This window comes from Eleutherodactylus coqui, chromosome 2 (assembly GCF_035609145.1).
Source record: "Eleutherodactylus coqui strain aEleCoq1 chromosome 2, aEleCoq1.hap1, whole genome shotgun sequence".
NCBI classification, from domain to species: domain Eukaryota; kingdom Metazoa; phylum Chordata; class Amphibia; order Anura; family Eleutherodactylidae; genus Eleutherodactylus; species Eleutherodactylus coqui.
Window position 1 is genome coordinate 276,592,215 of NC_089838.1, and position 131,482 is coordinate 276,723,696.

A 131,482-nucleotide genomic window follows, 5' to 3' on the forward strand; every position below is an offset into this window, starting at 1 on the left:
GTTCAGTCGCCTCCGACCTTCGGTCACTCTATGGCTCTTTCACCACTTCTTTCAGTTCCGCGATTGACATGTTTGTGGTGGCCTTAATTGTATCTAGCCATCTTGTTCTTTGTCATCCTGATCTTCTCTTTCCGCTGACCTTGCCCAGCATTAGTACTGTGTCCAGTGAGTTAGCGCACATCACATGGCCAAAAAGAGAGCCGCTGTTTGATGATTTTGCCCTCTAGTGATGTTTTCGATTTGATGCGATCTAACACTACCTTGTTCGTTGTCATGGTGGTCTCAGGTATCCGTAGCATTCTCCTCCAGCGCCATAGTTCAAACGCATCAATTTTCCTTCTGTCTGTTTTCTTGAGCGTCCATCTTTCGCAACCATACGTCATTATGGCAAAGCCGATTACATTGACCAGTCTGGTTATGATTGTAATGCTAATGTCCTCACCTTTCCAGATCTTTTCCAGTCGTTGCATTGCATTCCCACCAAGTGGAATCCGTCTCTTGATCTCAGGTCCAGATTGATCATTGCAATTGATCTTGGATCCAAGGAAGATGAAACCTTGGACCGTCTCGACTTCTTCATTGTTCATTTTTATGTTCATTATACCGTTGCCTACTGCGGTCATGACTTTTGTTTTCTTGCTGTTGAGGTACAGTCCCATGTGTTCGCTTTCCTTTTGCACTCGTTGGATAAGGTATTCCAGGCCCCATTCATTTTCCACAAGCAGGGTGGTGTCATCTGCATATCGAAGGTTGTTGACATTTCTGCCACCGATTTTTAATCCGATTTCTAATTTGTCCAAATTGCAGTGCCTCATGATCATTTCTGCGTACAGATTGAAAAGGACTGGTGATAGAATGCAGCCTTGCATACGCCTTTCTCGATTCCGAACCAATCTGTGTTTCCATAAGCTGTCCTGACTGTTGCTTCTTGGTTGTTGTTAAGCGACCTTATAAGATGTTCAATATGTGCTGGAATGCCCATTCGCTTCAGACACTTCCAAAGCTTGTCATGTTCAACACAATCCTTCTCCTAGGTCATTAATATATTAAAGGGGTTGTCCCGCGAAACAAAGTGGGGGTATACACTTCTGTATGGCCATATTAATGCACTTTGTAATGTACATTGTGCATTAATTATGAGCCATACAGAAGTTATTCACTTACCTGTTCCGTTGCTAGCGTCCTCGTCTCCATGGTGCCGTCTAATTTTCAGCGTCTAATCGCCCGATTAGACGCGCTTGCGCAGTCCGGTCTTCTTCCTTTCTGAATGGGGCCGCTCGTGCCGGAGAGCGGCTCCTCGTAGCTCCGCCCCGTCACATGTGCCGATTCCAGCCAATGAGGAGGCTGGAATCGGCAATGGACCGCACGGTGCACCGCGGGTGAAGATCCCGGCGGCCATCTTACTTAGGTAAGTAAGAAGTCGCCGGAGCGCGGGGATTCGGGTAAGTACCGGACCGTTTGTTTTTTTAACTCCTGCATCGGGTTTGTCTCGCGCCGAACGGGGGGGCTATTGAAAAAAAAAAAAACCCGTTTCGGCGCGGGACAACCCCTTTAAACCCTTCGTGACCAAGGTTGTTTGCTCTTAAATGACCAGACCAAATTTTGGAAATCACAACATATGTCACTTCAACATAGAATAACTCCGTAAAGGTTTTGCATATCCAAGTGATTCTGACATTGTTTTTTTGCCACATATTGTACTTCATTTAGGTGGTAAAAATAGTCTGATAGAATTTGTGTATATTTATTAAAAACACCAGAATTGGAAAAATTTTGAAAAATTGTCATTTTTTCACATTTTCAACTGCAATATCTCAAATATGTGCAAACATACTGTACAAATTCTTGATAAAATATATATTTCCATCTGTTTGCTTTATTCTGGACACACTTTGGAAAAACTTCAGTTTTTTTTAACCAGTTAAGAGACGTGCAAATTTAACATTGATTTTTAATATTTTTTTTTTTTGTTCAAACAATTTTTATTTGCATTTTCTATCAGTTACATACATTGCATTCAAATCAACAAAATGTGCATATATCTTTAGATCCTGCAGAGCGCAATAAAAATCAACCATTCTTCAATCGTCTTTGAAATATTTCTTCACTGCTATTTGACCTAAAACTTTAATTAAGGCCTGCAAACAAATAACATTTAACTGGACTAAAACACATTAGGTGTGTGTGGGGGAAGTGGGGCTGGGGGTAGGGTGGAGAAGGGGAGGGGGTGGATGGGCTTGAGCAATTTATGAGGTGCTGACGGGAGCGGAGCTCCCCTTTTCCCTTTGTTTCTCCAGGTAACTTTTTTGAGGCCTTGGACTTCACAGTTGGCCTGTGTCTATCCAGGTTGTGAATCTTCCCGAAGCTCGGAAAGAAATCCATGCCTGCCACACTCCGTAAAATTTATTCATCGCTCCATCCCCGTCAGCACCCATTTCATCAAATCTCATTAGCTCATTTAGTTCCTCAACCCACATAGTCCTCGTCGGAGGGGAAGTGGACCGCCACAGTCTTGGGATAATTCTTCTAACCGCTAGAATGAAGAAGCGTAATATTCCTCTTTTAATTGTTTTAATTGAGCCTGGGAGGATTGAGAGAAGGGCCATTTCTATTGTTAGTGATATCTGTGTGGAGCAAATTGTATTGTGAACCTCCATCACTTCCCTCCACAGGGTGGCCACTGTTGGGCAGCTCCACCAGATGTGGGACATATCCCCGCTGCCTGTGTTGCATCTCCAACATGTGGGAGGGGTGAGTGGGTAGATCCTATTTAGGGTTTCCGGGGTCCTGTACCACCGGGACATTATCTTAAAATTGAGGTCCTGTAGTTTGCATGCAGAGGACATTTTATGACACATGGTCCAAGCTTTATCCCAATCCTCCCTTGGAATGCTCCGTCCCAGCTCTCTCTCCCAACCGGATACGTATGCAGGTGCTTGGGACTCCGACCCCTGTGCCAGCAGCATATCGTAAACCCTGGATATTGCATGTTTCTGGGTGTCTGTAGACATGCAGCGTTGCTCAAAGGCTGTGAGTGTTTTAGTGAGGTTCACCCGAGGGACCAGGGACCCCACAAACCCCTTAAGCTGAAAGTACTGCAGCCACGATCCCGGTTGTGTTCCCCTGTCTCCCAAGATTTCCAGTAGCGACTTCATTCCTGAAGGGTTCAGCACCTCCCTGAGGCGTGGGATTGGGGAGGGCGGCATCCCCAGTATCGGGGACCCCTGTACGGTTGTCTTGAATTGAGGGTTATATGTTAACGGGGTGAGCGGGCCCGGAACGGTTATGAGACCTGCGTTTGGCGCGAACTCCGCCCATGTTCGTAGGAGGTGCTCCATGAACGGGGATATCTTGGGTATGTCTTTAATGAGTCTAGGCGGGATCCAAATTGCTCCCTGTAATGATCCCGGTGATGGTTCATTCTCCATTTCCACCCAGAGTTTCGTGTTTTTGTTTTTTAGTATATCAACCATACAGTTAGCTATGCTCGCTTTATAATACATGGCCAGATCAGGCAAGCCCAACCCCCCTTTTCCTCTTGGCCTAGTGAGAAGGGAATATCGCATTCGGGGCTTCCTTCCCCTCCATACAAACGCTGTAAGTAGTGACCTTAGTTTTTTAAGGAAAGTGCTTGGAAGTTTCACAGGCACTGTCTGGCAGATATACAAAAATTTTGGAACATAGTCCATTTTAAGGGCATTGATCCTCCCCCCCCACGAGAGGAGCAGGGCTCTCCATCTGTTCAAATCCCTTTCTAGGCTCGTGGCGAAAGGCCGGTAATTTAACTCGAAAGCTTGTGCGGTATCTGCTGGCAATTGTATTCCTAGATATTTTATTGCCGTGTGTTTCCAGCGATAGGGGAACTGGCCCTCTAATTGTGACACCTCGGTCTGTGGCAACGAGACATTAAGTATTTCTGATTTTTGCAAGTTGACTTTATAATTGCTCAATCTACCGAACTGCATGAACTCTCGGTGTAAAGCCGGTAGTCCGATGCGTGGGTTAGACAAATATAGCAAGAGGTCGTCTGCGAAGAGTGCCATCTTGTGTTCCACACCTCCGAAACGACATCCCGCTATGGAATCGTTCGAGCGAATCGCGTTCGCCAGTGCCTCCATTATGAGAGTGTAGAGGAACGGAGACAGGGGACACCCCTGCCTAGTGCCGTTTTTAATTTGGAAGACGTCCGACAGGGTTCCGTTCACTCTAAGGGCGCCCACCCACTGGCGTTTGCGATTTTCGTGCGTGAAAAACGCTGCGTTTTTCGCTGCGTTTTTTGCCGCGTTTTCGCGGCTTTTCCATTAATTTCCATTGACTTTCATGGGTGCATTAGGAGAAAAATAAGGACACATATGCAACTGACAGTTCCTATGTTAAAAAACGCAACGCAACGCAAAAAAAAAACGCCAGTGGACAGGAGTACATTCAATTCTAATTGCTCTTGAGAAAAAACGCAAAACGCAAAGAAAAAAAAATCGCCAGTGGGTGGGCGCCCTAACTCTGGCAGAGGGGTCTCTGTACAGGGACATTATCCTCTCCAACATCCGCTGTCCTATTCCGATCTTAATCAAAGCTGACCGTAAGAAATTCCAATTGACCCTGTCGAACGCCTTCTCAGCGTCTATTGCCAGAAGGCACAGGGGACGGCCCCCCCGCTTAGCTCTGGCTATGATGCTCAGGGACTTGATTGTATTGTCCCTGGCCTCTCTGCCCGGGACAAAACCGACTTGTTCCTTATGTATCAAACCCGGGATGATATCTTGCAAGCGTGTTGCGATTAGCTTAGCGAACATTTTAACATCTATATTGAGCAGTGATATAGGTCTGTAGTTGCCGCAGACCGAGGCGTCCTTGCCTGGCTTGGGTATAACCGAAATGTGTGCCATGAGCGCTTGCGTTGGGAATGGGTTCCCTCCTCCTATAGCATTGAATGCTCTTAGTAGGATGGGCGTGATTTCTTCTCTGAATGTTTTATAAAATCTCCCTGTAAACCCGTCTGGGCCTGGACTTTTGTTTACTTTTAGATTTCTTATGATTTCTGCCAGTTCGGCTGTGGTAAAGTCCAGTTCTAGGGTCTCCGTATCCTCGTGTGGTATTCTGTTTGGGCCGTTAAGGTGGAGATATGTCTCTGTCTCAGTCCCTCCCTCTGAGTTACCGTTTGAGCTGTTGCTTTTTATGTTGTATAATTTTTCATAGTAGTTTTTGAACTCCCTTGTGATGTCTGAAGTGGCGTGCACTATCCCTCCTCCACTTACTTGTATCTTGGGGACATGTGTTGCTTGAACTTTGGGGTGTAGGGTTTTGGCCAACCAGCTTCCACATTTGTCTCCAAACTCGAAGGCTCCCCTTCGGTATTTATCTCTTAGTGCTAGGGACCTCTGATCTAAAACACTTAGTATTTCCTGTCTTAAAATGGAGATTTCTGCTTTTAAGGTATCTTGTTGTGAGTTTTTATTTGCTGATTCTTTCGCCTGGAGTTTGTTGATTAATTTGGTCAGATTTGCTGAATTTTCTTTTTTAAGTCTTGAGCCATGGGATATTAATACTCCTCTTATTACGCACTTCAGTGCCTCCCACTGATTAGGGGCGCTCGTTTTGTCTTTTTTATGTACCTCTATGAATTCTGCTATTGTTTTTTTAACCTCTAGGACGCAGAGCGAATCTTTAAGCAAGTTGTCATTAAGCCTCCATGAGAGGCCTCTCTTACGTTCTCTCAAGCCCGAGAACCCACCTAATACTGGTGCGTGATCGGACCAGATGAAGTCGCCCTGTGAACATCTCGGGGTACAGTCTAGGAAACTCTGGGATACTAGTAGTAGATCTATCCTACTGTACGAATTGTGGGCTAGTGAGTGGAATGTGTAGTCCCCGATCCCCGGGTGCAGTATCCTCCATAAGTCCACTAAATGCGTTGCATCCAGTGTGCGTTTGAGTGATCGGATTGCTGCTTTGGGGGTAGAAGTCCTACCTGAAGACGTGTCCAGGTCCGGGTCCAGGGCCAGGTTTAAGTCTCCACCTAGAAGAATCTTGGAGCCTCCTGCGAAGTCTGCCAGCAGCTGTAGAAATCTCGTCGCGTACTTGACTTGCTCCTGGTTTGGAAGATAAATGTTAGCTATTGTTGTAACATTGTTTTCTGTTTCTACCTTTAGGAAAACGTATCGCCCTTCTGGGTCAATTTTAGCTTCTAGTATCTGGTGTCTAAATTCCTTGTGGAAGGCAATCGATACTCCTCCTGCTTTTTTCGAGGGGTGGGGGCCATGAACCCAGACAGGGTAATATTTGGTCGCGCAGCTGGGGACCCCTTCTGCTTTAAAATGCGTTTCTTGGAACATGGCCACCATCACCCTCTTTTTGTGCAGGTGTAGGAGTATCTGATTTCTCTTTTGCGGAATATTCAGGCCCTTTACATTAAATGTGCAGCATGTTAGGTCACCTGCTATTGTGGAAGCCATTTTGGGATGTCAAGTAAACGCCCATGTTCCCCCCAGGTGTGGGTTGGGAGGGGGGGGGGTGGGGGAGGGGGGCGGAGTGAGAGGTGGGAAGGGTGGGTGGACACAGAGGGTAGGAGACACACGAGACTTGGGGAAACTTTGTATAACTGTATTAAACATGCGGGAACTATCGTTATACGACTGACAGCGAGGGTTATTCAGACCCTCGCTTCCCGGTGGGTTCGTGGAAGCGAACAACTTTTGGACAAACTCGTCCCCGCTTCCTCCACCCGCGCCGTACGTTTATTATGTAACGTTGCAAACTGATTTCAACTCCAAATAGGCCCGGGACCCCTCTCGGACATATTCGTATCCGTCTAACTAAATAAATTAGCAGGAGTAACACTGGTTCCTCAAGTGTGGCCGCTGGCTGATGGCGCGCATGTCCCTTGCGACCCTTTGCGCGCGGATCTGCGTCTTGTTCTTTGGTCCACTTCTTGCCACTCATTTCTTGGCGGCGGAATTGGCAGAGAGCATACGTTAGGCCAATCTGGTAGCGCTATGGATGGCAGTTCAAATGTGGCTAGTAGTTTCGGCAGATCTCCCAGTCCTCCGAACCGGGCGGTCTTGCCATCTTTATTGACAAATAGCTGGAATGGGAATCCCCAGCGGTAATTAATTTCTTTTTCTTTGAGTAGCGCCAGAAGTGGTCTCAGGGCCCTGCGGAGTTGTAGTGTGCGGCGTGAGAGGTCTGTGAGGATCAACAGCGGTACTCCCTGGTATGATAGGTCTCCTGCTCTTCTCGCACGCTGGAGAATCTGATCTTTGATTGAGTAGAAGTGTATTCTACAAATAACGTCTCTGGGCTTGTTCGGATCGGATGGTTTTGGGCCTAGCGAGCGATGGATTCGGTCTATTTCAATAGCCGCGTCTTTGGGTTTTTGCAGAAGGTCATTGAAAAACTCGCGTGCCCAAGTTTCTAGTTGAGGGGGGGTGATGTCTTCCGTGAGGCCCCTGATCCTAATGTTATTTCTACGGTGGCGATTTTCTAAGTCGTCTATCGCGGCATAGAGTTCTGTTATCTGCTGTGCTTGTTGATGTAGTTCCTGCGTATGCGAGTCAATGGTATTAGAGATTTGTTCCTGACTCTCTTCTACCGTTTCCACCCTTCGCCCTATGTGACGGATGTCTTGTTGTAGTACTATAATATCTTTTTTGTGCGAGGCTTCCATGTTTTTAAAAAGTTCGTTTATTTTCCCTCTAGTGGGGAGGGCCCGAAGATGTGCCTTCCAGTCCCATTCTGCGTGGGGGGTTGCATGTTCTGGGCTTCTGTTTTGGTACCTTGTGCAGTCGTTTTTGCCACCCCTATATTCCGGGGCCGGGGGCTCTGGTTCTGGGGCTGTGTCATCTCCCCTTGCTTTTCCCCAATTAGTTTGCTTCTCCCTTGCGGGGTTGGGGCTGTTCGTGAGGGGTCTCATGTCCCTTCTCGTTTCCTGCGGGTCCGGGTAATGGGGCTGGTGGGAGGGGGAGGGGTGTCTTCCCGCCTCTGCACTTTGACCTTCGTACGGGGGGTTCTGTGCTGCATCTTGGTGTGAGGAGGCCCCCTTTAAGCTGCCCTTCTGCGGGGCTTTTAGAGTGACCTCGTTCCCCTTTTCTTCTGCTCTGGCAAGAGCTGGGGAATCTGTATAAAGTTCCTCCATGCTGCCCCCTCCTCCCTGTGTGCTCGTGCAGGGCTGTTTGGCCGTTGTGCTATTGGATGTGCGCCCTTCTCGAGCGCTGGCCCTGGGACTGCACTCCCTCTCCTGCTCGTTCGTCAGGGGTTCGCCTGCTGGGGGCCCCGTTACCTCCGCTCCCATTACCTGTCCGCCGAACCCGTTCTCTCCTCGCTTCTCCGCTCTGGATGCGGCGCTCTCGCTGTGCGCTGTGTTCAGCCGCCGGCCAGTCACGTGATCTTCCTCCTTCTCCCCTGCCGGCGCCATCTTGCTCCTCTCTCCGCTTCCTCCTGGCTCCGTCTGTGGTCGCAGGTAAGCCGTGAGTCGTCCTCCCAGCGCGCCTGCCGTCTTCTTTGGTGTCTCCAGCGTCTTTCTTTTGCCCATGCTGAACTGCTGTGGGGTCCCGGTCTCCTCCGGAGCTGTTTTGCGGTGCTGGGCTCAGGAGCGGTGCAGGAACGCGACCTATCCGCTCATTCGCTGGCCACGCCCCTCTGATTTTTAATATTTTGAGGAACATTTGCTTTTCCTACACCAAGCCAAGATTGCAAAGGTTCATAGGTGTCAGAATGATAATTACCCCCACAAATGACCCCATGTCAAAAACCACACCCCTTAATGTATTCACTGAGGGGGGTCAGGAATATTTTTATTCCGTAGTTTTTTTTTCAGGAATAAATGCAATTTAGAGGAGAACAAATAAAATGTCATATTTTTGCAAATATGCCATTTAAAAGATGGGATTTTTTCTTATAATGCACATGAAAATGAGTATTTGCATCCAAAATGGAGACCCCCACAGCGACAGAGGATCCCCATAAATGACCCAATTTTGAAAACTAGACCCTTTATTGAATTTATTTAGGGGTGTACTGCACATTTTGACCCCACAGTTTTTCAATGAATCTAAGCAAAGCAGGAGGAAAAAAATTACGATTTTCATTTTTTTGGCAATTATGTCACTTTTAAAACTGTTTTCTTTTTGTACAGCATACATAGGAATAAAGGGTTGTACCACAAAATGGATCCCCCTGTTTGTCCCGTGTTCAGAACCATACCGATTGTGGCCCTAATATTATGTCCGTATTCACAACGGGGCCCAAAATGAAAGGAGCAGCCGGTGGCTTTTAGAACAGACATTTTGCTTGAAGGTGATTTAGGCCCCATTGCCCACTTGTAGAGCCCTTGAGCGGTCAAAGCGATAGAGGACCCCCACAAATGACCCCATTTTAAAAACTAGACCCCGCAAGGAATTCATCTAGGGGTCTACTGAGAATTTTGACCCCACAGTTTTTGAATGAATCTGAGCAAAGCAGATGGAAAAAATTACGATTTTAATTTTTTTGGCAATTGTGTCATTTAAAAAACATTTTCTTTGTACAGTGTACATAGGAATGAAGACTTTCCCCCAAAATGGATACCCCCATTTGTCCCGTGTTCAGAAACATACCCAATGTGGCCCTAATACTATGTCTGTATGCCGGAGCTCAAACCGAAAGGCACATCAAACTTCAACTGTGTCTTAACTTTTACGTAATCACCATTATCCATTGGATAACGGCGATCACGTGACTGGGGACCGCTCACTGCAGCCCTCGGTCACTGCTCCAGGCTCTCGGCTACCTTAAGAAGCCAGGAGCAAGGAGTCTTTGAATTTCCCGGGCCCTCCACAGCTTCTGCGCTTGCGTCCGCTATTTTGCTAATGGGCACATGCGCCAAAGTTGGGAAGAGGTCCACGAATAAAGATCACATAGGGGGACATCGCCAGAGGCCTTAGGTAAGTAATTTCACCTCCCCTCACGGATCGGATCCATGATTGGAGGTAAAACTTTAGCATTTTTACTTTTATGTGATCGCCATTTTTAATTGGAAAACGGCGATTGCGTGACCAGGGACCGTGTACTGTGAGCCCCCATGAAATCTCCAGGGTCTTGGCTATGTTTGGTAGCCAGGATCAGAGAGATTTTAAATTATTCTGGCAATCTGCGGCTTTTGTACATGAGTACGCCATCTTGGAGGCTGGCGTATGCGCAGAAGCCGCGGTGAGGTCCACGGATAAATCTTAGGTATATTATTTTATCTCCCCCCACGGATATGATCCATGAGGGGAGATGAAACTTTTTTCTTTTTGTTTTTTTTTAACTTTTTTAAAACTTTTTTTTACTTTACATGATTGCTGTTATTCATAGGATAGCAGCGATCATGTGACTGGGAACTGCATACAGCAGCTCCCGGCGACATCTTTCTGCTCTCAGCTACACATGGGAGCCGAGAGCCTGAGAGTTTTTAAATTGTGTATGACATCTAGCGCGCATTCATGGAAGGCGCCATTGGGACGCTGGAGGTCAGGACACTGCGGGACATCGTAAAGAAGGTGGGTCAGTACTTTCAGCTGCTCTGATGCATCCGATCCATCGCGGCAGCTGAATCTTTAACTTTTTAAAGAATTTTTCTTGACTTTTATATGATCACCAGCATTCGGTAAATGCCGGCGATCAAGTGACCAGGGGAGGGGTCCCATGGCCCGGAATGGCAGCTCCAGGTTACCGGCTACCTCCGGGAGACGGCAGCATGAAGCTGTCACGTCCTCAGCTTGCATGGCCTTAATCCCTGCAGGATACATGTTTTTACGTCCTCAGGGATTAAGGCCCAGCAAGCTAGGACGTAAAAAAGGCAATGGGCTGGTCACTAAGGGGTTAAAAAGAATAGGGCCCAGTACTGCGCCCTGTGTACCATTAATAACCACCGTCTGCTTTCTATCACTGACCAGTTACTTACACACATTCTCACACAGACAAGGCATTCTCATTTTATACACCAACCTTTTATGTGACATAGTATGAAACGTTTTGGAAAGGTCAAGATACACAAGATCCAGTTACTCTCCCTGATCTAGTCTAAAACTTACCTCCTAATTGCAGCTGATCAGGTTGGTTTGACAGGAGCAACCGCTCAGAAACCCGTGCTGATATAGAGTTATACAGCTATTTTTCTTGAGGTACTTCAGGATAACATCTCTTAGAAACCCTTAAACATTTTACCCACAATAAAAGTCACACTTAACGGACTGTAGTTTCCAGGTTCACTTTTCAACCCATTTTGAAAATTGACACCACATTCGCTATGTGCCAATCCGCTGCAACAATATAAGAAACAAGGGTTTCTGTATCACATCACTGAATTCCCCCTAGAACTCGGGGGTGTATGCATTGGGACCTGGTGATTTGTCTATTTTAATCTTTTTAAGGTGGCTCTGCACTTTTTCCTGGGTTAGACTAATGACATTTAGTGGAGAGTTTACTTTATCACTCTGCATCTCATTTGACATTTCATTCTCCTCTGTGAATACACTGGGGACAAAAACTTTTTAGTAGATTTGCTTTCTCCTCATCACCCTCTACAATTTCTCCTAAATTATTTATTAAAGGGCCAACACTTTCAGTATTATTCTTTTTACTATTTATATAATGAATTCATGAATGGGTGTGAATGAGACTAAGGTGCAAACAGGCTTCGTCACTAAGGGGTTAACATAAAAACAAACCCCTCCCTCTAAGTTCACCATCCAGTCACAGCTTTCGTCCAATCAGCTCTCAGTTATTCCCACTATTTTGTAGTTTTCCACAGACATTATTACTTCCAGTTCATCAACCTTATTGGTCAGACTTCTAGAATTAGTCACCATACAGTTTAGAAGGTTTTGAATATTTTTTATTTTAAGTGTATCCCTATTAACTGTTCTATCAGCTCTAACTGTACTAACCCCTCTGTCACTGTCTACACCGTCTTCCCCTCAATCTCCCTGATTGCCCTCTCCCCCAGTCCCTAGTTTAAACACTCTTCCAAATTTCTAGCCCTCTTCTCACCCAGAACAACTTCACCCTCCCAACTGAGATGCAGCCCATCCCTACAGTAGAACCTGTAGCCGAAAGCAAAGTTGGCCCAGTTTTCTAAGTTCCTATAAATATTAGACATTGGAATAATAGGCCTGGCATTTAAATTAGGGCCTGGACCATTTCTGTTTGCCGCATGTATAGCCGAAAAGCCCGCCTACTAGCCAACTCTAACATAGATGACGTAGTAGTAGAGATGAGCGAGCGTACTCGGAAAAGCACTACTCGCTCGAGTAATTTGCTTTATCCGAGTATCGCTGTGCTCGTCCCTGAAGATTTGGGTGCCGACACGGAGCGGGGAGCTGCAGGGGAGAGCGGGGAGGAACGGAGGGGAGATCTTTCTCTCCCTCTCTCCCGCCCGCTCTCCCCTGCTCCCCGCTGCGACTCACCTGTCAGCCGCAGCGGCACCCGAATCTTCAGGGACGAGCACAGCGATACTCGGATAAAGCAAATTACTCGAGCGAGTAGTGCTTTTCCGAGTACGCTCGCTCATCTCTACGTAGTAGGCGTCATTCACGCATTTCTGTGAAATCTCACGCCTGTGCCATGAGGTCGGATAATGGTGCATATTGTGCACGGAGGTTATCTGCACATGCGCCAGTATCCAACCTCATTGGAATAGGCATGAGATTTCACAGAGATGCATGGATGATGCCTACTAGGTTCCCAATAAGAGCGCTCAGCACAGTGCCCTCATAGAAGTGTCAGCCACAGTGCACCTAAAATACTCCCAACCGCAGGGCCCAAATAACAGTGCAAAACATTGACTGCTCCAGTGTATCCATAGCACTGCCAACCTCTTTGTGCCCAATAGATAACACATCATATTGTCCTTCTTAACGTGTCATCCCCAATCCGTCGTCATGTCTACATTGGTAGTCCAACGATGCCATCAATTGAACTACCAATTTCTTCACCAGCAATACTAGAAGTAAGCCTAGTATTCCGAGGGGCCTCGACGTTCTAGAAGTAAGTCTAGTATTCTGAGGGGCCTCGACGTTCTAGAAGTAAGCCTAGTATTCTGAGGGGCCTCGACGTTCTAGAAGTAAGCCTAGTATTCCGAGGGGCCTCGGCGTTCTAGAAGTAAGTCTAGTATTCTAAGGGGCCTCGGCATTCTAGAAGTAAGCCTAGTATTCCAAGGGGCCTCGATGTTCTAGAAGTAAGCCTAGTATTCCAAGGGGCCTCGACGTTCTATAAGTAAGTCTAGTATTTTGAGGGGCCTCGACATTCTAGAAGTAAGCCTAGTATTCCAAGGGGCCTCGATGTTCTAGAAGTAAGCCTAGTATTCCAAGGGGCCTCGACGTTCTAGAAGTAAGTCTAGTATTCCAAGGGGCCTCGACGTTCTCCTACTTTTTTTTAGTATCTCTAATGCTACAAAGCGCTGAACGATATAATAATCACAGACACAATAATTTATTAGATGAATTGCAATTGGATAGTCCACGATTGATGGTCAATTCCGAGGGGCTTTGACATTCTAGAAGTAAATGTAGTATTCCACGGGGCCTCGACGTTCAAGAAGTAAGCCTAGTATTCCGAGGGGCCTTGACGTTCCAGAAGTAAGCCTAGTATCCCGAGGGGCCTCGACGTTCAAGAAGTAAGCCTAGTATTCCGAGGGGCCTTGACATTCTTCTACTTTTTTTTAGTATCTCAAATGCTACAAATCGCTGAACGATATAATAATCACAGACGCAATAATTTATTAGATGTATTGCAATCGGATAGTCCACGATTGATGGTCAATTCCTATCAGAGTTCACAGTTTCATTCATTAACAGGGTTCTTTCTTATATTGTGACCCATGCATTCCATAGGCAGCTGAATTATAATGCTTGACAGCTCTGCAGCTGGTAAAGGTCAGTGTTGTCACACACACACACAACAGTATGTAGGTCATGTTCACAAGACTCAGGTAAGACAACACAGCCCAGCTACAGAAGGACAGGCAGATGGCTCAGCGAGGCCTCTCGGGAATTGTAGTTCCGACGCCGGCCATGCCTCATAAAGCAGCGCTCCCATAAGACTACATGACCCAGCGTGCATTGCGCGGCAGGGTACTATACGGTTGTGGCTGAGGATTTTTGCTGTGCCGCCGGCATATTAACTTTTTCCACTCCACTTCTGCCCTAATCAGCAATTCCAGCAACCTGATTGGTTGTTTAGGTTGGCTGGATGTACACGAGGATAGAGTTCCAGAGATGTGCACGAGGATAGAGTTCCAGAGATGTGCACGTGAAGCCCGTGTTGAGCCGTCAGTGGCATTTGTATTTATGCAATACATGTGGTGTGTTGTGTGAATATGGTGCATATTACCTGTGGTGTGTTATGAGGTGCATATTAGTGTGTGCATATGTGTGTATGCAGGTATGTATGTTAGGCTACTGCGTGATGGTGTGCTAGCATGTGCTCATGGGTGTATGTAGTTTGCGTGTATGTGTTGTTAGTGTTTTTATACAGTACATGTGGTGTGGTCGTGTGTATGTGGTATAGATTAGCGTGTGTAGGCTGTGTGTGGTGTAGCCAGAGCATATAAGCGTGTGGTTCTCTGTGTATGTGTGGTCGTGTGTATGCGGTATGTGTGGTGTACTAGCATGTGCTTGTGTGTATTCAGTACGTTGAAGCATGTGTAGGCTCTGTATGTGTTGTGCAAGTGCGTGGTCCTGTTTATGCAGTACGTGTGGTGTGTGAATATGGCACATTTTTGTGTGCGCGCGATGCATATTAGCGTGTGTGTGTGCATGGTGCATATTAGCGCGTGTGATGCATATTAGCGCGTGTTTGAGCACGCACATTAGCATGTGTGCACGGTGCATATTAGCGCGCGGGCTGCATATTAGGGTGTGTGCGCGTGTGTAGTGCATATTAGTGTGTGGTTGTGTGTGTGGGGTAATAGACGCTAATATGCACTCCACGCGCACACACACCCTAATATGCACCCCGCACGCTAATATGCACCATGCGCACTAACATGTGCGCAAACACTCATGCTAAAGTGCACGCACAAACACACACGCTAAATTGTGTGCTCAAACAAGCCCTAATATGCATCACACACTAATATGTGCCACACGTGCTTCTATACATCACGCGTGCACACAAATATGTGCCATATTCACACAACACGCACCACATGTACTGCATAAACAGGACCACACACTTTCACAGCACATACACAGCCTACACATGCTGCAACGTACTGAATACACACAACCACATGCTAGTACACCACACATACCACATACACACGACTACACGCTTATATGCTCTGGCTACACCACACAGCCTACACACGCTAATATGTACCACATACACAAAACTAAATACACTAACACAACACAAACACGCAAACTACATGCACCCATGACCACATGCTAGCACACCATCACGCAGTCGCCTAACACACATACCTGCATACACACATATCCACACACTAATATGCGCCACATAACACACCACAGGTAATATGCACCATATTCACACAACACCCCATATGTACTGCATAAACATGAGCCCCGATCACTGCCACTGACGGCTCAGCACTGCTTCACATGCACATCTCTGGAACTCTATCCTCGTGCACAGCCAGCCAGCCCAAACAACCAATCAGGTTGCTAGAATTGCTTATTAGGGCAGAAGTGGGGTGGAAAAAGTGAATATGCGTCCACCGCCGCTGCTTGCACACTCATTGCACGCTCGGAGCCGGCGCTGTGCAATTGGGAAGGAGCATCTCCGAGGCGGGGAGAGGGCCTCTTCTATGCAGATGATGAAGCTATTTGCTGCTGATCGGCATAGGGAGGAGGGGGCAGGATTTTTGTAAATCTAAGTCATTTCCTGTTCAGGTTCATTTCCTGGTTAAGACCCAGTTATCAGCTGCTGTGCTGTCCCCATATAGGAGATCCCATCTAATGCTCCATGGAGCTCAGCGCTGCAGAGCATCGCACTCCCCTGCCGGCTGCCTTGTGATCGGGGAGACCCTGGTGATGTGTGTCTATGGGGAGCACAGGCTACACCCATTGCTGTAACTATTAATGGGTGACACCTCCAATCCTCTCCAATGCAGGATGCAATGCTAGGGAAGCACTAGTGCTCTCTCTCTCGGGTTGTCACCCGGAATTTTTGGCTTTACACCCGGATCTGTCCTCACTGGTTGCATTGCTGCAGCAGATCCCTCCTGTCTATTTATTTTGGCGTTCACATCACTGGTAACCTGGGTGGGGAGGCCTTTTTTTTGAATGAATCATTTGTCTTGATCCAGAGGAAAAGGATACATTGTTTTTCCTGCTGAAGTCTTTTTCTGGGGGGTCATGAACATGAAGAAGTTCTTTGACTCCCGGCGTGAATTAGGTGGATCTGGACCTGGAGTTGGTGGGGGGTCTGCAAGCAACCTAGGCACTGGATACATTGGCAGAGTATTTAACATTGGGAGGCACCAAGTGACTGTGGATGAGGTTTTGGCTGAAGGTAATTATCGGAATTTTGTGACATTGAGGGGCAATTAAACAACTGTATTGTATATATTTGGGTGTGTATAACCACTGTATTGTAAAATCTGCAAATCCTCATGCATTGAACTTGTCAACCATCTCCGAATACTTAAGTTACTTTGATAGGTACAGTGTTTCCCTGAAAATAAGACAGTGTCTTATATTAATTTTTGCTCAAAAAGGTTTAACTTTTTTACATATATAGCTGCCTGGACACTATTTAAATTGACTTTTTTTTAAATTAACTGTTAGCAGGGCTTAATTTTGGAGTAGGGCTTATATTTCAAGCATCCTCAAAGCCTGAAAAATCATTTTGCATCCTCAAATTCTGGAAAATCATGCTATGTCTTATTTTCAGGGTATTTATGTTTTACACCTTTTAATAGCCAGGAAGTGATGCTCAGGTGCTGGTTTGCTGCACTTCATCTGAAGAACCATGATGCCTTCTATTTGTATATATTATAATGACTTGTATAAATGTATTTATTTATTTTTGCCTCTGCCTTTCTATGGACTACTCCCTAGTTTGTGTCACTTTTCCATAAAGTCTTGCTCTTTTGACATACTGTCAGGAGTGATCTCACTGTTGTACTGAGTAAGGTGTGGTGTTTGTCTTGTTCTTGATGAACCCCATATTGCTGCTTCTCTCCAAATATCTAGGTACTTCTGGCAAAATTGTATCTTTTGCTACTTCCAAAAACCCTGAGATATGTCTATACCAAGCTTTTACATAAAGAGAAGGCACATCCCGCTCTTTTGCCTATAGGATGCAAGGCTGTACAGCGTAATCCACAAAGGATAAAGTTCCAGCAAGCAACGTGAGTAAAAACAAACTGGCTTTATTGTAGTTTCATAAAATCCATTAACGGACAACGTGGTTACTGGAACATCGCTTCAAGCCTAGTAATGCTATGACTAATGGCTGAGCTAGGCTTGAAACGCGTAAGAATGCTCTGGGAGCCACGTTTTCTGTTAAGATTTTATGAAACTACAAGAAACTGGTTTGTTTTTACTCACCTTGCATGTTCTAACCATGATGAGTAACATGTAAAGGAGTACCCAGTTTATACATCCACCTCTACCTGTGTATGGGCTGTTCATTAGGCTCATCTAGGAGCTTCTGTTTTATATTGGAGTTTGTTTATTCTCTGCTGTTTAATAATATCCTTCTCTATTGTAATAATAGGTATATAAATCATGGCTGTAGGCCGAGACTCGCCATATGATCTTATCCCTTAGTGCCTCCGGGAGAATCCATTCTAGGCTTTTGACTCACAAGATTGTATGCGTGGTTTGGGTCTATTTGGTGATTTGTTACAAACCTATATATCTGAATTTTGCAACAAATCTGCCACATGTAAGCTAACGTTAACAATAAAGGCAATCTCTATTCATATACTCTATTAGAGTGGGGTCTACCCACTTGGGTCTTCCCCAGGGGCGTAACTATAGTGGGTGCAGGGGATGCGGTTGCACCCGGGCCCAGGAGTCTTAGGGGGGCCATAAGGCCTCTCTTCTCTATACTGGGAGCCCAGTACTAAAAAAAAAAAAAAAAAAAAAAAAAAAAAAGCATTATAGTAGGGGGCCCAGAAGCTTCAAGTTAAGCCTCTGGTCTTCCCTGTATGAGCCACAACAGAGAGCCGCTCTCTAAGGGAGCGTTCACATCGCATTACTTAATACGCTATTTGGTTATCGGAGGTTTCCGTCACAACTGCCAAAACCCCCATGTGACGGAACCTCAGAACCGAATCGTTCACTTAGATTAGTAAAGCGGACACCACTTTGGTGTCCCTTTTACCAGGGTTCTATTTGGAGCATAGAATAACGCAGTCCACTACGCTACTCTATACTCCAAATATAACGGAAAGGTGCAAAAACCTTCTAAAAGGGTCACTAAGTGGTGCCTGTTTGACAATGGAAGTGAATGGTTCTGGCAAAGAGCTGTTTTCTGCATTTGTGATGGACGCCCCTGATGTAACTACACAGCATGCTGTGTGAACCCTCCCTAAGGGCGGCTTCACGCGCACGTATTTTGCGCTCGCAATACGCAGTGAATAGAACCCATTGATTCTAATGGGTTCATTCACATGCATTTCATCCGCGCACAAAAAAAGAAAATTCTCAATCTTCCTGCGTATTCACGTACCAAAGGTCCTCATAGATGTAAATGAAAGGTGTGCTCAACACGTTAGGTGATGCGTGAAACCCTGTACCAGACTACTTTCACACGGGCAAGTGCGATATCACACTTGCCAACGTGCGATTTTACTGTGGACGCGAGGTATTTTTGTATCAAAAACGTCTCATCAATTCAGGGAAGTAACCGTGGAGTGTTTCACATTGTGTTTAGTGGCAAACCTCCAATCGCACTCGCGTGCACTTAGCATGTGGCGCAATGCTGCCACCAGCCCCATTGAAAACAATGGGCAATGCCAGTGCACACCACCAAGATCCTGCATCCTGGTGCGGGGGAAAAAAAAAATTGCTCGTGTATGACCCATTCAAAAGAATTGGGTTTATATTCGTCTGTCTTGCAACGCACAAATCTCGCACAAGATTCTCGGCCGTGTGACACCAGCCTAGAACAACACACCTGCAACGAATTGGCCATTTCAAATCTGTGCGTTTATGTTTTCTACTTGCAAATGAGCATGCCTTGTGGGCGCAAAAAGCTCAGTAAAATACACCGATGCGCGCACCAAAAAGCCCTGTTCATAGCACATATATACGTCTCGCTGAGGCGCGTACAATTGCGCTTATACCTGTGTGAAGCCGCCCTAAGAGTGGCTCCCTTTCAGGGTGGGCTTGTATTACAAGGATGGCCATCATGTAGTTCCTCAGGCTCTGCATTCTGGAAGGGGTTGTGTCTGATTGGAAACCCCCTTAGGTACTCGCTGACATCTTTAATTCGTCTTCCTTCGTGGCCACAAAATAACTAATAGCCCTCCATTGAGCTGCAGTAATGTTTCTTGGTGACAGAACTGCAGAACCAGTGTTTTTGTGTATGTCTAGGCTCTGTGTGAAACATGGCAGTCTTGCCCACTAGGCCCCGTTTCCATGGGAGCATCCTGCCACACGAGGCCTGCTGGTTTCTGAGGCAATGTGTTACTGTATTATTTTTCCATGGCGGTATCTCCAGTCAGTTTAGCTGGAGGGTGTCATTCTGGTAAATATGGCCTTGTCAGGAGTTTTACACATGACCCCATCACATGAGGTAAATGTGTTTGATGAAGTGCTTGTCATTGTCACACGGTGCAGGCAGACAACTAAAACCTGCAGTCAGCCTCTGTTTACTGACTGGTTTGGATCAGACGTCAACATGGCTGACTCCTTGAGCGTCCATGACTCTCGCATAACATCCATAAATCGCTTCAATTAATTTGTGTATCTAAGGGCATTGAGTGTTGTATTGTTAAACCTATAGAGCCTCGTTTATCAATGTTTGTTGCCCATAGCAACCAATCGCAGCGCAGCTTTCATTTTGCCAGAGCAGTTTCAGAAGTGAAAGCTGAGCTCTGATTGGTTGCTATGGGCAACACTTGTACTCTTTAGGCCTCATGGATGCAGCTACACAAAGCAGAGAAACCACAGCGGTAAAAAGCGAACCAAGCGTGCTGCAGTTTAGGCGGCGGCTCTTCGTGCGAACATTCTACAGCTTTGTCACATATTACTTCTTTTGCTTTGCAGAGGCTGAAATCTGTGCAGAAGATCCACAGCATAAACTGCCCAGTTGCGGACCTGAAATCTTCACCGCTGGTTACATTAGGCCGAATGCACGTGCGCGTATTTGCATGCGCAATAAGCGGTGAAGGGAACCCATTGATTTCAATGGATTTGTTCCCTAGAGTGTATCTGGTGTGCGCAATTCTGTTCCACAAAAAATACGCAGCAGGTTCTAGTTTCCTGCGCATTTGCACAGGGAAATGGGACCTATGAGGCTAATTAGCCATTTCAATATACAGCACTGCGGGTTTTTTGCACATGAATTGCACGTGCAAAAAGTACAGTTAAAAATGCAGTTGCACACGCAAAAAAACGCAACGCCCGATGCGTAAAACGCATATGCTGTCATGTGACTTCGGCCTTTCTCTGCAGATTATTTTAGACGGCGCCTAGATGAGATTTCTTGACCTCTCATCCACATCGCTTGCACTGGACATTCCACCGGCCATTCTGTTATAGAAAATCCGTAAGATTTAGGGTTCCTTCACACGAGTGCAAACAGATTTGCGGTCACCGCAGCGCTGAGTTTTTGTGGAATGACTAATGATTTTTTTGTGTGCGTATTGGTGTTTTTTATAGTACTCTTTTCCACCCGGAGGGCATGTTCGTTTGCACGCAGCAAATAAGCCTCGTAGTTTGAAATGGCTAATTAGTTCCAGATTCGTTATTTTTCCAGTGGAATTACGCAGCATAATACGCATCTCCTTTGGTGTGCAGAAAAGTAGAGCTAGTCCCTTTTTTTTTTTTTTTTTCTTTCATGACCGAAATGCGTGCGCGAAACACGGAAATGTGGAAAAACTTGTTGCAATCAATGGGTTATGTTCTCTGTGCATTGCAAATATGCCGGCGTGAAGCGGCCTTTACCCAATGTACAGATGTACCCTTATATGCACAAGGCTGTACAACCGCACATAGCTTACCTTGCGGCTGGTACTAGGGTGCTTCTTGTGCCGCCATATTGTGCTTTAACAGGGATATCCTATATGAGAGAGACTCTCCAGAAAGCTTTGCTGTTTGCAGATACTATCTCTGTTACAGTGCCTTCACACTGGAGATAAAATCGACAAATTTTCATGCGTTGCGAGAGTGAGTGAAAACGCAGAATTATGAAACCAATGGTTTCCTCAACATTTGCGATGTTGCAAGAAAAAAATCGTAGCATTACCTATCTTTCATTTTTTTTTTTTTTCCCCCTAAATCTCCCATGTTTCCCTATGTAGCCTCCTTTTTATCGCATCGCAAAGCACAAACTTGCGTTTTCGTGCAAGGCGTTTATAACTTTAGTTGACTTTCGTGTTAAAAAGTCACGCCAAAATCGTGTGCGAGAAAATTTCAAGTGGCAGTAATGTTTCTGCGAGAAAAAGCAGTGCTGACGGGAAAAAGACTCGTTTTTTGCCGCAGTGATATCACGGACGCCAGTATGGAATCCTAAAATGGCGTCTTGTGAAACAATATTTTTGCTGTGATTCGTACAGAATCAGATGGAAAAACCTCCGTATGAAATCAAAGCTATATGGTAAAGCCCCCTACGTCTTTTATGGGTGCCGTAGGCCTCGGCGGTTGTGTGTCCCTGTAATGTATGCACCATGCTTCTATAAATCTCACCATTAGTATGCGGTGTGGATCCGCCTGCACATGGGATACGGTATAAAGGCCTTGCTTCCTGCCATGCCTCCAAGTAATATGGAGCTCGTTGAACCATGTATGCTGAGGGACGCTACTGCCAGATTTATGTACAATTGTGTAGGATTAGCATAGGCTGAAAGAGCATATAATTGCTATCTACTTACTATTCCGTCAGTGTTTCTCCCCAGCACAATGCTGCACAGAAGGACTCTTTCTGGGATTCCATGGTGGAATTTGTGATTTTTGGTTAAGGCGCCCCTACAGTTTCATATCAATAGACACCAAATAATGGAGCCCGTGTCGTGCTAATATGCGCTGTTACAATTCAGACTGGGCGAGGTGGTCGCTGCTATATTTATCTACTTCCATTTAGGTGTTTGTTTTGGAAGAGATACGCGCCATAATTTCGTGTTGAGCTGTGAACTTTTCTTACATACTTTTCCGACTAAAGACGCACCCAGGTTTTAGATAACAGAACGTTGGAGGAAAATATTTCCTATGAATTAAAACTTCCCCGGTGGTCCGAAGAAGTAGAGGGGTTAGTGTCACTGACTGGTCTAGGGTCTGAGGGGTGTTATTACTATAAATTATTGTGCTGCCACCATGTGCAATTGGAAGTTGTTGATTTATCTATTGGGGCCAGCTGACAGGGGCAGCGGCTGAGCGCCGTGGGGCCAGCTGACAGGGGCAGCGGCTGAGCGCCGTGGGGCCAGCTGACAGGGGCAGCGGCTGAGCGCCGTGGGGCCAGCTGACAGGGGCAGCGGCTGAGCGCCGTGGGGCCAGCTGACAGGGGCAGCGGCTGAGCGCCGTGGGGCCAGCTGACAGGGGCAGCGGCTGAGCGCCGTGGGGCCAGCTGACAGGGGCAGCGGCTGAGCGCCGTGGGGCCAGCTGACAGGGGCAGCGGCTGAGCGCCGTGGGGCCAGCTGACAGGGGCAGCGGCTGAGCGCCGTGGGGCCAGCTGACAGGGGCAGCGGCTGAGCGCCGTGGGGCCAGCTGACAGGGGCAGCGGCTGAGCGCCGTGGGGCCAGCTGACAGGGGCAGCGGCTGAGCGCCGTGGGGCCAGCTGACAGGGGCAGCAGCAATGTGGATATCGTCAGGCAGCTGTGCTGGGGACCCAAACAGGCAGCACCAGGAAGAAATACAGTTGTAAATGGTAAAATGCGGCTGCAGACTATAAGATGCACAGACATGTTAACAAGAATTATTATTATTTTTTTTTTACTTGCTAAAAAGTGTTTTATAGTCTGAAAGATCTACATGCATGACATGTAAGCAAATTGCAGGAAAAGTAAAGCCTTTTGCGTTTAGTGTTGAATGATTTTTTTATTCATGTAAGCAATGTATTCAGCCTAGAAAAATCTGATCAATAACAAATGTTAAGATTGGGGATATCATGGTTTTATTGTCTGTCTTCCTGTCAGGCGGGCGACCGTTGATTAATCTGCGCAGTAGTCATTTGAGACAGACTGGTTATTAGGAATGAACTTCCTAACAGCAGCCTTTTATATGGGGTTGTCGGACAATGTCTCTAGCAACCAATCTGTTCCAGGGCCCACCAGTTTCACAGAGTCTGCTGGGATATATAATGCCGTCCACCTACCGTTGCACTGGCTTCTGTTGTCAATCAGACAAGAAGCCTCTAAAAACAGAGGCTCATAAATGCCGGATTGTGATCCTGTGACATCTAGTGACATGTTTCGGTGATGTCACATGGTGTGCAAGGTAAACCTTTGGGCTCTGCATACATAATGTCATGTGCACTTAATACAGCTACTAGAAAAATCCAGCAGGGCTGGAATTTTTTATTTTTTATTTTTGGCCATAAGTGCATTAAACCGTTTGACTACTACCGTGTTTCCCCGAAAATAAGACCGTGTCTTATATTAATTTTTGTTCAAAAAGGTTTAATGTTTTTACATGTATAGCTGCCTGGACACTATTTAAATTGGCTTTTTTAATTAACTGTTAGCAGGGCTTAATTTTGAAGTAGGGCTTATATTTCAAGCATCCTCAAAAAGCCTGAAAAATCATTTTGCATCCTCAAAAATTCTGGAAAATCATGCTATGTCTTATTTTCAGGGTATGTCTTATTTTCAGGGAAACAGGGTAGTTTCTTGAATAACACATCACATGTGCAAACATGCAAGAATGCAACATATATGGGGAGGTGAAATAATACTGGTGTTTCATTAATAAGATGTGTGCTGGCCTAAGAGGGTGCGCATTTATTAAGGGGCATATTAATAAATCTGGCATCTCTGGCGGTGCTAAAAAAAAAAAAATGGGCTGGAGTAGGTTTGTGCTGTAAATTAAGAAATGTCAGGCTGTGAGTTCCCACCCCTTCTGCTAAACCACACCTACTTTCTAAAAAGTCCAAATATTTATTTATTTGCAGCAGAAAGTGCACATGGGGTACGTATATGCTGTCAATTTTACACACTGGAAGTTGCCGCACTTACTGTAGAAGCCTTGTGAATGAGATTTAGCAAATTTCATCCACATGGTGCATAAAAAAAAATGTGGCTTTCGTAGCTGAATTGATGCTCTGAGGATTTAAAAACTGCAATGTATCCAATTATCTGCTGCTGATTTCACCTTTTGCAACGCAAAGGGTTAAATCCGAAGCAAAGCCGCAACAAAATCCACATCGTAAGGGGTGCTGATTTTGCAGCTGTGGAAAATTTGGAAGCTGACGCAACCAGTATGACTATACTGTAATGGCAATATTACACGAGCGCCATTTACACGAGGGTAATGGGGGTGTCTGTGGACTGAGCGATACAAGTTGCGTCCTAGACTCTTTGGTGTAACTTGCTCTGGGGTGTGAGAATATAGCATAATGTGAAGGGCTCTGACGGAACCTGCAGGCATCTACTCAGAAGAGCGTACATCTAAGGGCGCGCTCACACGGACGTGGTGCTATGTCTATTTTTCTACAAACATAATATGGACAGCATCATCTCCATTTACTTACATTATTCGGACATGTCTTCTTGCATGTGGGGAAAAAATAAAAATTTGCCGCGTACCCTATATTTGTCCATATCAGACCGAAATCGCTCATTAAAGTCTGTGATCATGTAAAAGCGCAGCAAATATGCAGCTGCATGCGTATTCATTGCATTTTTAGATGTTGGGCTGGAGACAGTAGGTAAAAAATGGTGTTAATTGGACTTTCTTGCACTATTTTGCATGCGTTCCATTAAAACTAGCAAAATCAGCAGTACTATTTGCACCGTTTAAAAACACAACATAGAATAGAAACAAGTTGAAATCCTAAATAATTTTTTTTTTTTTTTTTTTTAACCCATTGAAAAAAAATGGGGGGGAAAAAAAATGAAGTGTTTGTTTCAATTCCCCTTCTCTGCTCTAATGGAACAGAGTGCTGGAAGCCCCTAACGCAAGTGTGGACACAGCCTAGTGGAGTTCAGAGTGCGTCACATGACCTCTATGTAATGCAAAGGAAAAGTTAATGTATACAAAAAAAAAAAATGATTTCAGGAGCTTTTTTTAAGGGGAAAAAAATGATATTGGTAAATCTTTATTGCGACCCGTAGTATTAGGATTTCCTGTTTCCCATCCTGGGAGCGCTGTGGGTTTCCTGAGCCCGCTTATCTCTTGTGACATGAACATGGTGTTCAGTATTGATTAGATGCACACAAGGTGGCCCGTCCGGACGGTCTACTTCTAGGAATGCTGTACTCTTCCGGCAGCATACTAATAGGAAGACAGCAGGTCACAGTATTACCGATGACGGCACACTATATACTTTATAACTGAGGTCGGTGTTTTGTGTTCTGTGTAAACTAAGTAGTTGGCCAACTTGGATGTTGGAGAACTACAAATTGCGAAGTGACCTCAGATGTTTCTCCATGGTATCTGATGAGCCAGCGTTTACTTGGGTCCATGAGGTCATTGTGGTTAGTCATTCCTGAAGAGACCTACAATGAACAACTCCTGAGTCTGCATCAGATCACAGTCCAAAGGGGAAAAAGAAAAAAATCTTCTATATCTTCGGCCATGTTCACACGTCTCTGTTCTGGCAGGGATTCTGCTGACATGGGCCATTTTATCCCCCCCTTCACTTGTACAGGAAAAGTGTACAAATTTGCAGCATGTTCATTTTTACAGCTAACTCTTCACAGAAAAGTCACGTATTACCTTTATTTATTTAAAGGAGTCGTCCCAAAATGGACTTTTACGACCTATCCATTAGGATAGATAAGTCTGATCGATGGGGGTCTCACTGTCCTCCACTGATCCAAAGAATAGGGATCATGTGTCCACCTCTTTTCCTCACTGCACCCACCTTCAGTGACGTTGGCTTCAGCCCAGCAGCGGACGAACATTCGCCGTGCTGCACCATTCATTTAAGTGGAACTGACGGCAATAGAGTACAAACGCTCGACTATCTCAGCCGATCCCATTGAAGCTATACGTGACCGCTGCTCCATTCAATATTCTCTTCTCTGCAAGGGGTGCAGCAAACCCACATTGAGGAGGGGCAAGGGAATCTGGATCCCTGTTCTTAGGATCGGTGGGGTCTCAGCTGAGACCCCTACCATTCAGACTTTTATCACGTATCCTATGGATGGGTAATAGAAGTCAAAATTGGTGCAACCCACTTAAAGTGGTCCTTAGTTTCGGGACAAAGTCTGTCCTGGGACCAGGGAGGGTGGGTGGTCCAATACTTTTGCTTTTTCTTCACAGTTGGCCATCCAGCTTGCTACTTTTTTGCCATCCAAGATGGCCAACTCAATCCTCAGACTACATAATCTCCATATTGCATTGATAGTGGTAGACTACTAATGCACTACCGGTATATCTGCTCTGAATGTCCAGTGCTGTTCATGTGATTACCACTGGCCAACTGGAGAAGAGTCCACAGTGTGCATTGGCTAGATAGAATATTGTTGCAGCCATCTTGGACAGCTGGAACCAGGACTGGGCGGATAACAGACGAATAAATGTAGCTAATATACCGCCAACTCCTCCGGTCGCAGGTCAGCATTTTCTCCCAACATCGGAGGGAGAAGGATTCATTCTTGAGTCCATGGCGTTTTTCTTGGATGCTCTAGGAATTATGTGTTTTGTTTTTTTTTTTTTTTGCTTTTTTTATTCTTTTCTCAGAAACCCCCCCCCCCCTGTAGCCTATAGGAAAAAAAATGCGTTTACAAAAAATGTATGGTATGTGGACATTGGGTGTAATCGCCACAGACTTTGGTACAGGAAACGTTACTAAATTTACATAAACTGCTAAAAAAAAAAGTCCGCAACATAAATTGACTTTTAATACTAACTTTTCAATTTCACAGCATGTCAGTTTGTATTGGGGAACTTCATAGCAGATCTCACTTTCTGTAATGCATAGGGCAAACACCATGACCAATCCAAATGTGGGTTCTACCACTGATTCGGTTTTGCATTTGGCGTTGTGGAAAATGCATCCCAGGCGGATGTACCCTGGAAGACGTCTTCTAGGAAGGTGTGATGGGTCTTTTAGGACTGAGGGATATTGGCCTAAATGGACCGTTGGTGATGGCGGAGCGTTAACCTATTTTTTTTTTTTTTTTTTTTCCTTCTTAATTTATTGACTTTCTCTTCCTGTAATCCAATTTACTATTTTGTCCTTTTCCGCATCATCCATCATGTTTTTGCCTTACTCACGTTTCTCCGTCTCTCCCTGCAATCCCCTCTCCTCGCTCTGTTCATAACATGCTGGCTCAGCGTGTTTCTCTGGCCATGATGGTTTACAAAGCTTCATTATAAAATGCCCATGGGATACCCAGGCCTCTCCTCTTTCACTTCATTCTCAAATACAGCACAGTCATAGTCCCCAGCAGTGCTCTGTGCAGGAATGAATAACCCTTTCACAGCCGCACCGCTAAAAACAAGCAAAAAACACTGACCACATTGCTTCATTTATCCACTAAATAAAAAGTGCAGCTTCTAGTAACCGGCCAGGGTGGTTCCGGCTACTGAGGTGGGCAGACGGGACCATTCAGTAGGTGATTTTTGCCTTTATGTCTACTTTATAGATTGTAGGATTTAATCATTGCTGACATAACAATACTGTAATAAACTACCCTTGTCAGAATTACAATCCCGCTAGAAGAATGTGCGTTGCAGTAATGACACACAAGTCGCTTCGTGAAATTCCTACAACTTCTAGTTTGCAGAGTAGATAATGGTCTGTATTCTATCTTGAGATTCCTTATAACCCTGTGCTTAATTATTCGAACCAGCTTGCTCTCACAGGGAAGAAGTGTAATAATGTTTTTTTCCAAATTTCCATGTAGATTAACTGGATATAGTATAAATGCCTGGTCAACATAGGACGCCTCCAGTTCTCATGACAAGGGTGTGCAATGAAGGTGGCCAAGAACATAGTAATGTTAGTCTGAAAAAATACAGATTTCCATCCAGTTCAGATTATTCCACCCCCAATGTTGATCCAGAGGAAGTGAAGAACATTCTTCACTACAGTGAATGGAAGATTTGGCAGCAGTGAAATTTACAGCAATCCAGTTTCGGGACAACACTCTGTCCTTGGATTGGTGGGTGTAAGAGGTATGTTCTCTTCACTCGCTTTTCTCCTCGGTCTCACCATTGTACTGGTTCAGGTTTCGTTTTCAGGTAGCCAAGATGGCCACTTCCATTTTCTAACTACACTATGCGCGGACAGTACAGCCCTTATGAGCAGTGCTGCCCAATCACAGAACGGGTATAGTACATTGGTACACTTTGTCACAATCAAGCCCCTAGATGGAGGAGTTGTTTTGCTGCAAAACTCGGCATGCAGTTACATCTTGGGCAGATATGCAAATTATTAGAGTTGTCGTCATTAGATGAAAGGTTTTGCCACTTGAGGCCCTCAAAGTTGCTCCACCCATGGCCTATAAAAAGGCTCTTGGAGACTATTTGTGTGTAGTGACCTCTCTTCCGTAGTGACTATTTGTGTGTAGTGACGCCCACTGGTACTGATTGGCTGCAACGCAGCCTTACAAATGGGTCCTGGAAGACCACTAAAAGTGCACGCAGAACACATACAGTGGGCCCAAAGTGGATGGAAAAAACATACAGCAAGCCCTAGTGCTAATGTACTGCTACAGCTGCAGACTTGGCACCAAGGCACTCTGCAGAACCAGGCTCACTTTTGTAGCAACGAGCCGAAAGCATCCGAGGGCACCCCACCCGATTTCACTTTGACATACCGGCCGCTGCAGGATCAGGGGGACAGAGTCTTGTGCCCCGGCCGCACAGTGCAGGAGCACACGCCGGCTTTTCCGGTGGCGGAGCAGAAGCACAGATGGCGCAAGCTGTCAGTGGGGGACCGGCCGGCAGGGATCTGACTGTCGTCGAAGGACCACAAGTGCTCAGGGCGCCAGCTAAGAGTCCCGGCGGAAGAGCAGAAGCGCTGAGAGCGGCAGCTCTGAGCGGGGCATCGGCCAACAGGGAGCTGAGAGTTCCAGCGGCCGAACATAAGTAGTGAGGGTGGCATCTGTGAGCGGGGATCTTGGGGTGAGGGTTACATTATTTCTTAGCCTTACACTATTACATTATAATGCTGCCATGTTACAGCGGTAACATGGCAGCATTTATGCACACTGTGCTTCTAGGACCTTGGTGCCTTGACCCTTTTGGGAGCTAGGGATGTGACAGGGGCGTTCCTCTTGTCAAACCCCTAGCTTCCGGTGGTGTCAAGATACAATAATACCGATTTTTCACCCAGGTAACAAGAATTTGAGAGGTGGCACGTTATTGGAATGCAAGAAGCTGGATGGTCCTATTGACAAATTACCCCCACCTGGGCCGTTCTGCCCAGACTGTTAGGAGATGTTGGGACCAGTGGATGTGAGAGGGCACGCAAGGAGACCGGGCTCAAGATCCCCTTAACAGATCACCAGTAGAGAATCGTCTGACAACACAAGTGGCTCCAACTATGTTGTTGTCCACCATCCAGAGACAGGTGGCACCATTGTTACAGGCCCCTGTGTCTGTCAAAACTATTTCTATGTATTTTGGGCTGAAGGACATTTGGTCTCACAATGCGCCATTAGTTGTATTGCCTTTGACACCCACTGTCGCCTCCTTTTGCAGTGGGCGTCGTAAATGACTAAATTGAATGCTACGGAGTGGAACCGGGTTGTCTTGAGCAAGAATCCATGTGTCATTTGGGCACTGACTGCTGTATTTGCATCCAAGCTAGAGGTGGTACAACAGGGTACTAGAGCCTCCATGCCCACCCGTATCACATCTTTTATCCAAACTAGAGGTGGTACAACAGGGTACTAGAGCCTCCATGCCAGCCCGTATCACATCTTTTATCCAAACTAGAGGTGGTACAACAGGGTACTAGAGCCTCCCTTCAAGGGGTCAGTTTTCTGCAATAAATGATCCTTTTGCTTTGATACTATAATCCATTAGATTAGCGGCAGTGTACAATTCACTGTTTATCTTACATAGTGAGGTGTAAGTAAGGTAGTAATACTCCTGTTACTGGCTTTTACGTGTTCAATGTCACTGCCATCTCTCTTTTTATGCTATAACCATTTTAATGTAGTGCAACCTCTCGTGGAGGCCAGGCGCACTTTACCTTGTGCAGTAGGTCAAGGCCACCATAAATCACCAATAAATGTCAGTCAGCGAGACAGACTTGTAGGCTAATCCGTTAGATATATATCTAATTTATTTTTACATTTTTTTTTTTTCCCGGATGTGCACACATAGGAGACATATTCTAAGGAAAGCAGTTGCAGGAGGAGGTACAGTTTGCTCGTATAAAACCACCAATGATGATCAATCTGACCAATTATTGTGTGTGTGTGTGTGTGTGTGTGAGACTAGAGCTATCCTAGTGTCTGACATTAGTCCCAAAAATTGTGCAATCAAGGACACGTTCACCGAATTGGTACAGATTTTCTGTTGCTGAACCAAAAGCCATGTCAAAATCTGGAATATTAGTATGGATTTTAATGCAAATCCACAGCAAGCTTTACTCCAATTGAAAGGCTGAAATCTGCTGTGGGTCTGCTTCAAAATCTACACCAAATGGTGCACACTTTGGCGTGCATTTACACCAAAATCCGCAGCATGAAATAGCAGAAAATCTGCGCCTTTTTTTTTTTTTTTTTTTTTTTTATTACAAATCACAACGAAATCCAAATTACTGATGCAGACTTTGGTGCACAGCTGATTTCACCCTTGAAGGGGTGAAGTCTGTTGTGGGTCCATATCAAAATGCGCGTGTGAACGTACCCTAAAGGAGTTTTCCAGGACTAAATTATCTACCCTGAGGATAGGACCTCATTAGTTTATTGGTGATCCCTGCAGATCAGTTGACTGAAGTGACAGCATGGCTTGGCTGAGCGCCACGGCCACTTCAGTCCCTACTAGGCACACCTCTATACATTGTATGGTTGTGCCTGTTCTAGCAGCTCAACCCCATTCACTTGAATGGGACTGAGTTGCTTTCACGCAATGTGAGCGATGAACTGGAAGTCAGGTTCCTGTGATAAGACCGCAAAGCGCTCTCTCAAGCAACGTGGCCTCTTCTGTCAGCTGATCAGCGGTAGACACCCCCCCCCCCCCCCCCCCATTGATCAACTGTTGATGACCTATCACGAGGATAGGTTATCAATAGTGTAATCCTAGAAAAAACGTTTAATATGACCTTTTTAACGGAGCTTTCTATTGGAGATATCCATGGCATATCCGTAGTGACCTGGACTGCATTGGTAGTCGCATGGTTTAATGGGAAGAAAATGCTTAAGGAGTCTTTGGCACAACTATAATGGAATAACAGCTGTTGCGGTACTGAACAACTATGGGTCCTATAACTGGACCCCATGGTCACTTGTTACATCACCTAGCTCTGCAGCCCTCTAAGGATTAGTGGGAGGCCCATCCGTCAGACCATATACATTGATGGCATATCTTGTCTACACAGATGATCAGTGTCTCCAAGGCCCATGCAAAAATTGTTGTCCTTGGTAATTTATGCAACCCCCTTTTTGGAGCTGGTGTAATAATTCTATCATGTGAGCTTTAAAGGGGTTGTCCCGCGCCGAAACGTTTTTTTTTTTTTTTTTTTTTTTCAATAGCCCCCCAGGCCCCCCCCCCCCCCCCCCCGTTCAGCGCGAGACAAACCCGATGCAGGGGTTTAAAAAAAAAACCAAAAACCGGATAGTACTTACCCGAATCCCCGCGCTCCGGTGACTTCTTACTTACCTTGCGAAGATGGCCGCCAGGATCTTCACCCTCGGTGGACCGCAGGTCTTCTGTGCGGTCCATTGCCGATTCTAGCCTCCTGATTGGCTGGAATCGGCACACGTGACGGGGCGGAGCTACGAGGAGCAGCTCTCCAGCACGAGCGGCCCCTTTCAACACGGAGAAGACCGGACTGCGCAAGCGCGTCTAATCGGGCGATTAGACGCTGAAAATTAGACGGCACCATGGAGACGGGGACGCTAGCATCGGAACAGGTAAGTGAATAACTTCTGTATGGCTCATAATTAATGCACAAAGTACATTACAAAGTGCATTAATATGGCCATACAGAAGTGTATACCCCAACTTTGTTTCGCGGGACAACCCCTTTAAGAACTTAAGAAGCAGAAATTAAACTCTGCTGATGTGTCTGGGAATTTAATGGGGCTTCCAAACAATCAGCATGACACCGCTTTCAGCTGGGGCAAAGCAAAACATGTGGAATGTTTCGGCCCGCCGCCGATCAACACAACCCTTTTAATTCTGAGATTGATGGGTATTCCAAGTCAAGTCTTGAAGATTTGTCATATCTGGCAGAATTGCTTGTTATTTTCTATGCGATCGTGAAAAAAATGCATGGCAGTCGCATGACATTAAACTTGCATGCGAGTGTGATGCGTTTCTCTAGCATTTTACCATTGGAACCGCAGCGTTTTCTTCTTTTTGCGTTTGAGTGTCTTGCTGCTATGAACCTCTGGGATCAATTGCTCTGACTGGGGTGCCAACTTAGTAGACAAAGAAGACACTGCTGCTCCAGACGCTCTCCCTAAGGAGTAGGGATCCTACTCTTCTGGATACTGTATTACGCCTCTCCGGACTGACAGTGTGGACGCCTGTCATCGGAGGGTGCTCCACACCAGGTAAGTCCCACCTTCTACATTTCTACCCACCTACATATTATTTTTTTAGCCACTTCCTTGAGGGAATCCTGTAGATTGGAGGACTAGTCCGCTGATTCTCTCCTGGGGTGCCAAGTTGGAAGGTTATTTAATATGGCGGCCAGTAACCTTCTGGAGCGAACCTTGAGATTCAAGATTTATACTCTATTTAACCACATACCGTATTTTCCGGACTATAAGGCGCACATAAAATGCTGAGAATTTCTCAGAAATAGAAAGTGCGCCTTATATATGAACCCGACAGTCCAGGTGCTCCCCGACTTGCGAACAGGTTCCGTTCCGGGAGCCTGTTCGCAAGTCCGTTTTGTTCGCAAGTCAAACAAGTAGTAGTATGGAGCGGGATCGCGGGTGGATCCTGCTCCATACAACGTCGGGTGCCGGCTGTTCTTACAGCGGGCACCCGGCGGCAGCAGTTCCGACGAGCCGCGCCGCTTGTCAGAACAGTTAACACTTTAAATACCGCTCTGACAGCAGTATTTAAAGTGTTAACAGTTCTAACGAGCGGCGCGGCTCATCAGAACTGCTGCCGCCGGGTGCCCGCTGTAAGAACAGCCTGCAACCGATGTTCAGGGGGCCCGTACAGCGTCCCACGATGAGATCGCGGGACGCTGTGCGGTTGCTAGGCAGCCGGGGACCTCCTGAAAGGCCCCAGGGCTGTCTATGCAGAGTGCCCATCTAGCGCACGACTTGCTAGGCGCTCTGCATAGACAACCCTAGGGCCTTTCAGAAGGCCCCTGGCTGCCTAGCAACCGCGATCTGACCGGACAGGCTTCTATCAGGCTTGATAGAAGCCTCTCCGGCCCCTGCACAGCACTAATGTGCTGCGCCTTATAATCCAGTGCGCCTTATATATGAAACAAGATTGCTTATAATGCGCTCATAGAAAGTGCGCCTTATAATCCGGTGCGCCTTATAGTCCGGAAAATACGGTACTATGTATTCTCCTTGAACTTGACAGGTCGTGTTAAATGGTGAGCTATCTTCTTCGTCACATAGGCCGCTGTTTTGCTGGGGAATACTCTTGTTTCCATGGTAATGAGATAAGTCATAGATTTGGGCCTATATTTCTGAAGACAAATGTAGAAGAAGAAAAAAAGATCTTCTGATAAAGGCCAAAAGCATTTGTATGTATTAGTACCATCTCGCTGCATTTCCCTTTTCTTGTGGCGTTTTTTCTTCTAAGGCTCAGATATTAATGGAAGGTTTACATGGAAATGTGCGAAAGGAAACGCTCTTTCTTCTTGTGATGTCAGATCTTCTGTTGTATTGTACTCAGCCAGTTGAACGCTAGGTCTATATTTTTTTTCTTCCTTTCTATCCTCTTGAATTGTTTTTTTTTTTTTTTTTTTTAAAGGGTCTTTTGGGATTTAATGATTGGTCAGCGGGTCTCTGGGCGGTATTTCTCCTACTGAGCACTCACGTCTTTCTCTCTTCTCAGTTGGGAGAAAGTTACGAGCTGAGAATGGACCCGCTGCTTATATAGAAGACCACTGGCATCCGTGTGTTACGTGGATGCCCATTGATTTCATGTAATGCTTTATTTCTCTTGCAGCATTTATAGAGAGCGGTTTCCTTAGTGATGACATAAGGCAAATAGTAAATTAATTTGCCATTGTAGTTTTCGTTTTGGGTCTACAGCTCCTATGCAGAGCTTTAATTCTCCATGTTTATAGATGACAACTAAACCCTGTATAGTCCGCTTCTGCAGTGCTACTCCTATGTTTTGGTAAGCTGGTGTGTATTAACAAGAACTATAGAAGTATTTGGACATCCCTATCGGTAGAATGTATCGTGTCCTATTGGCATGTCACCTGTCGGAAAATAAGGTACGTAAGATGCAAACCCTGGAGGTGTCGGTGGCTTCATAATTGCACTCGGGGTTTCAGTTTCCTGCTCTGCTCGGGGAGCAGGAAATGGGATTTCGTGCAGCCAAACGAATCAGTCTCTGGATGGAACCAAACGGCGCAGAATGGACCCCATTGACTCTAATGAGGTCTATTCGCTTTCTGCCCAGCTGCCCGGCTTTTTGTCTGAAGAAACAAAAACAGCGCGCAGCATTTTTTAAAGTACTCTTTAGAGTATATAAACACACGGGGGGGATTTGCCATGGATCTTCATTTCGGACGCTCCCCATGGAAAATCTGCGGAATTTACAGTGGCAGCAAAGTGAACATGACTTCAAGACTTTCGCCACAACGGCAAGCCGTGCGGACCATCCACAGTACAGAAGAAAAGACAAAATGACAGGTATGTGCGGATGCCAGCCGGGCACAGGGTTGGATTCCGCTGTGGGCTCCTGCATGCGGAATCCGACTTGCTCGTGTATAGGAGGCCTAAATTCTCGCACACCAAATGTTTTTGGCAGAATAGCCACACCTTAGGCGAAGTTCAGATCAGTGTTGGGGTTTCCATTAGCGAACTGTACTGAACGGGCCTGCTGATTACATTGGGATCCGCTCTGCTTCCGTCATGCTGTCTGGAATTAACCCAGATAAAATGGTGCACTATTTTGACTGGAATTTGGATGAAATTTAGCAATGGATACCCTGCATAGAGCCCTGAACGCTGATGTGGAATAAATCCTCATTGGTTACTTTCTGCGTAAAGCTGACTTTGCTCTTAATGGGTTTTTTTTTGCGGAGGATGTAACTTTCCCCTTTTTTAACAAAAATTGGTTCTTAAAGTTATGCATATAACTCGGACTATAAGCCGCCGGGGTGCGGTCGCCCCCATCTTTGTACAGCTTGGACGAGGCCTGTGCAGTGTTTGCTCAGCCATTTCCTGACAGACCTAGGAAAATATAGAGAGAATTTCCACGTTCAGTGGTGCTCATCATATAAAAGAGCTTCAGGCTACTGAAATCAACCCGAGCAGAACATTTCTTTTGGAAGTTTCTATTTTTAATCTTTCATTATCCACATGGATAGTTTTTAGTATAATTAACACTGATTGTACTGTCTTCTTTCTTATAATTGATTGCGATACAGTATGATGTCAAGTTATTGTCAAATATGTCACACGCCACCTTTTAATGCCGGAGGAGTGGACAAGAATGTGGACAAGATCAGGCTTTGGATAGTTTGCCGTCACCAACCCTTTTTTTTTTTTTTTTTCTGTATGTGGGGGGAAAAGGAATAACCAAAAAATATAAAATAGTAAAGAAGATATTCACCGCCCCCCCCCCCAAAATTAAAGGAGTAGTCCGGGAGTTTGGGGATTCCTTCTCTTGATGAGCTATCTACGGGAAAGGGCATTAATCCATTATTGGTGGGACTCCGCTGCTCAGGATCCCTGCTGATCCACACCAATGTAATTACAGACCTTGCAGGATGCTGATCACGCTCGCTCCTACTGCAGCGGCCTGGGCTGGCAGTGCAGGCACAGCTTGCATTTAATCAGAGCTGCGTCTGCATAAGGGCCCCTTCACACGAGCGTATGCATTTTTACATTCGCTCGGACGCACCGTGAATTCACATGACTGGTTTATTTTCCGCAATCAAGTCACTAGCTAAACTAGTGTTTTCTCGTCCATTCACACAGCTGGGTGCGATGTATTAGCGAAAAAATACGTTGCAGCTCGAAAATCCCTCGCTAGGCATAAATTCTCCAAAATGATTTCATATGCCTAAATAGAGGCACCTGTAAGCTTTTGCCTGCGTTGGACACTCACAAACTGCCTCCAGCTCCCATAGAAGCCCATGGGAGCCACCAGCGTATTTCAGTTGAAAGATAGATCCAGAACTCTCTCTCTTTACCCAGCGTATAATGGCAGGTGCGGATTTCGGTCACGTATGTTCTATTTTTCTACGGAGCAACCGCATATTCACCCATGTGAAGAAATGCATTTGAATCTAATGCCTCAGGTGGTCGCGTATATCAGGAGGGTGTAAAAACATGGCTACATAGCCGCATATATACGCTTGTGTGAATAAAGCCTTACCAACTTGGGCCATTGCAGTATGGTCAGCACAATCTGCTTCTTACTGACAGTGGTGCTGCGAATCAGCTGATTGGTGGAGTTCCCAAGTAGCGGACGCTCGGCGATCATCTATTTTTGACCTATCCTGAGGATTTGGCGTTTTTATTACTTTTTTTTAAAAATTGAGCAGCTAAGTTCCAGACCATTATGAAGGACCGCCTATTTATTGTGGATGGGGGCGTGCGTGCCAGAACTATCTGACCCACTCTGCCTCCATTTTTTTGTGGCGGTTGTAACTTTCCCTTTTTTAATAAAAATTGGTTCTTTAAAGTTATCCATATAAATCGGACTATAAGCCACGAGGGTGCGGTTGCCCCCATCTTTGACCAGCACTTCTGTTTAAAGCACAGGAGCGATAGTCAGTGGGACGGCTGTTGGGTGCCGATGTCCACCCCCCCCCCCCCCCCATGAGTATAATCCCTGTCGGCAGCATGCGCCCTGTTCATACGGGAATGTCTAGCCGACAACTAAGATTTTATTTTTCCGGATGCACAAAGGATGTAATCGGGCCGATTGGATGCAGCTTCACATGTACCTTCAACTGAGCGAGCATTCCTGCCCTTGTGATAGGGCGATAAGGATATAGACTTACATATGCTGCGCAGTATGTATCAATAAAACCCATTGATTTCAATGGGGTTAATCAAAAGGGTGTATTTTTCACAGGATTTTTAGTCACATGAAGAAAAAAAAAAACAGCATGTTCCATCTTGGTGTGTACTACGTACTGAAATAGGTTATTGAAGGGAATGGGATTGCGCAAACCCGTATTACGTATTCACTTCATATATGCGCAAGAAATGAATGAGGTTTTTTTTTTTCTTAGAAAATACGTGCTTCTTGATGCATGAATACACTGTGTATTCACAGACCAAAATACGTTTCTGCCCGTGTGAATGACACCTGAGCTCACACAGCATTATGGTCTACGTTGTGCCTTTCCGTCCATGGGTTCTACTTGGTTACCTTTTCAGCTATTGACTTTAATTAGGTTAATGGAAACCAAATCTGGTCTCCGTTTGACCTGGTTTCTGTTCGCTTCCATCCTTTTTTTGTAGGACTGAAGAACGTACGTTTGGTGCATGAGATGGCCTAAGGTCCTACAGATGTATCAAGAGGTGGGAGGCATCCAACCATGTAGAATATTTTTTGGGGTGAAGATCGTAGAGTAATTGTAACGTTGTTTGAACGTGCGGTGAGAGTCGCAGTAATGCCAAAGTGTCCACAACTTGTGGGACATTACAAAGCCCTAGCAGACCAAAAAAAAGTAAAAATTCAAGTATGCTATGCCTGTACATAAATGCTGGTCCCTCTGTGATCGGAAAGCTTGTGTTGCCGTCTCCAAAACCAGGCCATGGTTGTAGACCGTTTCATAACAAGTGGGCAGATGTGACCTCCGTAGGGTGTTGAACTTGCGGCAGTATGCAAGCACGCCAATACAAATGGCTGCTAATACATTAAAGGAGTGGCAGAACATTTTACTGAATTCCTTCCCCGATGCCAAAGATTCCTTGCTTCTGACTGAGCTGGTATTTGAGGAACCTTACTTAAAGCTGTTCTCTCAGGATGGCGCTTCTTGTATAAGTTGGTGCGTTGCATATTGCTTAGTCAACAGGGCTGATTGCCCAATCTATGGTCAATAAATACCGATGTTAGCTAATGACTTTATAATCATTGGTTTATGTGTAAACGGCCGAGTCATCAATCACCGCTGGAGGATTCCCAATTGTTCTTACAGAACTAGTTTGGCAGATTTTGTTTCGAAACTGATCCCTTTAATGAAGGTTTCATTTATGTATTTGGGTGACTGTAGACGGCTCGAAGATGTTGGTGCGCTATAATTATCACTGCCTTATTGCCCATAACGCAGTCATGGGTAAGGGTCCTCTCGTGATGGGCCTGACAATGGCCAGTAGAAGTGCCGACTGACGATGTAACAGGTTGTTTGGTGCTCGTTTATAGGGCGTTCACTCGGGCCGATGCAAATTATGTTTATATGATCAATCGGCCACCATATGCTATTTCCTTATTGTCAGCAGGAATCTCTCTTGCAGGGCAAGAGCTGTAACATAAGGGTGGATTTACATGGGGGATGTTTTTTCCTGCGTGATTTCTGTGCGTTGCGAGATGGGCGGGAAAAGAGCCCATTATTACAAATGTGCAACGATTTACATGTGCAATTAAAAAATTAAAAAATAAAAAAATAATGGTATGTCCTATTTGTGGGCAACTTCTGTTTAGGAATCACCCATTTTTTTCCTACGGGAGCAAAAAAATCCCCCAAAAAGCATCATGTTCACATGTACATGGGAGCTGCATGCAAGTGCGATACTTTTTTGCTCCCATAGGGAATAAGAGGCAATGTTCATTCATGTGAGAATTGGCAGTGCAGCAATCTCATGAAGTGTTCTTGCCTATAGACTTCTATGGGGCTATATATACCCATGTTTGTCTGGAGGCCTTTTGTATTGGGTTGAGTAATGCTATATCAAATATTTGACTGTACAGAGCACCATATACAGTGTGCCCGCTTCTCCATACTATTTGCCACTGCATATGGCTTTGACACCTCAGTTTCTGTTTACAACGGTTGTTTTTGAGTGGATTTACACGGGACAACTACCATCTGAATAGTAAGCCACAGTTGCTCTGTGTAAACGCTGCCACCAACCGCTTGACAGGTGAGAATTCGTTCACTAGTCGCTCTATTTCAGCTCACCTAAAAATAATGGTTGGTCATTGTCTGCTGTAAACTTGTAATCCTTGTCGTTCAGCGATTCACCAACAGCTTTGCAGGGAGGTGTGCCCTTCTATGGCATGCGTCTCCTTCTATGGCATGCGTCTCCCACCGATCGCTGATTGGTCCTCCGACTTCATTCACTCCCAAAAACATTCAAATGGGTGTAAGTGATCCTCAACTGAACAGTCCCTGTTGGTCTTAGAGAAAGCATTCGCTGATACGGTGTCTGGTTTCAATCTTTGAGGATACCCTCTCTGTACGTAGACTGTTCAGCCGAACCAGCGAGAGGCCACAGCAGTGGGCGTTCACTCGAAGATCGCACGGATCTGTGTTCATCGGACCTAGCTACCAGTTGGCGTGTGGTGGGGAAGGGTCGGAATTTAAAGACCATGTCCCCTAATTAGTTATAAAGCTGCCCTTAGCAGTGATACAGACTATGGTACTCTATCAAAAATACTGAAACCCTGACAGACCTGCTAGAAGTCAATGGGTCTGTCATGACCTCGTTAACAAAGGAAGCCGTAACACTAATGTGAACAGGGCAGAGTCTTAGTAGAGAGTACTATTTAGGGGCTGTTGGGTATTCCCTCTTTAATGGAAAGTCATCTGTGAATATTGCTATATATGTAAGGGATCAACTTCTTATGGTCTTGCTTTACTGCCGCTGCAAACCAACCTGTCTCATTCATAAGCAGATTTCTATAAAGCGAGCTGTCATTCGGGGACCAGTATCTAGGTTATAGAGACTCTCATCACGTCAAAGAGTTTATGTATTTGATCATCCCTGTTGGAGATTGTTGAGTACCACTCATCGTGAAATATGTGTGATATGTGATATGCTCAAAATATGTAACAGACTGACTCAGGGAGATGTAATGTGAGAGTAGAACACGTTTACTAGAAGCACTAGAGTGTTACATCACCCCATCACCGTGTCCTCTCTAATCACTGGGAGGGCTGGATTTTCCTCATGTGTTTTTTTTTTTTTTTTTTTTTTAAATTTTTTTTATTTGTGGTCTCCACAGATAAAGTACATAAAAAAATGCATCACACTTGTATTAAAAGTGCAAGAAATCACATAGTATGTGTGCGAAGCATTCTCAATGCTCTCATTGGTTGATTCTTGAACAAGAATCGCCCAGAAAATAGGACGGCCATAAAAATTCGAACTCCCAATATCTGTCAGAGAAATCGCTGCGGCATTACCCCATTTAAAGGAATGTTGTGTTTATTTTTTCATCCGTCCTGGAATCGGCCAGAACCCGCACAGGAAAACGGAGTATCCGTTTTTGCGTGTGCTTCCGCACAACTTATTTGCGCAATGTACGAGCCTCTTTTGCGTGCGTATTCGCCCATTTTGGTATACTCTTTGGCCATGCAGGACATGTTCACTTGTACGCTGCAGACGAACACTCCCTGATTTAAATTGCTGTTTAGCCTAATGAGCTTTAGATGTGCCTTTTTTTAATTTTTACACAAAATTACGCAGCTTATTGCACGTTTGTGACTTTTATAGGGACCTTTTGGGCGCACACACAAAATGGAGCAGGTCCTATGTGCTTGGTTGCGAGCGATTCATGCGCAAAAATGGAAAATGTGTCCGAAGCCATTGATATCAGTGGGTTCTATTCTTTGCGTGTGCAAATCCACCAGCGTGAAGGAACCGTAAGGGTTTATTAACATAGAGAAGTGTGAATTCAGACCTTAAAAACTGGTTCGCGAATTTTACATCTTCTGTATTTTTCACACGCTGTCAGTCCACAGGCGTTGCGGTATCCCACGACAGATCGCCGCCGCAGGAGCTGGCAGACGGATCTCCGCAATCAGCCTATCTGACAGGTAGACTGACCTCAGGGAATCGCGGCAATTCGCAGCATGCTGCGATTTGCCGTTTGCGAACGGAGAATTGCTATGATTCTCTGCTCGTGGACAGGCGGGCTGCGCTTTCCATAGCAACGCTATCTGCGTTAATAGGATATAATGCGTTCACACCCATCACTGGGCCGGCCCCGGCTCACCCGCGCTGGGGCCCAGCGGTACAGTCCCCCCTGCGCACACATCACCCCCGACCCCTCACTTACATGGGCGGCTTCACGGCTGGGCTGCTGAAGTTTCTGCACCCCTCTCTAAGAGAGGATGGTAGCAGAATGGCCGCTCCAGCGCGCTCCCGAGAAGGTACGGCTCGTCTGCGCATGCGCAGAAGAGCTGTAGCGGCTCGCACGCTGAAGCGGCTCGTGCTCAGAGCAGAAGACCGGACTGCACAAGCGCGTCTAAAAAAGCAAGCCGCCAGCGAAATTAGACGGAACCATGGAGACGGGGACGCTAGCAACGGAGCAGGTAAGTGAATAACTTCTGTATGGCTCATATTTAATGCACGATGTATATTACAAAGTGCATTAATATGGCCATATAGAAGTGTATAACCCCACTTGATTTCGAGAGACAACCCCTTTAAGGGCTCTCAAGGCATAACTATTTTAGCAAATATCCAATACAAGAAGAATTCTGGATCATGTTGTTTGAGAACCTGGAGCTGTGCCGTTTCTCTGTTGTTCCTCCTGGAAAATAATTATTTAAATTGACAACTGGGTGCTAACATTCCCTTTGCCAAAGTCGTGCGTCCCTGAACAGTCGGTACTGATTGGACCATGTGTCAGACTATGGAGGGACCCTCAACTGTTAATAACCTGGTGTCAATTTATTCATGTATTTCTTGGAGGAACAACAGAGGAACAGAAGAGTTTACTTAAAGGATAAAGCAAAATTGTTATAAAAGCGACATGACATCTGATAGATCCTCTTTAAATTCCTGAGAAGCGATGGATTTAGCGGCAGCGTGTTGCCTCTGATGGCGCTTTTCTTTGCAGTGAAGTTGCTAGTCATTGATGGTAGTAACAACATTTTCAACAATGCTGGAAACCTTGAGGCCAGCTTAGAACCATCTAACGCTGAGGTCGATCGCAGCCTGTTGGCTCATGGAAAAGTGGTTTTAGAAAAGGCTTGTATCACTATGTACGAAGACACGGTACAAGAAACCACTAAGGAGCGCTGTGGTTGCTGCCTCAGCATTTTCCTGTTTACCGCTGACCTTTCAGGTGACTTATAATGTTCTTTTAATTTTATAATAAGGGGTTGTATAAAGCCATTTTCTTGGCTGAGGAGATCCGCATTATCCGAACTTTCATATCCTTTGGCTGATGTGGTCTGTTCTGTAGCACGGAGACCTTGGGGCTGTTCTATACATGTATTGTAAGGAAAGAGTTCACTCAAAGGGCTATTCCCATCATGTAACATAATAGCATACTTCTAAGGTTTGCCATCACTTTATAATTGGTGGAGGTCCAGCCTCTGAGGCCCACTAATTCTGAGAATAAAGGGGCTGCTGGGCCAATTTAGTGCTGCATCCTGCTATGTCCGAGCTGGCCACAAAAGGCCTCGTTCGGATCGGACATAATTTGTTTCCTAAAAAGACTGTCATACCCATAATAACCTAACATGAAGAACACTATTTATTTATAGCAAAAGCAAAAAGTGGGGGAATGGGAAACCCGAACTTAACCTAATGTCATGACTGTCTACCTAAAAGCGGAGCCCTCGCCCTGATAAGGGCGACCTCGCTTCAGGAAACTAGTTGGGAAACAGGGATAATGTTTGATACAGTAAATATTATCTATGCTTATGGATGTTAAACAAGCCCACAATGAACCAGAGGGAATACCAATGCAGAAATAGCAAATAGGAGATGTTAAGACACTGTGAAATGTACTTAACACCAAACAGCCTTATCAGACATTGGAATAGAACAGGAGTCGCCGATTCAACCAGAAACCCCTTCAGAGTAGAAGTATAACTGCATCCTCACTGAGGAAGAGCTGCAATATGTGCACAGATTAAAGCCCCATTTAGACACAGATTATTACTTAAAAATCACAATTGAGCGATGGTTTTGCTTTTAAAGATTGACGTTTTTGACCTAACGAAAATTGTCAGAAAATGTCGGCTTTTCAATCGTTGTATTATCGTTTGTGTAGTGTCTGCAACGAAAACTCCCCTAAAATCGTTGAATGATGTCATTTTGACCAAATGAAAAGCAAACGGATGAAAAATGGATTTTATACGAAAACTGCATGACGGGCGCAAGATGGACACAAAGATTATCGCTTAAACGATAGCTTTTGAGCGAATTTCAAGCGACAATCGTTGTCTAAGTCAGCCTTAACGCTGATTGGCCATCTGGTACACGCCCATCATCTGACCAATCAATTCACACACCAGCGGACAACTGCTCATGTCTGCATCCAACGCCAGAATGACACTGAGCATACATTGGAGTATGGGTCACGTGGGCTGGGGCTGATGCTCTGTACTGACGGAGTTGGCGAGCCGTGACACATCCCTTCCTAAGTTATCCCTGATCAGTGTCACTACCGGTAAACTGGCTGTGCAGGGAACTGCAGCTAGCCCCACTTACAGCGCGTGATCGGGGAGCAGCTGTGCAGGGAATAACCATGAATTAAGTGCAGGGCTAAGGCAGCTCTGTGGCCTCTTGATTTTCAGAATCGATGGGGGTCCAAAAGGTCGGATGCCAACTGATTTTTATAAAGTGATGGTGTATTCGAGTGATAGGCCATCACTGTACAAGATTGGAATTTTTTTTCTTTATTGTGCGATATCTCACTAAAATCTCATTTGTGAATAGAACCACCGCCATGGTCTGGGCATATATCTCCCCTGCAGCAGCCACCGCAGGGAAAGTGTGGCACTATGTGCTGGGTGTTCAAATAAATGGCCACTTACCTAATACATGGGTAGGCCAGGCGCCCCAGATGTAAAAGGTGTCATAGCTGTCAGGCAGTTGCGTAATTTTGACACTGATATCTTTTGAAAGATACTTTACTTATTACCACTGAGGGAGAGATATGAAGTAAATGTAACTGGGATTCAGCTGAGTTCACACAACTGTATTAGTGTGTGCGCAATATGCAGTGAATAGAACCTATTGATTTCAGTGGGTTCGTTCACAAGCCTGTATTTTGGGTGTGCAATTCATTCGTGCAAAAAATACGCAGCAGGTTCTATTTTCTTGCACACTTGAAACATTGCGAAACTAATTAGCCTAATTGGCTATTTCAATGTACGGGACTGTGGCTGCAGGATTCTTTTGTGCGTGCTAAAACTACAATAAAAAACAGTTGCAACGCCCAATGCGCAAAACGCGGCACAAATACGCTCGTGCGAATCAGGCCTCAGGCCTGTGCACTTGTTCGTATTAGACGTTTAACATGAACCATGTGACATCTTGTAAAATATCTTTTAGACATTCCATAAATTAATGATCACTTTTATATGATGTCAAACCTGTCCATGTGACAGCGGTAATAAATCTGTCCCGATCCGTTTATTCTGCGCTGCTTCCCCCTGGGACACACAGTAACCTCACGAAGAACACATTCTGGCAAGTGCAGCATCCGCTCTCACTTGGATATTAATTAAAGAATGACATTATTAGGAACTTCTTAACACACCCCTGCCATACTAATCAGCAATTAGGAGGGTATTGACTAAGCGCCTGTTCACAGGGGCGTATTTTCGGGTTGTGCTTCTCTTTTTACTGACTAGATATGGACAGCACACGGACCCCATTAAGTAAATTGGTGTATTAAGACTCACATTTCTTTGTGGACCTTAAAATGCTATTTCTTTGCCCCTATGTTTACCACCATATATTGATCTGCCCCCTAGTGGTGAGCGCAGGAAGCCAATATTTTTACGTGTGTGTGGAAAAGACTAGTGGCGCTCTGTGGCGTTTTAATGCTATAGCGTTAGCGAATATTATATATAAATCATTTACGCTGTTGGAGAAAAATTTGTAATGTTCATTTAGAGAATTTAATTATATATATATTAAATTGGGTGATTTAGAGAACGGAACCCCTCAGCTCTATGGTGTGAAGTTATGTAGTGGGAGCAGAAGTATTCTGTTCCTGCATATAAAGTTGTGCTCCGTAGATAATTAATAATCCTTCTCACAATGACGTGTCTGAGGAGCCCATCTGTTCCCGTTACTGATCATCCACACCTTGGAATTCTGCTTTTTTTTTTTTTTTTTTTCTTCTGTATGTAAAAATAACTCTCAGAGAAGAAAGAACCTCAACCGTCTTCAGCGCTTCCTGCATCCAGTCCAGAATAGAATCCGTCCTCAGGTGATAGGAAAACATTCTGGGCCCATAATAAATGCATCACCTGCAGGAAGCCACCATGCAGCACTATAGACAATCTCATTAACATTAAAGATTGCAGATCTGACTAGGGGAAATCATGGGAGTGCAGAAATGTAAATAAGAGTAATGGATTTCGACCCCTTTTAGAGGAGTTATTGACCCTTTTTAAAGTGCAGCTTTAGTACTAGTGCTTCATCTAACGACACATTAGGGAATGGCTTGCATAATCTTCTAATGTAATATTCCTCTAAGGGCTCATGCACATGGCTAATCTAGTGACCATAGAGTTATATGGGTCCATATTGTATTTTGTTGTACCTACAGTCTTGTACCAAGACACACAGAGGTATTTGTATGAACCTGTGGGGGGGGGGGGGAACATTTTTTTTTTTTTTAAATATATGGAACCCTGCTTCGACATGTGTTGTGCGGGGCGGGCCTTTGGGAACCCTTCTTTTGACATGTGTTGTGTGGGGCGGGCCTTTGGGAACCCTGCTTCGACATGTGTTGTGCGGGGCGGGCCTTTGGGAACCCTGCTTCGACGTGTTGTGCGGGGCGGGCCTTTGGGAACCCTGCTTCGACATGTGTTGTGCGGGGCGGGCCTTTGGGAACCCTGCTTCGACATGTGTTGTGCGGGGCGGGCCTTTGGGAACCCTGCTTCGACATGTGTTGTGCGGGGCGGGCCTTTGGGAACCCTGCTTCGACATGTGTTGTGCGGGGCGGGCCTTTGGGAACCCTGCTTCGACATGTGTTGTGCGGGGCGGGCCTTGGGGAACCCTGCTTCGACATGTGTTGTGCGGGGCGGGCCTTGGGGAACCCTGCTTCGACATGTGTTGTGCGGGGCGGGCCTTGGGGAACCCTGCTTCGACATGTGTTGTGCGGGGCGGGCCTTGGGGAACCCTGCTTCGACATGTGTTGTGCGGGGCGGGCCTTGGGGAACCCTGCTTCGACATGTGTTGTGCGGGGCGGGCCTTGGGGAACCCTGCTTCGACATGTGTTGTGCGGGGCGGGCCTTGGGGAACCCTGCTTCGACATGTGTTGTGCGGGGCGGGCCTTGGGGAACCCTGCTTCGACATGTGTTGTGCGGGGCGGGCCTTGGGGAACCCTGCTTCGACATGTGTTGTGCGGGGCGGGCCTTGGGGAACCCTGCTTCGACATGTGTTGTGCGGGGCGGGCCTTGGGGAACCCTGCTTCGACATGTGTTGTGCGGGCCTTTGGGAACCCTGCTTCGACATGTGTTGTGCAGGGCGGGCCTTTGGGAACCCTGCTTCGACATGTGCGGGGCGGGCCTTTGGGAACCCTGCTTCGGCCTGTGTTGTGCCGGGCGGGCCTCGGAACCACCCCCTTTTTGAAAGCTGTGCTATGATTGGTTGCTATGGGCATGACAAACTTTCTTTTAGATAGCTTTCATAAGAGTGTGGTGACGGCTACTTTGTTCACAGCCCACCCGGTAGTATAGTCACTTTGCAGTAGCCTTTCATGCAGTCCCGTTGGGGTAAGATGTGCCACTATACGGGATCTGTGCATTGTGGAAGTGATTGCATCGTATCCTAAAGGGCTAAGGGCAAGATCACACATTCAAATATTGCCTTGAATAGCAGCAGCTTCCTATGACAGCCAGTAGCCCGTTAATTGGCTACTGATTGACAAAAAATATGCTAATACATGGAAGTTGAAACTACTTCAGAAAATGTTATGGAATTAAATGAGTTTTCAGGAGAAAACTCATCGGTGACTTATTCTCAGGAGGGTCACCAATAGACGATGCGTTAATGGCCGAGGGCTTCGCTGCCAAATCGGGTCCTGCTTTATAGACTAGATGTGGCAGACAAGAAGAATACAGGCGGGCAGAGCAAATGGTTTTCTCAGTTTTGGTGCAAATTTTCCGCTTCGTGTGAACATACCCTTAAAGCCTTTCATGCAGTCACAGACTGAGTATCGCTGAACCCACCGGAGTGTATGATCCTGCGTCCCTACCTTCCACCCATACAGAAAATGGTTACTTTTAGCCACATAGAACACTTTGTCAGTATCGTTTCCCATACTGGACATATCATCAATACTGTTTTAATTGTAATTGATCCCATTAGAAATAATTAGTCGTGGCAAGTGATTGACTCTAGGCATGTCTTTTACTGGATCTTTGTGGCCATCATGCTGATAGAGCCTGAGGCTAACTAGTATAGTGGAGCCTATGGTACTGTGGTGGGTCTATCCAACCCCAAGTTCATGTAAAACCCTAATGAGAACTTTACGATGATTGGACCAGTAAATGATGTATTAAGTGAATGATGTATATTTGCAGAGTTGACTCTAACGCTCTTCTGTCTTTGAACAGGTGGATTCGCCCTGGTCTTCCTCGTACGTACCAGTAATGGGATGAGACGGGCTCTCAAGCGCATGTATGTGAATAATGAACATGACCTTCAGGTTTGCAAGAGAGAGATTCAGATCATGGTAAGGGGGTGATGTGAAATGGATGACACTATGACATTAACCTTTTAACGCTGTATAGAAAAGTACGGCGCAATGTATCACAATATTCGCCCACACGAGTATAGTGACCTTTACAGGTTTCGTAGGAAGAGAGGACTTTTCCTTTTTGTTTCCCAATGGCCTAAGAATATTCTTGGAGGACTGCGTTTACCACATAAGCTACTAAGTTGTCATTATTAGGACAGGAAACAATGTATGGCACAAATACTTCAAATTCCAGATGTCTTGTGACAACATAGTCGTGTAATGTGAGGTCACGGAGACATCAGCCAACACAAACAGTACCGTGCCTAGAATCTCTTATCCGGGGTTACCAAATGCTCACTCGTTTCTCATTCAGACTTTGCTAGTACCCGCAACCATCAGGTCATGAGTGAGAGCTTAGGACTGCATTTCTGCTGCCTTAACACTCTGCACCACACGGGGCTTTTACATAATGATTGCAGGATGCAGATTGCTCTTTTATTGCCATGGCAGCTCGGAATCTAGTGAAGACTCCCAAGGGGGTTTCTGACACCATGAGGTTGTTCACCTTATCATCTGGATTTGGGCATCAATATCAGAATGGTCAGGATCTGTCATTTGGGATCCTAGCCAATCAGCTGATTGAAGTGCTGTCACTTTACGGCATACCAGGCACAGTTACATACATTGTATAGTGGTTGTGCCCTGGTATTCCTCTTGAATGGACTCTTAGGTCATGTAACCAATGAATGTGATGTCACTGGCTTGAGAAGAGGCTGCAGTGTTCAACCAATCATCATGGCCTCTTCAGTCAGCTGATCTGCAGGTATCCCGAGCAGCTATCCCTCCAGTCTTATATTGATGACCTATCTATCCTGAAGATAGGGGTTTCTGGAACCATGCTATTGATGACCTATTTGTGGCAAGGCTTAATAGGCAACAGTGAAAAGTACTTTATACTGCAATACAGAAATATTTGCAGTATATAGTATGGTCTATCAGGTGATCACAAGTTCAAGTCCCTTAGTGTGGCTAGATTAAAAAAAAATTTGACTTTTTTTTCGTTCAAAAGAAAACACCTTTTCCCATTTTTCATATTAAAAAGAAAACCTAATTTACTTTAATTGGAATCATGTCCATAAGTCTTAAAGGGGAGTTCGCCCTGTTTTATAAAAAAAAAAAAAAAAAAAAAAAGCCTTCATACAGCTCAATTGATGGGAGGGGGGAGGAGAATTACAGAAAGCAATAATAATAAAAAAAAATGCTGTAATTACACTAACTCACAATAAAGTAAACCTATCATCATTTTTACTGCTTGAATTACCATTCGAAACAGATTTTATAGCACATCACATTTTATATGAATTGGCTTTCTGGTGTTACTACATTTTAGAACTTGCACTTCTGATCACTTCAAAATCATGAATTCCATCTCTTTGGTGCAGCGTGTTTCCTCAGCTGTTGTGGGACTACAGGTTGTTGCATTTCTTATAGGGGTTTTCAAGTTCTGATATTCATGGCCTATCCTTGCCTGGTATACAGTGGTCTGCAGCTCTATTAAGTTCAAGTGAATAGTACTGAGCTGCATTACCAGACACAGCCACTACCAAAAGTACAACGCTGTGTCTGGTGAACAACAGGGGGGATGCAGAGATCATTAAAGCACCGTAGCCCCTGCAGGCAGCTGAACAGTACAGCGCTGAGAGTCGGACCCCACTGATCTCCTATTGATAAACTATCCTATGGAGTGGCCATCGATATAAAAGTACCAGATAATCTTTTAAGTCCTCAGAATTCAATGATTCTGGAGTCTTGGGTTGTCTACTGCTGATTCACTTGAAAGCAAATTGTGCATACAGCTTCTTGCAGTCACTAATGTTTTTGTTTTGTTTGCAGAGGGATCTCTCGGGGCACAAGAACATTGTCGGCTACATAGACTCTAGCATTAATTCTATCAGCAGTGGAGATGTATGGGAAGTACTTATCCTCATGGATTACTGTAGAGGTGAGACAAGAGTGTTGGTCTTTATTTTCTGTGGGGGTCTTGTACTTCCACAACCTCAAAGTCATCGTTGTGGGGGAGACTACGAGTAGACTACAATGGTGGTCATGGTTGGCTCTATGACCTCTCCCGACAGCGGCATCAGCATGGCCTAGCTCGGTCACGTGACGCCAGCACTACTTCTAGGCCGCTGTTCACATAGCGCAAAATAGTCCACAGTCCAATAGTAAAATGTTTTAAGAAAACAACCGGAGGTGCACGGCTGTACTTTACTCACACTTTTCCAGCTTTGATTCCCCAACAAATCACTTGCGTAGTACACTTTTCAGGTATAACATTTTCCTTACATGATTTCATTCCTGTTTCGCACTTTCAGTTTCACACGTTTTCTAGGAGACACTCTTCCCTCTAAACTCCAGGCGTCCTCAGTCCCAGTTATCTGATAGACCGTCCGTGGGGTTTGCACTCCTGCCACAGTAAAAGCATTCACTCAAGCTTCTCTTTTCTCAGGCTCCTTAAGTTACTCTTCTTTTTTGGGCAACAGGAGCTTCACGCTGGAATGCCCACCTCCTCCGACTACATTCTCTCAACGTCCCTTTTCCTCCTAAGCTCCACCTCCTAACTACCCAAGACTTACAACCACGTCACTCATGCAGTTAAAGGGGCACACAAAGGATTCACTCACCAGTCATTCACATACTTTAACACTACAGCTTTGGGCCACTTCAGCTATTGTGCTGATTATACGCTGATGGACTATTTTAAGGGTACGTTCACATGTAGTGGAAATACTGCAGATTTTCCTCAGCTGAAAAATCCATGTAAAAACTGTCAGAATCCACACCATTGATGTCGATCTGCAGCAGATTTGGCCCTTTCTTTTGACTTGTGAAGTTTGCTGTGGATTTGCATCAAAATTCGTGTTAAAATCTGCACCAATGGTGCGCATTCTCCATACTAGCAAACTGGAACAAAGGATATCGCAGGCTTCAACAAACTGGAAACAAGGATATCCCAGGCAGATTCTCTGCGCTGTGAGAACGTACCCTTAAGGGATAATTCATTAAGGAGTTACCCGGCCCTAAAAAGTTTTTGAAAACGTGCCCCATAGTGGTGTAATATGATTAGAGGTCAGACGCTCACTGAATTCCACTGCTGTTCACGTTCCTTGCTGCTCTCTACTCCCTGCAGCAGTCATGGCATCACTGACACAAAGGAGATTTGATCTCTGCAGCCAATCATAAGTTCAGTCTGGCTGATGGTTAGCTGCAGTGGTCATATGTCAGGACGTCGCTGGAGCAGGGACTAGAGAGTAGCAAGAGATTGGTCATCAGTGGAACAAGGAGCAGCAGGAGGTGGAGCAAGTGTGTGTTTTTTTTGTTTTTTGTTTTGTTTTTTTTAATTAATTTTTTAAAGAAAGGGGCTATCTGCTCAAAAAAGTTTTGAAGCCTACTTATGGTAAAGTCTCCGAAACCCCCTTCAAATTGCTTTAACTTTTTTGTTTATTTTTTACCCCTTATATTTATCACGTTTTGGTCCTCTACGATGCTCCTTTTGATATCTACCTAACGATCTGATTTATTACTGTCTTTGCTTTGAGCGCATAATGCCAGATTTTCTCCTACGGCGCTTTTACCCTGCGGCCTTCGTTTCCTAGCTGTATGGAATTTCCCCTTTGCAATTTTTCGCCATCTGGTAATGTCGAGTGAATAAATGAAAAAGGCGTATTGTGCCATTACTAGAAACAGACTGAAAAAGGGTATTCTAATACTAATTTAGCAAATGTATTGCTAAACCTCCATTTCCTGATAGTTGGGGGATCCTAGACATGGAGACAATGTAAAGGCCCTTTTGCACATATTGACTGTCGTTCAAAAAATCATTTCAATGAGTGAAAATGAACAATAATTGTTCAGTGTAAAGGCATCTAACGCTGGACATTAAATCGTTCACTTTTCGTTCATTTTGTGCACACCTACAAATAATCGGCTCGCTCACTAATCGTTGGGTTTAAATAACGACCGTTCAGCCATTCTCACCAATACAGTGACTGAGAACGATTTCTCGTATGAACGTGCCAACTATGTATCTGTCTGTGTTAGCAGGCTGCTGAGTGATCTCTGACATCGATCGCTCATTCAGACGACAAATCGGCAGGTCTAAACGGACCCCAAGTAACTTTTAAAGTTCACATTTTTTTTTGCAGGGGGACAAGTGGTAAATCTAATGAATCAACGTTTACAGACTGGATTTACGGAGACCGAGGTTTTGCAGATCTTTTGCGACACGTGTGAAGCAGTGGCTCGTCTTCATCAGTGCAAAACTCCTATCATCCACCGGGACCTCAAGGTATTCTTTCACTTCACTGTCCGCTTAATACCGTTCTATCCTAAAGGGAATCTGTCACCAGGGTAATGCTGCACTATATGAGGGTCAGTGACGGATGCGCTTGCTGCATTGCCTACTTCTATTTGCGCCGTAGTTTTCTCCATTGCCTGCACTTGGCCTGTGGTTAACAATGTTCTTCAGCTTTGGCACCCCCTTGCCCACCGCTGATTGACCGCTTTATCTGTCAAAGCTGCCAATCGTTGATGGGAGGGTAGATCGATACCAGGGCTCCAGGCTGCAGCAAATAAAACCTTTTTAACAAAAACTACAGCTGCAAATAAAGTCAGTGATACACGGATGGAATTGGGGTCTCGATCATTCAGATATGGCAGCATAAACCTGATGACCGATTCCATTTAAACACTTGTCTGTGCAAGGTCATGGGGCAGATGTATTAAAGGGGTATTTTGGTGATGTGGCGTATTTGCAATTTTGATAGATCGGTGGGGGTCCGACCACTAGGACCCCCGCCAGTCCTGAGAATAGGGGCTCCTATATGCCTCCTTTCCAGTTGCTTCTGCATCACATCTTTGACCGGAGTGACATCATTTTGAATGGAGTGCTGGCCGCACACGTGTGCTTCCGTTTCATTGGGGCTGACGAAAGTAGCCAAGCTTAGTGCTCAGCTAGTTCAGTCAGGAATGAATGGAGCCATACCACACATACCCAGTCAGCCCTCCAGTCGTTTCAGTTGGTGCTGCAATGACTGGAAATGGAGCAAATGTGGATTCCCTGCTCTCGGGATTGGTGGGGATTCCAACAGTCCTACTCCCACCGAGGGAAAACTGAAAAAAGCCACATTGGTAGAATACCCCTTTTGAGGCTGTTCTAATACATAAACCGCATTAGTTAGTGAGGCAGTTAAAAGATGCACCAAATCTATCACTGTCGCAGGCTGTTTGATAGATTTAGTGCGTTTTCTACTTGTATACCAGCAAGACGTGGCATACTTTTTTTTTTTTACCTAAAAACTGTTTTCTGCCAATACTAAAGCCACTGTTGGTGTGCAAAGCCGTAAGCGGACAAATCTGTGGGTACAGTGCCTGCAATACCAACCCAGGATGCTGCAACGTGTACAGCGCTGTCTGCTTCTGGCGAAGTACATTGTGACAGCAATCCATTGATCAGCTGATCAATGGGGTTCTGACCAGTTTGCCCCCCGCCTATCAACAATTGATGACGTATCATGAGGATAGGTCATAAGTAGTTCAAAACGGGACAACCCTTTACAAAAAAAAGTATCAAGGTAAAGAAAACTCAATGTTTGTCAAGTCGTTGGTCTTAACCCTTTTTCTGTGGGGACATCATAGTGGTTCCCCACTCAGGACCCCAAATATGAGCTAGAGCACTGAGCCCACTTACAAAGTGGTTCTCTCATTTTCAAAGCTGGCCCATCAATGTATAGTCATTCATAAATGGCCGCCATGCTAGATAGTCACTACATAAGGAATGTTTGGTGAGCTTGCTGGGCGCACTACTGATACCAGCTGCCTTAATATGTAAAACGTTGGCTTAGTGAGAGAACCTCTATAGGACGAAACATTGCTTACTGTTCTCTGCGTATGCTAGCCTATAGCTTTTGGCTCTGTAGGTGTTTTCTCTATAGGCTGCTTGGGCTATAAGCGTTCCTTCAGCACTTGGTATGTGTCGGCCGGGTCCTCTTTGTCAGTCTTCTTTCAGTAGTCATTTTTTTGCCATCTTAATTCCCTTTATTTACTGCTTCTATACTTGGAACAGTGTCATCTCTGTAGCAGATTAACAGGTCCTCTCTGTGGTGGATTAATACATTAATCCTTTGCTCTCTGCAAGTGCTACAGGCTGGGATCAAACGTCTGCTCGCCTGGAATGTGACAATGACAGACTCATTTCCTATTGACTCAATCCTCAGGTCTTCTTACTTGTCAGACATGAGTAGGACGGGGTGAATAAACAGTATAGCATATGTAGGCATCCAATAAAACTAATCCTACACATTGAAAATATGGGCTGTAGCATTCATACATCTCTATGTGAAGTCCTACAGACGTGGCATGATGCGACTGTCATCGTCTATCGGCTGGTTCACATTCCAAGGGTGTAGATGCTGCCTTCTAAGAAGCATGGGTGACTCACAGCAATCTGTAATACTTCTGCTTCCATGAGCTAATGTTTGCTGCAGCAATACCCTCACTGGTTACACTGCTGGGTTTCACTTAAGTCGTCACATTCTGAGAGCCATAACTTGAGTTGATGTTTTCATTTATTCCTATTTGGGGGTTCATAAGATTTTTTTGAGCCAGGATGAACAAAAAACAGCTATTCTCTTTGTAGTGTTTTTTTTTTTTTTTTTTTTTTTTTTCTTCAGTAGGCAAAATTTGATCTGTCTTATAGTACATCAGTACATTGGGACTGAGGGAGCCCCCTCCCTCTTTCTAACTACTTAGATGCCGTGGTTGCTGTTGACCGCAATATCCTAAATGATAACGGCTGTGATCGGGATTGTCGCTGATGTCCAATGCTCATAGCCTAGGCGCAGCTCCTGTTCTTGTGCTATTATAATGATGACTATGTACATCATTTTGCCTTACATGGTTAATAACCCCATGTACCTCATGTTAGTAATGTGAGGCAATGGGGCTGCTAATGTACCATTTTATTTTAATAAACTATTCTAAAATAACTTGAACATCCAGGGCAATAGGCACAAACACCTCTGGAATGTGTGCCTGACACTTTGGTAGATGGTCCCACTATTGGTGCCCCCTCTCTCCATCCATTTTATTCAATTGGTCGCAGGGGGCAACGTCTCTTCTCCTTTACCCCTGCAGCCACTCACAGCTTGAGCCTACATGCTCCTGGTGCAGAGGAGAAGAGGGACAATCCTCCCCCTCTCAGCACTGCCCAATGGCTGCATACAGTCATACCGGTGTTGGAATGGTTTCAAAAGCTGTATGGCTTAACAGCGTAAAACCATACTGTAGCTGCGCTAATGAGTTCCCCTGCCTACAGTCCACCTGTTGAGTATGGAAGTGTCATTTGGTCTTTAATACTTCATTGTTCTTAGATATTTTTGTGAACTTATTACGCAGCGTCAGAGGGGTTGGCCAGGTCGGAAAAACATGGCTGCTTTTCTTTCAAAAACAGCGCCACACCTGTCCGTGTTTTGGGTTTGATCTTGCAGCTCCATTCCAGTGTAGTGAATAAGGCTGAGCTGCAATACCACACTCAACCTGTGAACAGGTAAGGCGCTGTTCTTGGATCAAAGTAGACTTATTTTTCTAATCCTGAACAACTCTTAATATAATTGATGCTGAAACATATCTTTCCAGACTGAACAATAGCATTAGGTACAGAAGAGATAGTAACTATTGAAGGAAATGATGGGATGTAATGTGTCCTTGAGGAGCTCTTTTCTACTTTAACTCCTACCAGCTCCATGTAAATTAGTTTACATGCTGCATTATAATGGCGCTGCGTTCTCTCGCTCATGGTGACATCAGCAACTTCGGTCTCTCATATTAATAACCCTATCCTGTGCTGTAACATGGATCTGTAATAATCTATCACTAAAAGCCATTAATACGGTAGTCCTATCAAGTGCTGTTCTGCATTTCGGCCTTTGCAATTACTCTGTGTGACATCATTAATAACGTTAAAAGGACTGAGAGGGCTCGGGGGCATTCAGAAACGACGTGATCTGTCTTCGCTGTATGTCTTTCTACATCGATAACTAGTAATAAAGATATAATGGGCGATTGCCGTCAGGTAACTCTAATCCCTTATCTGTGTTTAGGGGGAGCAAGTGCCCCCTGCTACCTCAATAGTAAATTTGTCATAAAAATAATAAACTGAGGAAAAACTTTAAAAACCAATAAGCCAACCCCTAAACATAAAAAATGTGGACCCCACAGGGGTGAGTATAAGGGATCAAGTATGGTAAACCACATTTTACATGGGCATCAGGTTGGGCCACGGAAATGTAGCCCGGACCACACTCTTATGAAAGCTGTCTAAAAGAAAATCTGTCTTTGTTGCCTATAGTAACCAATGACAGCGCAGCTTTCATTTTACCTCAGAAGTATAAGAGATCTGCAATGTGATTGGTTGCTATGGGCAACAAAGACAGATTTTCTTTAAGGGTATGTTTGCACGGGACGGAAAAACTGCGGAATGGCCTTCATTGATTTCGGAAGTACTTCTTACCCCAGTACCCGACGGCCACTAGTGAGCACAGCGTTGCTGGTCAGGTGATGGCACTGCCACATCACCTGAACAGTGGGGCTGCGCTTGGGGTAAAGGAGTGCGCTGACAGCCGAAGACCTCGGAGGTGAGTCTTGCGTCTTCGGAAACAGCTGTGGTCCACAGTTGATTGCTAGTCAAAATCCATTGGTGCCGACTTTGAATTTGTTTTGGATGCGGGATTTCTACTACAGACATTCCACAGCATTTCTACCCCGCGACATATACCATTAGACAGGTTTCATAACTGTGTGGTCCAGGCTACATTTCCGTAGCCTACCCTGTACATTCATCTCGGGCAGAATGTATGTGACCCCAAACATCCAATAATTGCCTCCTGTGCCCGGCCCGATCTACTCTTTAACTTCACTAAAACAAAACTCTATACCTGTATGATAATACGAAAGCTAAAATAGGCGCTGCAGTCAGTACAATGTGTCTCCTGTTTCTGCATTGTCGTACTCCTATACATACATTTACTATGGCACATGTGGTTACCCGCCTGGTTAATAAGTGCTTATCCTTGGCAGTGAAATGCCGTGTAATTATGAAGGTGGATGACACATCCCCAAATAGACATAAACAGATCAATAATTAAAGGTGCCTGGGGAGCCTGCAAATAGCTCTTTGTAAGGAAAAGGACACTGGAGGGCATCGTGGATGGTGTTGTATTATTTATATAACGCTGCCATTGTCGTCTTTACTGCTGTACATACTGGTGCAAAATGGGTGAAAAATAGAAAGCCTGAGGTTAAAAGTGGATAGACAGTAGGAGAAGGCACCAAGTGATTTGTCAGGCGGTAAATGAGACTTTGGGTGCTTAGAGACTGACTGAGACTCTGGGACGGGTGAGTAGAGATCAAATGGAGGCTCTAGAGTGGGAATAGAAACTTGGACCCCATTTACACTGACAGATGATCGCTCAAAAGTCTCTCAAACAGTGACCATTTTGAGCGATCATCTTTGTATAGTCCATAGTAGCTGAGTAGCTACTTAAGAGCTATGCAGGCAGAGCGAGCCACTGCTGCTACAACTCGGCGAACAATACAGCTGTTTTGCATAAGTAAACTGTTGTATTGTTCTCCGCGATTACAGCTCGCGTCCCGCTGTAAACTACCAGCGGGACGCGAGCTGAAAGAATCTTATCAGCGCTGCCAACTGTGATAACAGTCTGCACCCCTAATAAGAGTCAATCGCTCAATTCAAGAAAACTAGAATTGAGCGATGAATGACTTGTGCATGAAAACTGCACAATGTCCGTGCATTTAGACTCAACAATTCTCGCTCAAAAGACTGCTTTGAGCAAATTTTCAGTGACAATCGTTGGGTCTAAATGGGCCTTAAATGGAGGCTTTGGTTTGAGGGGGTGGGGAACAAAGACCTAGTTGAGGTTCTGGGGTGGGAAGGGGGATTAGGGACTGAGCGGAGGCTGTGGGGCGGGAAGGGGAGATTAGGGACTGAGTGGAGGTTGTCGGGGTGGGAAGGGGAGATTAGGGGCTGAGCGGAGGTTGTGGGGGTGGGAAGGGGAGATTAGGGGCTGAGCGGAGGCTGTGGGGTGGGGAGGGGATAGGGACTGAGTGGAGGCTTTGGTGGAATGGGGGGAGGAAGTGATTAGGGACCGAGTGGTGACTGTGTGGTGGGAAGGGGGGGATTAGGGAACGAGCAGAGGTCCTGGGGATTGTTGCTTCTCTAGCATACATGAAAGGCTATAAAATAAGGTAGAACAACTTATGTAAATAGAGTCAACACAATGTGCCAGAAACTTGAATTAACAATATAATTCATTAATAATAGGTCAGCAAATCAAATCTAAAAACCTGCTGATGAGGTAAATTATTCCTGCAGTGACAATAATGTAAAGTTATTGGATCCTAAAATGACAGACCGGGCCAATTGAGCATGCATAAACAAACCGCTCCATCCTCATGATCAGACCCCTGGGAACAGGATTTTAACAAGGCGTAGATGATGACGTATGAACTTCTAGTTTTGCAGTACGGCAATATTAATTAAAAGTTTTTAATGGGCCCTCGTTGTTTTGTGACTTGCATTTTAATTTGCATATACATAATAAAATAATTTACATTGTCAGAAAAGAGTAGTTATTAATGGAATCATTACTTTTTGTGATTAGACGCCTAATCGCTTGCTACTAAGTGATTATCACAAAGCACAATTAGTCTATTAGCCGTTTCGTCAACGCGATGGTTATGGAAAGCCCACACTAATTGTATCTGTTGCATGTTAAATGAGGTGGTGTTGTAGATAAAGTAGCAGGTAAACTGCCTGCAATTATCTTGAATGGGAGTTGCTTGGTGAGAAAACAGCAGGGTCAGTGCCGGTGATTGTAGAGGCGCTCAATGGAAACAAGTTAAAATAAAGGCAAATCGGGCAAGTCGATGAATTCTAAGTATTGATGTACACAAACGGCCTCTCCGGCCTTTTCAATGCAGCTGAAGAGAACAGTCAATACTGCTGTATTTATAGGAGTAAGCATGGCCGTATGTACAAGGTGAAAGTCTGGTGGAAAGTCTTCCATGAAGGTGACCCGTGAGAAGAAATACCGGCAAACAATACATAGACCATGTGGGTTATTTTCAGCTATTAGTTGGCCGCGGCCGTCTGTGCTTAACCTCAGCGGAGTCTGATTTGTAACCAGGGCGGGTTGTGTGTGGGCTTTGGACTGTGGTTTCAGATTTGATAGTGATGTGAAATAAATTATAATTAGTTTTCAAGGCATGCTTAAAAAATGAATGTTTTTGGATCACCTCTGTTGGTCTGAGATGACGTGTTCTTAAGGGGTGCAGCACGGGAGAAGAGTAGAACAAAAGAATATTAGGTGGAAGGGTAATAATCATAAATCAATGGCAAAGAGCACGAGGGGGTTGTTACACATGCATAGGAGTGCAGCATGGGGGCGAGTTTTGCAACTCGTGCCTAAATGAGTTGTCTGCTTCGGACAATTCCTACTTGTTAAGGTACCTTGGGTGATCATTGCTCAAATTATCGCTAGAAACATTGTACAAGAGGCAACTACTGCCCGAATTCGCCCTGCCATCAACAAGGCTCACTTGTCGGAGTTGCTTGGTTTTTAGTAGAACTAAAAGCCAAGTGACTGTCGGGCTGTGTAAACAGGCAGTCTTTCAAGTATCAAGGACTGCCTGTTTACTTTGAATCCAGACGAGTGGGCTGGACCGATCTCCACCTCCATTCACAGGACAACTGTGTAAATCACAGGAGTGTGATGGGCATTAGTCTGTGGGATGACTGTCGGGCACTTAGGCGCTCAACAGTTGTCCCTTTCAACTTGGTAATAAGCTAATCACAAAGCATCCCCCTGCTGGGACCCCCAGCAATTAACTGTAATCTGTGGGGAAACCTGCAGTATGTATTCAATTTTATTGCAGCGCCACCACAGGAGGAATTAAATACTCCTAGGTACCCATTTAATCCATTGGGTTGTCTGTAGGTTCTCCAGAGCAAGAAACGCTCTTTGTAACCACTATTTGCTTTGGCCAAGAGATGGGAATCCAAACAGAGGACCCCCCTTAATTAACTTGGAGTTTCCTGATATGGTGTATGAAAACGGATTTTCTAAATGGGCATATTAAAGAGGTTGTCCAATCATTAAGTGTGTGTGTGTGTGTGTGTGTGTGTGTGTGTAGACTGTGCGCTATATAACTTGGCGCCCGGTGTGGCTTCGGGTTGTTCCGGTCTGATACCCAGCCTACCATCAAGACTGGGTTCCTTTTATTATTTTCACTATATCTTTGTTATTGCTGCCCCTGATGAGGTAGCTAGAGACGGGGCTGCTCAAACGCATTGGGAGTTTTCTCAGGAGGATCTTTTCCAGCTAAGGAAAGGCAATATCTATCTTTTTATTATAGTGGCTGGGATAGTGAGTTTATTTGTGTGGGTTATAAGCCTTTTTGCTCCTAGTGCCCAGTGCAATATGAAATGAGGATGAAGGCTTGGGAGTGCCAACAGAGGGGAAAACTAGATGTTAGTTACTAGTATTCCTGAGGGTTGGTTCTTCTTACTCTTATTCACTTCTAAATACCTCCATGCGGCGACTCTCTGCTGGCAACAAATAATTGGGGTAATTTCATGTCTGAACTTTTTTGATATCTTTTGATATTAACCCTTTCCAATCCACTGTCTGATGTCTGAAGACATTATGATTTAAGGCTGTACAGCTCTGCTGTTGGAAGATGTCCGTCGGGGTTCTCTTACTGTATATTGCCAGCCTCCCTGCTGTCGGAGCCTATCCAACGTGTCACCTCATGCAGTACTGGCTTTAGCCAGCATATAGCGCCATTGTATAACGGCAGAAAAAGAGTAAGCCCTTAGGAAAACCAGGATACAAATTGGATTGGAAAGGGTTAAGTGTATATTATATAAGTGGACATGAGCCCTTATACTCACAGAGATACGTCAGCTGCCTTTGGAGAACCTCATGGTGCTTGTGAGCTTGAACAACCTTGAGATACAGCAGGTCTGGATTTCTTATGATTGTTGGGTCACAGTACCTTGCAAGTCACTACGTGACTGCATTCACCTACATTTAGGTTGCAAGATGGCAAGGCTATAATGCAACCTTTTTTTTTTTTTTCTGGCTACATGATATGTCACTGTCAGTTATCACGTATCTCTATCCATAATGATGGCGATGTATTTTTGTGTTTTCAGGTGGAGAATATCTTGCTACATGACCGTGGTCACTATGTGTTGTGTGACTTTGGAAGTGCAACAAATAAGTGTCAGAATCCTCAGACTGAAGGCGTTAATGTGGTGGAGGATGAGATTAAAAAGTAAGTGTGAAGTAGATGAGGAAGGGGGTGCTGTACTGCCGGCTCAGGACAGATGGGCTTCATCTTACTACAAGGCATTTCACTCCAAGTGCAACCCAGTAATTTTGTTGTTTGCGTCTGGGACAATGCTATCTCACAAGAGTGAATATTGACCTTGGTGAGCTCAGAAGCATCATAAAAGGTATTGAAAGTGTCCACCGCCGTCCTGCAAGCACTACTGAACCCAATGCTGCAGCACGTCCACACTGGTTGTGGCAATTTTTACATAGCGTAGTAACGTATAGTTTATACGGTCGAAAAAGGCCGTAGGTCCATCCAGTTTAACCTATTTCCCCTCAATGTTTATCCAGAGGAAGGTAAAAAAAATAACTCTGAGGTAGAAGCCAATTTTCCCCATTTTAAGGGAAAAAATTCCTTCTCGACTCCAATCTGACGATCAAATTCCTTGTATCATTGTACTATGAAAGTAAGCTCATAAAACTGAATTGTATTAGCTTATGTTCACACATTGTGTATTTTGGTGTGAATGCCAAAATTCGTAGCATATTCTGCACTGCGGATCTGTATCAAAATCCGTACCTTTTTTTTTGTTTTTTTTTTGGCACAGATTTGCAGTGTATTTAAACCCTTTTTCAGTTTAAGGGTGAAGTTTGCTTTGGATCTGCGGCACATTCCGTTGAAAATCCACACCAATTCTGCTGCGTGTGAACACTTCCACGCTCTTGCTGACTTTTACTTATGGGCCTGCACTTGTAGCTTCCTCCCTGCCTAAATCTGATAGTTATAAAAGGTTTTTTTTCCAGGCAATTGTTGTTCATGACCTATCCTCAGTATAGGTCATTACTAGCTAATCGGCTGGAGTCCACCGCTTCGGACCTGAACTGATCGCCTGCTTGGTCGCTTGCTGTCAGTACCACGACATGCAGGGTACAGAGCTGAAGAGAGGAGCTGTGTAGAGCTCAGCGCAGAGAATTGCAGGCGTAGTTCACATAAAAATCAATGAGTGATGCACCTGCAACTAACTACACCAACCGCTATACAGGTCAAGATTATCTGCTTGCGCTCCATACTCACTCCTGTGTATTGTGACAGTGGGCGCCAGAACAGCTGATCGGTCAGGATACGGAGTGGTGGACCGCAGCCAATCGGCTGTCAATAACCTATCCTGAATGCCAATTGCTGGGAAAACCCCTTTAATATAACTTAACATTCATTGTCAGACTGCGGTATAAAACCTCAAAAAGCAGACTACCTTGTAGGTTTAATCCAAAATGTTATATTCCTCAGGATCACAGACCTTAACTAGTTTCTTTGTTCCAGGTACACCACGCTTTCTTATCGGGCACCGGAGATGGTAAATCTCTACAGTGGCAAAGTCATCACTGCCAAGGCTGACATCTGGGTGCGTCTCTCCAGTCATTGACTTTTACAAGTTACAGGGCACGTTCGCATGGCTGATTTTTGAGGCAGGCAAACTGGCCGCTGATTTCAAGTGAAATCCGCATTAAAAATTGTAGTTTTACTCATGGATTTTTCAACATGAACTTCAGATACTTTTCAATGGGAATGACAAAATTTGGCCCGGAGTCTGCTCCGAGGATTGACATCCCGCTACTTTTCTCCATGGCAGACAATCCCACACCACTTGAACTACTTCATACAGTGCACATTTCCATTGAAGACTATGAAAGCTGGAATTCCTGGTGGTTTGGGCACAGAAAATACATCCGCCTCTACGTGGAAAATCGGCCGTGTGAACATGCCCCTATGGCAGTCCATTATTTCATGACTTCCAGATAGAAAACAGGAGCCTGTGGCTTTCCATCTGTTGTGTAACTACCACTCCCAACATGCTAGAAGTCCTAGTTTCACCCCGGCTGGAGAGCTACAGGCAGCAGACCACACTATTAATTGTACAAGCCTTTCTAGTGGTTTAAGCCAAGTGTTGTTTTAATGTTGCAATGTGATTACCATTGATTCTTCCTCTTCTTCTTTTATTTTGAGTGTAGAGCAGCTTTTTGTTCCGGGTGTAAATTGCCGTTCAATATACAGAAAATGGCCATATGACTCATTCCTCCACAGGACCCACTGACTTTTCAAAGACACTGCACCATGTGTGCATCTAACTAAACCTTCCTCTCCTAGAATTCCTTGATCTCCTCCAAATATAGTGTAGGTTCAGGATATGTCTGTGAATTACTCCTATAGCAATTCCCTAATAGTGTTGTTAGAATCACTATCTTTAGGCATTGCATTTTGTCATTGTTAAGCAAATCCTTTGAGACCCCGCAGGCTGATACTTTTATTTATCATCGGTGGACTCTGTACACTATCCTACCAAAAATAATTGGACACCCGAGCAAATTTATTTCATGTATTAATACTTAGTGGGGCTCCTTTTGGCCCTGATGACATTGGATACTATCCGTGGCATACTATCTACTAATGTCTGATACACTTCAGTTGGTATTTCCCTCCATTCATCCTGCGAAGATCTAACAAGTTATCTCAGAAAAGATAGACCCTGTTTTTATTTTTCCAAACACGCCGTTCAGTTCGTCCCAAAGGTATTCAGTGTAGTTCAGGTTGAGACTCTTTCAAGGCCAGTCCAATCGTGGATCATCAATATCCTCACACCAATGTAAACCAACGTTGTCTTGCTGGAAGTATTGCTGACCGTTCGTAGAGTATTGTGTGACACTATTGGCAGCACATTGTGTAGAACACACATGTCAAGCACAAAGCCCACGGGCTGAATACATCTCGCGAACTCCTTTTATGTGGCCTGATGGTCGTGCAGCATTCTATTCACCCAGCCGGCAGGATCGGTCTCCCTTGCCCCCTTCCCCTCAACGTCTACGCTATGTACAGTTCGTCGCACAAAGACACTGGGGAGAGGTTGTTGGTCACACACTGCCGCTGCTGGGCCAGACCTGCAGGCTGGGTGAGTAGAACGCCTGTAGGGATGCTGCCTGGCCCAAGGCCAATAGGGAGGTGGACCAGGCCAGGGAATACTATGGGGGTCACCTATTACGGCCAGTATAGGGGATATTACTACATGAGCCACTAATGGGGGTCACTATTACTACTGAGGCCACTATGGGGGTCACTAATACTACTGGGGTCACTATTAAGGCTCTTTTACACGGGTGTTGGAGCATTTTGGTCGCACAAATGCGCTGCATTTTTGTGCAACTGAAAATCTCTTACGTCCACGTTTTGCGACTGATCAAGCATGTTTTTGTATGACCAAATACACATTATTTGCTCACAGAAAAAAATCTGCAGGCGGGCCCATTGAAATGGTCCACAAATATGCAGGTTTCCCACGTATTCACTGTGTATTTGTGCCGGCCCATTCACCGCAATAGGTCATGCCGCATATTTTTCACGCGACTGTACATTGTGTGAAAATTTACACTCATGTGAACTAACCCATTGAAATCAATGGGTTATATTTGCTGCATTTTACGCTTGAAGAAATTGCTCTTACTATATAGTCTTACATTTACAAACAGCCCTTTGAAAGCAGCCATAAGGCTGATGTGGCCCTCAGTAGTAATGAATTCGACACCCTTCGTTTAGAATGTCAAAGTACACCTCAGTAATTGATTCTGGCCACTACAGCCAACGGACCGAGACTGTACATGTAAAACACAGACAGAAGGTGTTCCGCAGGCTCCTCCACACGCAAGAACGTCCATCTGACGTGAAAATGAAGCATCGTTATTCATCACTCAATAGAACCTTCTTCCATTGCTCTACTGTCCAATGACTATGTTCCTTGCACAATTCTAGATAGGCTGATGCATTGCACTTCATGATGGACTGCTTGTGTGCAGCAGTATAATCCATATATCCAATAGTGTGCAGTGCCCATCACAAACTATGGCTGACACCTCCAAGCTTCTACATCTTATATAGCATGGTTTGGGACACGTCACATGCTAATAAGACCCGATCCATTCTACTGATAGCGAGTCCAAATACATTTGGTAGAATAGTGTAAATAAGCAGCCCACATCTTTCCTCTGCATGGGATTTGTATGCTCTTTCTGCCCGCTTGTGTGGTTTTTACCCCCGGGGGTTAATTATGAAAATGGCATCTTACTAAATATGCCCCAGCTTATGTTTCTGAGATAGTAGAACTAGTTTGTGAGGTCCACTGGGGACAGGGGCTGATGTGAATGGTGACAATCTGTGTTTAGCGCCAGTAATATGTAATGGGAACTAATGCTAATAATCTTGTCTGACAGGCCCTGGGATGTCTGCTCTACAAGCTATGCTTCTTCACGCTGCCCTTCGGGGAGAGTCAGGTCTCCATCTGTGATGGGAATTTTACCATTCCTGACAACTCCCGGTACTCCCAGGACATGCACTGCCTCATCAGTAAGTGTGCGGCGGGTTAATACCAGGAGACAAACATTATTCATGGTTTTACTGCTATTGGAACCACACATGGGTAGCGCTGCAAGGGAGGGAGAAAGTTTTCTTGGCTTGATGTGAGACTGTAAAACATCAGTTTAATTCATCTAATTGGGAATCCGTTGTCTTGTGACACAATTAGATTTCCATATGACTAACTACATGAGCTTTACACGGTGCAATGTGATATATAACACAATTGGAGAATTATCTATGTATTTTAGTTGCAAAAAGCATGAACGTGTCCTTGCTGCTTAAAGGGGTATTGCTGTCTCTTTCCGGGGGGCTACCGTAATATTTCAGTACTTTTTTAAAATGGGAATACCTCTTTAATACCTTTTTTATGATGTCTGGTTTATAACCAATATGACTGCCATTACTGCTCCCTCAACTGTCCTAGATTCCGGAAAAGTAATTCTGCCTTGTTAGACAGTGACGAGTGGGGGTATATTGCTACAGAACTGGAAACCTTTGCCCAAAAGAAGTCTGAATAACAACCCAGCTTGGTGTTTCTTTATCCTGTTAAGGCTTCTTTCAGGGGACCAAACAGGTGATATTCCGATGGGGCAGGCTCTGAACTATATGGAGGATGCATGCTTTAACATCTCAAAATTGAAGTTTTTCCTCAAATTGAATTTTCACTATTTTGAATCTTTTTACTGGGTCTGCGACTGAAGAGGTTTCCATACCATACTCTGCTGTTTACTCTCTGGTTCAAAAAGCGAGTCTCTGCACACTGCTCTTTTGTCCAAATTAAAAGTGGGGCAGCCATCTTTATTCTTGCACTGCTGTCCCAAATTAGCTGATGTAACACGTTCAAACCTGCACAGCAGTCACTGGGGAGGCAAGAGACCCACAACGGGAAATGTTAAGACAACAGAAGTTGTAATATAACGGAGTGTGGATAATTTTTAATATAGAATATGTATTAGTTTTAAAAGATTATTCTTTATTTCATTATCTCACTGGTTTTTGTTGTGGTTGGTAAAGTGAACATGACTAATATATCTTTTGTCTCAGGGTACATGCTTGAGCCAGATCCTGACAAGAGACCTGACATCTATCAAGTATCCTATTTTGCCTTTAAGCTAGCGAAGAGAGAATGTCCTGTACCTAACGCACATGTAAGTTATTGTGCTGTTACTGGTATCCTTTGTTCGAATTTTAAAGGACTTATACCGGTTTGCTGCTCTGGACCAAATTGGAGTGCCTAAAAGACATCTGTCACGCAGCAAATGTGGATTGGTTGTGCCTCTAAACTGATTTGACTTGGTGCTAGATATGAAGGCTGCATATAGGGATCCCCAGTTTTAACCCTTCAACCTCACCAATTAGGATGTGATCTCAGCTGCAGGACCGCTACTCCAGAAATGGTCTCAGTTAAGAAGTGACTGACACAACTTGGTCAGGAGTACAGGTAGTCCCCGACTTGCGAACAGGTTCCGTTCCGGGAGCCCGTTCGCAAGTCCGTTTTGTTCGCAAGTCAAACAAATGGTAGTATGGAGGGGATCGCGGGTGGATCCCCTCTCCATACAACGTCGGGTGCAGGCTGTTCTTACAGCAGGCACCCGGCGGCAGCAGTTCCGACGAGCTGTGCCGCTTGTCCTAACTGTTAACACTTTAAATACCGCTCTGACAGCGGTATTAAAGTGTTAACAGTTCTGACGAGCGGCGCAGCTCGTCGGAACTGCTGCCGCCGGGTGCCCGCTGTAAGAAACAGCCAGCACCCGACGTTCAGGGGCCCGTACAGCGTCCCATGATGAGATCGCTGTGTGGTTGCTAGGCAGCCGGGGACCTCCTGAAAGGCCCCAGGGCTGCCTATGCAGAGTGCCTATCAAGCGCACAGCTTGATAGGCGCTCTGCATAGACAGCCCTAGTGCCCTTCAGGAGGTCCCCGGCTGCCCCGCAACCGCGATGTGACCGGACAGGCTTCTATCAGGCTTGATAGAAGCTTGTCCGGTCCCTGCACAGTATGAGGTAATGCCCTAGCATGACCTCATACTGTGCAGGACAGATAGTTCGTATCTAGCGAAATTCGTAACTCGAATGTTCGCAAGTCGGGGACTATCTGTAATGTAATGCGGTACCCGAGGGTGTTGACAAAGACTTAATCGAACAGCAGAGCAAAAAGTCAGGATCTGCTGAAGTGATAAGTAACATGGTTACTGGAGGGAGTTGACGGGGACCTAGTTGAGAATAGAGCAGATCAGGACAGGGAGATATCATGGACTGAAGAAAAAACTAGCGGAAGTAAGAGATTGCATTGGCTACAGCAATGTCCTTTTACAGGTTTATCTGCACTTTCTTAGCAAATCTAGGGGCAAATAATTAGATATCGATATTTCAAACACATTCATGGGAGACCAGGTTGTTTACACTACATCAATCCTCAATCCAACCAAAAAAAGACTTTAGAATGTAAATCTGTCACCACTAATACAGAACTCCTAAAATCAAGAAGTCTGTTAAACTTTTACAATAGTAAATTAGTAGTACATTAGCACTCCCCCCTACCCCCAAAGATACAACGGTATGACCTTTGATTGAAAGACCGAGTATCACTGGCATCACTGAGTGCCACCAGCATGGAGGCAGGGAGTGTTCGCCCGCCCGCCTCCATTCATAGTAATCAGACGTTCGTTCACAAGTTAATGACTGCTGTTTACTCTGAACGGCACGTCATACAGGTTTCTGCAGAAACTGAACGTCTAAACAATTCTCATTCAGTCGCTGCATGCTTTTACATGGGACGACTATCGTGCAAATTCCGGTAGGAGCCTGAACGATGATTGTTCCATGTAAAAGGGCCTTTAGCTATAGGTGGTCACCTGCCTACAGACTTGTATCGGAAAGTGCGTGCACACAGTAATCTGAGAGGAGTCGGGGCACACCTTGCTATCCAGGGAGCAGGCAAGTATAAAAAATGCATCTTCCGCCTCCCTCTTACATTCCTAACGACACCATAACTTCTCTAGTATTAGATTTTCTTGAAATACTCTTATCTACATCATGTTTTTTTCGTTTGTGAAACCTGATGAAGTGCATCCTAAATAAACACCGTTGTCTTATGTAGGACTCCACCATCCCTGCAAAGTTGCCTGAACCAGTGAAAGCGGCAGAAGCTGCAGCTAAGAAATCCCAGCCGAAGGCCCGGTAAGCTCCAGGCAGTTTGGATTCTGCAGGAATTTCTTATATAGGGCAACTTTAACCTGCGTTTTCTCTTAAGTGTTTATACGTGACCTGATGTCCTAAGCAAAGAAACTATTGGAGCGTCTACGATTAACAATATTAACCATTCTACACAACTCTAGCCCTGTCAGCAGACCTAGAGTGTATGAAAATGGCTTGAACATCCTTACTTCTCATAGTTCTGAAAGTCAGTGAAGGGTTTGTACTTGCTCAACATCTTAGAACAGATGTAAATAGAATTCTCCTTTGTCTTGTTCTGCAGGCTGACGGACCCTGTTCCAACAACTGAAACTTCCATTGCTCCTCGTCAGAGGCCAAAAGCAGGCCAGACCCAACCAAACCCTGGAATGCTTCCTATTCAGCCAGCTCTAACTCCACGGAAGAGGCCCACGGTGCAGCCAGCTGCTGCCTCACCAGGTTTGTTGGCCTCCAAAACAAATATTTTGCTTGCCAATGAATATATGACCTTCACAGTTTAGAAATCCTTATTGGGAAGAGCTGTGCTCCTATTTTGTAGTTCTATCTACACAGCTATTGGTGCAGGAAGACCATGGGCACCATATCGAAACTGTTAACTGCAAAGATGCTCAGAAATCAACTGGGAGGGGAAGTAACAAACTGAAATGGACATAAAATGTAGATTTAAAGGTACCTTAAATTATTGTGCCAAACTCGACCCTCTCTGGTTTAAAATGGGATGCTGCAGAGAAATTGGTTAGTCCAGTTGCTTACAATGAGGAATGCCTTTACTGCAATCCTCTTTAGCAAAAGAAGCTTTCATCGTTGTATGCCAAAAGAAACTAAGGAACCCACTCTTCTGGCCTGTCACCTGCTGCACAAGATCACAAGATATGGTTGATGTCCTCATTGGAAGTACTCTTAGTTTCAGGGCCCGTTCACATCTGCTTTAGGGCTCGCCGTCTCTTTAGTTTTTAGAGCAAAGAAATGGGATTAAAATGAAATAAGCGTTTTCGTTTTCTCGTCTGTGTCCTTGGAGGATACAGCAGAACTTTGGTATAGCTCCTGCCACTAGAAGGGGGATACTAAGCAAAGGAAAAGTTAGTCCCTACTACCAGCTATACCTCCTGTAGGCACTGAGCTAATTCGTTTTAGCTTAGTGTCCATAGATGCACTCTGCTGCCTTTGGCACACTGTTATCCCCTCCTCCAAGAAGACAAAGTGGAACAGAGTGGCACTAACCACTCTGCTTCCCACCAGCCTGCTTTCCCCCACAATTCCAGTGATCTCTCACCACTGGGTGACAGCCGCCGAAGCGGTAACCCTGCTGGTACCCCCAGGGAGCTGAAGAGGATGAAGATCAGATGAGTAAAGGGGATTAAGCAAGTATGGTGCTATCTCCCATACACCTGTTTGCTCCAACCTGTTATCCTCTTCCCATCCTCTCAACCTTAGTTTTGACTCCGATTTTTTTTCTACTGGTAAAGTAGCCCAGTAGCCCGTTCTCTAACTGGGTGGGACACCGCACCCCACCTGGCTGGTTATTTTTACAAACGGATTAGCTTGGTGCCTGCAGGAGGGGTACAGCTGGTAGGAGGAACTAGCTTTTTCTTTGTTTAGTGTCCGTCTCCTAGTGGCAGGAGCTATACCCAAGGTTTGGTGTTTATTGTGGCCTGCAGTGCCTTTTTTTTTCTGTATAAAAACTGAATCTAATAGAACGAAAGCAAACTGAAAGTTTTCAGGTTTTAAGAAAATCCCTTTGAAATCAATAGGAGAAAAGAAAAAGTTACTTCCATTTAAATTTTTTGCTGCAAAATCAGAACTGAGTGGTAAAGCCCGAACGGATCCCTAACCCAGATGTGAACGAGCCCTTACAGTGTTATCACACCGTTCTAAAAATAGTGTGGGGCTATGTTCATACGTTGAGAATTTGCTGAGGACTTGGGCATGGGTTCTGCACCCAAACCTTTTTTAAGATCTGTAGATATTTCCATACCCAGTGCAAGTGAATGGTGCATTTCATATCGTATCACCATACTGTGGAAAAAGTCTACACACAATACACTTTATGTTCTACATTCTAAAGCCACGGATGAGCCTTATTGAGTGACAGTGGGGTAATCCATGTTCGGATACCACACCCATGGTAGAAACTTCTGCTGTGGATTCTGTGTAAGTTACTTATCAGGGTTTACCGTATGTATTGAACACGTGAACATGCTCTGGGGGTTCACGGATCACCTACTAAAAGGCACAATGCTAGAGGATAAGAATGCCCTGATTGGAAAAATGTGCACTCTTCTCGTTCACTTTAGATCTATCAGATCCGTGTCAGGTTGGATATGAAAGTGTAGTCTCTGGAAGAACTCTGTAGCTGAGCTTCGGCGTCATGCCATGGATCTGGATTCGGATACACATGCAGATTTTCTCTGTTATTGGGTCAAATTCGTGTACGGCAGCCCGAAATGTCTATATTTTTTTTTTGGTAACTTTTTCAGAATTAAATCTGTGCCACATGAACTATGGTGCAGATTTGCATAGCATTCAAAAACATTCTAGAATGATGCAAATTTGGGCGTGGAATCCGTGGCAAAATTCTGCCGTATTAAGGTAGAATCGCCCAATAACTGCACTTTTATTTCAGGTGATACTTAAGTTTAATCATCTGTCATAAGGAACCAATATAGTTGTAGACTCTTTTTTTTTTAATCCTTCTCCTGTAACCTTTTATCTTATGGTGTATAGGAAGCCTTATATGTACAACCACCGTTGTGTCTTGTTTTATAGCGGCCACTATCCAGCCTACAGCCCCTGCTCCTGTACAGCCTGCTACAAAACAGATTACTCAGGCTCCGCAAACTCCTAAACCAACCCAACCTCCTCAGCAACCGGCCACCCCAGTTAGCACCGCTCCACAGACTGCAACTCCGGCGCAGCCGCCTGCAACTCCAACTGCCCAGCCAGCATCTCATCCGCAGCAGCAGCAACTCTTTCTCAAACAGCAACTACTGCAGCAGCAACAGGCAGCAGCGCTGTATCAGCAGCAGATGCTCCAAGCTCAGCAGGTTAGTTTTAGGAAGTGACACGTGTGCTTTGGTTGTGTATGGGTTTTTCGTGTGTTAAGTGATTTGGAACCAGATGCTGTGGAATAGTAATCTCATATTTTTTTTATCTCTGCCTATTTTGGTGGTAAGATGCATGTTGGCAGTTTATGCGAACCGCAAATATACATCACTTCCTCCCAGTAGAGTGCTAGATACATGTTTATATGTAAATTTGCATGTAGGAGTAATTTGGCATTTCCTGGTATTGCACCAATGTCCTCCAAGTCAATCATTTTTGAAGTACATACGCATAAGAAGAAAGGCTATACGGCTATTATGCAGGTTTTCATATTGATCAAATGGCTTTGATGCATATGCTTAATGGCTAACGGTGCACTCTTAGTCTGGATCACTTGGTCACCTTTCCTACATCAACGTATTACTTCCATCATCAATACTGCATGAATAATATGCTTCATATATAGCAAAATATGGAGACGTTAAATTGAAACTTAAGTGTGCTACCCATCCTACTAATAAGAACAATTCTGATGATTTAGCTTATATGACCAAAGTGGTTGTCGTCTTGCCTCTGATCTACAGATGCAGGCCATGCAGCAACAGCAGATGCTTCAAGCTTATTACATACAGCAACAGCAGCAGCAGCAGCTCCTCGCCCAGCAGGCTGCCATGCAGCAGAAAGTGGTGGCCCCGGTACAGACTCCTACCCAGCCACAAGCCTTGCCGGCAAGTGTTCAAATACCTGCTGCTCAGGAACAGGCGGTGAGTGCGGTCCAGTTGCTGGTTACATCTGTGTATATTGCAACTGATTTCTTTAATAAATAGAAGTGCTTTATCTCGAGCACACCTGATGCAACTAATGAAGCCCTTGATTAGTTTTATCAGGTGTCCTTGAAACAAGACCTGATTTGCATTGTGTGCTCTTATGAGGGATTCTATTCAGAGACTGCAGTAAGCATCAAAAGTGGCATTTTGTGTAGAATTTGGAGAAACCACTTACTTGCTGTATTAGTTGTTGTGTTGAGTTATTTAAATTTTTCTTTGATCAGTGTGTTTTTTTTGCAAACAGCTGAAAGTTTTTTAAATTTTGCCAACAAACCAATGCAATGGGAGTTGAATAATTGTGATTGCAACTGTACTGTGTATGATGCCCTGGATGTCTTGTCCAGGAAATCCTCTTGTGTGCAAAAGCACTTGTTCTATACAGTACCTGGCTGAGCACTTGGGTTTTCTCCATCTCCGCCACTGTCCTCTGGCAACACCATTATTTATGGATTGAGCAGACTACTTTCACATCTGCTATAGGGCTCAGTTCAGGGTTTTTGTGTCTCTGCTTTGTTTTTAGAGGAGAGAAACTGCAATGAAATCAATGTTTTATTATCAATGGGGTATAACAAAGGCTTCAGTTTGCTCCCATTCCATTAGGTTTGCATTTTTTTTTTGGACATAAAAATAACGGTCTGCTGCGTTATTTTTCCATCCGAAAAAACAGAAACCTAATGGAATGGGAGCAAACTGAAGCCTTGTAGTGCTCTTCCATTTTATTTATTTTTTAATCCTCCTGAAATCAAAAATCAAAAACGGAGCAGAGAGACGGAAACCCTGAACTGAGCTCTAAGCAGGTGTAAAATCAGCCATATGCCTCATGCACATGAGTGGATTTGCATTGCGGAATCTGGAGTGGGTGTCTGCCTATGGATTCCACAGCAAATACCGCCCATAGCATGTTGTGGAAAAGTAATTCTTCGTGCACACGAGTGGAAACAATTTGTGGTTTTTGCTCGTGGATGAAAAATCGCAGCATGCTCCATTTTTGCGCAGACTGCTTTCATTGAAATCAATGGAAGCCATTCGATCTGTAGCCCTTCCGCCACTTACATTGCGGAAAGGTCGTGGTTCCGCATCATCTCTCAGTGATGACATGGGAAAAGCAGGAGTTAAAAAAAACCAAACAAACAAAAAAAACCCTGTACTGCGCATGTCCGGCGGAGAGCCATGCGGACCATCCACTCAAGAGATTGTAGAAAGCTGCTGCCAGGGCCGGATTCTGCTGCTTAGAATGATACAAACTTAGTGCTAGTCTTCTCTATAACAGATCCAAGCTCCAGCAAGAGCCTCTCAACAACCGCAGCCAGCGACAACACAAGCCACTGCGGGACCTGGACCTAAACTGGGCTCCCTCACCCCTCCCTCTTCTCCTAAGACTCAGCGCGGGGGACACCGAAGGATCCTGAGCGATGTCACACACAGTGCAGTCTTTGGCGTGCCTGCTAGTAAATCAACTCAGCTACTGCAGGCAGCAGCGGCTGAGGCAAACCTCAATAAATCAAAGTAAGTTAAAGGGTGTTCTGGTTGGTTCATCAACCCTTTCCAATCCACTGTCTGACGTCTAAAGACATTCTGACTGAAGGCTGTACAGCTCTGATGTCGGAAGACGTCCAGCAGGGTATTCTTACTGTAGATTACTGGCTGCTGTGTTGCCAGGCCCCCCCCCCTCCCCCCCAGCATGTCACATATCACAGTACTGGCTCAAGCCAGCAGGTGGCGCCATAGTATGATGGCAGAAAGAGAAAACCCCCTAAGAAACCCAGAATCCAAAATTGGATTGCAAAGGGTTAAAATGCAATAAAGGCCAAAATTGACAAATTCAGCTCTGCCACATCTGTGTACATATTTTTTTGGCTAACTTTGATGACATTGCCCGCTTGTGACCATTGTAGCCAACCATTTTAACATTTTATGTGAACATTCCTAATTTAATTACGTTTTTTTCACAATGGCTAACCGCAGACTGTTATCTACTGCCACATTAATTTGTCATGTTGGAATGTCTTAACTGACACTAGATCTGCCTGGCATGATGAGCCTATTATGGCCTATCATTTAAGGAAGCCCATTTTCTTGGTTTGCATAGTGGATTTAAAAACAATTGCCCTGATTTTGGCAGTTTGGCTTGGGATGTTGATTAGTCGCAGTAATTTTACCGTAGCACAGGGGTGTAGCTGTAGGGGACGCGGTTGCCCACTGGTCCAGGAGCCTTAGGGGGCCCATAAGGCCTCTCTTCTCCATATAGGCAGCCCAGTACTATGAATAAAGCATTATAGTTGGGGGCCCTGTTACAAATTTTGCATTGGGGCCCAGAAGCTTCAAGTTGCGCCTCTGCTTCTGCAGTATAAGAAATGAAAGCTGCGCTGTAAGTGGTTGTTACAAGCAACAAGGACAGATTTGGGGTTTTTTTAGACAGCTTTCATAAGAATGTTGTGTTGGACTACTTTTCAGTGGCCCACACTATAGATAAAATGGAAGTGACTTAGTAAAATTTGTTTATATCCTATAAAATCCCATATGTAGTATTACAGCCTTTGTTTGTCCTCCATCTCTAAGGTCCGCTACTACAACCCCCTCTGGATCTCCAAGGACCTCACAGCAGAATGTTCATAACCCACCAGAGCCTTCTGGTTGGAACCCATTTGATGACGACAACTTCTCCAAACTCACTGCTGAGGAACTTCTCAATAAGGATTTTGCCAAGCTGGGAGAGAGTAAGAGAAAATATCCCACTTTTTTAAAGGGAGAAAAAAAAAAGGTTCTATTAGAGAATGTTTGTAATACGTTGGGCTTGGATATCTCAGCTCTAGTAAAGCCCTAAATATTGCAGTGTCTATATACGTAATAGTTAGATACCAGTTCTACACAGTGATGGTAGTTACCATGCAGGTACCTCCAGTATTCCCAGATGTCGTCTATAGGGACGTCCGCTTTCCTTTTTCTTCTCTATCCACATCAAGTCGATCATGGAAAAAGTCCTCCAGTCACAACTCCTCTCCACACATTTTCCCCATTCTGCCGCTACTCACAATGCTTCTCTCAATGGACTCACTAGTGTTCCTATCTGTGTCTCCCACTTCATTAGTGTCTTCCTCTTGTGGTCCCACTTAATAAATGTGTCCCTTTTTGTGGCCACTATTTAGTAATAATGTCTCTTTATGGCCCCCATGTAATAATAGCCATCCCTGTTTAATAACTGTGTCTGACTTTGTGGTCCTTGCTTAGTAATAGTATGCCCCTTTTGTAGCCCCCACGTAGTGGTGGATCCGAGCCCCATATCACTTGCTAAAATTCAAGTAATAGTCTTCATACAAACTCACACAGACACTGGCCAGAGCGCTCTGAGCATCATTTGACTCCTCTGCCTTCTGCATGCTGTACTCTAATGGCAGGAGGGAGAGGAGCTGAATGATGCAAACTGCACTCCAGCCGGTGTCTGTGTGGCTGTGTGAGTTTGTATGAAGGTTCTTATTGGTGGTTGGGAGTACAGCTGAGGTTCAGCAGTTGCATAGTCTGCCTCTATTAGCGGCATGCCACTGGAGGGTACTTAAGATGTTGTCCATTTTTGTCTCTAACAGTCTTTTTTGGTGTTTTTATGGTCTCTAGGTAAACCTGCAGAACAGCTGAGCAGCTCTGCAGAGGATCTACTTTCAGGCTTCCCAGCACCCCCTGCTGTTTCACAGGCTGATGCTTTTGGACCTTTGTTTTCTGGTGGAGCAGGTGATTCATTTGTCTATTACTTCTAAGTGTGTATTAAAAGTTGGAACGTATTGACCTTCCATTGGCAATAATAACCTGGAAAAACTTTTATTTAGACTAGATTACCTTACTGCTCTATTTCACGTACCCCGACCAGGTCATGTTTGATCATACAACTCTCTCAGTAAGCCTACAATAACCTAAACCCACCATAAATATTCTGAAACAGATGAGGGTATGAGCATTGTGTGCAAAACAAATAAATTGGATTGTCCCTATGTTTGCATTGTCTTATGGCATCAGGAATGCTCCTGGTGCCTATGTCAAAAGTATCTATAGGCCCCTTTCTCCCACTGGAGGCCAAAAGAGTGTCCTTATAGCCCTTATCGGAATGGTCTAAGTCCATATAGCTTTTCTACAGAATACTGAAGTCTACTGCAATATTCTGTACAGAAGCATCCAATTGAAAAATAGGCGCAGTAGTACTATTTACAGTTGGAGTCTATATGTGACGGATGCTGCTGTATGTCTGTACAGTGACATCCGTTGGCGGTGTACTTCATCACATCTTACCAAAGCATACCTCCGACAGACACTACAAAATGCAGAGTGAAAGTACCTCGATTCTGTTGCTCTCACCTGTTTCCCACCAGAGGATGTTTCCCACCACATTGTTCCATAAGACGAATGATTTTGTAACTTGTAGGATCCCATCCTGATTGTCAACCACAAGGGCTTTTCCCAACCTAAACATTAAGAACATAGCAATTTGACTATGATCGGCAGGGGGGTCCAACAGCTGGAACCATGAAGGGGCCATGACCCATCTACTATCACTATCCAGAGCAGTGTCAGAGTTGCCACATCCCTGTAATAAACTTCGGGTTAGGCAGTATGAGCACACTTGTAGATCATGATTTGCGCCATACCAAAGTTGAATTTGAAGATTTCTGCAGGAGGAGGAAGTGGGGCGTACTGGTGGCCATTCATCCGTTTGTAAGGACTGAACTTTGTATGGCGTATTCTGTATAAGTAGATCCATCTTTAGCGGTATGTCTGCACTTCCTTGAGCCTTACTCTGCCATGCTCATTCAGGTGCCGCTAAGGTAATTAGTTCTTGGAGACTGTTAGTGTTTCTGCAACTTCTTTTCGGTTTTCTCACTTGTCTGTCTTTCCTCTCGTTTCTTTTCTTCTCTTTATCTCCTTTCTTTCTGGATCTCAGCTGTGGATAAACCTGTTGACGTGCAGGGTCAGGATCCCAGCCCTCCGCTCCACAAAACTCCTGACCCCTTCTTACCTCTTCCTCTCTCTGAAACTCCAGGTAAAAACATGGCCACAAGGAAAGGGGAAGTTTTCCAGTGTTTTTGCTTTTTGTTGTCAGTGTAATTATACACCTGTGTGTCCCATCTAGTGTTCCACAAAACCCTTTTATAGTAAGGATGTAAAGACCTCAGCCTCCTCGAAGAGGCTTATGTGGAGCAGGGCCAACCAGTCAGCAACCAGAATTTAGGGTTACGATACTTGGCCTGGCCTTATACTGAGTTTCTTTGAAGCAAGTGATGGAATTGGAGTACTCGGAAGAAAAAAAAAAACTATGAAAGGACTTACAAACTCCATGCAGATGTTACCCTTAGTTGGACCCCATTGCTATGTTCTTCGCAGAGCCAGCATGCTGCTACATACAGTGCAGGTATCCTGTAAAGATAGGGGGCAGTTTTATGTTTAAACTGCTTAATTTTTGTATATACGGTATGTAGAACGACATACATAAAATAGTTTTCAAGAACAATCCCCATAAGGAGCATTGTGTGTATATCCTAAAGGCCCTTTTACACGGGTCAACAGTCTCTTAAACGACCGCACAAGTGCTGACGTCACCGCTAAGGTCGTTAGCGCTTGTACAGAGCATTTAAACTACAGACTTGCCGCCGGCTAGCTGGCTTCTCCTCCGCTTCTCCTCAGCGCTTCATCTCCTATGGGAACTGCTGAGTGGGGAGCGTTTACACAGGACAAGAAGCCAGCGAGCCAACAAGGTCAGCTGAAAAGTCAGCCTAAACAACCGCAAACGACAAGTGGGCGGTTTTATTTTTTCACCCCCACATTCATACTGAACCACTATCGTTCAGTTTTTCTTTTAGGGTACTTTTACACGTAGCTGGAATGGTGCAGAGTTTCTACAGCAGAAAATTAGCATCAAAATTTGCACCACTGGTACGGATTTTGACACTTTTTTTTGGGCGGGGGGAATTCTTGTTTAATCATTGGTTATGCTTCTATGAGCGATCATTCAAATTCGCACTATTCAGCGATCTTTTGAAGGATGATCATTTTGCGTATAAGGGCTCTTAGACTGTTTCGCAGGTTGACAGTACCCCTGTTGAGAATCTATACTTTACATTATAGACAATCCCACGTTCCAGCAATCGGCATTATACTTCTTAGGGCTCCTGTCCACAGGCGATTTGTGCATTGTTACTCGCTACGATAATCCGTCCAAGTAACGCAGTGCGCGCTTTCCATAGTGTTGCTGTGGAAAGCACAGCCTCCTGTCCACAAGCAGAGAGTCATAGCGATTCTCCGCTCGCGGGACTCAAATTGCAGCATGTCGCGATTTGCTGCAATTTTCCTCAGTGAGCCTATCTCTCAGATAGGCTGATCGCAGAGAACTGACAGTTCTCTCCCCTGCTCCCTGCTAGCGATATTTCGCCTCGCCCGTGGACAGAGGGCTTTATATCTGTACCATTTTGGTGTTTTTATCATTTTTGCTTTTTTGTTTTTAATTAAAAACTTTTGTTAAGGCTGGTTAAGACGCAAGGATTTTTGACAATCGTTGTGTTCTAAGCGCAAGGTGATCGCTCAAACGTTGAGCGATCACCTTGCCCTCTGAGCGGAGGATGTAGAAGACAAGCGGGGTGTCCCTGCTTGTCTTCTGCGTCCAGCTGTTTCCCGCTCGCAGCGCCTGGCTGTTATACAGCAGGAAAGTACAGTTATAGACCATACGTGTTTTAAGGCCGTGCCTGGTTACAGGTTATATGTATATGTACAGATGCAACAGAGCTGAGGTGATCATTAGGCCAGGTGTGCCATAATATCACAATATATTATCTTTGGTTTACTAAAGGCCTACACTTCTATCTTAAGGAAGCACTCGGTGATGTGTGTTATTTTTTTTTTCAGCACCATAAAACTAAATGGTAGTGTAGTCAAACAGTTGCATACTGTGGCGCAATTCAAGACACTTCTTGGATTTCATGACCGGCAGCCATCTTCGGGTCTTCTTTTTTTTTTTTTTCCTACTTTTCAATATCCTTGATGCGTTCCCACTTGCATCTTCACACCTAGCCACATGTCGCATTTCCCAAGATTCCCCTGTCAGCGGTGAGACTGGCTTGCAATGACTGACACGCCTATAGGCCACCATAAGTAGGTCACACCACAAAATTCCAAACACACAGACAACAATAAGGGCCCTTTTAGAGCTTAATCGCTTGAAGGCAAAGGATTCGGCCATCGTTTGCTGGTTCCAATGACATCCATTTACACAGGCAGAAGGCTTTTTTTTTTTTTTACTTTGTAGCTCTTACAGTATATTGTTGGTCTGTCAGGGGAGTCTGAGAATGCCGGGAATGGTCTGCAGAGGACTATACAGTTGCCTTTTACACACAACGACTGGCAAAGGACTTTTATGCCCATATAAAATGAATTACCATTCGTTGTCCTATCGCTGGTCGCGTTTACACTAAACCTTCCTAATTCATAGGGTGGTAGAAGCAGGTCACTGTCCCAGTAGACTGGATGGAAACCAAGATTTCGTAGACTGCAAGACCAACAAAAAAAAAAAGTGTATGTTGTTGTGACAGTAGGTGTAAAATGTATGATTAATCCCCCCCCCCCCCCCCCTCGTATTACTGGAGTACTGCGGTAACTGTTTTCAGGGTTCATAGTAGGGATGTTTACATGTAAGCACCTCATAAGTAGGTACCATAAGATCTGAGTAGAACAATGCAGGATCTTAAAGGTTTGTGCCATTTAGGCCACATGATGGGACTGTAACAGCTTTTCTTTTTTACTCATGAGATGCATAATTTGCCAACCTTTATAACAATTATTGTGCTTTATTATGGTGTGTGTTATTTAAGTGTATTTTTGCACCCCTGTTCTTTCTGTTCAGAACTGCAAGCAAAAACCTATCAGGGCATTCAGTCCATTCCAGGAACAAGTAACCAGTATAAATGAATCTATATGGGCTATAGCCGACACATGAATCCAGCTCCATAGACTTTAATGCATATTCCATACAAATGTGTAGAGGGGACAATAAAATAACAATACAGGCCATATAAATCCAATGCAGACACACTGATGTAAAACGAATCCAATTTGCTGCTGGTCTGCACAGAACTGTACTTTGCCATTGGCATTTTAGGAAGTGTACAGTGAAGGTAAAAACAATCACAGAAAATGGCCGTTACTTACTGAGTGAGGAGTGCATATAGATGCCTCCTCCTCTCACCATGCAGGTAGCTGACTACCAAATGGAGGAGCCAATAACACCTGTGAGGGCACCGATAAGACACCCACTCACACCGCCTCCTGATAATGAGGGGGGTGGATGCTTGGTGTTCACTCCCACACATAGTGGATACAGGGTGCCAGACCATTCTGATATATGTAGTTCACCATGCAGACCAGCAACCTATTAATGACGCTATGATAATTCGGCGGGTTGCCCTGCATATTCATCAGTGAACCACATTGGTACTGCCACCCTGGGCTCCCCCTAGAGTCTTAATGCCACACTGCATGTGAATGATAGATAATAAATGCCAGGCATTGGTTGGATGTTGGCCAAGATACATGAGCCCACTAACCACTTCACGGTTCCTTGCGTTGTAGTGGGTCCCTACACTAATATAAATGCATCACAGAAGGGGAAATCTGCATGTGAACTACATATATCAGAATGGTCTGGCACCCTGTATCCACTATGTGTGGGAGTGTATGCCAAGCATCCACCCCCCTCATTATCAGGAGGCGGTGTGAGTGGGTGTCTTATCGGTGTCCTGCACAGGTGTTATTGGCTCCTCCATTTGGTAGTCAGCTACCTGCATGGTGAGAGGAGGATGCATCTATATGCACTCCTCACCCAGTAAGTAACGGCCATTTTCTGTGATTGTTTGTAATTCTTGATTTCCCCTTCTGTGATGCATGTACAGTGAAGGTACCTTTATATGGAGTAGCTGTCGTCCATATAGTCGTTCAGAAAAGTCATTGAAGCGTGTAAACGACAGCTCTTCGTATGCTTTGACACAGGGTGGTGATCGTGCGTTGGTCTGAGATATTGTTCGTAGACGGCATCTCCATGCAAACTGGTTCGCAAATCTGAATGACTGACTTTACACCAGACCACTTTTTGTCAACCAGTGACTATTTATTTGGCAAGCTCAAACACAATGGCTAGGGTCTTCTCACCCATCACCCTGTCAGTGGCCATGTTTATTGTCACTTTTGTTTCGAGTGACTATTTAGCCGACAGTCATCCCTTGTAAAGGTACCTTTAGTCTGCTTGCAGGGCTGAATTCCGTCAAGTCAAGGAACACTTTATATAGATGGCAGCGTTGTGCACCACGTATCTGCCGTCTGCAAGAGTGTTTCTGCCTGTCATGTGCATGCTATGCCCTAAGCTTTGCTTTTCTGCTTTTCCTTCATGAAATGTTCTTTTTCTATCCTTCCTCTTTTTTGTTTTTGTTTTTTTTCTTGCTTGACCCAGAGAAATTGATTGAGGGTCTCAAATCTCCGGAACCCCAGCTTCTGCTTCCTCACCTTGTACAGCTGGCAGATCCTTTTGGGAGCACCTCTGATACAGTGAATGGTAATGGCCTGAGGGATGGGATGGGATGGCACAGGATTTTTTTTTTTTCTTCATGGTGATAGGAGTTAAAAAATAATCTTTTAAGGCTGTGTGCACTTTTTTTTTTTTAATACGCAAATGCTTCATTTTTTAAATAGCCTTTAATATAAAGTACCCTATTTTGTGTATACAGCTCCTATGTAGACCTGTGTATCTCCATGATTACAGACAACTCCCTGTATGTAGTATGGTCCTGGATTCAAGTATAAAGCTAATTTCACATGAGTGCGATATTGGGCCATGAAACTCAGCCCAATAGCGCGCTCCAGAGCGTGCGGGTTTTTTTTTTTTGTTTGTTTTTTTTTTAATCCTGCAGGTGCGAGTCAAACACTTTGTATCACTTCAGGAAGAGCTGCACCAGAGGATTAGTAAGTGTTTCCCACTGTTTTCAATAGGAAACCTCACATCGCAAACCCGCAATGCATTTGAAGGCCCCATTGAAATCAATGGGTGATGTGTTCCAAGGGAACGCCCAAAGATAAGACATGACGCAATTTTTTTTTTTCCTTCCCTGCACTGCGATGTGGGAAAAAATCGTTCATGTATATGATCCCATTCAATAGAATGGGGTTCATATTTGTGCGTTCCGCAAAACACAAGTCTCATGCGATTTTTCTCAGCAGTGTGAAAGTGGCCTTAAGGGACCAGTCATCAGCCAATGAACAAGCAGTCGCTCGTTCTTCAGCTGATTGTTCAGTTTTAGCTACATAAAAATGTTCACTGATCGGCTTTACATCTCCCCGTTTGAGTAGGGGGATGTACAAGTTGGCCTGTGGGGATGAATAATCTTACTAGTAATTGTTTGTCTCCTTAAGCCAATTCTCGTCCCTTGTAAAAGAAAATAAAACAAGCGCAGATTGACGTGCGCGTTACCTGGTGCTCCTTACATCTGACCAAGAACCTGGCTCATCCAAAACGACCTTTGCATTCTTTATTCTGTCCCCCTTTTCTATCTAACCTACGGACAGTACAACTCCAACACCAGACTACACTTGGCATTGTTTGTAGTCTGTTACCATGGAGACACAAGATTCTTCACAGGTGTTGTAGATACAAAGCAGAGCTAATGATGAGGCTTTAAAAAGGTAAAATAAAATTATTTCCAGTGTAGCAATTTAAAAGAATAATTGCAAAAGTTAACATATATTTAAGTTTTCCTGAGCTCCTTTCAGTTTAAAAGAGTTCTAGCTAGTTTTATATATAGCAATTAATATACTTAAGGCCGCTAGTACCTGCACAATTGCTGGCTACCGCTAGCGCTAACTCTTTGCTGCTTATTGCTGGGCTAATCTTGCAAGTACAAGTGCAGCTCATCAATTGCTGCTAAATCATGAGCATTAGCGGTACTTGTGTAATAGTGCCGCAATAATTGGAAAGTTACAATTCAATTACCTTCATTTAATTTTACAACGCTCTCCTCAGTTAGTCCTACTTTCACACAGCAAGAGTGATTATACTGAAATCCCAGGTTCGTTTATATGTATGTTTTGAATTCGTGTTGGTTCTTCTGACGCAATGGTTGCCTCTGCTTTAAGTGATGGACCAAGTAAAAAAGTGAAAACAAGTCTTATTCCACCTCATAATTGGCCAATAGTGGCATCAGCTGTCCAGCGTTGTGTTTATAGAAGCCCAGAAACGGCTCCTGACCTTTTCTAGTAAGATGATTCTCTCGGCTTTCTTGTCCGTCTTGAATACTGACTTACATTTCCTATATTCTCAAGTAGTATACACCCTGATCTTTTGGAGAAAGCATATTTTCTCTGAATGCCGGCCGTGAACTTGTGCTACATGCTTTATAGTAAATGTCTCGCAGACCTTTACTGATGCATAGATCAGCTCCTGACCTGTGGTAGTCACTTTGGGTTTAGCTAATGAATCATCTCGAATGTTGATGGTGAACAGAGCAAAGCTCAAGCAATGTAGGGTGTAGAGATGTAGTTGTAAGTATAGAAATCCTGAGTAATCACATGTTCGTAATGAACAATGACGAGGATGTACTGTAGATCTATAGTCTATGTAGCAGGAGGGCAGGTAGTCCTATCAACGACCACCTGCACATCCAATGCTTAACTTGATGGGGTTCAGTTACACAATGTGCTTTGGTTAGGAAAGAATGACTTTCCTTTTTAGAAGTATGTTTTCCTTGTATATGGTGGAAAGAAAATGACTGAATACTCATGGTTTTACCAAGGTCTGCAAACAGTCTATTGCCTTCACGTTTGGCATGAAGTAGCAGGAGCTTAATTTATTAACCTTTTCTAATCCACTGTCTGACGTCTTCCTACATTCTAATTGAAGCTTGTCAGAAGACGTCCGACAAGGTATTCTTACCGTCTATTGCCAGCCACTCTGCTGTCGGAGCCTCTCTGGCACACACACACCGGCTTTAGCCAGCAGATGGCACCGGTGTGTAACAGCAAAAAGAGAAAGCCTTTTAGGAAACTGTGAATCCAAAATTGGATTGGAAAGGGTTAAACTACGAAGCCACAATCCAGAAAGGAAAAAATTAAAGAAATTTAGGTGACCAGTTTCCTCCACTTATGGGCACAATCCGTTCTTTACATTTCTTTTTTAAAGGGTACTGGAAGATATCAAATAGTGTGTTTTCATAGCCATTCTTAGATGGAGATGCCAATCCATAGTGCCCGGAGGCTGCCTATTTGAGTGTGCCTATGCATACTGGCCACTTTTTTTGAGAAGACCACCCTCCCAGAAGACCACTTTTTAATGCAATTTTGGATGGTCATCTCAAAGAACTTTCTCTGCATTCCCTTGGAGCTGTTAAATCAAACGCCATGCAGATTTTAATAGATTATAAATCCGCTTACTAGGGTCATATCACGTCTGGACTGTTAATGCTCTCACTCTGGTGCCACAAATGTATGTTTTCAAGGTGCCCTGTATAGTGTAGGTCTTGAGCAACGCAGGAATTAACAAAACAGCTGCATGTTGTTGGGCTGTACAGTTTTTTTCAAAATGGTGCCCTATCCTCTGACATCACTTCCTGCGTTGCAGCTATTGGCTGAAGTTATCTTAGCCTTCCTGCTCTGCCCATCCCCCGTATCTACTCTGCACATAATACTTGGCATACTGAGAACTCTTTGCTCGCTTTTAGGTAATTCTGGTCCAAATGCAGGGCAAAAAGTCATAGGTGCAGTTTCATGGAGGGGCTGTGGTTTTTTTGGGGGGTGGGGGGTGGAAGCATCTGTATGAAAATTTTGTGTAATTGAAAAGTATTAGTCTTGGCCTGTAGTATCTATTATTTACAATGTACAAGTTGTAAGAACATGCACTATCCTACCAAAGTAATTGGACTTTTTGAGAGAACATTCCAAACGTTTTGCAGGATGAATGGAGGATAAAAACAGCTGAGGTGTATAAGACGTTAGTACAAAAAAGTATACCATGGAGAGTATGCGATGTCACTAGGGCCAAAGGAGCCCCACTAGGTATTAACATATGGAAATAAGTACTGCTTTTGGCCCAATGTCCATGGGCGGATCAGATTCTGAATGCAGGAGCCCGCAGCAGAATCCGACCCTGGCCAAGGATACAGATTACCCAGGTCTTCTGTGTGCTTATCCGGGTCTTCTATTTTCTTCACTGCGGATGTGTGCGTAAGTGCGGGCCAGCACACTGCCCCACCTGTGCTGTGGAGTTTGTTTTTTTTTTTTTTGTTTTTTTTTTTTCTAAAATTCCTGCTTTCCCTCAAAAATTCAATTGCAGATGGGCTGAGGCTAGGATGGCTTGCACGAACTTAAATGGAAGCTGTCCGCGTGGGAGCCGCACTGAAATGGAGCATGCTGCAGTTTGTTTTCCGGAGCAAAAGGTCCGCAAAATAAAACCGCATGCTTTTATTCATGTGCGGACACCCATGCTTTCCCATGGGCGGATCTGATTTGCGGATCTTCTGCAAATCAGATCCGCCCGTGAACAATGGGCCTTTGATTTTTGGTTAGGTGTCCACTTACTTTTGGTAGGATAGTGCAGTTGGCGTATATGAGATACAAACCCACCATTTCTGAGACCTTACGGGCTGCAGTTTTCACATTGTTTTTCTGACCTACATTGCTGTGGAGGTGTTGCTGCCCCAAGATCAGAGCCCCTAGACTGTATAATCCATGAGGCACTGTCGAGATGAATAGTCATATAATCTTTCATCTGGGTGGGATATTCAACTGATGATCTCTTCTAATGAAACTGGTCCTGTACCTTTTTGGGATTTCTCATGTGTTTCATTTCTACTTTTCTCTGCTATCCTCTGCTTCCCTCTTCTGTGTTACATGGTGACCTCCACTTCTAGGGAAGGCAGAGCCTGTGGTGGAAAGCCTTATTCCCGGGCTGGAGCCTCCCATGCCTCAGCGCCTCTCTTCACAGGCAGACTCCATTGCTTCAAATCGCACAGGTTGGTGCTAGATGTTTGTTGTAGAATAGTCTATATTTACCTTATGAAGATATGGAATGTTTTTGTTTTTGCCCTTTCACTCTAGCGAATATAAGAAGGCCTTTACTGCTGGATCTGCAATACTAGGAACACTTTTCATTTGATGTTTTAATAACTTATTAAACTGGTTCCACTTATACAACCTCTGTGTAAATGATTTAGTACTGTGACTACATCCCTTTCTCCAACGGAGCATCTGACGACATATTGTGACATTGGACACCGTCATGTAGGCAGTGGTGTCTTATTTTCAGTATACATTACTTTTATTTAGTTATTTTTAATTTTCTTTGTTTTACTAACTACTGAAGTTAGACATTGGAAAACTGTTCTTTGCCCACCTCTCACATCCAATATGCAATAGGGCAAAGGAGGATAAGGCTTGCTTCTTACTCCCATGCTGCTAATGTTAAAGGGACCAGGCATAAAATATCCATCCTGTTCATGCTATATTTTCCTGCTGTCATTTGGATATCTGGCAGCCCATAAATATGACATCTATGGTCATGTGTAGTGGGAGGCCTTGTCTTGCTGCGGGAAAGGTGCTTCAGCTTTGCAGACTAACATTCTGTCACCCTCCAGGGTTATGGACTTTCCATAGATGTTTTTGCAAGCACAAAACAAAATGTACATGAATTCCATAAACTGGAACCTCCATTCCACCATTTTTATTCCATAGCATGTCGATTGTGTAACGAGTCTGTGATTACCTGGACTGATGATCCATGCTTCTAACTCTCTACTTCCTTCTTTATGCTGCCCTCTGGAATCTTCAGACTCCCTTACTGGGGAGGATTCTTTACTTGACTATTCTATTCTCTCTAACCCCGCGGCTGACCTCCTTGATGAGTTTGCTCCAGTAACTCTCTCCGCCCCAACTTCTGCAGGTAATACATCTTCGCTGGTGAACATCCCTGTGGCATCATATTGTATTTTTACCTTTCATCTGTTTCTATATTTCCATTCATCTGTATGTCCAGTAATATCTGGAAATAAAGTTCTGTCCATACAGCATTGGGGAGAGGAGTTAGGCTGCATAGCGGGACAGATGAGTGCAGGGTTTGCTGTTTATGCACTGTCCTCAAGATCTAGCAGATTGTCCAAGGACAGACCTCTCATCACCACTTTTTCAGTTGGGGTACTTTTACACAGGACGACTGTTGGGTGCTTAAGTACCCATCAACCATCCCAACAATTATCGCTTTTGTTCTATTATACGGGAGCGATAATCGCTCGCTGAATGGAGACTGAGTGCACATGAGGTCTCTTCCAGCCTCCCCCTCCATTCAGAGTAAACAGGCAGTCGTTCAAAAATCAATGACTGCCTGTTTACGCGAGCCGACAATCGCTTGATTTTTAGGTGAGCTGAAAACCAAGTGACTCCGACTAGTGAGTGATTCTCACTCACTCGCCCTGTTAGGTCACATGTTTACTTGGAACGACAGTTGTCGTACATGCGCTTTTGAGCAATCACTGGGATAACTATTGTCCCATGTAAAAAGACCATAATATACCCTTCTATCCCTAATATAACCTGATAGTGGTGATGAAGATCACAATACTGGCTCTAGTGAGATTACATGAACATATACCAATCCTTGTGGTAATGCCAGAGGGCATTGATAGAGTATGATCTGAACCACTCCTGATTACCAAAGCGAGCAATTTTGATATTGTATAAAAAGGGGTTTCTGGACTTTGATATTGATAGACTTTCCTTAGGATAGGCCATTAATATCAGATGAGTGGGGATCTGACTGCAAAACACCTTCAAGAAGTTGTTCGTAATCTATGATTGAATAGGTGTAAATTTTTTTTTTCTTTCTTCTTTTTTAACCCCTTGAGTGGCACACCCGGAAAAGTTCCGGGACGAGCTCCACTGCTCATAGCAACATAGCCCGGAAGATTTCCGGGCTATGTATCACTATGGGAGCTGCAGAGCACAATGCCACAGGCTGTGACAGTGTGCTCTGCCTGCACAGACCCACAGAGAACAAAGCAAGGGCTTTGAAAAACCAGCAGAAGATATTGCAGACATGTCGGCAATGTCCTGCTTTGTTTACAGGTTGCCATAGAGACCATGGGCTTGTCAGAAGCAAGCCGATGGTCTCTGTGGCAGGGAGAGCTTGGTGCTTGGCTGTCAGAGGACAGCTAGGTACTAGCTCTTACAGCAGAGATCAGAGAAAACCTCCGATCTCTGCTGTGTTAACCCTTTACATGCTGCAGTCTATGTGACTGCAGCATGTAAAGGGCTGTCACTGCAGCATGTAAAGGGCTGTCACCATCGGACCCCTGGAATGTGATCAGGGGTCCTGATGGGTCCCTGTGGAAGTCCCCTAAAGGGACAAAAAAAAATAAAAAAATTTAAAAAAATTTAAAAAAAAAAAGTTAAAAAATTATTAAAAAAATTAAAAAAACACTTGTCTCCCTTTACTTTGTAAAAAATCAAAAATACAATCACACATGTGGTATCCATGTGCGTCGTAATGACCCAGAGAAGGAAGTTAATACATTATTTAACCCCTTAATGACATGGCCCCTTTTTTCTTTTTTCCCCATTTCTTTTTTTCCTCCCCCCTGTTTAAAAAATCACAACTTGTCCCGCAAAAAACAAGCTCTTGTATGGCCATGTCAATGGAAAAATGAAAAAGTTATGGCTCTTGAGACGCAACTGCAAAACTAGTTGAAATTCAATGATTAGACCATTTTAAAAAACCTGCCCTGGTGGGCACGACAGGGTGGTAGGAAACCTGCCACTCAAGGGGTTAAAGGCAGCATCCTTGCTGATAATTTCCCCTTATACTGTTTGTGTTATTTTGACTGCTATGAATATTTTAGAGATACCTGATCAATGTAATTGCTGCATGTCATTTCTTACCATAGGTACTGTTTACCCACAGTGACCATAGGATCAAATGCAGAATAAGTTATAGAAACCCTACAGGGAGAGCAAATATAATGGGGCGGATTTACTTATACTGTCTAATTAGACTGATAAATCTGGTGCATTTTAAGACCTAGTGACAGCTGGAGGATGCATGTGGCACTTCTTCAGATGTTTTATACCCTGTATTACTTGGCTTAGTTTACATCAGATTTTACTCAAAATTTTTATCACCATTTTGGCACGCAGTCTTATATTTAGGTTATTCTCCCTTCCATTAACCCTTTCCAATCCACTGTCTGACGTCTGAAGACATTATGATTTAAGGCTATGCAGCTCTGATGTTGGAAGACGTCCATCAGGGTTCTCTTACTGTATATTGCCAGCCTCTCTGCTGTCGGATCCTATCCAATTTGTCACCTCATGCAGTACTGGCTTTAGCCAGCAGATAGCGCCATTGTGTAATGGCAGAAAAAGAGTAAGGCCTGAGGAAAACCAGAATACAAATTGGATTGGAAAGGGTTAAGCCATTTCCCTTAGGTCGGACCAGGTAAAGTGTCTGATATACATTGTGAATGTGGTGCATAGCATGCATGTTTTCTGGTGCCATTTGTGCTAGAAAACTTGTGAATTCTCAATAGTTAATCTGTCCCATTGTTTTATTTTAGGGATGATTTACAATTCTTTTAGCTTGGCATTTAAAATACTAAATGGCTGTTTGGCTTTTACATTAGTGTATGTTATTGATCCTTCTAATTCAGATGTAAAGAGCTGTACAGAGGAAGGGAGTTTGTTCTTAATGACTCTGTTAAGCCACAGTCAAGACTGCATATTTCCTGGTTTTAAATTTTGTCCTGAAACGTGTATTTTCTATAGTGTTAGTGGTCCGAAATCCATTTAGTGTTCCCTCTGTGCTCCGCTTGAAGTGGGGAAGGTAGAACAAGTCCTATCCAGTCGTCATGTATGGCTTTACATCAATTGCATACATCTGTTTATCAGATATATATATATATATATATATATATATATATATATATATATATATACTGTAATGTTGGAGCAAAGAGTCCTTAGAGCTACATTGGCAGGTTAATGTGCCGGGCTTTTGAGAGTGTCTTTGAGACCTCTGTATCAATGCAGAAAAACACTGATGTGCACCTAGCCTAACCTGGTCTTTGGGAGCATTTCCCCTTACCGGTAGCATAAGAAGTAGTGTGCACGATTGTAATGAGGATTCAACTTCATATATCCAACTTTTTGGTCTTCGGCTTAGCTTTCTCGTCTTATCTATTATATCCTTACATTTTCATCCATAACATTTTAAATTAAGGGATCCGGTCATCGACTACAGTTTATGGTGCTTATAGTCTAGGTTGATGTGGAGGTTGGAGAGTTATGTCTCGCACTTGCCCGGTTTTCCGTTCCTAGGTTGTCCCCGCCAAAGTAAGTGTGTGCGCAGTCAGTGACTCTTTTCAGAAGGCCATGCACCTGCACTCTCATACAGATGACTGGGAATGGGCGCACAGCCTTTTGAACAGAGTCACGCTGGTGTGCGCGGGTTGACTTTGCTGGAGGACAGCGCTGGAATGAGACTCCCTGGACTCCACATCAGCTAAACTAGAAGCACCATAATTTAGTTTTTAGAGCTTCTAGTTGATGACTGGTTCCCTTTAACTTTTTCTGCTTTGCATTGTATTGTCTTTTGACCATAGAGTTGTTTGGTACACCTGAAGGTAATTGGTGCAGTGGTTTTATATTCCGTTCAGTTAAAGGTGTTGTCCAGCTCTAATTATATATTTTTTTTAAATTTAGAACCAAATGGGTTTGAACAATAAAATAAATGGTTCTTAGCCTTTCTCAGCGTCTGCCATTCAGCATTGCAGCCCCTCGATTCTAACAGTGAAAATCAGGTGACCACTGCCTGCCAATCTGAAGTAGCAGCCTCGCCACCAATTCTCCTGGCATCAGTGCTCACCTCCTGGGCACCATGATGCCAGGAGTCTTGAACTGTGATGCTGCAGTCTGACAGGCAGCGGTCACCCCAACTTCTGCTGCCAACAGACCTGCTGGATCGCTGGGGCGGAGGACAGATAAACACTGTTTTAATCCACTTGGCTCAAATTTTAAAAAGTTAATTGTAACCGGCCAACCCCTCTTTAAGCTATGCATGCAATATGTGCCTGTCTGTGTTTTAGTTCTAGTTGTTTATAGATGTAGCAAATATTAACTTGATGCTTCGCCTTAAATATACAGCTGCAACAAATTAACGTAACACAAGCAAGCCAAGTCCTGTCTGTATAAAGGTTTGCTGAAACATTGGCAACGTGTTAATGTAATGCCTCTTCAGAGATTACACATCTCAGTCCATCCCTGTGGCTACACAGAAATCTAGACCAGTCATGAGCTGAAATACATTTGTTGTATATTCCCCCCCCCCCCCAGTTCCTATAGTAAAAATTATACCTTCTCCTACCAAAAGTAACACAACACTTGAATTAAAAGTAGTATTTATTCACACATGGTAATACTTCGGCCATGCTCCCACATGTGTTCTGGCGCCTACCACTACATACTGCTGCATGCCGACAGATCCACATACACTGTGCTATTTTTTTTTTTTTTATCACAGTAACTGCACCTGTGATACGCGGTAAAAACCACTAGTGTGAGAGCGGCCTTGGTGCGGCTCCTTTTGGCCCTAACCACATCGGATACTCTCCATGGCATACTTTCTACCAACGTCTGATGCACTTCAGCTGGTATTTGCCTCCATTCGTCCTGCAAACATCTGGCAAGTTCTCTGAAAGAAAATGGATGCTGTTCATATTTTCTGATCTTATGCTCCAGTTCATTCCAAAATTGTTCAGTAGGTTCAGATTGGGAACCTCTGCCGTACTTGCACAATACACTGTAGCAAAAGGCATTCCCTAGGCATCTTGCACATGCAGGTACGTCCATCCAAGTTGAATATGGAGTAGCTTGATGCATTACTCCATAGAATGTTTTTCCACTGCTCAACTGTCCAGTGATGATGCCCCTTGCACCACTGTAGACGGGCCAATGCATTGTCTTTGAGAGAACCCACCAGATGTTTGCAGGATGAGTGGAAGGAAATACCAGCTGAGGTGTATCAGATGTTCATAGAAAGTATGAGAGACAGTAGGTAATGTCTTTAAGACCAAAGGAGCCCCACTAATATATAGTGTATAAATAAATACAACTTTTTTGATTCTTGCTCGGGTGTCCAATTACTTTTGGCAGGCTAGTGTAAATCTGTCAGGAAGGGGTGGCCACGCTCCCCTCCGACAAGTGCTTTTGAGTTGGTGCACAAAGCAAAGTTGCAAATATTTTGCACAAGTAAGGACGTAACGTCACAATTTGTGACACTTTAACACCATATTTCACTTGATAAATTCCCCTCTAAGTGTCAAGTTAATGTTTGCTACTTGTGTACATGCCACGTACTGTTGAGTGTCTTTGACAATGTACAAATACACCTAAAACTCCAGACATTTTTTGCAAGTTGAACCTGCTTACCATCAAACACGTTGGAAACATGTAAGTCTTATCGAATGGTGAAACGTGGATTGGGTAGATTGAATTTTCCCTGTTTGACCAGGTTGTTTCCCAGAGATCTAAGAGGATGCTAGACACAAGTACCGCCGCTTATCTCCCCATGCCATTCAAATAATGCGCATGTTCTACCAAGATGACTGCATTTTTGTATTTTATGAAAGTGTTATAGCACTTCTGCTGTAATGTGAGGGTGACTAATGCAGTTCTATTGCTTGCCATACCGATCATCGTTGAAAAAGCATAATGGGGCAGATTTGCAAGCGTAATTACACCTAGGCTTTGTTGTAAAATGTGTCATAATGTCACATTGAGTCTTAGAGTCTTGATGATAAATGCGCCAATAAGAATAATCCCCCACACCTCATTCAGCAAGGGTGTGCGGTCTAGCAGAAAAGGAGTATGGCCTGTATGCAACGGCAGGTGCCAAAAGTTTATACTGCCTATTGGTTATCTTAGCACGTAGCAAAGTTAGACACAAGCGTCTAAAGACCTCCCAAATTTATCATCAAACATGAGCTGCTGCATTTGTAGACTGCCTTGTCTAAGGTTACACAATCCGACAGGATTATTAAATCAGCCTCAATATATCATCTTTGTGTGATTGAATGTGTTACATTTAGATGTGTGTCTGTTATAATAATCCATGGTTATACGTGGTGGCCATGAAAATGTAGCTGGCACCACACACTTATAAAAGCTGTCTAAAAGAAAATCTTTGCCCATAGCAACCAATTACAGCGCTGCTTTAATTTCTTATACTACTGCAGTAAAATAAAAGCTGTACTGTGATTGGTTGTTATGGACAACCAGTAAATTTTCTTTTAGACCACTTTCATAAGAGTATGGTGCCAGCCTACTTTTCCGTGGCCAACCATGTTTTTGCATATTCCACCAATGGCAATTAGAAATGGGTGTCATGCTGAGGAAAGGGTTACAACCCCATTACTCTTTGTGAAATGGTCCCACTCTCAACCCATCAATGTGTTTGAAACTGTTCCATTAACCTCACTGGGTTGAGGGGGCGCACTGTGTTGTAAAAACGCCAGAATTCATAGGTCTGTGATCTTGTCATCCTTGTGGAATCCAGTGGTTTTCCAGAGTTTCATGACCTGTCTAAGCAATATGTTATAAATGCTTAAGTTTTATGTCCTCTTTAGAGCCAAACTGTTTCCCAGCTTTCAACAGTTCTTGAAGGTGGTTTCAGTAACAAGAAACCACTAGAATCTGCTATACTATCACTTGCATATTGGCTACTGTCCCATCCCTGTAATACATTCCTATCTACTGCCACTATTTAATAAATATTTGACACCCAACCCCAACTAACAAACACTAATGAGTGGCGATCCATCATAAAGTAGTTGTTACGATCGTACCCAAATGGTTCTAGTAGTAAGTAGTCAGTAAGCATTCAGAAGTGTGGTAGTACATAGTATGCACGCACACTCGAACACAGGAGATCAACACGGAATCCAGGCAACTGACCCTGTGCTACAAGGGAGGATGACAGTGGCTCTACCTAAGCGGGGACATCGCCCCAATAAGAGGGTGGCCCAACGGTCTTCGGAACTGGGCCCTAGCTGATCCAAGGAGACATACACATGTCAAATGACAGGGACAGAATAACAGGATACACAGCCAGAAAACACCGCATACAGCAGACAAAATGCAACCACTAATAACAGATAAGCTGAATATAAATACTAGGCATTAGTTGACATTTTGTACAAAACGTGGAAGCTAGCGGGCCAACTTCACAGCTCTTGGTTATACCACTAGTCCCTACACTAACCTGGAGTCCAGGAGAACCAGACACACAGAATGCTGCAACAGGACAGGACACAGATCGCAGGTCATACAGCAAGCTTACACAAAACTGACAGAATATAAACATACAAACTGACATGAACCAGCAAGACAGATCACACAGCCAGCTGCACCGGGAACCGGACAGGGCACACAGCCAGCTGCACTGGGAACCGGACAGGGCACACAGCCAGCTGCACTGGGAACCGGACAGGGCACACAGCCAGCTGCACCGGGAACCGGACAGGGCACACAGCCAGCTGCACCGGGAACCGGACAGGGCACACAGCCAGCTGCACCGGGAACCGGACAGGGCACACAGCCAGCTGCATCGGGAACCGGACAGGGCACACAGCCAGCTGCACCGGGAACCGGACAGGGCACACAGCCAGCTGCACCGGGAACCGGACAGGGCACACAGCCAGCTGCACCGGGAACCGGACAGGGCACACAGCCAGCTGCACCGGGAACCGGACAGGGCACACAGCCAGCTGCACCGGGAACCGGACAGGGCACACAGCCAGCTGCACCGGGAACCGGACAGGGCACACAGCCAGCTGCACCGGGAACCGGACAGGGCACACAGCCAGCTGCACCGGGAACCGCACAGGGCACACAGCCAGCTGCACCGGGAACCGCACAGGGCACACAGCCAGCTGCACCGGGAACCGCACAGGGCACACAGCCAGCTGCACCGGGAACCGCACAGGGCACACAGCCAGCTGCACCGGGAACCGCACAGGGCACACAGCCAGCTGCATCGGGAACCGCACAGGGCACACAGCCAGCTCCATCGGGAACCGGACAGGGCACAGGGCACACAGCCAGCTCCATCGGGAACCGGACAGGGCACAGGGCACACAGCCAGCTCCATCGGGAACCGCACAGGGCACACAGCCAACTGTAACATATAGTAAAAACCAGACAGACTCCACCCAGAGCTCACATGTACACAGATGAAACTCACATCAAGTCTGTGTCCTCATGCCAGGGGGAATAGACAGTCAGCCACACAAGCTGACATAGGGAACCATGTCAAGTTACACCAACTGACACACAACAGACAGTCCGCTACACAAGCTGATATACAGAGTAAGACATAAGACATTTGGAGGCTGCACCTGTAGTGGGGGGAAGGAAAAGGGGAACTGCATGTAATGCAGACCAGGACTACAGGTGTCCAAACCGTCTCAGGGAAGCAGAGAGACACAAAAGACCTACTTGCATACACGTTCTGAGTGGGAACAAGGCAGATACCTCCCAACAGTTCAAGACCAGCTTCAGACAAGGATTCATGACTGCTTACTCTGGAACCCAGCCAGAGACTGACCAGGAGCTGGGTTTATATGTTAGCGCAAAACCAGGAGATTGGCTAGCAGGAAGTACCACACCCAGCCAGCTCAATCAATTAACCCTGTAAGGGCTGTGCTGCTAGGAAGCTTAGAACTACAGATCCCAGCAGCACACGTAACAGTAGTCCAAGGGTCCTTGTATATGGGCTGAGAAGTTGTTCAGATTACTGCATCCAGTGGGAATCTCAATCCTTAGTGTTCAGTATAAACGCGTGACTGAACGACAAACCAAAATTTGTTGCATGCAGAAGACTAAACAACGAATCTGCCCGTGAAAACAGGTGTTGCTCGTTCCTGTGTAAGAGCACAAGAACGATTATCGTTGGGATGAGCACCCACAGTCCTCTTCTCAATCTGGTACTAATCAAATTTTTTTTTTAACTGGGTAAAACATTTTTTCAGATTCAGTGGATATAGGAATAGGTGGATATACAAATATATCTTCAAGATGCATATAGATATCAACAAGAAATACATAGCTTTTGTGTTTTTAGTCTTCATCCGCTCCATGTAACATAGTATGTTAGGCTGAAAGGAGACATTGTCCATCTAGTTCAGCCTAAAATCCAACTGCCTGATCCTTTATCTCCCTAGATATTTGCCATCTGTAGGAGTCAGTAGGCCCCCAGGGACACTAGATGATTGGGCAGTCCCACCACAATCAAGGAGTTCGGCTCATCTTAATTTATTCTGTATGACCACCCTAATGCTGTCTTATGCACGTTACCAAAAGTGTGTGTGTGTGTGTGTGTGTGTGTGTGTGTGTGTGTATATAAATCTGTGTGTATATATGTGTACTGCCCAAGTAATGGGATCATGTACAATCAATTTGCTCCTGATCTCCAGTACAACTAATGACCAGTAGTAAATAAATAAATAGAAGAAAAAAAAATACTCCCAAGTTTTTGCTAGCATGTCTTTACTTGTAAGGGGTTATCAGCAGAATGCTTAAGAACACCTTCTGCCAGGGCCATAGATAGGACTTGATAGAGCAGGAAATCACCATCAACCACACCTTCCCTGGCCATTCCCTTGTGTTATAGTTCCCTGTGATCTTCCCCTCGCTTGGCTCTTATGTAAAAATGCTAACAGGCTTCTCTCTTTCGCTGTCTGAGCTTCCCGCTTCTCTCTTTCTCCTCCGCACGCTGCAGATGATACTAACCTTCTAACGGGCTTTGATATCCCGGATGATACAGAAAAAAGGGCTGATGATGAATTTGATCCTATTCCGGTACTGGTTTCCAAAAATTCCCAAGGTAAGACAGAAAAGGGAGATGATCAGTGGGTCGAAGATTTTTTTTTTTTTTTTAATGGTGCAAAGCAATCATATGCTTAAAATCAAAAAAGAAAGTTGACTTTTCTGGCATTAAGGGGTTAAAGCTAAGCATTTGCAAATTCTCTTTGGTTTGACCTTGAACTGAAGTGCAAGTTGATTTATGAAAAAAGTGCCACAAGTAACATTCACAATTATAAGACACATAACCACAAATCTTTTGCATGTGAGGCCATCTTATAGCCTAGAAGGCAACGAGGTCATATGACTGAGCTTTTTTTTTACACCACTGGGATGTCATCAAGTAGACTTCAACCATCAGCACCATAATGTCTTTCCGTTGTATACAGACTGATCACACATTGGTTTCTATAGAAGGTTTATGTACTGCCAGAATATTTGTGAATGTTACACAATGCCTTTTTTATATCAACCTGTTATTTTAGTTTATTGGTGAAAATTTAAATAGTTTTTTCTGTTCACCTTTTTACACTGCTTTGGAGGGTTTCCACTACCTACAATTGCCCCAGTTATTTAGGCAAACCTGCACTTTTGTGATAGAATTCTGTCTTGGGACCAGAGGGGAAGAAGGTATATTGCCTTCAGTTGTTCTCCACTGCCGGCCCTCTGATCTGCTGCTTCCGGGTCCTGTTTTCGGGCCATCCAACATGGCTTACACAATCTTCAGACTACCTAATCCCACAGTGCATTGGTAGTTTTAGACTACAAATGTACTGTACCTGCTCCCTGATTGGCCAGAGTTGCTCACATGATCTGTACTATCCAATCAGAGAGCTGGTACAGTGTGTATTGGCTGCATAGAAAATAGCAGCCATCTTGGATTTCTGAAAACAGGGCACAGAATAAAGGCCTGCATGACAAACTACCCAGTTTCCCCCCAAATCCCCAAAATGTTTCCCTACCCTGATTTTTCTGTATTTTTGGGGAGGTTTAAAATAGTCTCTACCCTGAAAAGAAGCCCTGGCTGCATTACAATAAAAAAACCTACCTAGCAGACTTGGTCCAGATCCCTCCCGCTGCTCTCTGGAGCTCTGCCACGCGTCCTGCAGTCCACTCAGTCAATCACAGCCAACGCATTGGTTGATCGAGCGCTGCATTGATTGGCTGAGCAGCGCTCAAATCCACTCAGAGCCATCACTTACTGGAGGCGGGATTTATGAATCCCGTAACCAGGAAGTGATCTTCTGTGGGAGGCCGAGGACTGCAAGAAGCGCGTTGGTGCTCTGGAGAGCAGCGGGAGGAAACTGGACCAAGACTGCTAGGTAAGTATAGTAAGATATCCCCTGAAAAGACCTAGCGCCTCCTTTTGGGGCAAAAATTAATATGACAGGGTCTTATTTTGGGGGAAACATGGTACTACATATAATATACCCTCCTCCTGACCTGGGACAGAATTTTGTTCTGAAACCGGATGGTTGCTTTAAAATAAATGTGAGTTCTAAGAGCTAAGATACTACCAATTCTCCCATTTGAAGTGATTGCAATGCCTCAAAATCTTGTCCCCAAATCCATTGTAAAGGGCTGTCCAAGATAGTAAAAACATGATTGTCTTATTCCAGAAACTGCGCTTTTCTTGTCCATTGGGTTGTGTTTGGTATTGCAGCCAAGCCCTATTCACTTCAGTGGGGTTGAACAGCAATATCCGACTCTGCCCATAGACAGATGTATCGCTGCTTTTGGAAGCCATGATTTTCTATTTCTGTATAACTCTTTTAATGCTTGGACATCAGTATTGGTATGAGCTCTGCATTTGCCCAAAATGTTATAAAAAGCAATTGTGACTGAAGCGAAATTTAAAACTTATGATGTAAAATCACTATAGATAACCCCTCTAAATGTGACCACATAATAGAGATTTCGAATGGGCAAAAGGCCGATTAAAGGAATATTCAGATTGGTGTGGATCTTCCACAATGGCAAAATTTGCACCAAATGCTCTGCGAAATCCACAGTAAAAATCCGCAGCATAAATTTGACAAGCTCAGGTTTTTAAAAACCGCATCAGAGGTCCATTTACGATGCACATTTTTTGCTTAGCATGTGGACAGATTTGTTGAAGTCTCATCCACACTGCTTGTACAGTAGAGAGCTGTGGATTTTCCGGGACATGCGAACGTACCATTAGACCATTTTTAGATGACCATTAATGCCTTTTTGTGACAAAAATGACTGTGATGGCTGCCATCTAATGGTAGATATCTGTCAAAAAGATCTGTATTTGTCCAAATAGTTAGTTTAACTTATGGCATTGTTGTCCTGGACGACCGCCTTCACAAACCAACCAAGAATGACAAGTCCTATAGAAAATGGCTTTTTAAAATCCCTAATGTATGGCTGCGTTGAGGCATCGTGCACATGGCAGAGCACCATGAGGACTCAATATGATGAGCCAAATTGAGAGCCATAGCTACTTTGTATGCCTGTTCATGATGACATATCTTATGGGCGGCATACTCCCATACAATTAGTATTCCTAGGGGACAGCACTTTGGTAATACAGTATGTCATATTTTTCTTGGTGGATTCATGATGCCAGTCAGGAAAAAAAACTTTGTGCAAAATTGGAGACCTATGAAGGCACAGTAGGGACCCACAGATTCCTTTTGGTGCCATATTGTGGTTACATACAAATTCTGTCCTCAACAAAATCCAGAAGCTGATTGGATCCTATACAAGGCATGAGCTCACTTGGTATTCTTGACAATGATGACTGGGTTCAGTAGGTATTAGGCCTCATGTCCATGGGGAAAATCAAATCTGCTCCGGATTCTCCATGGAGAATCTGCAGCGGGTCCCTCCTGCCCCGCGGACATGAGCGCTGAAAATAGGAATTTAAAAGAATGAACTCACCCGCAGCGGACCGGGAAGGTCTTCTCTTCCTCACGGCCGGATCTTCTTTTTCGGCCGGCGGATGAACCCGGCACGCCGGCGGCATGTCGCCGGTGTGCCACGCGCATGCGCCGGGCACATCTGCTGAGCCGAAGCAAGAAAGATCCGGCCGTGAGGAAGAGAAGACCTTCCCGCTCTGCTACGGGTGAGTTAATTCTTTTAAATTCTTATTTTAGGTCTCCCGCGGATCTGGACGGCTTCCATAGGCTTCAATAGAAGCCCGCGGGAGCCGTCCCCGCGGGAGACCCGCACGAAAATGGAGCATGGTCCAGATTTTTTCATGCTCCATTTTTTTAAAATCACTTTTATTGACCATCCGCGGGTATTTACCCGCGGGTGGTCAATGCATCCCTATGGGGTGCGGATCCGCGCGCGGGAGAAGAGTTAAAATCCGCTGCGGATTTTAAATCTTCTTTTGCCCGTGGACATGAGGCCTAAAGGTGTCCATACACCTTTGATAGCTGTTGGCTGCAGGTGTTTTCGGCCAACAGCCATTGCTCCCAAATCCCCCATACATGAACACTCAGTTCACCTGAGCATTCATGTGTTTGTTAATGTGGAGAAAGCCACAGCCAGACAGTTCTTGTGGTGACTTACCTCTAAGAGAAGTGAAAGGATCTGGCATTGTAATTTAATATGTCCTATCTTCTATTCACCCGACGACATCTGTTGGGGAAGAGTCGGAAGGCCTCCATACAAATACGAGAGTCATTTGGTCCCACTCATTTGGACAGCTCTTGTCTAATACAAATGAGGGCTTTTTAGTTTTAGGCTCAACCTTCCACTTATAGCCAGTTCAACCAAAGGCATCCTCAAAACATGCAATGATGTAAGGTGAAGCATTAGATCAGAATCAATTGGTAAACTTGTGGATGTGTTAACCCCTTATGTGCCAGAAAACCTTGCACTGCTTAACCCTACTTGCTTAAACAGCAAATAAATTGAAGTAATAAGTGCTTGTTCACATTTAGCATTGTATTTGTCAAAACAAATCATCTTTTTCCCCTCTCTGAAATTTGTTGCCACTTAAAAAACAAACAAACCTTAAATACCGAAGGGAAACCTGTTTAGAATGCCAAATGTGAACAAGCCTTTGCAGCTAGCTTCTGTATTACTACTGTCTCTGCTCTCTCTCTCATTTCTGCACTCTCCCCTTCTGCTCAAGCTTTCTCTGTTTGTTTTTTTTCCATACACATACTGAATCGCTCTCTTTCCCCCCACTTTCCAGGTCCTCACACTAATAACAGCAGTGGGAACAATGAGTCCAGCCTACCAAACATGACCAGGTCACTTCTACTGGTGGATCAGCTCATAGACTTGTAAAGCGCACACATGCTAGCGAACCCCCTAAACTACCCTTCCCTCCCCACAGAGGAGTAACCCTACATATATATATTATATATATATAGATAGATAGATATATATATGTACATCTTTTCATTTTTTATTTCGACCTTCTGTGCACATCAGTATAGTGTGGATCTGCTATGGAGCCTGTGGCTGACTCTGAATACATATCCTTACCGCCTTTTTTCCGTCGTGAACAAACTGCTTCCGTCTTAAGCGATAAAGACCTGTGTGGTGGAAGGACTGTGCGGGTTGGACGACTGTGTCGGGTGGGAGACGAAGAAAATCCAGTGTGCTTAAGCTGTGCAAATAATAATGCTCCATGTTTCTTGTTCTATTGCCGTACCCAAATATGAATACTCATCATAAACTGGTGCATTTCTTTCTTTTTTTTTTTTTTATTCCACTTTTGCTCACTATGTCGTCTGGATGTACTGAAAAGAAAATTCCACAGGCCTCTCTATTTTGTCATCCTAAGATATTTGTATGTAGGACGGAACGCAAGTCCTTCTGGATTGATTGTATGACGGCACAGCTTGTTTTCGATGTTGAGGATTGCAATGCTGGTGAATCTTGCCTAAATATATTCAGTGTTAGTACTTGTATCTCAGGAAGCAGAATATATTAGGATCTCTGCTGAGAGGAGTTCACCACCTACATTCTTTTTTTTTTAGAAAAATCTGATTACTAATGCAGGCTGGGATGGGAACTGGCAGCCTTTCAGCCTTTCAATGGTATTGGGATTGACTGAATTGAGAACAAAGGAAGGGGTTAGGATCGGCCGGACTGTAACCTTACCGTTCTCTGTCTCTTAAAGCAATAGTAATCAGATTTTTGGAAAAATAAACTGAAGCGGAGAACTTCTTTTTAAAAATTTGTGTTATATCGGTGACTACACAGCTTGGCAACAGCAGTGTTTGGAACGTAATGGAAGTTGTCATATACCACACACAGTCTGCGATGTTAATGGATCTTCGTCCTCTGCTATGTTACACATGTGCTTTCTCTGATTTCCTCTGTTTCCTCCCGCATATTATATTGAAGGAATAAAGAAAATTATGTCAGAATTTGTTGCTTGATGCTAGTAAACTGTGGAGATTTCATAGACTGATGGCCTTAAAGGGGTTGTCCAGTTGTAAATTATTAACGGCCTAACTTAAGGATAACCAGAAGAATAAAGAAAAAATAATGGGTGGAGCTACCTTCTGGATTGTGTATATGTAAAGCCTTCAATGGCACAGGAGAGAATATTTAACAAAAGTACTGTCAGTCCAGAAAATACGCCAACTTCCCTAGGGGGGGAGCACAACCAAGGCTATGTATAAAGTAGTCCAAATCTGCTCAAGCTTCCAATTTGGACAATTTGAAACAAGTAGAAAAAAGTACATTTCTTATTAACCCTTTCCAATCCACTGTCTGGCGTCTGAAGACATTCTGATGGAAGGCTGTACAGCTCCGATGCCGGAAGACGTCCTGCAGGGTATTCTTACTGTATATTACTGGCCGCTATGTTGTCAGGGGACCTCTCCAGCATGTCCCATACTGCAATAATTGCTCTAGCCAGCAGACAGCGCCATTGTATAATGACAGAAAGAGAAAGCCCCCTAGGAAACCCTGAATCCAAAATTGCATTGCAAAGGGTTAATACACCCGACAGAACAGCATAAAGGGATTATTGAGGTGAAAGGAGATGATTACAAAAAGGAAACACAATGAAAAATCATCAAAGACAATTACATAATGTTACAGGGAGAAGTGTAAATCACATATAATTTTATATAGGGTATACAATGCAGAGAAGACATAATGGCAATAGACGACAAGAAAAGAACTCCTTTATTACTTCACCTTGCAATTACATGAGTATCAGTTTATGGGTCATTGTGCGCTTGGGGTAAGTGAAAATACTCTTCGCAGAAAAATCAACCTTGGATCTATATTTAAGTTAATTAGCTTATCGGATAGTAATTAAAATACCTTTTATTGGTAAGAGTATAAAATTACGGGGTTACAAAATCTTGAGCAGTGTTTAGAAAGAAAGGTATATCTAAAAAAAGAAAGCCGTGTGTGTGGAGGGGGGGGGGGGGTGTTGTAAATTGATGAATCCCCACCTCCTATGTGTAAAAAGGACTAATAAGGGTTGTAAAAGCTTAATTTCTCTGGGTAACTGGAAAAGCTCTTATTAACCCCTTAGTGATGAAACCTGTTTGGCCATTAATGACAAACCAATTTTTCAGTTTTTTTGCATTGCCTCATTCCTAGTGCCATAACTTTTTTTATTTTTCCATCAACAGAGCCATGGGAGGGCTTGTGTTTTTGTATTTTTTTAATGGCATCATTTTTGGAAACCTAAAATGTATTGTTTAACTTAAATTTAATAGGAAGAACATTAGAAGAAAAAGAGATAAAAGACCAACCTGATCAGATTTGATAACCTGATCTTAAAGGAGTATTCTGGGTACAGAGTGCAGAATTAATTCAACATATTTATACGGCACCGTGAAAGCTGATCAAAATAAAAACTGCCAGAATTATAGATTTCGTTAATCTTGCCTCTAGAAAAAAATGAAATATGTTTCCACAAATTAGATAAATGAACACCAGAGTTCATCCCACAAATAACAAGCCCTCATAGAGCTCCGGCGATGGAAAAATAAAAATGCTACGGCTCTTGGAATGCAGCAACTCAAAAAAAAAATATTTAGTGTACCAAAAATAGCAAAACCCAAAAACTATGTATGAGGGTGCATTCCCATGAACGTATATCGGCTCGGTTTTCACGCCGAGCCGATATACGTCGTCCTCATCTGCAGGGGGGAAGGATGGAAGAGCCAGGAGCAGGAACTGAGCTCCCGCCCCCTCTCTGCCTCCTCTCTGCCCCTCTGCACTATTTGCAATGAAAGGAGGTGGGACGGGGGTGGGGCTATTTCTCGCAATTTAGCCCCACCCCCACCCCACCTCCTTTCATTGCAAATAGTGCAGAGGGGCGGAGAGGAGGCAGAGAGGGGGCGGGAGCTCAGTTCCTGCTCCTGGCTCTTCCATCCTTCCCTGCCCCCTCAATTCCCCCCCCCCCCGCAGATGAGGACGACGTATACCGGCTCGGCGTGAAAACCGAGCCGATATACATATACGTTCGTGGAAATGCAGCCTAAATCTGGTACCGCCGGAATCGTGCTGACCCCGAGACTGTTATCACATTAACTATTTTGTACACTTTAACGTTGTAAAAATGAAATCCAGAAAACAAAGAACTGATATTTTTTTTTATTTTTTTTTTCTCTCCCAAATCCAAAAAAAAAAATTGACTAAAAGTTGCGCAATACATGATAAGTACTCAAAAATGCCATTTATAGAATACAACTTATTTAGCAAAAAACAAGCCCTCAAATGGCTATGTTGACCAAAAAAACTAAAAAGTGATGGCTCCTAAAATGCACCGATGGGGAAAAAAAACACAGAAAAACTAGTTTGTCATTAAGGTGCAAACAGGCTTTGTCACTAAGGCATTAATAAGCATAGGTTCTATGAACTATACACACTGGATATTGATTTTTCAGTTATTGAGAGAAATTAAAGGGGTTGTCCGCGAAAGCAAGTGGGGTTAAGTACTTCTGTATGGCCATATTAATGCACTTTGTAATATACATCGTGCATTAAATATGAGCCATACAGGAGTTATTCACTTACCTTCCCTGCGCTGGCGTCCCCGTCTCCATGGCTCCGTCTACCTTCAGCATCTAATCGCCCGATTAGACGTTCTTGCGCAGAGGGGTCTTCTGCCTTCGGGTCTGCCCGGCAGCAGCGGCGTTCTGGCTCCGCCCCCTTCTAAGCGGCATTGCGTAGCTCCGCCCAGTCACGTGTGCCGATTCCAGCCAATCAGGAGGCTGGAATCGGCACACGTGATGGGGCGGAGCTACGCGATGACGCGTAGAAGGGGCGGAGCCAGAACACCGCTGCTGCCGGGCAGACCTGAAGGCAGAAGACCCTTCTGCACAAGCGCGTCTAATCGGGCGATTAGACACTGAAGTTAGACGGAGCCATGGAGACGGGGACGCCAGCGCAGGGAAGGTAAGTGAATAACTTCTGTATGGCTCATATTTAATGCACGATGTATATTACAAAGTGCATTAATATGGCCATACAGAAGTGTATAACCCCACTTGCTTTCGCGAGACAACCCCTTTAAGCTTTTGTGACCCCTATTAGTCCTTTTTACATATAGGAGGTGGCGGTACATCAGTTTGACCCCCTTCCTTTTTAGAGTATACCTTTTTTATTTTTCGCTTCTCATGTGTTTTTTTTTTTTTTTTTTACTCTGTAGTTTTATTACCTTAAAAAAATAAATTAAAAAAACCGCTTAGGTTTTTATGTTTTTTTTTTGTTTTTTTTTATTTCTTCAATAATAAACTAATCATTTCCAACTTGATTTCTCATTTCTATGGGGAGTATTTTCACTCACCCTAAGCACACAATGACCCATGAGCTGATATACGTTGCCTGTGCAATACTCCTTCACTCGCCTTGCAATTAAATAAGCTTGTTTTGTTTTACTCTTTTTTTCTATTGCCATTATGTAATGTTGTCTTTGCCTCTGAGGAAGGAGTTATACACACCCAAATGTGTTGTTTTTATTGGATTATATTAAGAGAAGTTGGACTCTGAAAGAGTGCAAACTTTCAATTTTAAAGTTTTGGTCTACTTCCTAAATTACTTTAGGATAGGCTGTCTATCATAAATTAGTGGGGGTCTGCAATTCAGGGTATCTGCCTATCAGCTCTTTGCCAGGCTGGAGCTCTTGTGCACTGAGCTGATGTCTGCAGGAAAGCTGCTTATTCCCACTGCAGTGGTGAGGCTTGGTATTACAGGTAAAGTGATTAGTAGCTTTGTATGTAATACCAAGCCAGGACACTGCAGTGGAAACGGCACTCTCTGCTTCCTGTAGAAATCGGCTCAGTTAATTAGCTCACCAGACCAGTAAACGGCTGATTTAGCAGGCATCCCTAGTGGTGCACCTCTACGATCGATGGCCCATCATAAAGTTAATTTATCATTCGTTTACAACTGAACAACCCCTTTAAACTGGTTTTGTAATAATTTTGCCTTTTATGAGGGCTCAATGTGACATGCAACAATGGTGGAGATCGGTCAGCTTGCCTCAAGACCAAGGGGGTCGTAGTTCCCACTCATCGAAAACGTCCTTTTGATTTAATAGGGACACTGTCCATTGAATTCCATGGAAAGTTAATGACTTATTTGGCCACTGAGATTATGAACCAAAACCCATCCATTCTTGAACCAGCTGCCAGATCCCCTCCATTGTAAGATTTATGACATATCTGATTTGTCTTAAGACAAGATTAGAAAATGTGAGTGATCAACTCTGATCGAATAGATTTGGTCATATAACAGACCAAGAAAGAACGTTAGAGGTCCTAAAGAATATATATCATATTTAAGCAGGGTATATAAATATATAGGCAATTAGGGTAACTGTAGAGTGGTATGCATGATCTAATGAGTGATATGTATGATGTATGTAATGACAAGGCGCTATTTGATTATTGCTATGCAAGCTGGACCTCTTCTGTAAGCTAACAGTTTACATTGCACAGGATTTGCTTAAACAGTCTTCTAGTTCTATAAAGAATATCGGAGGAACAGGGGGCTTCAGAACTTCGGTGGCATCAGCTTATCTAAATATCACTTTCTTGAAAGGGAGCATGAGATTATAAAACATATGGACTTTGAAGATTGCCTTTTGCTTGTGTGATGCATAATTTTTGTGCATAAATATATCTTGCATTTCATAGATTCCCTTTAGATTAGGGCATTTGTATGAAACCTTATCAAAGCTGGACAAGTGGCTGCAGTTGTACCCACTGAGGTCAGGGGCATGAATAAAGTTCACCTGATGTTTCAGCCTCTGACCCTGCAGTCAGTTTCCATGAATGGAGGTAGGGTAGACATATCCTTGCCTCATCTGTAAGCATCCAAAGTGGCTCCATGTCAGAAAATTGGGGTTTGGACCAAAATCTAGTATGCCAATGCCTAAATCAGTTGGAGAATGGTTTTAAAGATTTGCTCTTCTTCTCCCTGAGCCTTTTCTGCTATACGTGTGTCATGAGAAGTTATAACTTCCAGACCAATAAAGGTAGAGGAGGTTATAAAAAGGTTGTTGATTTCAGAGGAAGGTAGACAACTCCTATAATGTTGGGCCAATATGCCCTACAAAGGAAGATTCCTTTTTAGACCATATCAGATGAACACACTGGATCAACAACTTTGTGGCCATGATTCTTAAGAAAATGTGGAAACGACTGCAGGACTCTCCATCTGGCCTCCTCATTGGCAGTTCAGGTTTTGATGATCTAAAATACGACATTGTTGAGCTGCCATAATCTGAATGAAGCTTTCCTTTATGAGAGGTTCCCTTTAAAGAGAACCTGTCACATCATAGGAGAGCCATAAACTAAGTATATAGTTTCATAGAACACTTTTAATATTTACTGGTCTCCCTATACCCGCGCTATCAGCCCTGGAAACCGGCACTTTGTGCATTGGACTCATTTCTATAGTCAATGGAAATAGGAAAATGGAACAATGCATCTACCACGCCATCTATTTAGAAGGCAGTATTCCTGCAAGTCCATGTCTGGACTTTTATCAGACCTTGTAACAATGACTGGAAATGTGTCAGTCTTCTCCAGAAGGAAATCACAGTAGGTGGAAGGAGACTTCTAAGGCCAGTTCAGCCTGCTACCTTCTATACGCCGATGAGTGGCGAAAACCCTGAAACGGTCTGTGCATGATAAGATTTTCCTTCTGGAGAAGACTCTGGCTTTGGCATATATTCCTAGTAAATTTTACTAGGCATGTAAAAGGTCTGATATTGACTGACAGTAATGCTGCCTTCTAATAGGTGGCACTGTAGAAGCATTGTTCCATCTTCCGGTTTTGCATAAATTTCCCAAAGGAGCATGCATGGCCTTAGAGGTCTCCTTACACCTACTGGGTGCTGTCCCTAAGGAGAAACGTTACCCCTCCCGATGTACCGTCACACTGTTCTGCTTATTGTACTCCTATGACATGACAGGTTGCCTTTTAAGGTGCACCTAAAGGCCAAAATTAAAGGAACGAGAAGTGCGCAAAAGAATGCCAAAATGTCTAATTTCATAGAGTAAATGCCAAAAATATGCATAACCTTCTTAGCAAATTTTAATGTTTTTTTTCAAAAATTGGAGTTCTCAATCTATTAACATTGCAGAATTTCTCAGAACCATATATCAGTCTGTGGCTCCACTTACATTGTACTGGTGACCTAGACCTCTCTACTCTGCATGGGGGATACCTGTGTGGGCCGATATTTTTCTTATTTTTGTTATTTAAAAAAAAAAAAAAAGTATTTAAAGCTGTATCTGTGAGTGTGTGTGTGCGCGTGTCCTGCAAGATCAGTGTAACCTTTGTGTCCGTGAGGGTTTCCTATATATCCGTATACTGTACACAAGATGTACAAGTTGTTGGGTGGTCTATCTCTGTATGTCTTCGGGAAGCTCTCCATACAACGTACTGGATTTTGCTGTTTGTACATAGAACTATAAGCCTTCTAAGACTGTGGGGGATCTCCTCTGTATAACAAATTTCTACCTTCGTCCAATACACCGATCTTACTTTATTTCTTCTGTATTGTATGGAAAGAAAAAAAAAATTTCTCAACCCGAGAGCATTTATCATTATTGTAGGCAAAAAAAAAAAAATCCTTTAGTGAAGTGGTTGGTAGAATTTGACTTGTGTATATATAAATATATAAATATATTTTAGTTCATGCTCCTCCTCCGTTAGTTCGGATCACTCCAGGTCTCTCCTATGTTTTCCAAAAAAGGGAAAAAGATAAAGAATTAAAGTAGAGGTGGAAATAAAAGCAAAAATGATGGCATTTACAATCTGCACATTTCCTGATTGTATAGTAGATTCCAATCTATTTCTGTGAATTAAAGTATTTTAAAGAATGGCAATGTTCTTGGACTTGAGTGGTTTTAATCGACGAAGTTTTGTGTAAAGTTTCTCTTCTACAAGGGCTAGTAATGCCTAAAGGCCCATTTAGACCCAACGATTCTTGCTCAGAATTCGCTCACAACCGTCTTGAGCATTAACCGTTGTGTCTAAATGCACGGACGTTGTGCAGTTTTCGTGCACGATTCGTTCCTTGCTCAATTCTAGTTTTCTAGAACTGAGTGACGAACTCTTAAGAGTGGTGCAGGCTGTTATCACAGTTGGCAGCGCTGATAAGATTCCTTTAGCTTGTGTCCTGCTGGTAGTTGACAGTGGGACGCAAGCTGTAAGCGTGGAGAACAATGCAGCTGTTTGCATATGCAAAACAGCTGTATTGTTCGCCGAGTGATAGCAGCAGTGTCCTGCTCTGCCTGCATAGCCCTTTAGTAGCTAATTAGCTACTATAGACTATGCAAAGATGATCACTCAAACTGAGCGATTTTTGAGCAATCATCTTTCATTGTAAATGGGGTCTTACACCTTGGTAATGGTGATAGATAATTATCATATCTTCCTGGTTCGGAGAGTAAAATTAAAGACAACACTTTTTTGCCTCTGTGCTCTGGCAGAATGGACATTTTTGAAACTAGTTGGATCTCTTCTTTTATTTTCCTATCTGTACTAGAAAATTGAAGACTAGCTTCTATTTGCTATGAGTTCTACTTCACTTTCTTGGATTCTGCTATTGAGCTATTTCAGGGGATGCATGTAGAGCTACAAATGCTGGTGCTCCTGACTGTTTAAAAGTAGGCAATCTTCTTGAAATTACATTTTTCCATTCACTTTTGGACATTTGTCACATATTCTGGTTTCGAACTATAGTGTTGTTCATCCCAATTTTGGCCCATCCACTAAATAGGTGATAAATGTTAGATCGGTGGGGTCTTTGCTATCGGATACCCTCCCGGTTTCACCTTTACGAAACTATGGCAAGGAAGTTTGAAACCACTCCTTTTCAAAGTGTATAAACAGATTTGTGGGGTCTGACTCCTTGTACCTAAACCAATCAGTCAAACTGCAGTAAAAGTCTATGGGTTTGGTGGAAAGGGCAGAGGACAGTGCTTGTCTAACATTTATCACCTATCCAGTAGGTGAGTAATGTTTTAGGCTGCAGTACCCCTTTAACACAAAAATACTCTTCCCAGACTACTCTGGCTGCAGTGCGATAATAATCTTTATATAGCACTAATATATTTTAGCAAATCATGCACGAAATAAGTCATAACATACATTATTAAACTGATGGATAGTTTGCGTAAAAGGGGTTTAGGGCCCTTCTCGCAAGAACCTACAGACTGTAAGTAAATAGGGGTGACGTGATGCAAAACCTTGTTCTGTACAATCCAGCCAAAATTATGTAATATACAGCTATACATGTACACAAAGCAGCTGTATGAGCCAGTCATCAGCTGTATTTGCGGAGAAACAGGCAAGATGTGCATTCAGGATACAGCTAATAGAATAGTTCAAAGGGGAGGGTAGAACTTGAGTAAATGAAGAGGTAAATTAGAGAATATGGTTGAAAAAAAGTTGTATTTTAGGAGCACTCTTAAAACTGGGCTTTGGGAATAAATCTGATTGTCTGGGATAGTTAATTCCAGACAACTGGTGCAGCTCTGGAGAAATCTTGCAGTGGGAGGTTCAAATTAAAGGGGAATGTAGTGTAAGGTCATTAGCAAAGCAGAGAGTATGGGCAGGGTGGTAGACAAAAATGAGGGAGGAGCAATAGTTATCCTACTTCATTATCTCTTTCCTGCACATAATAGAGGTTACTCTTCATAATAATTCCCTACAAAGCTATCTCAAGGTGTCCTTCTGTGAGAATACTGTCCCCTATTGCATGCCTTCTACTAATTAAGGATACCTCTGCTAATATACACTGCAACATAAACTGTAATATGTATCATACAGAATGGTTTCCCATGAGAGTCCATAGTAACAAAGTGTGAAAATCCATATGGTTACAGACTCAAATGATCCTGAAATGAGACAAAACTTGTCAAAAACAGTTCAAAAGTACGCAATAGGCTTGTGCAGCAAACACCAGGAAGGTATTAGGATGCCTATGGGTAAGGAGTTTGCATCAATGACAGTAGCATCATTGGAGACTGATTTACAATGGGCATCTTTGTGATGTGCATTTATATGGAGACTTCAGACGCTTCCTCTATTCTTATCTCATCTTTTCATAGCGATTTCTTATTACTTCTTCCTAAATATTACCTGCAGTTCCTAACTTCAAGGTAAGATCTCTTATCTGGGTGTTATATGTGGGTCCAGTGTAGTATACATCAACTTCTGGCTTTATATGTAATGTGTAGGATGATGAATTGGCCTTTAGAACCCTTCCGAAAATTACATAGTGGTTACCATATACAGTAAAACCATCCAAAATGGCAGTTACCAGGCCTAATATGCATAGGATATGAGGGAATTGAAAATCCGTCTTAGATTGGGATCTGATCTAGATCAGCATGGAGAGGTTTCACTGTATGTAATATGCTATATCTATTGGGCTGTCCCAGAAGCCACATCATAGGCACTTTGCAGTTAACTGCAACATCCCTTATTGCTGCCACATCGATCTGCCTACAGCCAAGTGTATTTCATTATGTTATGTGTTCTGGTTTCAATTGTCTGTGTTGTCTGGCTATCCCCTCTGCCTCTCAAACAAGATCATTGTTCAGAGAAGGAACCTAAATTTGACCTATCATAGTAGCTTGTCATTTTCATCAGTGCCCCCGTGATCTATTTAGATAGCAAAGTATGTCAAATTTGGATGTTCCTTGTCATTAAAATTTTAAAGGGGTATTCCAGGTTTTCTTACTGACGACCTATCCTTAGCATATCATCAGGGATCCCCACCGATCAGCTGATCTTCGGGCCCGTTGTTAGTGCAGCAAGCCGCACAACGTCCTTGGTGGTCAGGGCTGGAAGGGTACTAGACAGCTGCACTCCCACTGAAATCAATGGGATCAATGCCTCCTATTACATTTCTTGCTCCTCATTGCATTCATAGCCAGAAGTATAATAGGGGGGAATTGATGCTATTGACTTCAATTGGAGTGAAGCCCTCTAGTGCAATTCTGTCCGTGACTACTGATGACAACGTCTGGCCCTGCCATAATGACAGCTGATTAGTGGGGATCACAAGCGGCAGATCCATGCCGATCAACTATTGATAATCTCTCCTGAGGATAGATCATCAATAGTAAAAGCTCAGAATACACCTTTTAATTATTGCATGCCTATCATTATAAATTTTAAATATTATGTCTTTGTTTCCATGTATAGGTCTACTACAAACTCCTCAGTCTTTCCACATGGGAAATGATGGGATTTTTAAAAGCCCTAGTTCTGCAACATGTCCCTTATCATCTGAATTAGAATTAAAGTCTGAAAGTCCATCAAAAGGCCCATCTAGTTGCAGCTCCTTTCATAGCAGTGAAGGAGAAGGCACTGACCACGAGCCAGACCTTTTGGATTGCAGTGGTTCCAGACCTCTCCTGATGGAGTCAGATGAAGAAGAAGGTTCTAAGAAAGTCAAGGATGCAGCATTTATCAATTCGGAACATCCTGTTTCCAGTACCCCTATATACACTCCATCAGAAAGGATGGTACAGATGCCTGCAGGAGGCTTCACCACAGAGGTCGATGTTTTTGCCACAGCACCATTCAAAAGTTCAAAGCTTTCAAAGGATGATTCTGATATATTCTCCAATGCTCCATTTTTGGCTAAGTCCTCACCTACTTTAAACCAGCTTGAGGAATCTGATGTGTTTCTTAGAGCACCTTTTACAAGGAAGATTAGCGTTGAAGACCCCATTTCTGGTCAATCTTATTCTGTAAAAGGAGGTGAAATTGTAGGGGGAAATTCTACATTCCGAAATAGTGACTTGAAGGTGGGAGGCAGTTCCATGAAGACTTCTTACACTACTGGAAACCTTTATGCACATTCCAGCAGAAGCATTGAATCAGTTGAAGCCTCTCTGTACCTAAATACTTCTAAAGAGTTATCAGGTGCTGAGAACCACAGGATCCCTGGTCATGAGACATCCCAAGAGACTGTATTTGGGACTGTGGTAACCAAACCATTCCGCCCTCAGTCTTTGTCTAAGTATTCCCGGCACTACAGCCCTCAAGAAGGGCAGGCTGTGGATGCACAGCCCATTGCTGCTTACAAAGTAGTGTCTCATTCTGCAAAAGCCTCAGTAGCTGGATCTGTTCCCATCACACCAGTGACTTATAGAACTTCAGAGGTTGCAAGTGCAGATCCATTTGGCTTGGCTCCATTTCCTGCCAAAGCTGGAAGACAAAACCCATAGAACATAGTTGAAGCTATCTACCTAAGGGCTTGTTCACATCAGCGTTTTCGGAGATCTGATTTTCTGCTCTGTTCAGGAAAATGGCACCCACTTGGCTGAACAGATCCGTCTTATGTCTGAATCGAACTGCACTGAACAGGCCCAATTGACTATAATGGGGTCTGTTTGATTTCCGGGGGCAGTCTGGCATTTTGCCAGAATTTCTACAGGATAAAATAGCACAGCTTGCGGTTTTCTTGCAGAAATCAAAGGTGCCTCCAACGTTGATGCGGACGAACCCTTAGAACCTATGCTTTCTTTTTGCGGTGCACTTCCTATTAATGTATTAATCCTTTTTCTGCTCTATGCTGCTCTGTTTCTCTTTGTCACAGGACAACTTCATTGAAGTCCACTTCTCACCTACACACGGTAGAGTTAGCTATTTTGTGGACTGAATTGTTAAAGGGGTTCTCCAGGAATTAGAAAGGTATTCTATTTCAGCACTTCAAGTGCTTTAAATTTCTCAAGTACTTGGTCAACTCGTTGTGGCCTTCAAGTTGAGATCTTGGAGGTGTGTAAAGTCGGAAAGATGCCAGCAACTGAAATTCAATGAGAGAGCTTGGAAGTTTCAGCCTCCATTATTTTTCTTCCTTACTCCTAGAGAGCCCCTTTTTAACTAGAATGTAGTCTGAGTTCACCAAATCACTGTGATGACAATGAAAGAAGACTCATAAACCATCGATGTGCATTTCCAACATATCCTCCTACCTGTGTTTTAAATGAACTGTTTATTTCTCACTTTCTTTGTGAAAACATTACTGAAAACACGGTATATTATGGTAAGCCATCTCTGTAATAGGTTAATGTTAGTGATATTTTTGATTTTTTTGATTATTTTTTTTTCCTTCATTTGTTCGCTGTCAGTTTTTGTGTTTTTTAGTTTTTAGGGTGTGTTTAAGACCGTAGACAATTGAGGTGCCTTATTTATGGAGATGAAGGATTTCAACCTGACATGTAGGGTCTGGTGCTCCAATAGCTCCCTCTGGAATTGCATTCTTCCACCAACCCTAGACATGGGGAGTAATCCTTCATCTTGGCCTTTTAGTTTTATTAAGTTTAATTGTATTTTTTGTTTGTTTTAATTTGTTTCTTCTTTTTCCCCCTGCCTCATTCGGTGTTATTCCTAACACATTAAAAACACTTGGAAAGAATGGCTGCTGTTACCTTGTAGATTTTTAACCACCATATTCTCTGGTCATATCATTCAACTCCTTTGGGTCGCAGAGTGCAGACAAAAAGTGGAGCGTGCAAAACAATGCAGCTCTTGACCTGATTGATATTTACAACTTCTCCATGTTTTGTCATAACCTTACAAAATGAGAAGTATTGTCAGTGTAGATTTACATATAAGACCTGTTGCATTTGAGCAATACATTTACTTGCAACGCTTTCATGGTAGATAAACTACTCTACCTCTACCTCCACCTCCCCACCCCGATCTCTGTTCCAATGACGACTACCATTGTTTTGTCCTATTTTCCCATACACACTGTGAATCATTTATGGATGAAGGTGGGTTACTGGTTTGTTATGTGACCTTTACCTTGATTTGCTTTAAGCAAATGTCCCAACTTTTATCATGTTTTTAGGTCCAGTGTTCTGTGTCCATCAACTTGTAGCGGTCTGCGGCCTGTTTTCTGATACAGAGCTCTGCAGAGGTAGGGTTAAATATAAAATTCTGTCTTCCGGCAGCCATCCCTAGACGAGCCAAGAAGTTAAAGGTACTTTTAATACGGGCCAGCTAATGCCCCCGACAGCTATCCCATTGACTATTGCTCCTGTACTTCCACTCAGTAGCGATTAGTAGTTCAGAGAATGGAGGTGGAGCATACCGGAGATCTCTTCTAGCCACCCGCATTCCTTAACTGCACACAGGCAGTCATTCATAGATGAACAACTGCCTGCTTACATGGTCCGATAGTCGCTTGGTTTTTAGGTGAACTATTAGCCAGAGATTATTGGGGTGATAATTGCCCCATGGTAATGTACCTTTATTGCATATGATTATATTCTCAAATTCAATATATGAACCATATTTAAGAGGACATAAGGACCTGTCACATGCTTGGACCAGCAGAACAGACTGTATACTCTTACAGTCGCATCTCAGCTGATTCCTTCAGTGTTTATTTTCATTCTAGCTCCCCAATCCAGCATTTGCATGCAATGGCTACCATTACTTTCAGGGTTCTCTGTCAAGTGAACGGTCTCCACCTTTCAATAACGATGATAGATGTGACATTTGATTCACACTGAATGGTAGAAACGAAACACTTGACAGTGTATCAGTATCAAGCTAGAAAACTATCAAGAGCCATTAGGAGTGACCGGAGAACCTAGAACAAAAATAAAAACTTACCAGCCAGCAGAGTTGGCTGTAAAGGTATGTGGCCATCCTGCTTGTCAAAGGATGTGCCGGGTCCTCTTGAAGTCCCCCGTCAGCCAGAGGTTAATCATTTTAAATCAATATCTATGCAGGTAATTTCAGAGCTCTGTATCAAGAGAAGAATGATGAACTATAAATCTGTATTGAGAAGTTGGGCAGCACAGAATTTTGTCTATTTAGATAATATGTCCAATTAAAAAAAAAAAGAAAATTAAGTTGCATCCCAGCAGAAATGAATGTCGAAAGTCACATGATAATGTCTGTCTCAAGGCTGTTTTCAAAGTTTTCATCCGCTGTACTGGTTGTTCGACTCAATGTATAATAAGTGACGCTGTCTACTTAGTGATGGCCAACAAAGATTACAAAATAGCTCAAATTGGGTAGACCGCCATGTAATTGCGAGTTAAGAGTGGGTAGAAATGATTGGTTAACGTGGGCCCCATCAGTACAGTCTAGATTATAACAGACTGAATCTATTGGTCCAATCATGCATTTTGACTGTGTAATTGCTGTGGTCACTGTCTGCAGATAAGAGTGACTATCCTAGGGGTCACTGGTATATGACCAAGCAAACCTCATGCTGGTGACTCAGAAGTGACTCATCTGTTGTGAAACTTTTCAGGGATAACTAAATGGCAGAACGCCTATCAAGCTGGACACCACAGTCATCTGCAGGTCATCAATGTGTGGCTTAACAGTGTATCCTCATGTAGTAGACGGTATTATGTGATCGATCATATTCCCATAGCTGAACCTACCTGGCTTCAGTCTAATTTAAAGCTAATCCATTTATGGTCTTCCTTTTTTTTTTTCTTTACCAACATGTTTAGAAGTTATGACCTAATCCTTGACATTAAAATAAACTGACAATCACTCATTTCTGGGTCATATGCTGGCTATTAGTTTTCTCGTATAGCCTATCATTCACCAGTACCTGCTTACTTCTGGTCACTTTTTGTTTTTTTTTATAGATGAGTTACTTAACAAAAATGCTAAAGTCCATTAGTTACTAGGACAGAGCCCTTTTAATTTGGGACATTCCCGAATTAATTTGAGCTGTTGGGTTACACTAGTTATGCAGAAAGCAGATGGGCAACCGGCAAAACTTCTGTACTGGTTCTCGACTCTAGATCAATTTTGGTGATTAAAAAATGGACCATTAGCACGGGCCAGAAAAACTCTATGCTTTTCTGTGTTTCACAGGTAGAACTGATGACGGGATGCCCTTTAATTCAACAAGTCTTTTTTTTTCTGCATAACTTAAGGGTTTTTCCAGGCAAATACTATTGAGAATGAGGATAGGTTATTAATAGTTGATTCCTGTGTATCTGCTACTTAGGATGCTCAATGATCAGCTGCTCAGCCCACTGTCAGTGCATCAGAGTCGGAGGTTGTGATCTGGGTTGGAGCAGGAAGTCTCAGAGGTGGCTTCACTACCATTAAAAACAATGGGAGCGAAGCCGCCTATCACACTGCCGGCTCCACATTGGCGTCTGAGCAGGTAGTCTCGGGGTGGCTTCACTCCCATTAATTTCAGTAGCAGTGAAGCCACCTCTGAGACATCCTGCTCCAACCCTGATGATGTCAAGCCCCTCTGCACTAACAACGGGTCAAATGATCGCTGGGGATCCGCTGCTCATCATCTACTATCAATGACCTATTTGCCCATAAAGCCCCTTGTCAGGTTTCCCAATGCAAAAGTTAGCATCTTGTTGCATGTTCTTCTCCAACACTTTCCTAGAGTAAAACACTTTTTAAAGTGTGACTGTGTAATCGGCCAAGAAGTATATTTCCGTATATTTACAATTAAATCAAGCAAAAACATGGTAAATGAAATGCATTAGTTCTATCCAACCATAGAGAATTCACCCGTTTTCCTTGTGTGCTGGTTTCACAATAAAGTAGACTCTACACATAAAGATCCTGCAGTCAGTGATAATGTAAGTGCAGATACGAGCAATATGATAAAGGGATGACACACCACCAACCAGTACCACCATAAAAAAGCGATGTTCTCACCATGGACTGTTCTGTAATGTGACCAGATGTATGGTCTGTACTTTGATCAGCTTGTACTGTAAATTCAGGTGTTATTTATAAGGCGTTGGCAGGACACCCCTGTCTTATATTGTTGTACTGAATGCTATGTACCATGGTTCCCATATGACAGGTGACCACATAATATGGAGCCAGAAGACACATCTGTTTTGGTGTACCAACTTAAAGTACTGCTCTCTTGGATTTTTCAAGGGGTAAAATTAAAAAAATCACCTGACTAGAAGTATTTGCCTGCTTATTTATCATTTTAGTTACTTATGTATAGGCAGGAGTTTCTTTAAAGCCCCATAAACTGTTATGGGGCTTAAAGTTGAATGGGGGCTTTGGAGAACTGTTTCTTTTTAATATACTCACCATGTCCTCTGTTCCAGTACTGTGCCCCCTAGAAATCAATCCGCATACACAGTGGGACTATTTTCAGAAGGGTATGTGCACGTGCGCTTTCATTGATCTCCATGGGAGAGTGTGTGGACAGAGCCATCTGAAAAGAGTCGCGTGCCTATGCTGATTTCTTGGGGACATAGTGCTGAAACAAGGGACCCAGTAAGTCTAAAAAGCAGCACCCATTCCCTTAGCTTTAAACCCCATAATGTAGCTTACTGGGCTCAAAGCTTCTTACAGGTTCACTTTAATACATTTTTATATGGGGTTTCCCTCACGGCCTTACTATTGGGACACTGATCGGTTCATAGAAGATCCCCCCCCCCCCCCCCCCCATCCTTTCGTCTTCCCTCTTTACCAGCATCTCTGCAATGATGGAGTTATATGGAGCAGAGGACAGATTCTCCCCCCCCCCCCCTCTAACAAAAAGTACTTGTCTCACAAAAAAATGTTTTCATGTAACAAAGTTGGAATAAAAATATTCAAAATTATGCCTTTCAGATCGTGAAGGCAACAGGTAAAAAAAAATTGAGCTTTGATCACCAAAACTGGCCAGGTTATGATGACCACATGTCTACCTATGCAAGTTGGGAGACTATATTCTACAAAGCCATCAGACCACCAAGAAGCTCAATTCTCGAAATATTTATTTTGTAGTTTATAGACAGCAGCAAGTGTATACGAGTGTCACCCGCATAGGGATGATACTAAAAGCCAAATCTGCTGATAGTTTGTCCAATAGGGGCTTTGAAGATTGAAAAGAGGAGAGGAACTACAACCGAACCCTGAGGAACCCCATCAGGAAGGGGAAAGAGGAGAAGTAGTCAGAAAATGTTATATTCTTATTTCCATTAATTTTGTTTTCCGGACTTGGACTCAAATTGGCCCGAACAAAACCTCAGAGCAGGCGAGCGGTGAAGAGTAGAACAAACCTTTTAAATTGGACAAATCCTTTTTCATCATCCTGGACAATGCATCTTATGTTTTAGCTTTGTACAAATCATTGCCGCGATATATAAAAACAAGATCTGTCAGATTCCATTTCTTAATTTTGACTTGGCGCATATTTACACAGGTGTCTGTTCAGGTCATGTGGGGTCTGAGTATTGCACATGCCCCCATTATAGCCTATGAGATTATTCATATGAATGATTTTTCACACTGACCTATTGACCATGTGAAAAAAAATTAGCTGCATGTCCTATTCTCATCCATAAACTTGGACGCAACCCGCATCCGTCTGTGAATCCAGCCTAAAGAACAAACCTCCCTCAATCTGAGACTCCTAACTCCGAGTCAAAGTATTGATACAACTGACTGAACCGGTATCAATAGGGTGCGTGCTAGCGCAGGAGTCCCAGTCCAATAATCCACCAAAGAAAAAACTCTGCACTCTGGCAGAACAGTGTGACGTTTCGGTACTTATGTAAATATGGAACTTTATCAAATATGGTTCCTGCTGGTTTAGAAGAAACTCCAAACAGAAGTAGGTACAGGCAGTAAGGAAATTATGTAAATCAGGAGGTATGGCCCCACAAAAGCTTACGTATACCCACTTATGGCTACTTTTAAACAGAGTTTGTATGGTGCTTTATACAACCATGTGCATGAGGCCTTCGTCTAAGGAAATACCCCACAGTCCATACTGCTATAATCTTTTGTTCTAAAGCGAATGAACAAAGTATGTGCTAATGGATACTTTATTCTGCCTTCCATTTCTTATGACAGGTGCCAAAGGTGTAGATGCCTTTTATAGTGGTGTGTATCAAATAACACTTTACGTGCTTTAGAGTAAAGGCAACTGGTTGCTGCCCGCTCTGTAACTTAATCGGGTAAAGAATTGTATAACAAGCTGTCGGGACTAAGAGTACCGTTTTACCATTCTAAGATTCTAAAGGTGAACGATCATCAGTTCTTGTGGTAGAGTTGGAACAGACCTCCAGGATCATCGGGTCCTGCTCAATGCAGGATCACTAAATGACCCCAGACAAACCTTTTGGTTTTTACAGGTCTTTATTGAGGTATACAGACTGCTTACAACATGCTTCATGTCACCTCAGTCTTTGTCAGGAATACCTACTGAAAGGTGAATGATCTTTATTTGGTTTTGCACAGAAGTCAAATCAGTATTTGGTGTGATCGCCAAACAGCATCCGTTCATTGTCTCTCAAATAGCATCAGTTCTTCTAAGTACATTTGTACAAAGTCAAGGATTTCAAAGGATTACAGTTGGGTATATGAATAAGGGCCCTTTTACAGAGAATGAATTATCATTGGATGGCGGGAATCTGAACAATTGTTCAGTGTAACTGCTGCCAGTGACTGAACAAACAACGTTAATTTGTTAATTCAGTCTCTGCAGGCAAAAAAAAATCAAATTACGATTGGCCTGTGTAAGCAGTCAGTCATTAAACTTTGCACAACTGCATGTGTACTGTGAATGGAGGAGGTTGGCTGGAGAGATCCTCTGATCTACTCCACTTCCATTCCTTGTGCCATTATCGCCTTGTGAAAGCACAAGAGCAATAATCCCTGGGACGACTGCCGGGCCAGATAGTCGTTGAGTGTAAAAAGACCCTATACAGTTATACCAAACTGGTGATAATGATCAGAGAACAGGTTGGAGAACAGACATTAACTGAAACTGCAGTGTAGGAGGCTTAAAAATGGGTTAGGAACGGCCAAACTTTGTTCCAAAGTTGAGGTGGTGCTCTTACAGTTCTATATTACAGGTAAAACACCACGGCAAGCTGAGTACAGCAACAGGATACAAGGTAGTTTCACTGCATCAGCAAGATCTCTCCCAGGTAAAGATTTCAGAGCAGACTGGGATTTCAAGATGTGCTGTTCAAGCTCTTCCGAAGACTCACAAAGAAACAGGCAACATTGAGAACTGTAGATGCAGTGGTCGGCCAAGAAAACTTAGTGCAGCAGATGACACATCATGTTTTCCTTTGAAATCAGAAGATGTCCAGCAGTGCTATAAGCTTTGAACTCAAAGAAACCAATGAGACCCACGTACATCCAGCTACTGTTCGAAGAAGTCAGGCCAGAAGTGGTCTTCATGAAAGAATTGTGGCCAAAAAAAAGCCATAGCTTCAACGTAGAAGCAAGGTTAACTGACTCGACTTTGCATGAAAACATATGAACTGAGATGTAGAAAAATGGCACCAGGGGCTCTGGATTGATAAGTCAAAATCTGAAATATTTGGCTGTAACAGAAGGCAGTCTGTCACCAAAAGGCTGGAGTATGATACAATAATGAGTGTCTGCAGGCAGCAGTGTGAAGCATAGTGGAGAGTGGTACAATGAGTGTCTGCAGGCAGCAGTGAACCATGGTGGAGAGCAGTACCATAATGAGTGTCTGCAGGCAACAGTGAAGCATAGTGGACAGCAGTACAGTAATGAGTGTCTGCAGCCAACAGTGAAGCATGGTGGAGAGGAGTACAATAATGAATGTCTGCAGGCAACAGTTGAGCATGATGGAGGCTTCTTGTAAATTTGAAGTTACATTTCAGCAAATGGAGTTGGGGATTTGATCAGGATTAATGGTGTCCTCAATGCTGGTAGATGCTTATCCATCATGCAATGCCATCATGGAGGTATCTGATTAGCTTCAAATAGATTCTACAGCAGGACAACGACCCAGCAAATGTCATTAATAACTATCTTCAGTGCAAAGAACACAGAGTCCTGGTGTAACGTCTTACCAGTGCTGGATCGGAACCGTGGGTGGAGTAGCTGTGAAAGTCAGTAATCAGGAAGTCTCAGTTGCAGTACAATGGATGAGGTGGGTAACCTAGTCGGAGAGGAAACCAGAAGTCAATATCAGGAGGTCTTGCAGAAATAGCGGAGAAGCGGGCAACGTGGAGCTGGATTAAACCATGCTGTGAAGCAGATTAATCACATGCTGGTGCAGTGGCAGGGCTAGACTTTTATATCTAATCAAGAGCTGGGGTGGGAGCAAGGACATTGGCTGGGTTAACAGGATCTGGGAACAAGGTATGCAAGGGAGCTGTCCAAAGAGTTGATGGCTCAATAAGAAGGGCTACTGGTTGGAGTACAGGAGGTTCCTGGTTTGAGTCCTGACAGGATGGCCTCTGGACGTCGCAGGGGCTGGCTTTCCCGGGTATCTTCGATGGAAGTCCCCTATTCTAGGGGCATGTATGCTCTTATGGCTCCCACGAGTTTTCCTCTGGCCCATATCCCTGCCACTGCACCAGTTTTTCTCTATATGTTCGGGAGTCCAAGATTCTTTCAACGATGTACTCATCATGCCACTGAACCTTCACATTCCGGGAAGGTATTCTCCTGGAATGGCTTCAGTAGGGATACATGGAAAGCTGGGTGGATTTTTAGTCTGCCCGGGAGCTTCAAAGCGGAAAGCCCTCGCTGTAATTAGAAAAGGTCCAATAAACCTTTGCCCAAGGCACGTGGGTTTTCAGATTTCTGGTCGAGATTGTTGGCAGGAAGGCCAGGAATGAAAATAGGGTGCGTCCCATAGTTGGCATAGAATGGGCTCTGGGCAGTAGAACTATGCTGGGCATTGTTAAACGTGAACTCCACTGTTGATAGATACTCCACACAGATAAAACCTTGGCGATTATTGTTCCAAAGTCTAATTTGTTCTCTCGGTCTGACCGTTGGACTAAGGGTGGAAAGCAGAATACACGGTAATAGTGATGCCCAGAGCTGGGTTAAAACTCTTCTAGAACTTAGATGTGAATTGAACCCCCTGTCTGAAACCACGTCAGCTGCTATTCCATGCAGCCTGAAAACCTCCTGGATCATCAACTCTGCAGTGTGCTCGGCAGTGGAAATAAAGTCCATCAATATAGATTCTCATGGCTTGGATGGGATTAACAGAGGATATAGGAAACCCAGAGGGTGAGCTCGTGGTGTCTTGTTCCGGGCACATACCTCACAAGAGGTGACCTATCCTACCTGCAGTCGTGCCACTAGAATGAATTGGGCAGGAGTGCCAGAGCCTTTGTGATCCCCAAGGTAACCGGACAGCTTAGAATTGTGGAGTGGACCTGTTTGAGGACTTTGAGTCGACCAGCCTCTGGAACATATAGTGTGTGCCTCTAAAGTCCATTCTTGAAAGAGAGCTTCACGTCCTTCGAAGGACTACTCAGGAAAGGGTCACTTTCATAGCCTGCCTTTTAGCGTTATGAGGTCCTCAGAATGCAGCATACCTAAAAAAAAAAATGGGGGGGACAGAATTGAGTAGTCTGTGTTTAACTTCTCTTCAGGCTCAGAAAATATCCTGAACAATGCATCTGCCTTGCCATTTCAGGAATCAGGCAGTAGGGCACAACGAAATTAAGCCTGGAGAAGAACAGGGCCCATCGTGCTTGTCTTGCAAATAACCTCTTGGCAGTACAGAGAAATTCAAATTTTTTATGGTCAGTAAGGACTGTTACTGGATTATGGGCTCCTTCCAAGAGGGGTCTCCATTGGGTGAAAGCCACCTTGATGGTCATAAGTTACTTTTTCCTAACATCATAGTTTTTCTCTGTGGGTGATAAGGACTGAAATGCACAAGGATGTAGTTACATCTTATCTCTGACTCGTTGTGATAGGATAGTTCCCACAGTGGAGTCAGAGGCGTCCCACCCAAAACCAGAATTGCCTTTTGTCGTGGAGGTGATCAGTAGTGGTGCTGAAGTAAACAGAGTCTTTAGTTTCTCCAAAGTGACTTGTGCCTCCAGGGATCAAGAAAATGTGTGTGCTTTCTTTGTGAGGGAGGTGATGGTAGAGATGACTTTCGAAAAGTCCTTAATGTTCTGCAGAAGTTCACGAATCAAATCAGGTGCTGTACTTCCTTAAAATTTCTTGGAATGGGACAATGCAGGATGGCTTTAACCTTGCTGGGATCCATACTTAAGTCGTCTGGGGAGATTATGTACCCTAGGAATTGCATTTGGGTCTGTTTAAAAGAATAACCAAGTTAGAGAAGTGTGAATTTGGAGTCATTCCAAGACCACCCGAAAGTGCCTGCGATGTTCCTCCAAATTGTCAGAGAAGATGAGGATGTCCTTGAGATATGCCAATACGAATTGATCAACGGGTCTCAAAATACGTCCTTGATAAAGTGCTGGAAGGTAACAGGAGCACTGCCGAGACCGAAGAGCATCACTAGAGATTCGAATTGTCCATATCTTGTTCTAAAAGCGATCTTCCATTTATCTCCCGAGCGGATCCGTACCAGATTATATGCTATTCTGAGGTTCAGTTTAGTAAAGAAAGCGGACCAGCTGCCACCTCATCGGCCATATGACTGTCCTATTGAGCTGCTCCCTGGATCATCTATTCCATTTGGCCGTATATACAACCTCTCAGAACCAGACTTAAAGGCTCTTCGGGAACATTTGGATGAAAATCTAAGCTGGGTACACACGGGGCGGATTTACTTCAGGCTCAGAAAATATCAGGAGCACCCATTTTCTTAGTTGAAAAGAAAGATTCTACTCTTAGACCGTGCATTGATTACCATTGATTAAACAAGATTACTATTAAGAATCGCTATCCTCCCCCGTTATTCCCAAAACTGCTGGAGAGGTTTCAGGCAGCTAAATTCTTGTGGGCATAGAATAGGCTCTGGGTAGTAGAACTATGCTGGGCATTGTTATATGTGAACTCTGCTGTTGATAAATACTTCACCCAGTCGTCCTAGAGGTGGGAGATAAAACATTGGAGATATTGTTTAAAAGTCTGATTCGTTCTCTCGGTCTGACTGTTGGACTGGGGATGGAAAGCGAAAGACAGGTTAATGGCGATGTCAAGAGCCGGGTTAAAACTCTTCCAGAACTTGGATATGAATTGGACCCCCTGAAACTTCTGAAACCAGAAGTCAATATCAGGAGGTTTTGCAGAAATAGCGGAGAATCAGGCAACATGGAGCTGGATTAAACCATGCTGTGAAGCAGATTAATCACTCGCTAGTGCAGTGACAGGGCCAGGCTTTTATAGGAAGTCTAATCAAGAGCTGGGCGGAGCTAGGACATGGGCTGGGTTTCTTGGAGTACAGGAGGTTCCAGGTTAGAGTCCTGATACCTGGAGGTGATAATATGGCCCCCACAGAGCCTTGATCTCAACATAATCTAGTCTGTCTGGGATTACATTTGAGAGAGGCAGAAGAATTTGAGCAAGTCTACCTCCTCAGAAGATCTGTGGTTAGTTCTCCAAGATGTCTGGAACAACCTCCCTGCTGAATGCCTTCAAAAACTGTGTACAAGTGTTTTGAAGGCAAAGGGTGGTCACACGGAATATTGATTTGATTTAGATTTCTCTTTTGGTCATTCACTTTGTATTTTATTTGACAAAAATAAACTTTTAATACTTCTGTTTTTGAAAGCATTCTTACTTTGCAGCATTTTTCACACCTGCCTACGACCTTTGCACTTTACTGTATTTGGCATCAGACAGCAAAATAGAGAGGTATGCTCACTTAGAAGCAATACTTCAAGAGGAGTGTATCTCTCAAATATGACATCAGGGAACACCAACTGGTGATACACAGAGTGCCTACAACTGACTAGGAAAGGGGAACAAGTACTTCCGATTTTCTACAGCCTCTTCAAACTGTACTGCCATGTATATTAGGCTGTATATTATTCCTTGGCAATACTAGATATTCTAAACACAAGGGACACTGTTCTCTTTCAGTAAGCACATTTTATGGTAATCAACTACACTAGAAAACTAATGCAATAAATTATAGCAACTCATGGAATCTCTAGATCCAACAAATAAAAAATCGGCAAAAAAAATCGAAGAAACCGAAATCATACTCGTCAAATGTTTAGACACAATGATTATCACTCAAAATTTGCTCAAAAGACATCTTTTGAGCGATAATCCTTGTGTGCATTTACATGGCAAGATGATCACTGAAAATTTGCTCAAACGGCAGTTTGAGTGACAGTCTTGAGTGTTCACTTTGCATAAGAGTATAAATGAAGGCTCACGCTGTATGCAGAAGATAAGCGGGACTGCTATCTTCTGCATACAGTTGTTTTCTCAGAGCGCTCAGCTGGTATACAGCTGAGCTCTCCGAGCGGGGTATGCAGAAGACAGCTGGAGTGCTGTCTTCTGCATACTCCTGCTGTGTTCATGGAGCGCTCAGCTGATATACAGCTAAGTGCTCTGAGCGGAGTATACAGAACACAGCTGGAACGCTGTCTTCTGCATACTCCTGCTGTGTTCACGGAGCGCACAGCTGGTATACAGCAGAGCGCTTCGAGCAGAGTATACAGAACACAGCTGGAGTGCTGTCTTCTGCATACTCCTGCTGTGTTCACGGAGCCCACAGCTTGTATACAGCTGCGTGCTCCGAGCAGAGTATACAGAACACAGCTGGAGAGCGGTCTTCTGCACACTCCTGCTGTGTTCACAGAGCGCACAGCTGGTATACAGCTAAGTGCTCCGAGCGGGGAATGCATAACGCAGCTGGAGCGCTGTCTTCTTCATACTCCGGCTGTGTTCTCTGAGCGGGATACCAGCTGAAACAATAGTATTAGAGGTATCCCGCTGAGAACTCAGCGCACGGCACTGATAAGGCTCATCGTTCTCTTTCAGCTAGCAAATGGACAATGGTGAACGACTCTATAGCAAAAACTGCGTGATATCTGTGCAGTTAGACCCAACGCTTCTCGGTCAAAAGACAGCTTTGAGTGATTTTTGAGCGAGAATTGTTGGGTCTATATGGGCCTTTAGATTATTGAAAATAATTATATGATGGTATGATGTGCAGTGGTAAATGCTACTTTGACAGATGTTGGCCATCAAATTGGTAACCTAAATGGCTACAGCCACCCGCACACTTTTGAAGACCTTTTTCTAATTATATTGTAAGTATTTTAAAACCTTTCACAATTGACTTTGATAAAAAAAAATGTTGGATTGTCCGTCTTGTGTAGTTTGTATTTTTACAACACAATATGAGGGGGTGTCAAGAAGTCCTTGGCTTTGACCACAAAAAAATTGACATAGAGCAATGACATTGAAATGTAATTCTACAGAGTCAGCTATCAATGCATTTCTGATCGAAGTGTTCTTCAACCCCTCCAAATAGAATTCCTTTGGTTCATGTCATACTAAGTGTCCGCAACTGCATGAGAAATGGAGGCACATTTGGTTCTCTTGAAGTGTTTATTAAAATTAGAAAATGAATTGCAGTCCGAGGATGCCACATCAGGCAAATAAGGAGGATGTTCCACCACCTTGACGCTCGGGTAAGACAGTTTGCTATGTGTGATGGCTGCTATGCGGGATGAGTTATTGTTGTGCAAGAACACACCCTAAATTAACTTTTTTTTTTATTCCCAATGCCTCCTTCAACTATCCAGAAGTGTTGTGCAACTGCAGCATCCGTGGAGCGGGCCCCCAGCCGAGGAGATGGCGGGTTAGATAAGGTTTCTGTCACAAGGCTCTACCATCTCCTCCCCTGAGGATAGCTCTGGACCCGTCCAAGTTACTGCTGGGGGAGGTTAAAGGGTAACTAGCGGTAACCTTACAGTTCTTTGTCACTTGTGAAGCCACCGTTCCTTCCTCTGTGGTGAACCTATTCTCTAAGTGTGGATAGCAGCACTGGCATATCCTGGGTAGCATAGACCCAGGCTGATGGATATCTTTCAGATTCCTCAATTGTGGACCACACAGACCCATCTGTGCCTGGGCGGCTCACTCACTGACTTCCACGGACTGACTTGCATCCACCTTGCAAACACATATATATGATACTGTCCTGTGACATACAACAAAATACATTTCACAGACATAACCCAAACATTAACCCATTCAGTGCTGCAGAGGTGATGTACACATCAAATGCATACAACACAGAAGACACTGACAATATGATTGCACAGGACAAACATCCAACATTCATGGGGGAGGGGCCCCGCTAACTCTGGGCTACTACAGTCCCCCTCCTTCTTAGAATAAGCCGACCCCGACTCTTAAAACAGAGTGAATATTCCAGAGTTGGTTTTTCTCAGTGCTCTACTCAACTACCATTTTAGAGAACCATGTGCGCAGTCATGGAGCATGCAAGGCGAAATATGTAAACACATACTCCCACCTTTGGTTACTACTTAGAACTTACCTATCCCGATGTTCTCAGACTACCTAAGACGTCGCTTTTCTTGTAAAGCCGTAATATATGACAGTGTGTATACAAAGGGGTATGGCTATAACCATGGGGCAATACTGTTAGGCTGGGCAGAATCCAGGATTCACTAACATAGCGATGGGGCACTTGCATAACTCTTCTTCCCAAAGACTAAGGACAGAAAAACAAATACATCATTGGAGCTGAACAAAAGAATAGAAAAGGGTGACTGGCAGGTTTAGAAAAAATGAGTAAGTGGAATGAACATCAGTTCCCCAGAGACTCGTGAAGGGTGGGAGCTAAATGTCAATTCCCCCAACCGAGCTGTCTAATGAAAAATGATAATGAGGCTGTATCTTCTGTGACAGGCAAGATAACAAGCAGACACTGGCGCACTTGAAGTGGATTAGCAGGGCATAGCATTCAAACCTCTTAACTCATTCAGACACGCATACAATCGGATGGATGCAAGCAAAGGTATTTTACTATTCATACCCCCTCCTGCACATTAACTTAAACACCTATAACATGCATTCAATATTTGGGCAACTCACTTCTGCATTGAACATTGAGTCACATGAGCTTTTTCTTTACCATACGAAATTATGCAAAGGGATCTAAATTACTTTTAAGTCCTTTTTGGGCATAGCGGGAACAAAACAAAGTCTCTGACAAAAGAGTCCCAACACAATTACAGTCTCTCAGCACCACGTCACCTTTTGCACAATGGGTGGACCAGTGAGTTCCTCCGACTCCGATCCTGTGGAAAACCCAGTCGGCGTGACGCTACTGCTCCATGAATGAATTCCCACTGAGGAAAACAAGGAAGGATTGGCACACAGGAAAGTGTCCACTTCACAGTCCACTGTAGTACTGTCCTCCAACGGCTCAGAACAGTCTGGGGACTGCTGCCATGGTGCAGAAGAATCCACTGTTAGGAGTCTCTGTGCAGGACACATATATATGACACCATCATGTGACATACAACAAGATATATTTAACAGACCTAACCCAAGCATTAACCCATTCAGTGCTGCAGAGGTGCAATACACATCATATGCATACAACACAAAAGACACTGACAATATGATTGCACAGGGCAAACATCTAACATTTATGGAGGGATCCCACTAACTCTGGGCCACTACCCAACACAGTTATTATAGTAGACCCCTTTCAGAAGGTAATCCACAATCAGTATCCCATCTTTATGATAAAAAACAAATGCTATCACCTTGCATGATGACGTTAGCACTATGAACTTCTTCTGGTGTGGGGAACAACTATCTCGCCATTCTTTTGACTTTTTTTTTTTTTTTTACTCTGGATAATACCTAAAAACCCATGTCTCATCCATTTTCACCAGTTGAGACAGGAAAGCATCTGCATCCTGCTAAAAAAACGCTGCCGAATTCCCCAGGAGGCTTGCACTCAGGCATACCTTGATCTGCTGATATGAAAAAAAAAGGTTTGGTACCATGTTAGCCAGTAAAGTGTGAATGTTCTCAGTAAGAGAAACCAAGTAATCTTGTAGGTATGATAGCTTTTAATGGCTAACAAAAATACATGATGTCATAGCGAGCTTTTGGGATATTGCCCCCTTCGCA

General features: G+C 44.0%; 1 protein-coding gene across 9 annotated transcripts; it reads left to right on the forward strand.

Moving 5' to 3' along the window:
- Positions 1 to 15,720: 15,720 nt before the first annotated feature.
- AAK1 (AP2 associated kinase 1) lies at positions 15,721 to 119,600 on the forward strand. 9 transcript variants are annotated; one of them, XM_066593045.1, is made up of 21 exons: positions 15,721 to 16,494; positions 48,313 to 48,431; positions 50,331 to 50,439; positions 52,643 to 52,785; positions 61,732 to 61,853; positions 63,174 to 63,255; positions 66,110 to 66,242; positions 67,299 to 67,402; positions 69,352 to 69,431; positions 69,730 to 69,884; positions 72,213 to 72,490; positions 73,073 to 73,252; positions 74,586 to 74,821; positions 75,875 to 76,032; positions 76,925 to 77,038; positions 78,240 to 78,338; positions 82,788 to 82,889; positions 87,232 to 87,333; positions 88,149 to 88,259; positions 98,142 to 98,246; positions 102,402 to 103,191. In XM_066593045.1, the coding sequence occupies exons 1-21, from the start codon at positions 16,338 to 16,340 to the stop codon at positions 102,494 to 102,496; spliced, it is 2,784 nt and encodes a 927-aa protein (XP_066449142.1). In that variant the 5' UTR covers positions 15,721 to 16,337; the 3' UTR covers positions 102,497 to 103,191. The 9 variants fall into 9 exon arrangements, with proteins under 9 accessions (XP_066449142.1, XP_066449144.1, XP_066449137.1 ...); XM_066593047.1 differs by lacking the exon at positions 88,149 to 88,259 and having other exon boundaries at positions 15,722 to 16,494; XM_066593040.1 differs by lacking the exons at positions 98,142 to 98,246; positions 102,402 to 103,191 and adding an exon at positions 113,864 to 119,600 and having other exon boundaries at positions 15,723 to 16,494.
- The last annotated feature ends 11,882 nt before the right edge of the window (positions 119,601 to 131,482 follow it).

Coding starts and splice junctions, on each gene's coding strand:
- AAK1 (XM_066593040.1), top strand. CDS start 16,338: ATGAACATGAAGAAGTTCTTTGACTCCCGGCGTGAATTAGGTGGATCT. Junction 67,403..69,351: donor GTCCTGTACCTAACGCACAT/GTAAGTTATTGT, acceptor TGTCTTATGTAG/GACTCCACCATCCCTGCAAA. Junction 87,334..88,148: donor CATTGCTTCAAATCGCACAG/GTTGGTGCTAGA, acceptor TGGAATCTTCAG/ACTCCCTTACTGGGGAGGAT.